The 121,209-nt window shown below is 42.8% G+C and overlaps 4 protein-coding genes across 16 annotated transcripts in view; all 4 read left to right on the top strand.

Moving 5' to 3' along the window:
* The first annotated feature begins 24,226 nt into the window (after positions 1–24,226).
* Positions 24,227–103,569, top strand: LOC133970844 (plasma membrane calcium-transporting ATPase 1-like). 6 transcript variants are annotated; one of them, XM_062407947.1, is made up of 22 exons: positions 24,227–24,731; positions 57,340–57,741; positions 67,263–67,460; positions 67,576–67,833; positions 68,031–68,156; positions 68,445–68,570; positions 71,850–71,885; positions 77,797–77,979; positions 79,356–79,570; positions 79,730–79,972; positions 81,333–81,574; positions 81,696–81,933; positions 85,075–85,254; positions 85,505–85,592; positions 86,205–86,311; positions 88,387–88,578; positions 89,865–90,078; positions 90,199–90,410; positions 91,080–91,187; positions 92,450–92,632; positions 95,851–96,055; positions 98,192–98,330. In XM_062407947.1, the coding sequence occupies exons 2-22, from the start codon at positions 57,546–57,548 to the stop codon at positions 98,194–98,196; spliced, it is 3,555 nt and encodes a 1,184-aa protein (XP_062263931.1). In that variant the 5' UTR covers positions 24,227–24,731; positions 57,340–57,545; the 3' UTR covers positions 98,197–98,330. The 6 variants fall into 6 exon arrangements, with proteins under 6 accessions (XP_062263931.1, XP_062263949.1, XP_062263958.1 ...); XM_062407974.1 differs by having other exon boundaries at positions 24,228–24,731; positions 95,851–95,940; positions 98,192–103,569; XM_062407965.1 differs by lacking the exon at positions 71,850–71,885.
* A 7,326-nt stretch (positions 103,570–110,895) lies between these two features.
* On the top strand, positions 110,896–111,819 carry pth4 (parathyroid hormone 4). The gene is made up of 2 exons (XM_062408491.1): positions 110,896–110,981; positions 111,546–111,819. Exons 1-2 carry the CDS (start codon positions 110,896–110,898, stop codon positions 111,817–111,819), a joined length of 360 nt encoding a protein of 119 aa, XP_062264475.1.
* Positions 111,820–113,462: 1,643 nt separating this feature from the next.
* cept1b (choline/ethanolamine phosphotransferase 1b) lies at positions 113,463–120,353 on the top strand. The gene is made up of 10 exons (XM_062408220.1): positions 113,463–113,632; positions 115,014–115,317; positions 115,534–115,708; positions 116,128–116,275; positions 116,359–116,500; positions 117,039–117,123; positions 117,383–117,514; positions 117,756–117,914; positions 118,453–118,578; positions 118,697–120,353. Exons 2-10 carry the CDS (start codon positions 115,127–115,129, stop codon positions 118,817–118,819), a joined length of 1,281 nt encoding a protein of 426 aa, XP_062264204.1. The 5' UTR covers positions 113,463–113,632; positions 115,014–115,126; the 3' UTR covers positions 118,820–120,353.
* An 84-nt stretch (positions 120,354–120,437) lies between these two features.
* Positions 120,438–121,209, top strand: part of LOC133970886 (NACHT, LRR and PYD domains-containing protein 12-like) — a 32,573-nt gene continuing 31,801 nt past the window's right edge. For 7 of the 8 annotated variants that reach the window (XR_009924343.1, XM_062408075.1, XM_062408036.1 and 4 more), the window contains exon 1: positions 120,503–120,569. The gene's annotated coding sequence lies outside the window, so the exon portion shown is untranslated. Of the gene's footprint in view, positions 120,570–121,209 lie in introns of all 8 variants that reach the window. The other variant, XM_062408028.1, reaches the window with a different exon arrangement.

Here is a 121,209-nt window from a genome sequence, read left to right as displayed (position 1 = left end):
CTCTCTCTCTCTCCCTGCATTTTGTCTCCGTCACCTGAAAAACATTCATCGCTGGTCATTTATTATTTAACATTCTCAGCATTTAATTATAAATGACTGTGTCCCTTGGAGAGTTCTAATGAATCCTCTCTCACACAGCATATTCCCACCGGCTAACTTTACGCTGCTGTCAGTCAAACCACAGGCCCGCCCACCCACTGAGACGATGAGCTATTAATATCATTATCATTATTAACTGCATTTTGATTTAGAACTCTAAATTAAAGTGTATTTGGGTTTAATCTGGTGACAAGTTCAGATCCTTTAGTTAAAAGGTCAAATGAAACTCACTGATCTGTCAAAATAAAATAAAGAATGTACGAAGCTTTTATTATGAAATTTCATTTACAGGAGCTTATGTGAGAAAAGTATATTTTACAAAATTTGTAACATTAACATTTGACATTTGATTTAAATCTGGATGATTTGAAGTAAGTGTTACTGTGTTTCTTTCCATATAATTGCAGAATTTGCTGTATTTATGTTGAATTTAAAGAGTTTATCTGCTGGGAAATTGTGATTCACACTTTAATTTGGCCTCATTTCTCCATTTGTCAAGTAAAGTCCGAACACTAAGATTTAATTTCAAACTCATTAGCAGCCACGAGTCTCTTTCTGATGCAACTTGGTGTTTCGGGACGATGTGAAGTGAAGTGTGAAGAGTTTCACATTCAAATTTAAAATCGAATACGTCCGAGATAAGAGAAATGATGGCGTGCAGAAGGAGGATGTCTGGAAGGGCACTCGTGTCTTTTCTTATGCTGTTTTATGGCTTTTTCCCTTCTTCCCACCCTCCTTCTCCTCCTCTCCTCTCCTCTCCTCCCTCCTCACCCCCTCAGCGGCCTTGATCTCTCTTTAGTCTCTTTTCCTTCATCCAGAGAGAATCATTAAAGTTCAGATATGATAGTTGGGATACATCAGAGGGAAGCGGTTCCCCCACGTGCGGCTGCTTCACCTCCTCTTTTCAACTTTCCCTCTGCCTTTTCTAATCTCATTAACATTTGACATTTACAGTCTCTCTTCATCCTGCGTCTCGGAGCAGCTCTGCTCCGTCGCTCCCTCTCTCCTCAGACGAGTGTTCAGGTTCTTCACTCCGACAGAAACTGAGACGAACCTGAACAGAAACAAAAACCTGCATCAGGTGACGGGACGTGAAGAAGAAGATACAAGACCTGAAGGATTTTAGAATATTCTACACCACTCAACTGCAACCTCCATCGGTCCATCCATTTATTCATTCATCCATCTATCCATCTATCCACCTATCCATCCAAATATCCATCCTCCATCGGTCCATCCATTTATTCATTCATTCATTCATTCATTCATCCATCCATCCATACATTCAAATATAAATCTCAGGTTTACATCATGGTTAAATGCTCATCTCACCAGTGGATGGAAACTGGCCCTGATCTACATTCTCTAACTGGAAACCTGACTATTAAAAAAGGAGAAGAACGTTCAAGGTTCATGTTCAGGTTCTCCCAGGCGACTTCATCCCTCCATCTCCATGTCATGTCTTCTTGTCATCCACTGCGTTTCCTGCTTTTACTCTCAGTCTTTGTAGAACTCTTCCTCATCTTCCTCATTCTCATTCTGCCTTCTGCCTCGTCCCATCAGCTCTCTCTCTCTCTCCCCCTCTCTCTCATTGTCTCTCTCTCTCTGTCTCTCTCTGTGTCTCTCTCTGTCTTCCTCTCATTCTCTCTCTCTGTCTCTCGCCCAGTCCTCCTCCCTTGTCCTCCTCTGCCTCTCTCTCTCTCTCCCTGACAGCTAATCAATAAGCAGGCAGCCGTGAGGGAAGAGGCTTCGGCTGCATGGATTTCCAATGGGACTGTCGACCCGGTGATGGGGAGATGGGGAGGGGGTGCTACCCGAGCGTGTTGCAGAATACAAAATGTACCACTGTGTGTGTGTGGGTGTGCGTGTGTGTGGGTGAGTGTCAGGACCATTGACTACACACATTTCTAAGAGTTGTTAATTGTCAGTGTGGTAATTGATGTGTGGTGTTCAGTTTGTGTGTATTAATGTTAGATTGCGTGTGTTTTTTTCTGCGGGGTTATAAACTCTAAGAAGAAAACCAGTTTTGAAGTGACTATGTGATAAATCGCAGGAACAAACAGCCAGAGACAAAAACCTTGTTTCCATTTGTTTACCTCGCACAATAGCCTGTTAACAAAGATGCGTCTCGTCACTTGGAGCCAGAGTCTGAGGAGCAGGGATCGAAATGTGGAGCTGCAGCATCGAGGTCCCACTGATACACACACAACACCGATCTTGAACTAGTCTCAGCTGTCGATTGTTTTTTTATATCGCATCGAATAACTAATTATAACCAAACTTTGACAGAAATAATTTGGGAATTATTTTTAGTTGATGTGTGCCTTGGGCGTTTTAGTCTGGTCCATGTCCCGTCCACTTACATGGAGAAGGTGGGGACTTGTACTGCAGCCAGCCACTAGGGGGCGATTGAGACAGTTTAGCTTTAGTCTTTGAGAAATTTCTACCTTCAGTTATTTTGAATCAGTCAAAATCCCACAGCTGAACCTTTTACTTTTAATATAAAGACATTAGTGAATATGCGTCGTCACAACCGATTGTTTCTTCTCACTAATGGGGGTCATGTATCTGAAGATCAGATCCGTGAACCATGGAGAGAAACATGTGCAACCATATTTATTTACCGCAAACAAAGTCAATGCGTGTTGTGTGAGTGTTGAACAGAACAAACAGACGATCTGTTCTCGCCTGTGATCCTCAGTCCGACTGTTTCCTTTTCAAACACAGTCTCAGAAGCTGCAGTCAATTACTGCTCATTAGTGAGCTGAGTGATTAGAGCTGCTCACTCTGCAGCTTCTTCTCTGGTGTTTCACTCAGAGCTCAGTGGTTTCGCCCCGTGGCTCAATGTCAGTAACTTACATTCACCGACAGCTATTTGTCTGTTAATGAGTCTGTGGCTGAAATCACTCACTAATCTCCAGATCGTCCAGTATTTGGTGAGTCCGCCATTTTGCAGCGGTGTCCAAATGTAATGCAAAACCAATGATCCCTCACCTTGCGATATATACCATCATGCATTGTGCTCACGGTGGAGAGACGAGAGGAGAGAGGACGAATGTAAACATCACAATCTACATTTCAAGATGGTCGTTCAACATGGGTTTTTTTTACATTAAAGTATTACATGTGTGAAAGGAAACTCGTGGTAAACTCAATTCTCCTGAAAGCAGGTGTGGTGAGTTGTGCCTGTTGAGCAACAACCTTCTATCTGCTGAGCAACAATGGAAACTTTCTTCAAATGGAAGGTAGCCGAGGTTCTCCTAAAAAGTGTATTTGCATCAATAAGTCATGTGTCATTTTGTTGACCAACAGTTTAACTTTACTACAAGACGACTGTATCTCAGGGAAACTGTCCAAACAGAAGGTAAAAATGTTTCATATCCTCAAAACCAGCTGGAGGAGAAGACGTCGTCTTTTAATCGGGGTTCTCCTGAAATCAGGCCATGACAGTATTTAATGATATTTAATTAAAATGAAACCAACTCTTGAAGTTTAATGGTGCTTGTCTGAGAATTGAGGGTAGAAGTAAAACTATGAATATTATATCGCAGTCTGAGACAGAGAGTCATTAGCATGGATGTAATGGGTTTATAGGAGAAAAAAATATTAACTGATTTAACTTCCAACATTTTGTGATTTGAAAGTGAATCCATGTGTTTAATGTGAGAACGAGGAGGAGCAGGAACCCACAGGTCTGTGTCGCAGGCCGTGACGTGATTTGTTGTGGCACAGAGATTCACCAGGGGTGTTACCAGGCACATGTGGCAGGATGTGGATCAGCTGCCCCCGACCGACCCGAGCACGGGAGCTGGAGTCCAGGTCGTGAGTCGCTGAGTGTAAGAAGATGCTGAGTCGGCTCCTGGTGGTGTGTCAGTGCGGGGCTCAGGCCTGAGGAGCCTGATAGAGGTCGAAGGCTGTCCGATGTACAACACGTCCACACCTCCGCTGCGCCCCTGTACGTGTGAAGACGCGGCTCGCGGCTCCGTCTTGTAGCTGACGCTGAATCGTCAAAACTCAATGACAAAACAATTGCTGCAGCTTGTAGTGTTCCTCTTTTTATACAAATCTTTGTCTCCATTTAATAGATTTTTTTCACTTTATGCAGTTATACATTGTTCAGTCCAAAGTTTGGTCCACGTCCCACCTGCAGACATGGAGGAGGCATGATGTATGACCTGTACCGCAGCCAGCCAGCAGGTGGCGATTAAAAATAATCATCTGTGCACATTCATAATGCTGCTGTAATGGGCTCTGCTGCCTCTAGGGGCCACTGGTGGGACTTCAGACTGATATTGTTGTGTTGTTGCTTCACCTGACTCACAGGCTGGAGTAGACGTTTGTGTGAATGAGCCCTGCCCCCTGCACAATGGAAAGTGAATGGCACACACAAACACACACACACACACACACACACACACAGATACTGTCAGACTCTTGACTAACTTCCTGCAGATGTGCGCTCAGTAAACCTCACCTCAGGCTGCGTGTGGGTCCGTGGGCGTTATCGATCGAGCCGCTTCATCACACTCAGCAACATGTTCCCCAAAGGTCAACAAAGGTCACAGAGTCAGCAGTGAACCCTGGGTACTTTCTGTGTTTATTGAGTTCAACTCTTTTCTCTCACTGTTTCCATGGGAGAGAGAAAATAAAGTGTTCTGCTGCAGAATCAGATTTATGATCAAAATATAATTTACAGCATTCAAACAGGACACTACAGTTCTGAGACGTTACTTCCTGATGTGCTGGTACTGCTGTGTTTCGACTTGGACCTGTAAACTGGGGCTTGTCTCAGCCTTGACAGGTGTTTCGGCTCAAGTTAGAGATTTACGTGATTTAATATCTCACACATATTAAACTGTTTTCACACATGATCTCCAGGAAGTTGAGATTTTCCAGACTTTGCCTTTTTCACATTTAAAGATCCCAGCTGGAGGCCTTCATCGCCAAAAGATTTTTGGTGTTTTTATTCTTTTTTTTCTGTTTTGCTTCTGTCATGTGTTAGAAACGCTCAAGTTGCACACTGGGAACTTTCCATCTTTATTCTCACATGGGCTCACTTCCATTTTCTGAACATTTGGTGGAAAATGGGAGGATCTCGGATATCTGTCTTCTTCTCACCTGCAGGACTTCTGGATAATTTCAGGAACCCTTCAGGAGTTCAGCACATAACTGAAAACAGCTTCAGGAACTTTGGACTGACTTGTCGACTTTGACCTGTCCTGTGTAACATCAGTGACAATTATTGTTCTGATGACTCAAATGTACCTTGGCCTTTATTTTTAAGAGGAAAGAAAAGATTTAAAATCGTCCTCTTCAAGAAGCTCTTTGGATTCATTTCTTGGAGAGCACCTCCTCTTCTAACACCTCGACTTGTCGAACATATGGTGCTGCCACACTTTGTCTCTGTGAACAGACGCAGCTCTCGGTATTTCAAAGTCGTCCACTGCACAAAATATACGTCTTGTTCCTCAGTTTTAAGCTTTTAAGATAAAGGCGATGTGGATGTTCCGGCTGTAAACCGGGTCTTTTATCTTGACTCACATCTTACGGGTCATGAAGACAGTTTTATTTAAAAACAGAAACTCCTGCATAGTTTAAATGCACGAACGACCGACTATCCCCTTCCTTTTCTAATGTGAAAGAGCATCGATGGGAAAGAGAAAAGAAACGTGTGATGATAGGAGGACACATTTATTCATGTGCATATGTTTTACAGCTGGAGCTGAATCCCAGTGGAAAAACTGATGAATAATTTTTTTTCCAAATTTCATCTTCCGAGCAGAGCTTTGATAAATCCTCGTTCTCCAGCAGAGAACTCTGAGAACAGGAGGCGTCGGTTCCAGCTCCGGGGCACGAAGCAGCATCATCACCATCCGGTTGGCCATGGACTCCTGAGACACTGAAGAAGCGAGTGGCTGCAGAGACTTCTGGGCAAAATGTAACTCGTAAACACTCAAACAGCATAATCAGGCCAGCTCCCAGGGTCTGTACACGGCAAAAAGAGTTGGGCTGTTTGCAAAGTGTAATATATTTATTCATTAGCGCTTCCCTGGAAGTAGGTGAGCGTGTTTGAATGGATCCTCTGCTAAACAGGACTCACTGTCAAATGTGCCAGTGGAAATGTAGAATTTACAGTTAAAAACTATAAAAACAACTCTTTTATGTCGTAGAAGAGGGAACGCAGCAGGATGTCAGCTGATGGCTGATTGGTTGTTGGGATCAGAGGATGTTGAGGATCTGAGACCAGTGGACTCCGACCAGGCCACTGGAGGCTGGAGGTGACTGGGGGGGAGGAGGGTCGCAGCGAATCACTGACACGTCAACTGACAGAGAGAGAGAGAACAGAATTACAGCTGGACGACAACAACATTATTGGCTGATTGAGATAGTGGCAAAAATCGAATTGGATTGTTATTAACACTTCGCTGATTAGAATGGGGGGGATTTTTCAAGTTCCAAACTAAAATCTGACATATTAAGGGAACTGATTTCTAAGAGTTTGTAAAGTTTGGTGCAGCTTCATTAAAGCGACTGTACTTCATGCTTTATTTGTAATAAGCCATATTCATAGCAAGTCATCATGTCTCTCGTCTTAATAGTTTCAAAGGTTGCTGCATTAATTCAGTATTTTACATCATTTCCTGACTTCATGGTGATGTCATGATGTGCAGAAGTGAGCACAGCTTATCATATGACATCATATTGATGAGGAATTATTTGCTCATCAATTCAATCTTCTAATATAATCATATGAAGACGTATATAAACCAGATTGAGACATTTGTCTGAATACGACACTGTCATGTAAACAGTGTTACCTTAACCTGAATGAGGTCAAACTCCAAATGAGCATTAATCCAACTATGACAGTGAACTGCTCGACCACACATGTTCTGGGTTTGAGTTTAGAAGAGCGTCATGTTCTGTACATGTATCAGGAATATGAATGGAGTTTCTATTTGCTACTAATGTAGATATCATAGTCAGAGTAAAGTCTTATTCAGAACCAGGTCAAAAGTCAAAACATAGATGTTCATGTAGAAATCATCACTGTCACATTATTATAAAGTTGTAGTTAGAAGCTGTAGCAGCAGCAGCGAGTCCTTCAAGTCCCTGAGACTTAGTGAAGAAGCTGGAGAAGCTCCAGCTGAACTCTTTGTGTTATTTTGGACGTAGAATTGATGAAGTAATCAGTTGAAGAGATTTTTACAGTGAGCGAGTCGCTGTCGTCTGATTTCTGGGTCACGGCCCAGAAACTGCACAACACACCGAGTCGCGTCAGATCAGATTTCTGGCTGTTTCCCAACATTTAATTTAATTTTCAGTGGTGATTAATTCCCATCGCTGTTTATGTGTACGGCTCATTACACTGAAGGGCCACATTTAATCTGTGAATGAGAGGCCGACACACTCTGCTGAACATGGACCGGATTTCTGGTGAGTGAGGGACGTTTGGGTCGAAAAACAGAAACCAGTGGAGCGTCGGAGCGACATCATCATTCTACATCAAGTGAGTCACACGTGGACGGAGGGAAGACGACACCGATCACACAACAAGCCAACACAATGACGCAGCTTCACTGATGGACTCCAGCGGCTTCTATTCTTCTTCTATCCTTTTGTTCTTCTTTGTTGTTTCTCAGATCTGCACAAACTGGAGCTGAACAGATCAGATCTCAGTAGGACTCAATATGAACACTGTGTAAATGTGATCAAGTTCAAATTCATTCTAGATTCAAGGTGATATGATATGAAATCTGCTGTGAATGGAGGCTGAGGGCGTTTTCACACCTTGTTTCCATTTGATCTCATTGTAGTTTAGGGAGCACGTTATAGAATTTAGTTTAACACACATACGTCCTGTCGTCATCACCTCCGCTGGCTGCGTTTGTCTGTGCCTGTCTGTACTGACACTGATTGGTCTGTAGAGGTCTGACGTCAGCGTGTTGTCAGTCGTACTCCTTCTGTATAAATAGATAAAATAAACGAGCCAATTCATTTAGTTGATCACGTTGCCACGATATCATCTTATGGTTTAACTACTATGAAACCTGCAGCAATCTGGCAGCTGCTTCCTCTTCTGTTTCTACTTGTTTATTGCTGACTCAACTTCCTGCAACTGGTCTGAAAAGTGAAAAGTGTTTTCACGCTGCAAACAAACCCAACCAGAGTTCAGTTTGATTCTGTGGTCATGATGGGAGGCAACTTTCAGCTCCGACTTATCAGATCAGATCAGATGATTTGGGGGCAGCAGCTCCACAGGTGAGTCTTCATGTGAGTCTTTGTGTGTTTTTGATCAGTTTGTCTTTTGACTCTGAAACTCTTTATGTAACCACACGGCTTTGTGTTGTTGCCATGGCGTCAATATCTGACACTCTGCAGCAGCGCCTACATGATTTAGGTGGCACAGTCACATCTGACAAACACACACACACACACACAGTGTATCTGGAGTGTGCGCGTGTGTGTGTGTGTGAATAAAGTAAGGGAGGGAAGGGAAAAAGATTTGTTTGGTATCTGCTGCTTTTATAAGCTGACTGTATGGTAGATGTTCAACTTAACAAAAGTATTTTGTACATAAAAACATGTACATACACATTGCATGTATAAAAATGTGCAGATAGTAACATTTGATATTTGTCCAGAGTCTTTTTTCAAAGTGTTCTTGTTTTTATGAAACCAAAACTGTGGTTTGTGATTTTGAAATGTGTGGTTGCAGGTTGTTGTTGTGCTTGGGGCCGTTATGAAGGGGCAACAAAATCAAGCTGTAATAAAGTGAAGAGTTAAAATTAGTGTTTTTGTCTTAGAACAAAATTATTACACAAAATATAATTTCGCTGATGTTGTTATCCAAAGCAACTTACACTGAGTTTCAACCATGAGGGTAGAAACCCACAACAACAAGAATCAAGTTTGTACAATCATATCACATCAAGTCACTCCCAGAACCCCCCCCCCCCACACACACACACAAACACACACACACAAGCAAACATGTATGTATGTGTGCTCATCAGAAAGTCAGTTATCTTTGTGTTGTGTTTGCTCGACCTGATTTGCACAATTTCTGTGTCGTGTCCAGGTGAACCCTCAGTGTTTGTGTAACTGTTTACCAAAGCACAGGGGATAAAACACTGAAGGAGTTTCAGTATCTCGTGCTCCTTCATGTCAAGTGGGCCGGAGGTGGTTCAGCCATCTAGTCACGATGCCTCCTGGGCGCCTTCCATTGGAGGTTTACAGGGCAGGAAGGAGACCCCGGGGCGGACCCAGTACTCACTGGAGGGACTAAATATCCCATCTGGCCTGGGACGCCTCAGGATCCTCATGGGAGAACTGAACCGTGTGGCCAGGGAGAGGGATCGACCGGGACTCTCTACTTAGTTGGTGGCCTCCCCGACCCGATTTCAGAAAACAAATGAATTGTTCTTCTAAGGTCCAGAACCCAGCCCTCCAAATTTGGCTGACATCAGATTAGTCGGTTTATCTTAATCCTGTGATTGTGACCTTCTCCGTGGGAAATCAAAGGATCCTCTTCTGCTCTGGATCGTTGATGAAGAACCAGTGGAGAAGAACAGGCTGTTTGTTTCTGGGACATCAGAGAGGGAAGTCAACTGAAAGATTCTCACTGAGCAATTACACTGATGTGGTCATAATGCAATAAAGGAACACGCACTCACACTCACTGAGACATAAAGACACGCAAACACATTTAGAGACTCGTCATCGTGATGATTGCGCCGTGTTGTCGTTCCTACCGACGCCCTGAATGTTGTGTCTCTGTAATTGTAAGCAAGCATCTGTGTGGAAGCAGAGGTCGGTCCTGAGGTCACTCTCAAGTCCATGGATTAGACACGGTTATCTTACAAACTGCAGGATGCTCCATGCTGCACGGGTCCATTATCACTGCAGCTCATCCTGTTAGCATGGCGGCGCTCACTGGAGTGCTGTGTCATTGAAGAAGAGGGTCAGGGAGACGGCTCAGCTAATCTGGTTAAATGTTTACTCCATGGACTGTACACAAAGACGGACGACGTGTCGGCTCTCCCAAAGCGTATCGGTCGCCCCCTAGTGGCTGGCTACAGTATAGCTCATAAACCCCGCCTCCTCCGTATGAGTGGATGGTACACATCAAATACATCATTCAAAATCTGGTAACTGTCATTTGACACTGATGTTTGCGCAAGTGTTTCCAGTACATTTGGTTTTTGATTGTTATATTTGATCAAAACAGGATGAAAAGTCCTGATTGACAGTTCCATCCCCCGATCACTACTGCACAGACGCTAACTCCAAATGTTCAAGATGGTGACGTTTGATATTTTAGCTTCAACTGGTGGACAGTGGGAGGAAGTGGTGAAGCATCGTCCATGTTTGTATTTAGTCCCTTGTTTACTCCCCACAAAGAAGCATTAGTTGGTAAATATCATTATTAAGACATGATCTCTGAACAATGTCCGGCAAATTGGGTCTGGACATTTTCATTTCACATTTGAAGATCGCAGCAGGATGATGTTCGGGTCAGACGTGTTCACAACAAGGGGGAGTCCGGTAGAGCAGCAGAAAGGTCTTTCCAAGTTGACATCTTCCTCTGTATCTTCTACATGTAGGACACCTCTTCTTCATCCTGACGTATTTGTATGTTTCCATGTGTCAGATATGTCTTCAAAACGTTCACTCACTCACTGGACATGTTCTCACACGAATATTTGCAGAGGACGTGTTGGTTTGTTTGATCCATGTTGAGCTTTGCAGGGGTGGATCAGGAGCTGGTTCTCAAACTGGACCTGTGCTGGCTGGAGGATTAAATAATCCTCCTTCTCACATGTTCGTACATGTTTCAATGTTTTCAGTGACACGGCTGGATAGCTGTGGTTTCAGACTTACAAGGCCAGGGATACTTCCTGGAAACACTGGGCTATGTACCAGTGCATAATTCATTTTTCTTCAGGTCCCCGTGTAGCCCCAGTGTGTAGCCCCAGTGTGTGAGGAGGTGCAGGTCGGCCCTGGTGGAGGCTGTGGTGCTGCACAGAGACACTGGGTTCTGTTGCTATGCTGGAACCGCCTCATGCTTCAGTTATAATCCAGTGAAACGCTCAGACTGAAAGCGTCTGTCTGTACTGTGGAAGAAAAGTGAAGAAACGAGAAAGAATCCTGAACTGGTTCTGCAGAGGATCAGTGTGTGTGTGTGTGTGTGTGTGTGTGTGTGTGTATCACTTACTGCGTGGGTTGAATGTCAAATGTATACATCTCATTGACAATGTACAAAGTGCTATTTCTTCTAATGTTGTGATATATGAACTGTACTACATGGTCAGGGTGTGATGCTGCAAGCTGTGTGTATTTGTGTGTGTGTGTGTGTGTGTGTGTGGGAGCTGAGGTTGTGCTGCTGTTTGAAGTGAGTGATGGGGTGCAGCGCTGCAGCTGCTGTTTGCATGCTAATGCTGTGGTAGAGCTGGAGGACGTGGGAGAGGAGGGGAAAAGGCCAGAGCCCGCCCCCACACACACAGACACACACAAACACACACACGCATACATACACACACACACGCACACAATCACAACCTCCCATTTCACACTTCTCCTGGTGGAGAATCGGAGAACAGGCTGGATGTGTTGACGTGTTGCTGCCTCGCTGCGGAGGATCAGGAGGTTGAAAGCCACAAACACGTCAACACCGAAGACAGATGAACACGAAGCTCCATCAGGCAGCGTTGGACCAATGTTCATCATATGCTGCAGAATGAATGATGAGATTCTTTTCTCATTTCAGATGTGTAAATGCAGACTTTCCTCCCGGAGACCTCGGGTCTGCTCGCTGCTGAGAAGTATGGCAATATCAAATCAGCATTTTTCAAGACACAAACCCAAGGAATATATAATGTATTCAAATATAAATTAATTATATTATATGATGGCCAGTTTCTGCTTTAGCCTCTTGGCAGCTCTGCAGTGATACTTAATAGTTTAAAGACAAGGAGCTTGAGTGTGAAGACATGTTTCTCTCATCATCAACGTTTACTTCTTGTATTTCAAGTACATTTGGTTTGAATTTGTTTGTTATTTGTTGCTATAACAAAGGGGTCAAATTGGATGATTGCCAGCTGAGGCTGACTTGTGATTAGCAGAGCGTGTGTATTGGCAGGACCTCGCCGCCACGGCTAATCACTAATGACTCGGGCTCCCAATGTGTAAGACACAAGTCCCTAATGTTTGATTGTTCAGCTTTTGTTTAATTCTTGTCAGTAAGGTCAACATTAATAATAGAACTGATCTTAACTAAATATATTGTAAACTTAGCGTGTGCATATATCTCCTCTGGAGCTGGTTTGACTGAGTGTGTGACTGCAACATCTGTAGTTGCTGTGTAACTTTGCCACTTCATTAGAGAAATGCCTGAGGGGTTCAGCTTCGTGCTCATATCAGTGATTCCTTCATTTGAACACGCTGCTGTTGTGACTGTTGAGACGTCTTTCAACTGAATGTCGGAGTAAAGAAACAATGAATGTGAACAACAGGTTTTATTTACATAAACTGGAGAATAGGACAAAGCAAATGTGTCGAGGAGAGACGACAGAGATCAAACTGCCTCACCGATCTGCAGCCTTCCCCCACCATCCTCATTAACCGTCTGACCACCTCAGCATCACCGGTACAGCTCCTGCTTGGTTCCAGTCTCACCTCTAAAACAAGAGACAGTTTGTCTTAATCAGAAACTCCGACCATGGTGTTCCTCAGGGCTCTGTGCTTGGCCCCCTCCTCATTTCCAGAGACATGCTACTACTCAGTCAGATCATCCGTCACCATGGACTCAATTTCCACTGTAACACTGATGACACCTAGCTATATATCAGCATCAAACTCTCCACCCAATCCCCCCCCCCCCCTACTTGTCACCTGCCTGTATGACATTAAATGTTGGATGTCTTCCAATCTCTCAAACTCAACACATGGGTGTACCAAGGCGTTCCTCCAGAGGGCGGGAGGCTTACCTCTCGCTGTGGCGGGCTGTTCCATCTGCCCACCTGCTGAAGTCCATAACCTGGGCATTATCCTTCTGGAGACAAAGCTTTCAGTGTGGCTGCCCCCCCCCCCCCCCCCCCCGGAATGCTCTGCCAACGGAGGGTCGCATCACCACATTCCTCGGGACATGCTCGAGTTTCAAGAGTCGATTGATTAAGATCAGACTGAAGCAGCACTACAGGGAACAGAGCAGACACACATGCAGGGCATAGAGCCTAAGCACTAAATTAAACACCAGATTAAAATTTTAAATCCACATTCCAAACACATTAATTCATTTTCCAGTGTTAAATTGGTAACTTAACATGGACCGGTGCTCTCTGCAAACAAGCCAGTGAGCCATTGTGCTGAAATAACATGTAAATGTTTCCTAATGTCTGAGCCAAGTGTATGAATGACCAGTAGATACTGTTCCTGCCAAGGAGTATATCTGTCTGTGTTAGGTCGTCATAGATGTGGAACTTTACCAGTTTATCAGTTTAAAAATCTTTATTTGACGCTTAAACATAAAAATATGAACAGAATCAATTAGCAAACATAGAACCACCTTAAACTTTAATATCACAAAGTTCTCTTATATATATAAGGTTCTCACAAAAAACATCAAAAAGGACAAACATAAGGGTTAATGGAGACGGACACTCAACAGCTGACCAACAGAGTCCAACACCACAAAGACACATATCAGTAAGTGCAAAACACACATCTATCAAACTACACACTAGCACTGATCTGTACATTCACGAGTATTCTGGGTGTGAGCCAACGCTCAGCAGAATCCAAGACGTATTAATGACCAGTGCATATTCTCTGTTCCATACAGTAAAGCATTGAAATAGACACATCCTCACATCCATCATTTATCCAACACGAGTCGGAGTGTGTAGCTTAACTCGGTTACATCAGAAAGATTGGATCATTTAAACGGACTCTGCCCTTAAATCTGATTAAAGGCCTTTGAGCAATTACTTTTTCATGCCCCGACGCTGTAAAACTCGAGAATACATCAGATTCTTCCAAGATGCGCAAATGATGCTGCAGAGACGGGGTGGGGGGGGGGGGGTGGGGGGGGTATTTATAGTCTTTCCTGTAGCTGTATATATGTGACGGGCGGTTGAAGCGTCTCCTCTGAGTTAAGAGCCCGGGCTGCTGATGAAAAGTTAATGGTATCAGTGAGCAGCCCCTCCCCCCTGGGCAGCAGTAATGACAGGGTTGGACTCCATGTCAGCGACCACCAGCAGAGCTCAAGGCCAGGAGGGAAGCCTCACTGCTGCTGCCCGGGGCGGGGACCCCTCCGCCCGCACGGGGATCCATCAGCTGACTGCAGGAGCCGTGGCACCGGGGATGATGGGAGATTCTCCGAGCAGGTGACACGGATCGATGTTCAATCTGAAACAAGATCGCCTCGTATGGATTATCTCCTGACCTTTCATCCCGGCTGTCAGAGGCTGTATTTCATTTTAGTCATCTTAGCGGGGTCGGTCGAGACTGTGATCAAACTGCACATAAATGAATTGACTGTGGTCACATTGAAATTATTAAAATGCTCAATGTAACCAGAGTCGTCCAGCGATGTCTGCATTGTGATTCATTTAAATATGAGCCTGGGCCGTGAATGTCTTTGGAGAGGATGTCAATCTATTCTGAAAAATCAAAGAACAAAATCTAATCTACATCTAATTTCACATATGTGGAGTTCATACACAAATCAAGCAACATAAATAAATCTGCACATTACGCTGCAACTTCAAACTTACACTCTTAATTAATTATTTGACTCTATTAAAAAAAGAGTGAAAGGTCATGATTGACAGCTGAGTCTCACTGGGTTGATATGGTTGATACAGACTCCAGGCCCAAGATGACGTCACCAGCCCAAGATGGCAGCCCCCATGTCCTCTGATATGGGGGCTGCCATCTTGGGCTGGTGAGGATGTGGAGAAGTGCGTCCATCTTTACAAACAGTCTATGGTGCAGCCTCAGCAGGATCCTGATGAAAGAGCCTCACCCGTTAGAACACTTGCACTTAAATCCTGCACCTGCAGAGCAGTGACTAGAATGAGCTCCAGAGAACAGTGTAAACACAAGCTCTGTGTATGTGCATCACTTCTGTCCACAGACCTGAACTCCTGAGTTGTCCAGACGTCTTGCAGGTGGCGCCCTTAGGAACGAATGTGATGTGAACAATGCAGCAGGAGATTCTCTGCGTCAGACGTGTTCAAAACCACAGACGTCCCAAATCACACCTTTTTGTTTACAGCTCATCGACACCGATGTCAGCCCTTATCAACGAGAGGTCTTCAAATCTCACTGTCGTTCTAATGTCACAGCTCAGCTCGAGGGCAACACAGGACTTTCTACTGGAGATTAAGTAGATCAGTAACATCAGAAGTGTGTGTTGCATTTGCGTGAGTATGGTGAAGTGTAATGAACAGAGAGCACAACACAAGAGCCAGAAGCTTTTATAGCTGAGGAGCAGATGACAGGCGAGAACGAGGAACTTCCTGTTCCCTCAAAGGAAAATACAGTCCAAACAGGAAATCAGGAGCACTTGTCCACATAGATATATATATAAAGGCTAGATGTCTTGACGCTTGTCCCACTCAGGTACAGATTGGTCTTCTCAGTGTCTGATGCCTCTTTTTCATCATGAGATATTTGTATTCTTATTGGCGTCCGTCACAAACGTTACCAACATGTCAGATCGCTCTCTGTGCCTCCAGACGTTTTCCTTATGGGGGGGGAAAGGCTCCGGAGAATGTCCGGAGCAACTGAGTTAGATATTTGCATTCTCACATAAATCCCCTCCAGATGATTTCAGGTGAACATCAAGGGGTTTATTTTGTATCTGAGAGCAGCTTTTCAATCACATCTGCTGCCAAACAGACATGATGATGAAACCCTGTCTCTGCGTCTCTGAGTTTCCTCCTGGTTCCTCCACATCCACTGAGAATCTGTGTACATCACCAACATGTTAGCAGGAGGCTCGGGAGGGAAAGAGAAAATTCTTTGTGATAAAAATAATACAGATTACGTGAGAAGGTAGCCATGGATACAGCATCCAGTCACCCTCGTCAGTGCATATATGGAGAGATTTATGTGTTTCCACCTCAAGTAGTTGTCTAAATGCTGTGTTGTCAGATAGCTGCAGTGTAGGTGGATCCTGACCCCAGGAAGTCACAGCGTTGCATAAGCTTGATGGAATTGAATCACAGCCTCCATTTCATAATTAACATTAACGCTGAAGAGTTCCTCTGGAAAAACAGCAGGAGAGTCGATCAGTGATTTCACCATCGAATCCATGATTCTGATCGATTATAACTCCTTTACATTGGCACAGATATGACACACATGAGTAAAAAGCCTCCAGCTGAAGGGTAAATGAATATGTTGTTTGGAAAGTTGAACAGTTTTTCTTTTACTTTTTGTCGTTTGTATCCTCTCACAAAATATCAAACAACTTCCATCACTCACTCGTCCACTACACTCCACATAATAAAGAGTCAGCGAGCAGTGAACAGAGATTTTGGAAACTATGAATCATCATCTTTTCATCGTCATTGACAGTAAGAGCACGGCTCGCACCACTTTCTGGCCTCACCCGGGGGAACTCTATACTTACCTTAAATAAAACTGAGGGTAAATATAGGGAACATGATTTCAAACACAGTCTGTCTGCAAAGTTTATGAATCATGTAACTGACCTGAGTTGTTTAAATCATTCAGACATTGCTTTGAGTGGTTGATAAACAGGAAAAACACTACGTTACATGGAGCATTTTAATGTTTATGTATAATAATGATTTGGAAACATTCAGTGTATGTTTCTACTATTATTTATAAAAGAAGTGGACAGAAGTTGAAACTCTAGTTTCCTTAAAGTTTCGAGTTTTATGAACCTTTTCCCTTTTTGGATTGTACATAATAAATACACCAATATCAGAGAAAGCTGGGGACATTGGATTGAATGTAAAAATGGGAAGAGGAGTAAATAATAACAATATTCAGAACTCGTTAATTTCTACGTGAATACAAAAAATAAATGTTACTGGGGAAATAAACTACACCAATAAGACAGAACCTTTTCAAGCTTTGTGATTATTATGCAGTATGTTTAGTTAAATCTATAAATTACAAAGAATTCACAACAAAATGACAATTTACAGTGATCCTGCTAATGTGACACTGAACCTATAAAGTTTATAAGGTGAACAATAGATCTTCAGAATCATCATGGTGCTTGTAACTGGGAGATTTATGGTCCTTCAGTTAGACTTTAACCTGAACTGGTGCGTAGAGTTCATCAGGGCTGAGTCAGGTTTAAATATTCTCAGTTAAAGATTGTTTCATTGCATGTTCGGGGTCCAACAGGTCAGACTCACTATCAGACAGTCGCCTGTGTTCAAATCCACACAATTCTGATTACTTGAATCAGTTTTTAGCTGAAACTGAAGGAGAGTAAATGTTTAAAACACCCAGAGCAAGTTTCATAAAGTGAAACAACCTCATACACAGTAACAGGTCATTTAACCAAAGGGAGGTTTTGGTAATGACCAAACAAACTGTGCTCCGATAGATTTTGGGAAATATGCTTATCTCCTTCTTTCTGAGTCTGCATGACCGGTTCGGAGCTGGACAGCATCATCCATCTCTATATACAGTCTATGGATGTTAATAATTCCCAGGCGGCACCAGGTGTAGTCAAATCGTTGCACTCCAAGTCAAAGTTGAACCAACAACTCGATCTGTAGTTCAGTTCTGTAGTAGACTGAATGAAAAGTGAGGTTCATCCTCTGAGGACCTTGAACATCTTATAACAAATGTTGTGACCATCGAACAGTATCAACGTGTTTTAACCCTGAACAAAAGTGTTCAGAGCCCCAAGGCTAAAAATACAACGGAAACAATAAAGTCATGTTTCCATGAAATGCAGCCCCAGCTGCTCGGTGCCGCAGTCCCCCCGAGCTGCAGGTGGAATCAGTCTCTCGTATCTGTGGAACTGCAGGGCAGAAGCCCCAATAACCCATCACACAGTGATGTATGATGCTATTACTCTGCAGACAACAAGATCCGTCAGCAGCCGGCTTTGCTCTGTGCTACTATGAGCTATTTAACAAATACTGCTTGTACTGATTTCTACCATTAACATCTCTCTATAAAGAATTCATTAATGCATGAGTGATGATGGTAATAATGTCAGTGGTGGTTCTAAAGAATGTCTGAAAGCTATCAGTTTCATTTCCGTGGAAGGGGGCGCGAACTGAGAGTGACTTATGCAAAAGAAGAAAAATGCAAAAGGTTTATTAGAGCCATGCAGGACTGGCTGGACTGGTTTCTCATTGATTTCACCAGAAATCTTCATGTGAGAAGGAAGTGGTTCATTCTCCTCCCAGCCGGTCACATCCCATCTACCTCAGAAAATTGTTCAGAGATGTTGTGACCACCTTGGCTGGAAAAACACAATTTGGGAAAAGTTCAAGTAACCACTCTCCTTTGCCTGTGTGTGTGTGTGTGAGAGAGAGAGCTCCTGTTGCCTTTGCAGCCATGGACAGATGGAGCAGTGACTTTTATGCCCTTAACTGAGTCTCTCAGGATGCTCCCCCTCCAGGCTCTGGACTACCTCCAGAAACTAAAGAGCTGCTTTACATAATTTAGGTTATGGATCAGGCTCAACCTTGAAAACTGGTCAAGAAGGTCTCCGGGTTAGTCCCAGGTGAGACCCATGTATTTTACAACCTAGTCGTTCAGCTGTGATCAAAAGAAGTCCAGCTTCTGCCATCATCGTGTCAGCAATGACTCAAAAAAATGAAGTGCAGTTTGCAGTTAAAGACCGGGGGCCTGAGCAGCAGCATCATGTCCATCAGTCACTCCGTCTTTATAGGCAGCCTCTAGTGGTCATCGTCGTCATGTCAGGTGATTGTGTGTTAGCGGGATGTTGGGATGGAAGGATACTCAGCCATGCACACACTCACTGAACCACTGAAACACATTATGCAACCATTAGGGCCAGTTTGACATTCATTCGACATTCAGACAGGAGGAGACGAGGTCAAACTACAGACCTTCCTGATTAATGGACAACCCAGGCTGCCTCCTGAGACCCACGATGGCTGGGTGGACAAAACACAGGCCGTCCACACAGGAGGCCGTTCTCTGGACTGGACTCTCTCCCCACGCCGCCTCTTTCCTGCTCTGTTTTCTTCTGTGCCATCAGCTGGTTTCAGGTGTAAACAATGTGAAATTGAAAAGGTAGCTGGATTAAATATAGAGTGAAAAGATAAGAGAGGAACACATAAGTTGAAAAATAAAATATATATTAGCATCTGCAACAGATGCATGGATGGTTGGTGCATGTGCACTTCAACAAATCCAGTGTGCTGCTGGTGATGTGCTTCATTCTGCCCGCACTTTAGAAATGTTTCTGTTTGGGTTTTATTTGGAGAGAAGACAAAACTCATAACACCAGAGATGAATGTTCACTCAGCTCTTCACTGTGACACTGCAAACATTCAGATATTGGGAGTTTTGGTTGACGTCCCTCTGTCTCTGTGTCCTCGTCCTCGTCTCAGACCCTCGTCTTTGTGCCTGTCCTGTCTCAGACCGACTCAGCAGCAATGTATTGACATTAGATACACAAGTGTGTTGTGCCAACAGCCCGATCAGGAGGGGAGGGGGGGGAGGGGAGGAGGGGGAGCCAATCAGGCGACATGTGACCTGACATGGCTCATCGTTCTGATCTGATTCACTGGAATTTACATATTAACATACATAAACTCCATTTTCATTCGTCTTTTCAGTTTAAGTCTCCTCACTAACATATCCTCAACTGTCCAGATTAGAGAAGACTGATAAATATGACCATAGGTTGATATTGTAACTGTAGAGTCACATTAATTACTGCCAGCATTCTGATTGGTGGAAGCTTGAGACAAAGATCTGCAGACACTACACATGGGGGGGGGTGGGTGTGAGGATCTTTGACATTGTTGTGATTTACTCTTGGGAGTTTGTAATCATATTACATATAACAATAAGAGCGGCGCCCTGGATGAACGATGACATTCAGACTGTTAAACAAACAGCAGATAAAGAGTACTTTAAAAGCATCAGCCTTTAAAAGATTTATTAGAACACTATAATAACAAAATGAAGGCAGCTCGAGGGTAATATAGTTCACATTTAATTTCCACAAACCAGCATAATCCTCGCACTTTATTCACAACTATTAGTAACCTTGTCAGCGCCCTACAAAAATAACACAACCTCCTCGTCCGCAGCTGAATAAGATCAGTTCCTTCCTTTCTTTATCTTTATCATTCTTTAATAAGATAAAAACAGCACAGTTCATTTTACTACTCCTGCAACATATCGGAATATCCTCATTTGAATACAGCTTTTCTCCCATATCACCACAGGACCTTCTCCACCCTCTGCCTGACCTCGTTAAGATTGAATGTACTCAACGCATGTTTGATCCCGGAGACTTTCAAAACATTCAGCTTATTTCTAATTGATCATATATTTTAAAAACCCTAGCGACGAGGCTCTGAAGAACAAAGGGAAATGGCTGAGAAAGGGAACCAGCAGGAATTGAGACCTTTGGAAACAATGGCGCACGATGGCGTAGGGGGTCATGTGATAGGAGATTCAGGAATCAGCCTTCGCTGATTCGTCAGTCTCCTATCACATGACCCCCTGCGGAACACGACGTGGATAATCACTGACCCTGTTGTCTTAGCTGACAGATGTTATGCAATTAAGTGCTGTATTTAACAATCATTCAACTGCTTACATGTGTAGGAGACAAGCTATACAACATGTGCACGCTTTCCTGTTTACACCCACACACACACGCATGCCCACTGTACATGAGTCATGGTCATGCGATGTGTGTTTTCAGGCACGCTATTATGGACGTGGATTAAACCTGATTCAGAGCAAAAACACTCATGATTGTCCTAATTTGATATTATCAATTTTTAAACAACAACGTAGTAGTGTGGATGTAGAAAGCTTTCAAAGATCAGAAGTCTCACAATTGCACTTAGAACTCAGGGGCAAGATTATTGACTGAGGCCAGGAGATCATTTCCTACCTCTCCAGTTTTAGTATCCCTGCACTGGCTGCCATATAAATTTAGAATACATTTGAAAGTTTTATTAATTACCCTCAAAGCCATTCATGACCTGGCTCGAGTCAGGCCCCGGAGATCCGCTCGTCAAAAGCTTTTAGATGTCCCATCGTAAACCAAGGATGACTGTAGGTTCAGTTACGGCCCCTCATCTCTGGAACGACCTTCCCTTCAGTGTGAGACCCACAGACAGAAGCTTTTAAGACCCGCCTCAAAACCCAGCTTTACAACTTCATGTTTCTTCTTTAATGTTGTATATATACAATTTTATGGTGTTTTACTTTGTTTTTATCTATTCTATTAAACCTCACTCTCTAAATGCTGCATGGTTTAGTAACATTTCTGTGTTTGTATTTACACGCTTTCCTTGATATGTGTTAAATTCAACTTGTGGGTTAGTTGTGGGACTGTCAGCACAGAGAGGGGATGCAATGGAAGTTAAACTTTTTTATTTACCGGCATTTTTCAAAGAAGCTGACTTTTCAAGCTGTCAGAGCAGGAGGAGCACAGGTGTTACTGTGAACATTAAGGATGGCTCATAACGTTCCCTCAGATGATGTTCTCTGGCACAGTGTGCACCAGACGCAGATTTGGTTTGTTGGCTGACATTACTCAGGTGTTCTAGAGGCACTGGTGGGACCTTTATTACTTATTTTAATAACATTGATACTGTGTGAACCTACATTCATGCAAACGGTTTGCTGCAGACAACCAGATTCTCAAAATCATATACTATACATAAAGATGGACGACACATATTCACTACATGCAAGTATGAAGCCAAGATATCCCAGATATGGTGCCACCATCTTGTACTTTTGATGTAATTTGGATCAGCGATAATCGACCAATCATGAGTCAGTCTCAGCTGTCAATCACAACATTTATTGTCTGCATTTTTGTAGCATCAAATATCTAAATGAAACCAAACTTACAAAAGAATCAAACTTAGACATCTGTGTGATAAGAACTACCTAAATAACAGAAAGCAATTTTGAGTAAAATGTATCTAACGTGTACCTTTGAGTGACTTTTACATTTTGCCCATATCCCATCCACTAACCTGGAGGTGGTGGGGTTTGTGACCTGTAATGCAGCCAGCCACCAGAGGGCGATCAAGATGAATTTGGCTTCACTTTTGAGAATCTGTCATATCATCCATCTTGTCTATTGTCTAAATGAAATGTTTAGGTGGTCTCACTTCATTAACTTTGTGGCTTGTTATCAGTATGGTTTCCTGCTGTAGAAGTGGCCAAACCAAGGTTCAGATTTCACATTTCAGTCCCTGGAGAAAACGTGATTTTGATTATATCTTTCTATCTTTTTTACTAACTGCAAAACGTAGACAACGTACCGTATATACAGTACTGCTTGGAGACCGGAGGACAAGCTGTGTCTGGTGGTGACTGATGGGGACGCTGGGGACAGTTATAAGAAGCAGTCGCTCTCCATCGTCTGCCGTCAGTGTTTTGGATCGAAAGCCGTGTTCTGTGCAGTTAATGGCGGCGTTAACCACCTCTCTGCCTCTCTGTCATTAGCATAGCGTAGGAGGCAGAGCTGATTGAGTGGCCATTTGGCAGTCAGAGGAATTTCTTTTCAGCTTCCTTGTTTCTGTTCATTTGTTTGCACAAGAACACCCCCCCCCCCCATGTGACCACAAACAACTCTACATTATATAAAGATACCATCAATTCTGTGTTTCAAAAATACATATGATAGAAATATGGGCTTTAATCATATTATTGGGGAAGTAGATGCTCAGCAGAGCAGCAACTAAAAATGAAACAAAACTTACCCAGCTGAAAATGTTAAACACGTCCAGTAACCCCCACAATGCATTTCAGGATGAGGTCTGTTCTTCCTTGAAGGTTAAAAATGCAACAGTTCAATACATGTGACCATTTGCTGTTTGAATCAAGTGAGAGTTGAATCAAATTAAATTGGGATTTAATTCGATTTTTTTAAATTGCACATAAATCAAAGCAGTGGCGCTGAACATGGCGTCTCTCCAGGGACAGAATACAATTATAAAGCAAGAAAGTATAGTTCTGCTCCTCAGATACTTGACATGTAACAACTTACTTTGAATTATTGCAATTTTATACTGATAATATTATGAGTTTGATGATGAACTTTACAACTATTTTTTGGAAATATTTTAACTTCATTCTTGAATTATGTCTTTTTATTAATTTGTAATGTTCTCAAAATACAAGATTCCTCATTATATATATTTTACATGTAATATTTTGCCAAAATGTTGACATTTCTTAGTGTATTCTGACCTAATTCTAAAATTGTAAATTTGGGGAAATGAAAATCCCAGAAAATAAATTTGTGAAAATGTTGAGATATTTCTAGATTTAGCCATCAATCAATCAATCAATCAATCAATCAATTACTGTATATTTGTACAGCCCATATTCACGAATCACAATTTGTCTCATAGGTGCGACTTCATCTTTCAAAAACCCTAAAATAGACTATTAACAGGGGGAAAGTAGAAACATCAAACAGAGACATATTAAGTTGATGTATCAAACTTTATTTTTATAATGCCTTAAAATAAAATAATAATTATTAAAAGTCTTTTCTAGAGAATTGTGTCATTTAAATATGACAATTATGACTTTTTCCTCGATGTTCTCAGTATTTGTTCACTAAAGCTATGTTTCAGTAATCACTCCAGATGATGTGGTGTCTTTGGTGCTGGATCCAGATGTGGATGTATCCTCGCACCGCTGGATATTGCCCCCCCCCCCCCCCCCCCCCCCGCCCGCCCGCTGGTTTCTGCCTCAATCAATTCATGGATCCACCTTAAAAAACAAGGTGGTGCCTCCCTCCCTCACCCTCCCTCACTCCGGGCAAACGTCGGTTCTTTTTTCTTCCTCTTTGAATGAGCCGGACCCCCTCACCCTCCTCCTCCTCCTCTTCACCACCACCATCACTCTCCCCCACCACCACCACCACCACCTCTCCCAGTCCCACCCACACGCGCACACACACTCTCACTCACACCAGTCACTTACTGTATCTGCTCTTTGTTATCGCAGCCTCGTGTGTGTGTGTGTTTGCGGAGAAAGGAGAACAAGAAGGAGGGAGTTTGCCTTTTTTCCTCCTTTTTTTTTAACCGGATTGATTTCTGACCGAACCGGGATCTGGTTAGTTTATCTGCGGGAGGAAGAAGCTGCTGCAGCCGCTTCAGGAACCACAGCCACCGCGGCTTCGTCCACAGTCAAACAAACTGCCCGGAACCAGGGCGACGATAGAGGGTTACTCTTCTTCCTCCACTCGGTCCTCCTGTCTGTCAACCTCCCTCCATTTCCGTCGCCCCCCCTCCTCCTCCTCCTCTTCCTCCTCCGCCGCCGCCGCAGTTGTCAACTTGGAGCCGCGCTGGGAAATGGACAAACCCCTCTGAAGTGGAGCCGCTGCCCGCCTCATCAACACAGCCGTGATTCGGACGCGGATTCCCGGAGTGGAGGTAACCGCTCTCCCCTCTCTTGTCTCCGCCTGTTTAACCTTTATTTTTTAACAGAACTTTCTCTTCCTCTCTCCCTCCACATGTGTGGGGGTTAAAACACCGTTAAAGTGACATATTCATGCCTGGAGAAGTCCGCCGGTCGCCCGCGCCGCTTAGCATCCGGCTAACCTTCGCTCCACCGCCGCCTCTCCACCTTGACACCGACTTTCTTAGCAACTACAACCGATTTGAAAGGGCCCCCCCCCCACACAGGTGTGAACGCACGACCCTCCGCCGGTACCGCGAACCTCCATTTTCCTCCACTCTCCGTTTCATTAGTCTCAACCGCGTCTCCTGCCGCCGACCCTCCGCCCCGCAGGCACGTTTTCTCCCCGTCTCCCCCTTGCCCCGCGTCCCGGCAGTTAGCTCGGTTACACCCGCCTCTCTGGCCGCAGTCCACCGCTGTCAAGGCTCCATTCAGACACATCGTGGACGCCAACTCGAGTGGCCGCGCTGTGCGATCGTTTCGAGGGGAATCGACCGCACCGGTAATCGATCCACGTTCGGATAACAACTTTTGGACGCGGCGCTCGCTAGTTTCCTGCCTTTTTCCAGCCAGGACACCGTGAGTGCACCTCAGTTTGTAAAGTTGTCATTTTAGCCGAATAGCGTGTTGAGCATGCGGGGGATCGAAGCCGAACCGGGAAGCGGGCTCGGTTTATTCTGGGCACGTGTTTGAAATGTGTGAAAATCTCAACGTTGACTGCGGAACAAAGAGGTGTTGTTAGAAATGCCCGATTCCGCGAGGTGATTTGGTGACGGGGCTCTCCCGGAGCGCCTGAGCGGCACGTATCGACTGTTGCAGGGGCTGCGAGGCAGGAATCCGACCTCCTGCGGATGTCTGGAAGCAGTTAGTGAAAGCACCAGGATCACCCGGGCTGTGCGGACTCCGGGTGTGTTGTTTCTCGGGCCACTGGTTGCTGCTCTGGTGTGTTGAAACGTGTTACTGGTGTGACTGGTCATGACTGCGGCGCCTTCAGGGTGAGCTGGCTCAGCTTGTTGGAGTGGTTTCCCCACATCGAGCAGCCAACAGGGTCAGTTGCACTTCTGCTTTCCAGGCTGTCACTGTGACGCGCGGAAGTGAAGGAGAGGTAGGGATACACATCTTTATCTTGCTCGATTTTTTTAAATTTATTTTTCAATTAAGGGACGTTCAGCTCGAGAAGAACAGTCCTTACGTCATCTGCCAAGATGGGCGGATGAACAGCAGCAGCCCTGCTCCTTCTTTCCTCCTCTCCTCTCATTTCATCCACCTCCTCCTCCCCTCTGTATCTGGGTGTGTCCTGCCTTATTGCGTTAGGAAGGAGGGGGGATCCCGCATCTTGGCTCATGGTTACTCCTCAGCTTGTGACCTCCAAACGAGGGCATTGCTCCTTCTGTTTTCCAGGGCTGCAGATTCACCAATCAGAGGAGGCTCTTCTGCAAAGCAAATCAAACTTTGATGCCCCGTCAGAGCAAGAGGTCCCATTTTTTAGGTGGTGGTGACGGGAGCACAGTGGCTCTGTTGTTGATTCATTAGGGGGGGAAATGGCTTCTTTTGTTTTTCAGGATTTCTCCTACTCCTGTGGGTCCACAGGTTTATGATAAAGCAGACGCTTTAGACCCATTTGTATTAGACGGAGAAAGCAAATCTCCAGTGATGCATTGATCTAATTTAAAGGATAGACTGCCGGTCCATCCAGGCTGCACCCTGCCTGTCGCCCCAATGTCAGCTGGGATTGTCTCCATCCCCCTGCGACCCTCGAAGGATACGAGATATAGATAATGGATCGACGGATGATTTATGGGATGTGTGGGTGCAGAGAACGGACAGACCCTCTTAACGGCACCATTTGATAAAGTCTGTGGGTTGATTTAATCACCACTAACTTCTCGCAAACCACCAGGTGTTTTTTGAGGCAATACAACAAGGTGCACAGGACAACGTATTAAAATAGTCACAGTCCTATAAGGAATCCTTCATGAACCGGTTCAGCTGACGTGGTCCGTCGCCCAGATCCTGATGCATGTTGTCTGGTGATATAATTAGCTAATAGATGTCTGCCTGAACAGCAGCTCCACTAATGGCGTTTGCTGTGCGAAATAGCCCCTCTGCTGCGGCTCCCTGAAGGTTAACAGTTAAATGGAAGTGTATTTATATTCCGTGAAGTCAGCCGAGGTGGGCTCTACTCGAGGCAAGGTGGTCTCCGTGTGATTTTAACCGAAGCTAAAAAGATTAGTTGGTTAATTAAGACCTACAAGGAATCTGCTCTGGTTATTGGTGCATACAATGAACATAGAAACATAAAAACACAATAAATACAACACACATAAGAAAAGCAATAAAAATAAACAGTATATATTTACTCACTATTTACTTCTTATTGACTCCCTTTTTCTAATATTTTTACAAAATAATCAGGTCATTGTTCAAATAATTTCCCTCACAAATATGTTTGGGATGTCGGCCGTAAAAAGCATCACATTAACATATTGACATCACATGGGCTGTTTTTACAGTTCCTCAGATAAAGCTATAGAATATCTTAATGAAGTTAAGTAGACATTTTCTAGAGGGGCCATATGTGAGAACGTATACATGTCTCTGCCAGCTCCTAAGTAAAACATCTCAGCAATGTACGAGTGAGATCATGCGAGCGAGGGGGCGTGTTGATGAATGTTTCAACAAGTATCAGACACACAACTGTAAAAAAAAAAAACAAGATTACAAATATCTCCGGAGGAAAGAGGTAGAAGACGCAGACAAAGATGTAAAGTTGGAAAGACAATGAGATTTGAGAGCTTGATGATCAGGACATTTCACACTTTATGTATGAGTCTGACCAAGACGAACTTTCAAACTCTGGAGCATGTCGAGTATGCTATGGAAATTTTCGGAGCTTGTGTCTGAAAAAGGGCTGTAGTCAGCTGAGCTCATGGTTTTAACTTGTTTAAGAGTTTGTCCTCCTGCTTCTCCCAATGAGAGAACACGAGTTAACAGTTAACATGTTATTCTGAGGTGATAGTGTTTGTCAAAATGAATTTACCATGTGAACCATGCAGCTGGTTGCAGGTAATTGCATCACGCCTGTTTTTGTCCGTGCTGGCCACGCCCCCTTGCTGTTATTTTTTTCGACTCTACCATTTTTCGATTAACAGTTTTTATATGTACATTTTTAAATATACAATCTGCCTTGGTGATAGACCGACAACCCGTCCAGGAGAACCCCTCTGTGGGATTGGCTGAGCCCTCATGATACCCTGTGTAGGATAATGAGTAGGTGCTGTAGATAAATGGATGCATGATGCCAGCTGCGGTCTACAGTGGAAATTATCATAATGAGTAATGTCTGAGGAGAATGCAGCTTTCAATCTGATGAATATTATCAGGAGGACACAGTCGTGTTTACCTACAGGCTGATGATGGGGACGATGATGATGATGATAGGACTGCAGGCAGAGAAGGGTGCTGACTCAGGTTTCCTATATATTACTATGTTTTTGTCTTTTTAAACTTAAACAACCTCCTTTCAAACAAGTGTTTAAGATCCATATCAGGAATAATCCCCACCCACAGTCACACACCTGAAAACACATGACCATTCATTTAAACTGGTCCAGTGTGTGCTGGTGGAAACAGTAACATGTAGGGTTGGATATAAGAACAGCTGGACTGGTATCTGCTTTGCCCTTCATGTGTTTACAGTGACTGGGATTAGAACCAGTGCAAACTGCTCTCCCCACGAAGCAAATGTTTTTTTAATCTATTCTATTTTCTTGTCAGTTTTTGTCATCTTCATTGTAAAGCAGTGATTTTTACTACATTTCCTGGAGGCCTTTAAAAAAACGAGCAGAAAACAGGAGATTACTTAGGTCTTTATATATTTATTTCCGTGTCTGTCTGGATGTTGAAGTGTCTGGTCCAGACCGGGATGATGTGTGTTTTCCTCTCTGTCCGTCACGTATGATGTGAGGAGCTGCAGTGGATTGTGGGTGACTGAGGTAACTGTCTGTGAATAATCTTGTTGCTGGGTTTTCTCCTCTCTGATGGATTCCTCCCAGCTGATTGCTGAATGTTTGTTTCAAAATGGCATCACTACAAATTAAACCTTGCTCTCCGTCTTATTGAGATACACACACCTCTTATTGAACAGTGATGTAACAGCCTGTTAATCCAGGCCCCTGAAGTGCCTGGTCACATCTGCAGTGTATTAAAAGCGAGCTCGTCTTCGGCTGGTTATGTGGAGGTGGTGTTGCTCTCTAAAACCGTCTGGGCAGTTACTCACCAGATTTAAAAACTGTAAACCAGACACCCGATCGAAGCAGCACACCCGAACAGCGACAGTGTTTATTGCATATGTGTTTAGCGTGTGTGTTTTGATGAGTTGACACCTCAGACGAAACCTGCTCCACTGACAGTCAGGCTGAAAAACCAGTGTGTTAGTGTGACCTCAGTGGTTCAGACCTTCAGACCCCAGATGGAGTGCAAACCCTCCGAGGCTTGATTTACAGATCACAATGACCTGAGTCACCCTGCGGCAGAGGAGCAGTTTCCTCCCTCTCTGCTGAACTGTCTGGATTCCAGTGTTCTGTCTATCTGTTGAATGTTTGTGATATTCATGTGGGGATCTTGTTCTGATTACCTGGTATTGGGGAGCATATAATAGATTCTCTTGAATGAAGGCAAGTTCATATGTATAAAATCCTCAATCACAGAAAGTTCATTTGACAACTGTGATGTCGAGGGCTGTAGAGGAGGTGTTAGAATTTAGACTTTGACATTAGCATGTTTTGTTAGCATGTAGAGAGCGCTTCAAAATCAGTCATAACAGAAAATATAACATTTAATAGTAATTAACATGGCTCAGAGTTTTCAGGGGAAACTGGCAGGGACACAGAACTAACCCCACATCTAAACATCTTGTCTTTGAATAACTATTCATATCTATTGTTGATGCATGATGTAGCTATCGTCAGTATTTCTCTGTTATTGTTGCTGTTTCTTTCTGATCCACATAATAATCATAGATTATCAAAGATGTAATGTTTCTACCCCGGACTGCTTGTTGGTTGGTTTGCATGTTTGTTTAACTGTCTGCAAGATTACACCCAACAAATACAAACAAATGAATTACAACAGAACTGAGTGGAAGGCTGTGTTGTGAGTCAGGGAGGAAACCATTACAGTTTGGATCAAGGAATTTCCACTTTTTAAAAAGTTGTCTGACTTGACATTTTGACATCTTGAGTGACTTTAGAAGGGGTCTTGTGTCAGATTCAGAAGGTATTTATTGCCAAGTAGGTTTACACCTACCTGGAATTTGCTCTGGTTGTTGGTTCATACAATAAACATAAAAAAACACAATAACTACAACACGCATAAGAAAAAAATGAAAACAATATCGGTACCCACCCCACTGAGGGCCTTTCTAGTTTGCACATAAACACACTTGTTTTTCTATTACCTGACCTAAATGATTAATGGATTGATGACTAAAATAATCATTAGCTGCAGCTCTTATATCTAAATAAATTATGATGCAGCATATTTTCTCCGAACCCAAGAGGAATGTTTATCGATGTTCTTTTCCAATGAATGAATTACCTGTAAAATCACTTCAGCAGATCAATGCAGAAATCCAGTATATCTAACCTGGTCATTTGGGTTCTTACAGAGAAATTAGAAGGTTAGATACTTCGGTAAGAACAGTAAAAATCCCCCTGAATCATATTGCTGAACCCTGGTTGGTGGGACACGTCACTGTGACAGCATCATCCAGTCCTACACCAGAGGATGGTGTCATTCACAGCCGGGGCCGACTGAACCTAAACGTCGGCTACACTGCTGAACGTGAAGGTTTTTAAAATTCAGTGAAATGTGGAAACCCCTCAGCAGACGGAATCCCTGCCTGTGAACCAGATCCAGCAGCGCACACTGGCTCTTATGTAAGTCCACATCAATTATTAATGGACGCGGCGCAGCTGGGAGAAGCTGGGTCCTATATTTAAGATATGGATGGTCTGCGCTCAGCCTAGCCTCACTATTTGTGGTTATAATAGGGCTGTTGGCCTTTATAATTATTTCATAATTCTGCTGGCAGGAAAGAGTTCATCCATGTCCTTCCAAATACAGCTGTGTGCAATGCTGTTATTTATTCATCATCTTCTAATTTTAACTGGGAAAGCTTCGAGTTACAGACCAACGAGACAGATAAAAACACAATATGATACAAACACAATATTCACTTAGTAATTGAAGATGTTGACGTATGAATTAAATGTTAAAACGGAATGACTTTGGACATTTACACGTTATGAGATGATTCTTATCCAAGCTGCTACTAATGATTGTGATCATTATCGGCTAATTCCCTCAATTGATTAAAACAAAGGGTTTTCGCGGTTGACTGCCAGCTGGTTTGTGTATGAATTGGTTTCATTCATCTCAGAGCCAGTGCATTGTTACAGGCAGGTTGTTGTTTCTGATTTATTATTAAGGCTCCTCGCTGGTTCCAATCTCCTGTTTTAATTTTTGTTTTGACTCCAAACTATAAACTACTCTCTTACACAAATGATTTCCTCTCGCTTCTACTTTGCTTTTATATGTTTGCTCCTAAGCTGCTGTCAGTGAAACTCGACACGTCCACAGTTGTGGTATAATCCCTTCCTCTCCTAGTATATCTCCTTGAATGCAGGTCTATCAAACAGCGCTTCTTATTATATACACTGAGAATATGTATATCCAGCATTACACAAAGTGTTTCAAATATAAACTTGATGTGAAAGTGTCGGGATTTGGTGACAACAGTTTAGCACAACTGAAACAAACACAATCAAGTTTGAGAAACAGTATTGGACTGATGGAATTTGTGCTTCGATGCATTTCAAGGCTTTTCAGGAATCAGGTTTAATACGGTTGTAGAAAATAGATTCTTCTAAATTCCTGATTGGCTGACAGGCCGGCTTAATATATCAGCAGCCTGCAGCCCAACCCAAGGTTGACTGCTTCGACAAATTAGGGCTGGTCTTTGTTTCACTCCGTCTCACACTCACCAGTGGAAGATTCCACACGTGCAAAGTTCAGACCCGCTCAGCGTGCGGCTTATGTTAAAGTACAGGTAACCATGGCAACAGAAGGGATGCTCCAGGCTCTGTTAGCATTGAGCTGACCGCTGGAAACGAACCAACCCACGGACTAATACTGACACGCAACACACCTTAAAGCTCAGAGGAGGATTCAAGAAACAGCTGAGCCTTGTTCCTTTGCTCAGCGGAAACGATAGAAGAAACTATAACGGACTCTAAGATGTCCACATGGAGACGATAGTGACCTCATCGTCTGTGTTGTCCGTCTTTTCATTGGACGTGATTGTCACGGGAACACCGTGTTGCTGTGGGTCCACTGGCTTTTGTAGAAATCCATGCATGTGTCGTGGAGGCGTCGGCAGGATTGACGATTATAGCTGGACCATCTGAAAGTGTCCTCCTGACACATGCTTACATAACACGTGTGTGTGTGTGTGTGTGTGTGTGTGTGTGTGTGTGTGTGTGTGTGTGTGTGTGTGTGTGTGTGTGTGTGTGTGTGTGTGTGTGTGTGTGTGTGTGTGTGTGTGTGTGTGTGTGTGTGTGTGTGTGTGTGTGTGTGTGTGTGTGTGTGTGTGTGTGTGTGTGTGTGTGTGTGTGTGTGTGTGTGTGTGTGTGTGTGTGTGTGTGTGTTGTTTGGCAGGTGTTTTGTGGGTGGTAATGTGGGCGTTTATGTTTGTGAGTGACAGACTGAAGGGTTTGAGCTGCAGGAAGGATATTCAGCAGCAGCAGATCTGAATCAAAGAGTCTCTCACTACACTTGTAATATTACTGTGTTGACGAGGGTTCAGGTTCAAAGATTCATTTTCGATTTGTGAAACCCTTTGAGGGCTGAGAAACCTTTAGGGGCCTAATTAATGGTGGCAACACGTAACCTGAAATGAGATGAGCAGCACATATGCATGTATGTGCATATATGCATATGAAATGTTGATTGAATATGGATCAGATCCAAAGGCATTAGGTCCTCATTCCTAGCTTTAAGGACTAGAAAGGCTCAGCACCGACCTTTGACAAGTCTCTTTACATATATTCAAACTGCACCTAAACATTCATACTGATGATGATGCAGATGTGGGGACCCATGCTGCTGTCCTACCATCCTGTGCACCTTGTGTGTGGTTTTGTGACACGGCACAGCAGCCCCGTCTTTGTTTACCACATTCAAATTTGGTTTACTGACATCCGACACAAACGGAGGTTTGAACACGAGGCTCTGAATTCAAGGGGGGGGGGGGGGGTGAAAGGATTTATCATCAATAAGAAACCAATCCTTGAGGCATGTTTACAGGTTTTCACAGGTTTTGACATCTATCCTTCTGGTTGCAGTATAGAGTATAGTATATACGCACCATACATATTGAGGATGTAAATTAGTGAACAATGACAAATGTTAGCAATGAAACCAACAAGATATACCGGTTTAAAATAAGAGGGTAAATAACAGTCGGCTTACAAGAGAGATAAAACAAACATGAAGCAGTGGAGAGTTGAATTAGAGTTGCACTGGCATCACATACATTTAAAATGTAGACATTGATGATCTGAAATTTCAAATGGAACTCTGTCTGTTTTTGCTCCTTTTCCTTCTCACTGCTCCAGCTTTAACTTTTCTCACCTCCTGAAGGGGGGGGGGGGGGTGTGGGGGTGGGTGGGTGTATCCTGATGAAGCCGTCCGTGCAGAGAGGTGTTGAAGCTTGTTGTGAATGTGATGAGCTGCAGTGAGCACGTGTATGTGTGCGCTCTTGTACAGCTGTCTTTGTGAGGACCAGTTAGAGTCTACAACCTACAGAGTGGGGACATTTTGGGGAAGTGAGGACATTGGCCGGTCCTCACTTTGTGACCCCCCCCCCCCCCTTAATGAAAGGGTTAAGACTTGGTGTTTGGGTTGGGCATGTAGTTTTTCTTTTTGTTGTGGAAATCCCTCCAGCAGATTGTGTGTACTCTTGTAAACTAAAAAAACAAAGCTGTAGAAAACATGACCTCTTTGTGTGGAGGAAATGATCTCTTGTATTTTTTTTTTCATGTCCAGTTGAGAAACAGTTTATAAATATGGAAGAATTGTCTGTGAGCTCAAATCTGAGATAACAACCGACTCCGTGTTCCAATGTCAGCAAACATACTTTCACACATTGAGCTGTTAAGCTGGATTTATACTTAACTCACATGCTGTAGTTTTAGAGTACACTGTAAGTAGCCGACTACTCTTCAAAAATGTAACAAGAGATTTGTGCACAGCGACCAGAGTTAAGAGACGGTGTTTCCCCTCTGACAGAGATTGGTCAGCTTGAATACAACATGAGGCATGTTGAAAAAAAAAAAAAGGGTTCTTCTAGCTCATCACTCTCGATCACAGTGAATGAAAGAATGGAACAGTCTCATAGTCATCAGTGGAACAAAGTGGACCTGCCTCCTATCACAAAATGAATATTAGACTGTAAATACTGCAGAGAATTTAATTAAATGGACGAAGCACCGGCTGTATGATGCATTCGTTCTGTGATGTGTCGACCCTGAACTATAAATCAAACCCTCGTGCATAATGAAGTATAAATCCTCCTCACAGCCTCAGTGCTCTGGACTTTGAGCAGGCGGCTGCAGGGCACGAATCTGACCAACGTCATGCGACATATGTGAAATGATCATGCAACATAATGATGATTTGATATTGGAAGTTCAGCTAAATGACGAACAGCTGTGAACTGACTCAGCTCCCGAGTAGTTTTATAATTTTAATAATTTAAACTGGAGTTGTGCAGATTCTGTAGTCCACTATGTGTGTGTGTGTTTTAAGGCTGGCAGCTCACTTGTCCCTCTGCAGCATGTTAACAACTGATAAAGATAAGAGAGTAGAGAGCGGGATGCTGCAGGAGAAAGAAACCGATCAGAGAGCTTTGTACCAACACGCTGCCAGAACTGAAACATACGGTGCAGAGCTGCTCTGACTCAGTTGGTGGTTCATTATTTCATAAGCAGCAAGTTGTTTGAATCCAAATCAAATGTTCTTGCTCTGTGTGTGCGTGTGTTAGTATGTCTCAGTGGCATAGAAGATGGATGGATAGATGGTGTATTGGACGGATCATCTGTCATCTAACCCAAAACTGTTAAATAAGAACGTCGTTTTCAAACTGAATTTTTTTCAATACCTATATAATCCTGTTTTTTCTGCAGGTTCTGAAGTGCAGTATATCTTAGCTGTTCCCAGGACTGTGCTCTCGATGACAGAGATCTCAGATGTTGTTCCTGGAATCTTCCAGAGCCTCTCTCTCCCAGTCTGTGGGTTAGAGCCCTGAGTGCTGCCAGTACCACTGGCACCACTGTGGTCGTCAGTTTCCACATCTCCTGTCACTCCACTTTCAGCCCTTGGTGTCTTTTTAACTTCTCGTTTTCCTTCTGCTTACTGTTGCTTGGGAACCCTACATCTATCACCATCATGTCCGGTTGGTTGGCCATCACAAGCTGCCCAGATACCTCGGGACAGATCAGTCTGGATCTGACCCACAGTCGTTCTCAACCACCTTCGAATGTGTCTTCCATTTTGACCTTGGACCTTCTACCCCTCGCTCGGTGCAGATGCTCCTGTGCACTTTGCCAGCCTCTTGCAAAATAGAGACATTCTAAGAATCAATGAAAAATCATATAATCACCAACAATGAATTCAGTCATTGATTCATAACAGTATTTACAGTATCCTAACATTGTCAGAGATATGAAAGGCAGAGAAACCAAATTGTGAAACGTACAGCAAAATCTACCACCCTAGAAATGAAAATGGTCCTGCAGGGGAAAGAAAACAGCATATAGCCCCACCCTGTGACATCCTGGAAAATGTGACTGTTTGTCTCTTCTGACATTAAGTAAATATGATATTTCATCACATCAAGAACTCACATTAGTGTCCACTGACATCACCGTGTTCCACTAAGTCCTGTATGTACTGATGTCTGCAGGGTACTCGTATGGTGTAGAGCGAGGTGTGTGTCTGTGTGTGTGTGTGTGTGTGTGTGTGTTCTCTCAGAGACAGTCAGGAAGAGGCGTCAGTCAGAAGAGGAAATGAGCAGATGGAGGGCGGACGCAGAGCCAACAGGAAGTAGAGGCCTGATGGTTTCCTCATGTTGTGTTGGCAACAGTCAGGATTTCACTTCCCTGTTCCCAACACAGCCAACAGGTGCTGTGTGTGTGTCTGTGTGTGTGTGAGAGAGAGAGAGAAGCGTTTCAGTTCAGTTCTTCACCTCAAAAGGACTCTCTGAAAAGACCTTGAGAAGTGTTAGAGGACCAGTTTCCTGGACCTCGACTAATTACAGTTTAAACCCAGCAGATGTGGAGTCAGGTCTAAATTACACACGCTCTGTTCCGTTCGGTCCAACTATTATCTAAAGCTGTTGAGCTCCTCTGGAAGCTGTAAAATGTAGTTTTGGTAAAAAATGTAAAAAAAAAAAAGGAGTTAATTCAGTTCTGTCACCAGTGAAATCCTCCTTTATAAAAACAACGGCCTCTTCTTTGTCACTGAGGGAAATTTTGTCTCCAGGTGAATGTGATGGAACAAAATGATCTGCTCACGTCTTGTGGTTGCCGGGGTGATGTGTTGTCTCCTGAGGACTTGTGAATATTGCTTCCTGACATTTTGTGTGTGGCTTTGTTGAAGGGAAACATTTTAGACAACGTATACTGGAGACATCTGAAAAGATAAAGATAAATGTTTTAGTGGCCTGCTGCATTATTTGTAATGTCTCCATGTGTTCTTGGCCTGGCTGTGGGAAAGACTTTTTGCAAGATAACATGGTTTTTTTCAAGGGTTATTCGCTGGATAGCTCATATCTTTCTTACTTTACTATACTTTAGCATATGTGTGAATTTGAGTCATTATCGTCTTAAAAAGTAGAAGCTTATAGAAAGATAACTTGTAGAAATTAGCAGAAACCCTACATTATTATACTTGTTTTTTCCCCACTGTTTGTTATTATACTTGCACAAAATAACCTTTCCTAAATTCCAGAAAAGGTCAGGAAGCCACAATCCTGTAATACAATGCTTGTTTTAAAAATATACCTTTTAAATATGTTTGTATGTTTAAATCAGTGGAGATGATACCATTTAGCATTGAAGTGTCCTCCTTGGAGACTGGTTGAAGATGACCCAGTACATCCCTGCCCATGTTCAGTGTTGTTGATGCATTAATATCTCGGACAATTCTCATTCACTATTTGAAATAAAAATTGAGGGAATATTCATTTTTTCCCTCCCTGTTTGTCAGAAGTAATTTAATTTATGACCAAGGAAAAATCTAATCTTATTGAATCAGAGTTTAATAAATACTAATATCCAGTTTTATCAAATCTTCTATTCTCAGTGTATTTCATCTATGCAAATGTTTCTGTATTATTGTTATCTCTGCTCATAGCCCATGTATTTAGATTCCCACTGAAGAGAAGGGGAGAGATGCACTCAGACCCTGATGCTGACTCATGCTCAACACATTTTTGTACATTTGTGTATTATTCAGGGAACCTCCCAGCCAACACAGAACACTCTGCTGTTTAGGCTGCGTTGCCATGGCCCCGTTTTCCTACATATTTTTAAAGCATTGCTAAAAGCAGTCATGAGAATAGGCGGGTCGGTGTCTGTGGGGGGGGGGGAACCCTGCTGACATTCAGTTGTGGTTCTCGTTCTCGATTGTAGACGCAGCAGAGAGTCCCCGTTGTGGTTTGTTTTCCGTCCTCGGCCTCAGTCACATGTCGAGCTGACAACATGGAACTCCTGTGACGAACACATTTCCAGCCCTGCACGGATTACGGAGCTGGTCTGTGCTGGGAGAGCGGGGTCGCTGGTATGCAGTGTTTGTGTTGTCGACGCTGGGCGTGGCTCTGTTTGGCCACGGTGACTGAACACTCCACTTGAGTTTCTTGAACTCTAAACGTCGTTATAACTCGGTGGCTTGTGACCCTGAGGAGCAGAGTTGGATGTGGAGGGTGGTTCTTCTGACCTGTTATTCTGTTTGACACTCAGTGCAGTCTGAGAGCCTGTGGCCTCGGTGCTGTGAGATCATGTGCTCAGTGAAACTCAAGTGGCTTTTCATTTCAAAGTTCACCAGAGAAAAAAGTGTGTGTCTGTGTGTGTGTCCACCCAGCACGACTTCACACACTGCATGTTATCACGTGACTTTGAACGTGTCATATGCCTTTAACATTATTTACGGAGCCTGAACATTTTGAATTGATACCTCTTTGATGTCCAGACTAAAATGTGAAGAAACCAGTGGCTGGATCTGAGGCGTAGTATTCTTCAGTTTAACCATAAACTTTATTATACATATGAAAGAACACAAACACAATCAATTGTTTAGAACTTGAATTGAGAAAATATTTCCCCCCCATATATTTCTACATTGATCTGTAAAATAAACGTTTTTACATAATTGCTGATACGATATGACTGTGAAATACTAATATCGACTGATTTTATCACCCAACCAATAAATCAGTCGTGCTTGATAATTTCAATGTGGTTTCTAGGAGATAAAGTTGCAGTGAGCCAAATAGTGAACCATAACTTCTCCTGAGATGTGTGTTGGAATTGAAGCTTTGGATTAAAGTGTCTTTAGCTAAATGTTTTATCGCGTCATGAACAGCTTAAGTTGAAGCACAGAAAAAAGAGGCACTTGGTGTTAAAGTGTCTCGGAGTGATTTGAAGTACAAACACTTCAGAGGAGAAACATTAAATGTAGTTCTCACTGCTTAAACCAGTTGATTAATCTAGTCATGGATTTAACTTCCTCTTTCTTGATGTGTCTCAGTTACTCAAACTCTGGGCACTGATCCAACACCACAGCTCTTTGTGGAGACATTCACACACCAATATGTTTTTGTGGTTGAGACTTTTTTCCATATCGGAGTGAGTGTTTACTGAAAATCTGACATTTCTTTAGCAGACATCAACAGACACACTATCACAGTTTTGTCTAATCGATGTAACCAACAGTTCTGCTGTAGGTTTACTGTCACAGACCTGACCAACGCCACTGATCCGCTGTGATTGCTGTTAATGACCTGGTGCTGCAGCCACTGTCCTCTTTTGGTGCGTTTACACTGTCCCCGGGGGAGAGGGAACCTTTCCAGGACATCTGTTCCTCTATCTGCAGCTCAACATGGACGAATCAGGGTCTAAATAAAATTTTAATAGGTTTTCCCCAGAAAAGGTTCCTGCGCTGAACTTTGTTTGTGGGGCTTTGTTTTTGAGGCATTGTTGTTTTATCTTGTGGTTTGTGACAATCATTAAACAGGACGAGGAAGCCTGAGAGATTTACGACTGATGGACTGACCATTCAGTTTGGTCTTTGTTGTAATTTTTTGGATTAGATTCAACTTTATTGTCATTGCACAGTACAAGTACATATAGAACGAAATGCAGTTTAGCATCTAACCAGAAGTGCAAACAAAAAGGCATTAAAAGTGGAGAGTATTGTGCATAGTGGAATATGTAGATAAATAGGAAGTACAGTTAGAAATAAATTGAGTAGAAATGATGTGAAAGGCGATGGTCACATTTGTGATTCATGAAAAAATTTGTCTACGCTTCCTGGGGCTTTGGCCTCAATCTGCTGGATGAACTTAACACTCTGGGAAAGTCCTTGGACCTTTTTCTGTGGACAAGCACCTCAAGTGTCTCTATAGAAAAAGCGTCTCCAAGCCAATTTCCCCAAATCACTTCCCTGTTCATAATATCCCAGACCAAATATGACCTTTGAATTCTTGCAGCGCATAAAAGTTATGATGGTAAAAGTCAGTGTGTTAACTGAGCTGCGCTGATTCATCACACTGTTAATTATGTTGCAACATGTATTTCCAAAGTTTCAAAATGTCAATCAAACCGACAAAGTGAAGAAAATACCGACTATAAAAAGTCTTGTATATGAAACTTAAAGAAAACACCACATTGTTTTCATTTCCTCTTTTTTGCATGCACCACACATTGAGCTCTCACAATGGATCCCTCCTGCACAGCACTGGCCGGGACACTGTGACATGTGTTGTCCTTCTGTCGTCCTGCTGAGACAGAATCTGGCGACTGTTTCCCTCGCTCACCTCCTCTCATTCATCCTCTGAATACGACTCTGTCACACACTCGACTGATCGCACCGCGAGGTTTCCTCCTCCCGACCGTTGACTTGAATGGCAGCTTGTGTATTCTGCGTTCGCACACACACACATTGTCTACTCTCCTAGCACCCAGGAATGTTTTGGTGTCACAATGTCCAACTGGTTTCCAGCCCAACAAACAGCAGACTGTGAGGCCTTTTTTTCCACTCTGCTCTCGGTCACAAGATGCTCCACCAACAGTCATCTGAGTAATGGGCCGTCTCACTGCTGACGACTGCAGGAGGCCGAGAGCTGTTTGGGTTGTTTTCTCTGCACAATGAACGAGAGAAAAATGTCAAACAAATGTTGTTGTGTACAACGGAGCCAATTAGACTCCAGAGTGTGGTAGCAGACTAATACTCAGCTGAGGTTTTGTCATAAAACACCATATACACTAACAGCTATGTAGTTATTTACTCTGTTGTTGTTTTTTTATGATTTTTTAAGTAGTAATAAGTGGAGAAGGGCTAAGGCCACGTCTATGTTTACGCCTGCCGTCCTCAATACATCTGTTCTAATCTGAAAAACTCCGGGGCTGTGTTTTCAGGATGGAACCGGCTCAGATTGAGACATTCAGCAACGAGGATGTTGTCATTTCCTTCCTGATTGTTTCTTATCAGACACGATTCAACTGCCAACACCAGAGGCTAACACTCAGGACCGTTTCCACTGGTCAAAAAACCACTAACACCCACTAATACCTGTAATGGGAAAGGATCCAATCAGCATTCACTCTCAGGTCAATTGACTCTACAGAAGACACAGGCCTTCTTTTTCCATTGGCAGAGATGTGAAACGAGAGAGAGAGAGAGAGAGCCTTGGTGCATTAGTGTCGAACAGGAGCACCAGGGGGAAAAAATGAAGAGAGGCAAACTCCTCTACTGGTAATGGGAAAGGAGTCAATCACCTACTTTTTTTTTTTTTTTTTTTTAGGTTTACCCACTTTCTTTTGTCATTAACGGTTCTTCTCTATCGTTGCTCCAAAAAGAAATCCCTCGTGTTACTTCTGTTGTTTGTGTATTATTCTCTGTAGCTAAGCAGCTGAGTGCAGAGGAGGCAATCTGCTTCCTGTTTACACAGTCACACACACGCATGGCCAGTGAACCTGAATGTCAGCGTGATAGTGTTAGTATGGACGTGGATTATCACTGATACAGTGTGGACAGAGATTGTTTTGATTTTACTTTTTTTTCTTTTAAAACATGGATGTAGGTTCTAGTGGTGAAAAACTGCTAGACAATAACGTTGGTGTTTTTCTAGATCTCTGTGCTGTGAGGCCATCAAACTAAAAGGGTTTCTGCGTGTGCATTGTGAGGCTGCAGCAGAATCAATCAATTAGATGGATTCTCCGTCTTCTTCCAGGACTCTCCTGAGATGGAGCTGGATAGACCTCCACCGTACAGATGAATAATGGCCATCATAATGACCCCCATACTCTGATAAAGGCCCTACTGGTCTGATTGATTTTTTTTTCTTTTTTTTCTCTCCATCTGGTGCTTTTATTTATTCCTGTGATTGACAGGGAACAACGTGGCTTTTAAGTATATTTCTCACATCCTGCACTGAATTGCATATAGCCAGATTTTTATCTGAACACCATGTTAGGAGTGGAGAGCTCAGAGCCGTGTGATGAAGATGATGGTGAAGGTTGTAGAGCTGGTGTCATGAAGGCAGACTCGGCTGTGTTTGCAGCATTTCACCCTGAAACAATGAGTAAAGAGGATTGATTCCCAGCTCTTTATGTCCACAGCGAAACCAGTGACAGTTCATGAAGATGCATGAAAGCTAAAGAACAAGAGCACAAAGAAAATAGATGCAATGTAATTTCAAATCAAATACCATAAATTATATATAATGCAGCAGATATAAATAATACTGCATAATTAAAAAGAAATGGAAATTGGAAAAGCATAAAGGAAACATAAGTAAAAGCATTATACAATCAAGTAAAAGCCGTTTGGTGAGGCTGACTCATGACTGGTCGATGCTCTTTGGCTCCACATGACACCACCAGTGCAAGATGGCGGCAGCCGTATCCAAGATCTCTTAGCTTCATTAGTGGTTAGTGGGAGGAAGCGGTGAAGTGTTTTTCCATCATTATTCAAAAGTGAAAACAGAAAGCTCACAGAGAAACATCATTGTCGTTGATGAGTTTAGATTTGAACATCTGCCTTTGACGATAACAACCTCGTCAAACCTCTAAAACGGTCAGATTTAAGTTTCCTGTTTTGAGTCGGTTGTGAAGATGTGTTTCGTTCTCAGCTGTTTTGTAGCACGACTCATTTTCTATGATCAATTAAACTCACAGTCGCCTCGTGTGTCCTTCAGCAGAGAACCGCTCCTCTGTTGTTCCGTCCCCCCGTAGGTAAAACTAGATTTTTTCCTCGGTGAGGAAATGGAAGATCACTGTGATGGTCTCACAATAAAGTTCTTTATCCTGTTGTTTTGACCTTTTCCAACTCGTGCTCTTCTCCGTGCACCCTGTGGTCTCCTCTGAAACACGGTGAATACTGCCGCTGATTTTCAGCCACCAGGGAAGAGAAAAATGTGTTTCTTTACATATTTATATAGACGCCTGACATGACATCTAAATCAATATATAATGAAATATGACTCACTGCAGTGATTCCTGCAGGAAATAGGTCTGCAGAGGTGGACAAGTTTTTCCAGACATCTCTCTACAAGTCGATTTTTCTTGCAACACTTTACAATCACTCTTATATATCTCATAAGGATCCAACTATTTATTTTAATGTTACTGGAAAAGTTTGAGCTTTTCAAATGCCAGAGGCCTCATCTTGTTTGGTTGTCTATCCATCTGTCCCATGTTAGAGGACAGGATATCTCAAGAATTCCTTAAGGGGAAAAAAATGCATCTGCATCAGAAATTAAGTCAGAATTTGTCCATTTGTAGGTGAACTAAATATGCAGGAGTAGTTTAACATGGTACTGTTTATAACACTGTCCATATTCTTTGCTGGAGAGGCTGAAAAAAAGAGAATACCCACTTCTATTGGCACCACTGGACATGATACAATGTGGGAACCCCCTTTTATAAGAATCTGATTTCATAAGACTGATGTTAAGTTGTCTCTTTCTGGGTTAGTGGCTCTTCAGTTGTTCATGCAACTTGGCCGCTTGTCTATCAACATCAACACCAGAACAATTCACGATGACAAAGTACAAACTCAGTGGTGACCATCACACACAAACAGACACACACACACACACACAGACAATAACCGTTCCCTCAGCACGGCAGACACGAGGCAACACTTTTGTCAATTAGGTTTAGTGAAGAGGAGCGCTAATCTGCTGCAGTAACTCAGCTGTGTAGTAAATGACAAATTAAGAAGCTGCTACTGAAAGCAGGAGTCACGGCAGCTGGTAGACCATGAAACTAAGCAAAGGAGGAAGGAAACAAACTGATTGATGTTCCAACAACCCAACACTTCCTCCTGATTAGCAGCAAAAACACACTGCGACTTTAAATCTGAGCTGCCGCAGCAGTGGAACAGGAACCTGCTCATTGCTCCCAGTATCAGTATAGGACTGGGAGCCTCTGGTCCTCGAATATGTTGCAGGAGGTGTGCTCAGACTGAGAAGACTTGTTAAGTTGCCCTTTAAAGATTCCAGTTATTGAGATAAAGTGCCTCCGACGGCTGTTTATGAACTGCGCTGCCAACTTTATATGTAAATCAGCTTAATGAGTCAGACGGGATCATTTCCATATTCATTCAGGCGCTGTGTGTCCTGGTTAAAACACAAGCTTCTGTTCAGAAAGAGACTGTGTTCAAATCAACCTGTTTCCTCCATGTTGACCAGAAACACTCAGAGGTTGTACGTTGAAGGTAATTCAATTAAATGATTCATGATTAGTTCATTAGCAGAAATCTATTGGTTATGTCTATGACTTGGTTTGTCGTTTATTTGTTGGTCAGCCTGTTTGTGAGTTAGCAGCATTGCACAAAAACATCAGATTGGATTACCACAACCTGCTGCAAGGGTTGTCATATGCGTCAGGAAAGAGGCCTTAAGATTTTGGTGCAGATATAAAATGTGTTCAGAGTTTATCTTTGCATTGCAGTCGTAGTATTGGGAGTGAATATGAATAAGTTCCAAACGAAATCTCTCGGTGACGCCTGGTATCTGTTAAAAGTGAAATGTCACAAACTGCGTCTCAGCGTCCGAGGTGTCCTGACATGTGTTCGGCGTGGAAACACCGATGTTTAGACACATGGTAAAATATAACATAGATGTCTAGATGTGTGTTCACACTGTGTCCTGCACTTCACAAACCGTTACACGCGACCGACCCTGAGTTCTGTGATATCTGAGGCACGTTGAGCCATGACACCCCTGATGTCAAGAGGAAGGTGCAGGTCCTGAGGTTCCTATTGTCTGTCTGCGTTGTCTTGTCAGGATTATTTCCAGCCCTGTGCTGTCGTATTTTTTTTATAGCATTTTCTTCTTCTTCTTCATTTATCTCATGAGAGAAATGCTGCTGTGTCCCACTTGGTGCGTCCTGCTTATCAACGAGTTGCAGACAGCTGCTGTTATCTAACATGTTTGAGACGCTCTCCAAGTCTCACTGACATGCCTCGGCTTTCTGTCACATGAAACTGCATTGTGTAGGAAAAACTAGTTTCTCTGTCGTTGTAATGTAAAGTCATTTCAGGCACATTTTTATAGAAACAGGCCTTTGTCAGGTCGCACAATTATAATAACATATTTAGACTCAGAATAGTCTAAATTTAGGGAACTTGGACACTTTATATGACACAAATTATGTTTCCATGTATATTGGGACCTTTGGAGGAAAGCCATGACACATCTTTACAACACATTTCGAGTCAAGTAGGTGTGTCAGGTAGGTTTTAATAGTCAGGCGGCTTGTTGTAGAAAAATGTGTCAACCAAATATAGAAAATGCCTATTTTGCTCTGAAAAAGAAATAGTTAGTAAATAAATAGATAGTCAGTGATCGCAGATTGTGAGAGTGATTACACAAAAACAGGAAGAACATGGTTGAATTCAGCCATCGTTAAGTTTTAAAACGACCTTTACGTCTCATTGACAGTTCACTGCTAATGTGACTGACTAGTTTAGCCAACGCAAAGTAACAGTGCTGGCTCTTTGACTGGCGCCGTAGAGAGTTTTCGATTTGAGGCTCCACCTGCTGGTATCCAGCCCAGGGGAGGTCGGCTGCCTCCAACCCCAGCTGCAGGTGCTGTCACCTGGGCCATATCAAAGGCAGGTGGGCCCTCCCTCCCAGCTCCATGGAGCTTGTTAGCCGTCGGAGCTAATTAAGAGGCTCTTTATCGCACAGATGCTAACGCACTTCAAAAGAGATCCCCTTCAAAGAACACACAGGTCAGAATTGGAATAAGTGAAAGTGAAAAATATGTATAATTTCATGTTAAATAGTTACAGAGTGTAAAGGACAAGTTGAACTACGCTAATGTCCATGGTTTTTAGTTCCTTCACTAATCGGGTTTCAGGTTATCCACCAGATTTTGGAACTTAACTGCAAAGATTAGCTCCTATTCTGCCATAAAAGCATTAAGGCCAATTCACTGTTTCCATGTTTGCTTGCTAGGGTCTATGTGATCTACATGTTGTTGTTGTTGTCTTCAAACTGGCTGCAGATGTGCCAAATGCTCTTCTCCTTTCGTTTTTCTTTTTTACCTTTTGCTGGTTCATTCAAATACAACAGAAAGGAAGTGATTGTTCCCTCTGTCAGGAGGTCAGTCATTGTAGTATCAATAGAAGGCCGTCAGCGTCCATCCGAGGCCAAGCTGAAACCATGAGCTGGCCTTTAGGTCCAACGTGTGATGTTGACCCGTCTCACAGTTTGTGTTCCACTTCATCACGTACAGTAGCTGAGATCAGGACACTGACTGGCTCATGCACACAGGCCAGTCAAGTACTTCCACACTGGTGCACTGTGATCCTGTGTGTTGTAACGAGAGATTAAAACACAAGCTGATGATAGTTGGAAGCAATCTATTGTTTAATATATTGTATTACTTTATAGTGCAGTCTTCAGGTAGTAGTGAAATGGCAGTTAAAGTTTCTTTATCTTCTGTAATGTGACCTTTATCTCAGTGAAACATGGCCCTTGCTATGATTGGATATTTGAAAACAAGGCGTGACTTATCAAATACAGAGTGCTTAAGGATTGAAGGGAGATACAGAGCTGTAGAGAACTGTTTGTCAACCTCTATTTCAGATCATTAGGAGGAGGAGGAGGAGGAGGAGGAGGGCGGACGGAATAAATGAGACCATGGCCCAAAATGTATGATGTCAGAATACCAGCTACTACTACTAGAAAAATAAATCATTTTAATAAACTTCTGCTGTGAAAACAGAGTATGGGAGAAACATAGATTGTAAATAAATTTAGATGACACATCTCCGCTTCTTCCTGTAGGACAAAAAATGAGCCAAAAAAATATTTGGATTAGGAAGCGGCCATATTGAGGTTTTAACGTTATTTGGAGCCAAAGTCCAGTGACTCGCACAATCTGTCGTCTGACGTGACATTTCACCCGACTCGAATAACTTAGTAAAAACAATCTTACTGGAGAAAAGACCACTTGGACATAGTGTGACAAAAACCACCCATCCATATTCTGTTGTCCGCATCATGCACCAGTATCTCCCCTCCCTCCAGCAGTGTTTACTGTTGGAGATGAACACAAACACACATTAACGAGCAGAAACGTACACGCCGACGACTACATCAACTCCAGCACACTCATCATTTTTACCCGCATTCACAGAACAATACCCTCGACCTTTTAAAAACGGGGAGATGTGTTGCAGTGATTGGATCTAATGTTCCCAGGCATCGAGAAGCCATTGTGTGCGTCGCTGCAGAGTTCAGTTGTGTTTACAGTAAACACGGGCCTGTTAGTGAGGGCAGAGCAGGAGACACCTGAGGCCTGATGACGCTGCTCCTCACCACACATGCTTATTAAAAACAAGCACCCACCCTACATATCGTTTGAGCTGGAGATGACATTTTTCACTCAAAAACTCACTTTTTTCCTGTTCAGTCTGTGTGCAGCGACTGACGCGTCTGTAACCTACATATTGAGGACATTTTTCAGTCTGTACTCCAGGAGCTGTGTCATTAAGCTTCAGAAACTTCTTGTGGTTAATCAATGGTTGGAGTTTGCTAAACAGCCAAAGAGATGGTTTAGATTTACTGGTTAGTCAATACAAATCAGTTGATATGACATTTGCATTTTTTGCAAATAATGGCTAAAATGCAAAAGATTTTAGTGAAGATGTGTGTTTTATTAAAAGTTAATAATAAAGTTATTATCCCTGAAATATCAAGCCTATTAACCAAGCCTTTTTAATATGAAATACCAATATATTGGTATCGGACATAATTTATTCCTTCAAAAATCTGCATGGTTTACTACTAGTTAGTTGTTATCATGTGACCAAGTATAGACTTATGGTTATGTCTTAGAATAACAGCCATTTGGTCTCATTTAAAGTATCTGAGCAAAGTCCCCCCCGCTGGTGAAGGCCATGAGATGTGGCTGAAAGACTTTTCTGTCAGAGTGTTTTATCAATATAGTCCATACGTGTGTTTGTCCCACATGGACGATACAATTTCATGGAAAGCATCAGCATTAAAGCGACATGGCTCAAAGTCTTCAGTGGTTTTGCAGTGGCAGCCTCTTTCCCTTCATGTGACAATGGAGGCTGTTGCTTGTGCACAAGCTCACCTGGGGACTGACCAGTGTCCACACACAAACACTCACCAACACCCACAGAGAGAGAGAGGCTGCAGCAGCTCGGTCTCAGTGTGTTTGGGTTATGATCAGTGAGGATTGGGCCCCTGCAGTGATGAACAGGCTCAGCTTCAAACAGGATTATTGCATCTCTGGACACTCTCCAGATGTGGCTGCTTTGTTTGGTTCAGATCCATCTTCTTCTTCCTGGTTTGGTCTAGAACATGATATGAAGGACACAAAGGACAACTCCCCTGAGCTGCTGCCGTCCAGAGTGTATCAGCGGTGACTCTCTGATCACCTTGTTGTCTCTCTGCTGTCCCGGTGCCCACTTAGTTCATCTCGTGACAGGGCTTCATTGTCATCAGGCACTTACACAGAGGGGTGGGTTTCTATAGCTTCCATTTTGGATCCATTTTGGAGTTGGTGAAATGCCCGTGTTCATTCAGCTCCGGCTCAACGGATCTCTGTCATCTTCATTCATGTTCACGACACTACTGGACCACAACTTGACTGATGGCGTGAACAAACACTCGTTAGCTTAGTGACACTGTTGTGAATAACTGGTCCAAAGTGAGCGGGCCACGTAGTGTGAGCTGGTGACACACACACACACAGACACACACACCCCACACTTTGGGCGTACAATACACTGTGGGGCCTCATTCAGCTTCTGTAAACTCATCCAGCCAGTCAGTCAGGAATCCCAGGAATGAGCTAGTTGCATGGTACAAGTGAGTGTGTGTGTGTGGTCACATAGCTTTGAGGGTCATGTTTCACATTTACCTTTTTTTTGTATATATTCTATAACCGTGGATCTATGTTGTGTTTCTCAGTGTCTCAGTCCACTCTGTCTCGTCCTTCAGTCACACATCTGTATTTAATGGTAAACCCCTCTTTGTCCCATCGATCTGTAAAGACGGCTGACAGTGTGGAAGACTTGCTTTCTTAAATAAATCTTAAAGCGTACCTCTTGCTTAAAGCCAGAGTTGTTCCAACACTGATGTTCCTGATACTGATACACATACCTGGACTTTGCGTAAATACCAATGTGGCGTACTGATCCGAGGCCAGTTTCAGTTTAAACCCTTTTTGAAAAAAACAGTACAAACAGAGAATTCTCAAATGCTTTATTAGATTTGTCGCATTGTTATTGGCAACACAAGTTCCATCCCCTTGAAACTGAAGTCTTGTGTACACATCGCAGATTTTCTTGTGAGACTTTCCAGCGTGAACAGCTTTCAAATTGCTGACATATGAGCTAGCTATTGCTAATGCTACACTGCTAGAAATCACTTACTACTTGCAGTGAAAAATGGATTTCCCGTAAAAGATAACTGCAGTTTTGTCCGAGGATTTTTTGGCCAAGTTAAAGTGCCTCAGTGATATTCCTCCTAAGTCAAACTGACTGTTATTGTTGTTATTGGACGACAGTGAGCTGCGGTGACGTTGTGTTTTTAGCTGCTTTCAGTTCAGAGATTGTTTCATGGTGACGTCACAACGACAGAATTCCCAACAGATGGTTTTTAAAACAGGCTCTGACACGGGCTGTGTAAGGATTTCTGTGTGGAGTGAGCTTTTGATAAATCGACAGTATTCACAAGGCACAGATCTGCTTTATAGACGAAGAAGAAACATCAACCATATGTACTATATGAGACCTTGAAGAGAGAAGATTAGAGTAAATGAAGAGACATTAAAAACAAACAGCGAGTCTAAACCTGGACTGTTTCCTGTTGATGAGTCATACACCAAGTACTTTGTGTTTCCGTGTGTGTGTGTGTGTCTGTGCATGTGTGAGTGTGTTTGCTAGGCTTGTGTGCAGAATTGTAAGATGATCCTCAGTAATTGTCCGTCCTGTTTCATCATCCCGGAGCATCATTAACAAACACTGAGCTGAGACAAACAGATGTGTGTGTGTGTGTGTGCATGTGTGTTTGTGTCATGCGTGTGCATAAACATCCCGGAGATGATTCCTGGTTTACTCTGGTGTGTGTGTGTGTGTGCATGTGTGTTCTGCATGTGCGTTTGTGTGTGCATAAACGTCCCAGAGATGATTGCTGGTTTATTCGTGTTTGTGTGTGCGTGTGTGTGAGAGTATGTGTGTGTTTGATGCTGCACAGTGAGTCCAGACCTCTGCCTCGTCTCTCTGCAGTGTGGGGATTTCCTTTTTCCACTCTGGTCACATGACTTCAGATATGGGTGTGACCTCCTGCATTCCTGGCCTCACTCTTTTCCTCTCTCGATTCCTTGTTGCTCCGTCTGCCATTCTGCGACACTCGTTCTCCTCACGCATAGCAGCATACACACACACACACACACAAATAAAATGTCGTCTAGACCAAACACAGAGGCTTGCTGTTTGACGTGCCCTGCATGTGAAAATGTCTCGTGACATAATTCCGTGGTGTGTGTGTGTGTGTGTGTGTGTGTGTTTGTATGTATGAGAGAGCGAGAGAGATCTGTTGCTGGGTGCAACAAGAAAAAAAGTTCCTCTCTGTGTGGAGGGTGTGGCCAGCAGCATGAGTGTGTGTCTTTGGAGGAGGGTGGTGCAGGCTCCTGCTTTAGTATGCAGAGCAGGTGTGTCTGCAGAGGCAGAGCGAGGCAGAAGAGGAGGGTGGGTAACAGCAGCAGAGCAGAGGGACGGATTGTTGGAGGATAATGAAAAGAGAGAAGACCCGAAACTAATTCTCTCTCTTTCTCTCTCTGTGTGTGTGTGTGTGTGTCACAGTCAGAAAGTGAAACGTGACTGTTTTAGAAACGAGTTTGCTGATGAAGGTAAAAAATGACTTCTGCATGTTCCATGTTCGGTAACACTGTCACACACCAGTTGACTGAAAACTGTTCCAAGTTCATTCCTCTTTCAGAAAATCTTTTTTTCCCCTCACACTTGATATTTTCCAAACTGAAGTCATTTTAAGCTCAGCTGCTGTGAGAGCCGTGAACTGTTTGATAGATTGCAAAGATGTTGGAAGGTGCTAACTAATGTGTTTTCTCCTTGAGAGCATTTTCTTTTGAAACATAAAGCCTTCAGATACCTTTTTTAAAGGGCTGATCAATTCTAAAGTACTCACCACGGACAGACTTAAAACACTAAAATAAAATAGTTTCCTCTCTCTACTGAGACCTCAAGACAATTTTGATTTCACTTGACTCAAATGCTGCACGGAAAGATGCTCGGTAGCTGTGGTAATTCTTCGTTTACACCAAAACTAGCAGGTATAAACGCAGGTTTTTTAAATGTGGGTAAACTAGAGTAACACAGAGGTGATTAGCTCGGTGGACTGTTTCCATTAGAGGAGTTTGTCCACATCTGAAACCTAGCGGACAATCCAGTTTTGCATCTTAGCAGTTTCAACTTGTTCCCATGATTTTATAAACAATAAGTACTCAAATGTTCAAGGCTATTCATGTGCCAGCGACCGGAGGTTCAATGCTCATTGTAACGTCATGGTGGAAAAGGTGCAACATTGGCGTCTAGACTGCCAAAAAAAAAACAGAAGAAGAACACACTGCTGCTTTTGATAAAAACACGTGTCTCAGCAATTTGACCCCGGAGTGCATGCTGATCGTATCCATTCACATTCGAGACAAAAGCCAGATGTTAGTGGTTTATTTTGACCAGTGGAAAAGGGGCTCAAGTCTTATAATGGCAAGTTAACCCTGGAGCTTTGGTGCCTGGATATTTATCAATATTCTAAATTGGCGGTATAACAATTGAAATCAAAAAGCTAATTCAAAATGATTTAATGAATTGTTTTATGTGTAAAGAATGAACTCAGTCCGCGGTGTTAATGCACATCTGACTTAGTAATAATTGGAACATGATGGATGTGATGATGGTCAGTGTGAGTCATTCTGATTCTTGGGTTTGTTTAGTTTAAGCTAATGTAATCCTGACAAGCTCGGGCGCCCTCTGCCAAAAACACACTGAGACTGATTTCTTCTGAAATTTGTTTACATGCGGGAAGATGTGCCTTCGTGTTTATGTTTTCAGGTGTTTGTTCAACAAGTTTTCCTTCCAGATTGAAACCGCTAAAACAAAAGACAAACCTTTTCCACTGGCCTCCGCAGTGCAAACACATCTCAGAGAATATGGATGGAAAAATCGAACATCACGCACAACCCCAATTTACAGCCACACAACTCTGCAGTCGCCTGATGACAATGAACACTCACAAGTTATGAACATGAGAATCCTTCCAGTGCCACTATTAATCCTACTTGATATTAACACAGCGCAAGACAGGATGCTTGTATATTCTGTTATTAAGACAAATGTTTTAAAACACAATACACTCACACTAAGACACACACTGGCTTATGGCATCTCACACACACACACAAACTCATAAGCTGAGTGGTTGGCTACATGGAGGCTGCAGCCTAATTTCATCTCGAGTCAATAACAAACAGATAAGATGGACAAAGAACAGACACAGTGTCTATCGCACACAAACACACACACACACACACACACACACACACACACACACACACACACACACACAATGGCTACATTGATCGTCTATATATAGGGACGTTTTAATGTCCTGACGTCACTTCCTGTCGAGCAGTCACTGAGGGTTTCATAACAAGCTACACACTGTAGTACACACATGCACACACCAGGGCACCATGGCCACAGTGTTTTCTGTGGAGGATTTGGGGCTTTTTAACTTTTGCCGAACTTTACAAACACAAAACATCTATTTAAAACACTAGAGGATAGACAAACCACATGCGTCTCCTTTAAAACTCAAAAGTGATCATGTTGATTTGGCTTTTCATTGAGAATTTAATTTATTAAAAGGTTAATTTGCAAAATAACGAGTGTTTTAATGACTGTTTGTTTCAGCTCATCCCTTACAAACCTGTTTCTGAGAAATTTAATTTCTATAGAACTTAATTGGAGCAGCTAATATGCTTTGTAGGAAACGTAATTACAACTGATTAAGTTTCCTATTAACGGAATGTGGATAGGTTGTTAATTCCCATCTGGTAGTTCAGAATTATATACTGAGGCTGAATATGTCAGATGTTTGTCATAGTTGGTTTCATGGAGACAACATGTAAATAAAAAAGGAGTGTTTCTCAGTTTAGATGAGATCAGTGTTTTTCGTCTTATGGTCCTCAGCTGTTGTCAAGATTTATGAACAGTGTATTTCTGTTGTGGTTATATGTAATCTATTACATTATGAGTATTAGTGATGGAACTGTTGACTGCAGCTTGAGGAGTCTCCTAATCTCTGTGTGTGTGGGGGAAGCAGCTCATTAACATCACATCCACTTTACGTAAGACTTGTGTCTGGGGGGGGGGGGGGGGGTTTAACTGAATCACTGCATTGCCAAACCTCATTGTGGTTTTCTTGCGATTGATGTCGGTTGAACAAAAACCTGATTTTTATGCGGAGGCACCAGTCGATCAAATCCTGTTCAAACAAACAATCAACTTTCTGTGGTCCATCCAGAAATCAACCATCACGTTCATGTGAGCGAGGAGGGAGGAGCTGCTCCCGGCTCATCCCTGCTCATCTGATTCCTCTGCACTTCTCTTTAGCATTGCACTGACAGCTAGCAGGGCATGTCAGCACAACAGCCGGCTCTGTTGCGTGGCCCAAGCACGAAACTGTAATTGCTATTAACGCAACACTGTTAACAAAATGCACACGTGTGAGCCCTGAGTTTATCTCTCTAACAAACACATGTCTGAATTGTGAGGTCTCAGGTTGAATCTGACAGGAGTGAAAATGGTCTCAAATAAAACCATTTAAAATTGGAGCCAGTACTTTCAGTATACGAGACTCACACATTTAACTCGCACACACACACCCTGTGTTAATGTCTCTATGCAGAAATCTAATGCTACACTTTGAACAAAGTGCTAAATGACTGTGTGGTAAAGCTGGTGGAGTGTGTCCATTATCTGTGTGTGTCATTAGTCCACGTTAATCAAACACTAGCTTATTAAAGGATAACAGCCACACACACACACACACACTTGACAAGCAAGGAGAGGCAAATGTGTGTTTTATCTTTTTGTGTCTGTGTGTATGTGTGTGTCGTTAAGGTATAAAAAAGGAATGCCTACCTTTGGACTGAAATGGGTGTGGTGCTGTAGTTGACTGCTGATAAAGGTGTGTGTCTTTGTGTGGGAGAGTGTGAAGCTACGCTCGATTGTGTATTTTTCTCTCGCTATCCCAGCCGTTCTCCTTCTCTCCCACAGCTCATAGTGAAGATGTGCATGAATCAAATGATCCCTCTTCGATAATTGTGGCCACACACATCACAGTAAACCGTATTATCACCGTCGTATAACTCTCCTGTAATAACACAATCTGACTTTAAACTGTGATCGCTGTGGATTCAATCAAAGCTAACGAGTTGAACTGTGAGCTGCATATTGAAGCTTTGTTGGAGGTGGCAAACAAACACAATTAACAGAAGCAGGTTGAGGCTGAAGGCCGCTAAAGCCATTTTTAAATGCACTGTTTCTGAATTGAGATCTATACCAATTTGATTTGAGTATGATTCGCTGAGCCCAGAACTCCAGCACATTGTCAAACACTACTCCCTGGATTCTCAACATTTCAGTTTTCTTGATTTTATATTTTCACTTGCTTGTTCTTTCTTCAGTAAACGTACAAGTCCAGCCCCGATGAACCAGCCGCACCTCAGCTGGTCCACTAGTTGGTACAAGTAGAGCCAGATCTAGACTTAGACAGACCTGAGGCCCGCTCCTTTGCTGTGTCTCGGTTTGACTGGTAGAAGAAGGCGCTCGGCTGTGGCTAACGGTAGAAGCAGTCTACTTTGTAAATAGTGTCTTCTGAAAATAGAGATAATCACGCTAATGGAAATTAGTTGTGTTGTTTTACTCAGAATGTGGTGTTTAATAGGACTGGTAAAATGGGGCTTCTCTAGTCTGTTGTGTGTCTCTCCTGGTTTCACATGTGTTCTCTCCCTGCTCTGACTAACACACACACTAATGGTCACTTTCTCCTTCTGGTCACATTTTGGCTCAATTTATTACCACTTCTTTGTCCTATCAGAGTAAAGACTAACAAGCTCATGACTAGTGGAGACCACATTAACTCGTGTTTTCTTGACAAGGACACAAACAACCACTGCTTTATGTTATTCATATTGTGATGGTCTCCGTATAGTGACATTTATGAAAGACAAAAACAAATCATAGTTTAAAGGGAAGCCAGAAAACTGCACATGACATGAAATTAAATATCTGTTAATATATCTCTGTACACCCAATATTCTCGAGTACTTTTATGTACTAACTATCTCCATGAATGATCAGAACTGATTTTGTAACTTCAAAGTTAATTTGATATAGAATTATGTGACATTTCGGGCCAGTCCTAATTAACTAGTTGTTAATTTTCTCTGTTTATAGGCTGTGTAATTAACTTATCTCATTTTCTGAAATTAACTTGTTCCATCATTATGACATCACCCTCTATTTGCGTAATAAACAGCAGCAACATACATGAGTGAGATGAGGAAGATAAATTCATTTCATTCCTCTGTTGTTTTATTGAACTAATGACTCGTCTTCTGGTCAGTGCACAGACGGATAATTAGTGGACAGTGAGACGGCATCTGTCCTGCTCTGTCTAAAGAACACACAAACACACACACACAGACACACACGTAAGGGTAGATCACTCTGATGTGAGGAAGATTAAAAAACATCATAAAGACTCCGTGAAACAGAAGATAAAGGCTGGAGGTTAAAACATTTCTGGGGAAAAAATGAATAAGTTATGACTGAAATCGTATAAAATCTTTAACGGTCGCATTAGAAACTTTCCTAAAAAACGAAACCACAGCACAAGTTTGACAGAGACATATGTTATTTTTATATCTGATTTAGATACGGTACAATTTCTCACTTAAGAAATGAAAAGCAAAGAAGCTTATTAGCGAATATGAAACACCTGAAACAAGGGAACTTCTCACTTCAGATTAATGAAAATTACACATTTTTCATTATGCAATGTACCCGGGGCAACACAGGTAAAATAATAATAATAATAAAATCCAGACCTGTCTCATGTTACCGTCGTTTCATTACTAAGTATCCAGCAGACACTGTACAATACATAAAGCATGTGAGCAAAGAGGAATTTAAGGACACTCCGACATCCCATCTTGTTATTCCTCACACATCTACAATCCGCTTTCTGTATGTGATGAAACTGAGAAGCGGATGGAGAGCTTCCCTTGTGCTACATGAGACGAAAGATTAGACGCGGCTGTGGATGTGCGAGGCAGGAGGAGCTCAGGGACGTCCCCAGGCCAGAGAATCACTCTGCACCTACAGTTCACTACATGCCGCGTTTGAGGTAGAGCCTCCGGTGGTATTAGTGTGGTGGAGGTAAACCTGAATCATTGACTGCAGCTCCTGTAATGTACAAAGTCAGAGCTCCCAGATTGGAGCATGCATGTATTTAGAACAGTACTTGAACTCATAAACTCCTGTGAATGATGAGTCTCCATCGGTGAATATATATGAAAACTAGCCTGGCTCCACAGACTTCCACACAAGGACGTGTGCAGTATGAACGTATTGATTTGAATGACATTGATGAGCACTGCTGATTTTAGTCAATGTCAAAATGATCGTGATTGTTGAATCATTGCAACTCTGGAAATGCAGAGTTTTCTTAGTTTGCTAAGAAATGTACCGACCTGAGCAACAAAACAATAACATAAAATTAGCACAGTATCATTTTCATCAACAGCAGTATAACAAAGGTTTTACTATATATAAATACATCATTATATTGCTTAGGGCCTCGTGGAAACACAATTAAACATACTCAGTATCTATAAAGAGCCTCAGACTCTGCTCTTAAACTGGCTCAGTGCTTCCTCCAGTGTGAGAACCAGTGACCGAGGCAGTCACCTGTGTCACCTACACTCACAAACCAACCCTCAGGAGAGCACACATGTAGCACCATCACTGTGTGTTACTGTATGTGTGTGTGTCCACAACACAACACTTAACGGTGAAAAACCGAGGACAGCCTTTGATGTGCACTTACATAATCTGTGATGATGGGCTGGAATGCCACACTTTGGCCGCTAACACACACACACACACACGAACAAACACACACACACAAACTGGAGAGCTGCCATGTCCTGACCCTGGTTCTTTGCCTGGTTGTTAAATTCAAACGTCTCTTCCTGTGTTTAGCCCCCCGGTGTAACTGAGGCACTGTAGGTTGATGCAGAGGTGACTCATCCATATACAGGAGAATAGTCACAATTTTAGCTGTTCTTCCTGTTTCTGTCATAAACTCTGGGCGGACAGTTCAAGGAGAGCAGATATGATGATGTGTCTCAGGGGGCTGGCACAAACCAATAATCAGTTTACATCCTAACGACCTCGGTGGTTCAGGGTTTCTCCTTTTAATGATGTCGGAGGAGAAGCTCTTGTCTAATTGGCCCAGTCGGTCTCTGTGCTATTTATTAGTAAAAAAAATCCAAGGCACTGATCTGTCGGCTGGTGATGATGTTTGTCTGCTTCGCCCTCGAACTGTTTCCTGTCTGACTCTGGATTATAACAATCTCTTTTCCTGTCTCTGTTTTTCTCCAGAGGAACATGTTGACCACCCTGTTTCAGTGGTAACCCAGAGGAGCATGCACGTCCAGGTCAGGAGTTAACCCCACTGAGAACTACACTACCCACAATTCTTGGGAACTGACGGCACAAACTGACGTTGAGATCGGTTTGATAAAAGACACTCCGAGGAACAACAACAACTACAACAACACAACTACGCTTCTGTGAAGAGGACCAAAATGGCCAACAACACGGCGGATCACCCTCCGGGGAATTCGGTTGCAGAGGGCAACCATGACGGGGACTTTGGGATGGCCGTGACGGATCTGAGGGACCTGATGGAGCTGCGGAGCGCCGAGGCCGTCACCTTGATTCAGGAAACATACGGGGACGTGCAGGGCATCTGCCGCCGCCTGAAAACATCACCGATAGAAGGTAAGACACGTCCAGCGCAGCAGAAAAGGTTAAAGTTGAATGAGAATTCAACTGTTGCATTTCCTCAGGGAAGAACTCATCTGGAGCAACCGAGATTTCAAAGCTCAAATGTTTAAGGCTCATTTATGTTTAACACAGTGTCCCTGCCAACATACCTTTATGTTAGCAGGGTTGTTAATCAATGCATTCACTAGAGGGCAGTGCAGAGTCCAACAGTTACTGATAATAATAACAAATGTGGTCAAAAATGGATGAAATGAACGAGTACGGACACAAGACTCCAGTTGTTGTGAGTGCAACAGGGAGTGGCCAAAATCAAAGAAACAGCAGAGACAGTTCAAGGTTTTTACCATAACCTCAGCCGATGATGGTTGTTAAATTATTATTCACGTCTATTTATTTTTTGCTGAATCATTGGCCCATTAGCAAAGTTTCTGCAGCCTGGCTCTTGTCCACTGGCCTGGCGACATGGAACCTCTGCTTTGAATGATAATGAATTCAATCAAGATATTAATCAGCATTAATGTGGATGATTAAATCATCTGTCAATGAGCTGCAGACTCAAACTCGCTCTGCTGAGTCATGGTCAGTGCTGATTTACCAACTACCCTAGTGGTCACTGTGGTAAAAGCTGCTTCTTGGTGTTTGATCTATTCTAGATCTGTATCACTCGTGTACAGAATCAACAGATGAAGGTGCTGCAATCATATCTAATCTCATGAGTCTCGTTGATTAAATCAGATTTGAACTCCTGAACGTACAGTGACCGAGCTGTTCACCTGACAGCAGTGGAATTGGAGAAACTTGATTCTTCACCTTCATTTCTACGCACCATTTCTACGCACCCCAACACAAACATTTTAGCAAGATGAATAGCATGGTGGTGCACTGTTTCCTCAAAGCCGGCAGGTTGTTGGTTCTCAGCGAGGGTCTCTCTCTGTGCAAGGTATTCCTGTTCTCCTGTGTCTGTGTGGGTTATTCTCCAGCCTCCTCCCACAGGAAGACATTTGCATACTTGTTCTATTGACACATACACGCCCATGATTCCACTCAGACTAAAAGGAGAGTCTGCGTCAGCCTGGCGTTCCACGTAGTCCTACTTGATTCCCTTTAGGCTAATTGGAGATTATAATTGCCTGTTGGTGTGAATGTTTGTTTCTGAATGTCAAACCCTGTGATACGCCGGCGAACCTGTCCAGGGTGGACCCCACCTCTCGCCCAATGTCTGTTAGGATTAACTCCAGCCTCGCCACGACCCTCACAGGACGAGTGGTAGAAATAGGGGATGGATATTTGTACAGTTAACCTAAATTAGTCACTGAACCACGGAACAGGTTGACCTGTCAGATAAGACCTGGGATGTAATCCGAACAAACATATGTGTCAGTCCTGGAACATAAATTCATAGAAACAGACAACATCTCTGGTGGATTCACTTCTTCTTCTGTGGTGAGAGATAATCAGTTTGGATTTCAGTCAGAGCTTCATGAGAGGCCAGAAAATGGCTGACAAGCTGCTGTTTGTTATTTCTCTCTCCCTGTCTCATTGTTTGGTCCTGCTGTGTGTGTGTGTGTGTGTGTGTGTGTGTGTGTGTGTGTGTGTGGGTGTGTGTATTTGTGTGTGTCTTTGCAGCCATCGGTCCATTCCAGGATTGAAATTAGTTCCAGCCCGTTCCCCTAATAGCTCCATAGATCATCGCTCTGTTCCATTTAGTAATCAGAGGACAGCTGTAGTCGCGTCCTCCACGCAAGAAATTACTCACTTTAATGAAGAAAGTGTAATTATATTTTCTCTGCTGAGAGAGAGAGAGAGGGGGAGAGAGAGCGACAGGGAGAAAACAATTGGGGAAGCCTAAATGGAAGATTGAGGTTCAACACACACACACAGTGATTGACTGTTACAGTTAACTAGGTTGGACCAGTGTCAATCCAGATACTGATTTCTGTCTAGTATTGCTGCTTATTCTCATTTGTGCGCACCAGTGTAGTACTCCAGGGAATTTCAGTCTGTCACGTCCATTAAGCAGCGTTCTGATGAAGCTGGAGCAGCAGAGGAAAAGATATTCTGACTAAATGCTGCAGCTACACCATGTCAGCAGAATGAGTAGAACAGGACTAACAATACAAAATACATACAATCAATGCACAACAGAAGAAGAACTGGTGTCTCAGCTTGCAGTGCAACAAACCTTACACCAAGGACGTTATGTTGACACCCCTGTTTGTGTGTTTTGTGTGTTTGTTTGTTAGTTAGTTTGCTGGTTTATCAACAGGATTAAGCAGCAACTACTGAACCATAATCCAAGAATATTCAATAGTTCAGACTGATATGTTGAAAAAAATAACTTCACGCCTACAGATCAGTTCTGTGTCCCGGTGGCAGATGGAAAACCTGCAGGTGTTTCAATGCTGAACTGAAACTGACTCGGCTCGTGTGCAAGCTCTCAGTAACAGAGTCATGGTGTGTGCAGTCAGAGACACAGTTATATTTAACTCTGTTTGTGTATCACATCACTGCTCTGACTGGGATAATGAGATGTTTCTTCTTCAGCTGCTTTTACTTTCATCTGCAAAATCAGCTGCTGATTGGACACAGAGAAGACTGGCATTGTTAGTGATACACACACATGCACACACACACACGCACACACACACAGACACACAATCAAGGCTCAGCTGCTGCTCTGTATCCTGCTGCTTAATGTGTATTGATGAATCAGTCAGTGGCCTCTCTGGAGGTCATTGATCCTCCTTCTCATCATTTCACAAAATCTGAGTGTATTTCGTGTTGAGAGGACTCTCAGCCTCTGAGCACGAGACACAGTTGAAAACTTTATTGAAACAGGACCTGGGTCACAAAGAAACACATTTAAAAATAAACAGCTATTTCAAGGAAACCGCTAATGAACCTCTGCACGTTCTGTCACGTCTCAGGTGAGAAGCAGACGAGATGGTTTCTTTTCGTCTCTGTAGCTTTTTACTTTGGTGTCTTCATGGAAAGAGTCAATCTCTTTTAAACAAACCTCCAGGCCTGAGAAACTGGTGAATAACAAATGGATTTAAATAGTTACTCACTGTCATCATCAGCTGATGATCAGATGTTCAGTTTTATGCAGATTTCAACCACAAACAGCTTGTGCTCTTTCTCTTACATCTGCTCTTCAGATGAGATCAACGGAAAACATGTGATCAGATAAAACTGATCTGTTTTATGTTTCTGATTTAGACATAACTGAATCTTTTCTTTAGCTATTTATTATTTGTATTTATCAGTAAAACAAGTCTGTGTGAGGTTTATTTATCCAAGAGATTATCTGCAGACACACACACATACACAGTATCGGTCAAAGTGTAGGTTCTGAGTTTTTCTTCGGCCTGCTGCCGTGTCAGATCTTTCTGAGCTCTGTAGTGTGAGAAGTCAGCGTCCAATCTGAGATTCAGCTCTCTGCGTGACCCGAGTCCTATTTACTGTAATGAATGCATGCAAACACACACACACAGACACACACACATACACAGTATCGGTCCAAGTGTAGGTTCTGAGTTTTTCTTCGGCCTGCTGCCGTGTCAGATCTTTCTGAGCTCTGTAGTGTGAGAAGTCAGCGTCCAATCTGAGATTCAGCTCTCTGCGTGACCCGAGTCCTATTTACTGTAATGAACGCATGCAAACACACACACACACACACACACACACACACACACACACACACACACACACACACTGACACACAGAGCCTCAGGTCATCCATGTCTGTGCCAGTCGAAGCAGAATGCTCTTCCAAGTGATAACCGAGACATGCAATGCTCTATACATCTTTATCAGGTTTTTCACACTGTCCCATCTTCTGTAATAAACTAAAAGAAGCTGGTATCTAAAGGCATCAGGTTGCTTTAACTTCTTTGTCCCTACTTTAAAAAGATCTGAAATCTGCTGAGAAATCCAAAAGAAAAGACGCTCTTTGTGTTTCAGTGGCGTGACGAGTCTGAAGATTCATAAAACTCCTTCATTGCGTCATTCTGCTGCAGAGGATGCGAGGGTCTGTTTAATGGCCGGTGTATTTCCTGCAGACTCTGGTCTCTGGAGACTAAACATAGAACAGGATCTGTGTTAGCCTGTTAGTTAATTAATTTCTTCTGCTAAATCGGATTTTCTTGTCTATTTTCCTACACAACAAAACAATAAAAATCCTTCGGCATTATATTACGTTTAAATATGAAACTTAATCCAAAGTGAATCATGTCAGCTGCTGATACGGGCAGATGACGACTTTTGTTTACGATCTACAGTGTCTTTATTTAGTCACTTAAATAGTTTGCATGTGCGTATATATTAAGATGTTACTGAACACTTAAAGCTGACGGAAAAGGACGATGATGAAGCTACAAACTTGGAGAATAATTTATTTTATTTGTATTATCAAGCGGAAATGTTGATTGGTGATATCCTTGAAATCCCTGATGCACTTCAGCACTGTTTACTCTGGCCCATGTTGTATGCTATAGCCCCCGTTCGTGCCTCTCCTGTATTAATATCACATCGGAGTTACACGGCCGAGCATCTGGTTTTCTGAAAAATAAATGTCCAGTGATCTTTGAAAAACCCAGACTGTCATTTAATAGCTCTTAGAGGTATTTCCAGAATCCTCAAAGACTATTGGAACAATCTGGAAGAGTAAACATTAAGCTCGCTCTCAGGCTCATGTATGTATTCGTGCAGTCACTATGTACTGTCGCGTGATATTAAGTCACGCATCCTCATGTGTTTATAAGCACGGTGAAAGAGCTTTTGTAAAGAAAGACCAAAGGGAAAAAAACTGGAAGCTACTCCTGGTTATCATTAAGTTACATTGACATGCCGTGCATTTATATTACTATTAAAAAACCCGTCTGTAATTCTGTAACGTAGATTTTCCGCTGCTCGCCAAATCATAGAAAGTTGCCTCAGAAGAAACGTGTGTGATAATTAGGATGCCTGTTAGCTTACAGGGTTTTCATAAAGGGGGGGGGGGGGCATCTGAGAGGACAGCTTCTGTAGGAGTTACCGTGGCAACTGTGCACATGGTCATATGACACACAGTTAATAAAAAGGCATCAGACCTCAGATCCACTTCTTTTTATTCTGAGAGAAAACAGAAGAGAACACACAGTGGAGGAAGTGCATATATTATACCGTAAATATATATCTTCACATTTCTTTGCCATAAGGGTTTGATATGTTGGAGTTGAGCCGTCGCCTTTTTAAGAATATATATACTGGGCTCTATATCAATTTGCCGAAATGTTTTGCTCATATGAGTCATCATCCGCCTCGTCCATGTCAATTGAAGACCAAGCTTTAAAAAAAATAGAAGTACATGTCAAATAAATGTGTCTCAACGATGTTTCTTGTCATTTTAGAGTTCTTATCACACGGATGTTTGGTTTAAATCAGATATTTGATGTTAAAAATGGGCTGAAATGTAATGATTGACAGCTGAGATTGACTCACAGTGGGTGTAGCGCCTTCATCGCCTGCACGGACTCCAAACATTGATTGATTGATTGCTTATTTATTTAAGCATTGAGGAATAAGACCCTCATACATGCAAGATGGCAGCGTTCACATCCAGGATGGCCGAACAGTTTCAGTTACACTGTTATGCTTGAAGCAGCAGAAACTGCATCATGACCTGAGCTTCCCTTTTGTCTGTGGTACACACGGGGACAGTTCGTCCAGCTGGGGGACAGCAGTGAGAGAGTAAAGTACCGCGGGGGGGACAACAGGAAAAATTGCAGACAAAGTAAAGCTGGCATGTGACCTGCAGAGATGATGAATGAAAACGGTCCTCTGTCTGTGTAGTGGACATTAAAAAGTCCAGACAATGAGAGCAGGCATTAATACAAGCTGCCGTAGTTTCATCTGACAGAGCCGGAATGAATGAAAGTGAGAAACGATGAAGCTGCTCGTTGGCTGATGAGGCTGTAAATTGGAAGAGACCTCTTTTTGGACCGATGAAGTCCGTTTCTGCAGGAAGTTGAAATCCATAAACATCTGTGACAGGCGGGCGTGCGGCTCCGCTCGTCTCCGCGGGGATTCGGCGGAATGATGCCAGACACCAGATGAAACCCGCTGTCACTATCACGACGTTGCGCCAGAAAAAAAAACAGACTTGTATCGATCAAGCAGCCAGTGACTGACTTCAAAATGACTTCAAAATGATCAAACAAAACTTTGAACTAAACCAAGGTGTGATGAAACATGGCTGATGAGGAATTTTGACAACCGGTTTATTTTTAAAATCTCTGTTTGTGCAGCGGCTCATCACAAAGCTGTTTCTTCTTCTTCTTCTTCTTCTTCTTCAGCTCCGAACCACAGAAGCGCTCAGGCAGACATGTTGGGAAGTACACTCAGGAAATGAGCCGAGTTATGTTCCTGTGGTGGAATGTCAGCTTTTAATTTAGATTTTCAATTAAATATTCGACTCCCCTTCATCTTATGTCACCTCATCTCATCACTTTTTTCACAACATAACTCATTGCACATCTCTAGATCTCTTCTCATGTCACCTCCTCTCACTTTATCCTGCCTCATCTCACCTTGTCTTATCTCCTCACACCCATGACTGGAGCGACTTCTGTGGAGCCCCAGGGGGAAATACTCCTTGTCCCCATGAACCCTCACTGTACGTGTCAGTTTGAGGGACACAGTAACCAGCAGGGCTCCAGAGCTGAAACCACGAGCTGATTGAGAGGAAATGAAACCTCTGCTTTTGATAATCGACCAATTATTATTATTATTGTCACTCCGAGCTAAGAAACAACCTGGGAACGTGGTCTTAGTTTTATTTTTACTCCTGTTTATGCCGCCACACACCAGTGGGGCAGCTTTGACCCAGTGGATAGAATGGGTCCCCCACGAAGGTCCGTGGTTCCATCCCTGGCTTCCTCGGGCAAGATACTGAATCCCTTATTGCCTCTGATGACGATGTGTGATAGACAAAGTGCTGTGTATAGATTGCGCTGGATGAATGATTGCATGACTTGGTGAATGGGACTTGTACTGTAAAGTGCTCTGGGTGGTTTTTAAGTCTGTAAAAACACAATATAAATGCAATTCATCCACCATTTAGACCTGTGACCATCTCATGACTCATCTTATTTCTATTACGTCCTGTAATCTCACGTTGCCTAATCTCATTTCACCTTATCTCAATCTCATTTGAAACCTCCAAACTCATCTCACTCCCCCTCACGCTTCTTCCTCTGCTCATCGTTTCGTCTTCCTTCACTTCATCCGGCCTCCTCATCTCTCATCCCCTCATCTGCATAATATCATCCCTCATCTCAGTCAGGCTAACGTTTAAATCGCTGAATAATTCTGCCGTTGACGCCACCAAGTTACAGTCATGTGACATTAATGGTGAGGAAAGGAGTCGATCTGTGCACATTTGAAAGTAGATGAAACCTCAAAATGGTCAGAAAATACAGTGTAATGTGCCAAGACAAGAGACGGATGGAAAGAGGTGCAGGGGGAGGGGATCTCTCCATTCAGCCTGTCTGCAGAGAATAGTTAGAGATTGAATAAGAGGCCATTACTAAAACATGTACAGACAGAAACGTGCCTGAGCGCTTGTTGGTGCCGACTTACAGAGTCGTCCTCCCCGAGAGATCCTGGCAGTGCGAGGGTGTTGAAATTCAGAGCACGTTGCACTGCACATCTCCCAACTCCACCAAGAGTCCACAGCTGCCATGTTTCTGCCCACTCAGCCGCGCAGAGCAACTCACAGATTCTCACGTTTTCACTGAAAAACACCAGATTACCGAGAATCATCAGAGACGAGGCCGATCGCTTAAAACTTGACTTCATTCAGACTCGTCTCCGTGCAGCTGCAGATAGAACCTGTTTAGTGAAGTTAATGATTCCTGCTAATTTCACCTCATTAGTGGATATGGTACAATAAATAAGCTGGAGATGGTGTCTTAATAAAAAGATGTAGATGCTCCACCCTAAATATAAGCATCAGATTTGAATGAGAACTCTTTCTAAATGTCTTTATATAGAAATTGAATGAAGGGTTGGAAATGAGTCACCACTGGAAAGTGACAGTCACAGCTCTGGAATCAGAATCTCATAGATATCATTTGGTCCTGGGCAAACAGAGAATTTTAAGAGATCTTTCAGGACAGGAAACATCACGCATTTTTTGATAATGAACCAACTGAATCGGTTCGTTGTAGCCGTCTTGTGACTGATATCTGACGAAGCCCGGAGGCGAGGATGTTGCTAAACTTCAGAGCACTGTTGTATTTATTCAAACCTTCTCTTAATCCACTGTTATTGATTTTGCTTGATTATCGGTTTTCTGAATGCAGGGCTGCAACTTATAATTATTTCTACCTTTTGATTGATCTATTTAAAAACAAATTTTGTGTTGATTCTTCATTAGCTCCGTGTGAAGCAGCTGATTCAGGCCGGGTGTCTCCGATTAGGTGGTGTCTTACTGACACGAAGCAGTTTGGCTCTGGTGGAGCAGCAGATTGTTTGTACAGCAGGGGTGGGTTCAGATCAGCTCGGGCTGCCATGATTACAACAGACACAAACACACACCTATTGTCCCCAACATAGGGCGGGGACACACGCTAGGGGCCACGGGTTAAACCTGAAGGGTTGCAAGATGATTAACAGGAATCCAGAGAAAACATTCCTCTGGTATCTTAAGTTAAATGTTATTCTTCAGGCTTTTCTCTAATTTTTACTTTATTATCCTGTGGATTATCATTTGCGCTCAGCGGCCTATAAAAGTTATTACAAATAAAATGTTTCTCATTGGTTAAGCTGATTGCAAACAGACAAATGGAGGAGGGGTCAGAAGTTACAAATGTTTGGAAACTATCTCTATATCGACAAACAGGCATTAGAAAACCAGGCAACTACTTATTTATTTATTTATACATTTAAAATCAGATTGGAGGGCAGCAGGATGCAGCGGTTAGCTTCAGAGAAAACAGTTTCCGGTTTGAATCCCCGTTTTTTTTTTTTTTCAACCAAATCTCTGGACACAAAGCAGGAAATGATAAATAGAAAAATGCTTTATTTGTCTGGGCAGGACAAACCTGTTTTGGGGATTCACAAAATAAAACATTATATGGAAAAAGCTTGTTCTCTCCCTGCAACCAAAGTAGGTCATGTTGCTAAACTACAGCTCGTAAAAAGTTGTTATCACTGTTGTGCATCTTCTGTCCTCACTATGTTTGTAGTTCACATGAGAACATACACACTCATAAAAGTATCATCAGTTAAGATCGGCTGTAAATCCCTAATGATCTTAAGTAGCCCAGTTCTTGGTTTGTTCCACTTCTGGTTTTAATTCTTGCTTTTGTTGGTAATCAAAGATGGCAAAAAAGACAATCTTTGGTGCATTCAACGAACTGAAATGTTAAGTATTTTCCTTTTGTTTAATTGACCAACCCCCCTGGTGAGTTCCTTCTTCTTGACAGGTTTTCTGTATTGATGTGAACATGAACCTGTTTGTGTGTCTGCAGGTCTGTCTGGTAACCCCGTTGATCTGGAGAAACGTCACGCGTCGTTTGGCAAAAATTTCATCCCCCCCAAGAAGGCCAAGTCGTTTCTGGCGCTGGTGTGGGAGGCTCTGCAAGACGTCACGCTTATCATCCTGGAAATCGCTGCCATCATCTCACTTGGCCTGTCCTTCTACCATCCACCAGGGGGCGACAGTGAAGGTCAGTGTGGTTAAGCTTCTTTCTGAAAAATGAAATCAAAGACAGGGCTGTAGATATCCTTTGGGACCCTTTACTAAAAATCACTCCTGCTCAACATGTCATGAACTCTCGACAGCATGCGGCCAGGTAGCAGGAGGCGTGGAGGACGAGGGCGAGTCCCAGGCCGGCTGGATCGAAGGAGCTGCCATCCTGTTCTCGGTCATCATCGTGGTGCTGGTGACAGCCTTCAACGACTGGTCCAAGGAGAAGCAGTTCCGTGGGCTGCAGAGTCGCATCGAGCAGGAACAGAAGTTCACTGTCATCCGCAAAGGCCAGGTCATCCAGATCCCTGTGGCCGAACTTGTGGTGGGAGACATCGCTCAGATCAAATACGGTACGAGAATGCACACGTCAGACTGAGCATCAAACCTGTGACATCACTTATAGCCTCTTTGGACACAACTCATTTGGCATTCCAGTTAATCCCAAATGTGTTGAATGGGGTTGAGGGGTCAGGGTTCAAGTGATCCACTTCACGTTTCAGGGATGATGGGTGTGAGACCCTCTGACCTCTAACCTCTGAACTTGCAGGTGACCTTCTACCTGCTGATGGGATCCTGATCCAAGGAAATGACTTGAAGATTGACGAAAGCTCTCTGACCGGAGAATCCGACCAGGTCCGCAAATCTCTGGAGAAGGACCCCATGCTGCTGTCCGGTGAGTGCCTGTTCACAGATCCATGACAACTCGAGTGAGGAAAGCCGATGATCAAAAGTATGAGCTGACCTACTGACCTCAAAGCTTATCAAAGTTATTAGGCTCAGAGTTAAATATACAAAACTTTAATAAACATAACGATTAAATTACGATCACATGAACAAACTTCTTATTTAACTCTGTGAAACAGTAATTTCACAATAATCTAAAATGAGGAGTATTACCATAATGAAAAAAACTAAAACCTGGTGTCAGTGGTGACTTGTATTTTTTTAAATCTTCCCCCAGGAACCCACGTGATGGAAGGATCCGGCAGGATGGTGGTGTCAGCCGTCGGCCTCAACTCTCAAACCGGCATCATCTTTACTCTCCTGGGAGCCAGCGAGCACGACGAAGAGAAGAAGGTCAAGAAAAGTAAGACATGAGGCGAAACCTGTGACAACACGTCTGAGAGTAAAACACAACTTCTGGTGAAGAGTCAAAGGTCGTTTGATGACAGTAATTGTGTGAAGTGTTTAGAGGGAAGTTTGACAAGAAAGACGATCTGTGACGGTCTCTGAATACTTCTACTCTACTGTTTGAACGGTGCAGATCGGAGATATTTGCACATTCTTATCAGGTGTTGTTGTTTTTTGAAGTTTCTCGTGTCACACTCGCTGGCTCTGTAAGCAGGTAGACTTCATCCAGTCTGGGCTGACAACAGCAGAGCTGTTTGAAGGGTCTAACTGTAGCGTTACTGAACTTTATTCAGCTTCAATCGGAACATGAGAGAAATGTTAGTGAATAAATGAGACCACGGATGAGGGGACCTGTAGTGAGGATGTTGCTTCACACTGTGATCTGTGAGCTGAACAACAGCTAAAAACAACGGATGAGGGATTAGAACATGGCTGAAAAGGGATGTGATGAGTTCACCGGCAACAAGTTCACAAGTTGACTTCACTAACACACTTTAGCAACCATAACGAGGCATAGCAGATCTGTCAGTGTTTGGGTTTCTCCAATGTAGCTGCTCCTATCAGGCTGTGTCTGAGAGCGATATTATATGATGTGTTCAAAGTTTTAATCTATCTGTCCCTGCATACAAAGCATTTTTAAGAATACTTTTTTATTTCTATTAGGAGGAGATATAGATGGATATATTAAAAGATGGGTATTTGGATAGATACGATTTTTCTTTCTGAAATAATCGTTTCAAAAACTATCCATGAATCTTAAATCTCACAGCTTTAGGTGAATACGTGTCGGGACCCAGGTGCACACACAGGAATGCAGACGGATGTTCACCAAAGTTTAACAGGCGAAGCCACGCTGCAGATTCGCTTCACCAAGCAAATGCTTTATTCGCCTCCTCACTTGCACAAATTGAAAGTGAATGGGATGCGAAGGTTCTCCAGTGCCACTGGTGTGTGTGTGTGTGTTAACGAGACCTCTGAAGCTTGACAGGTGGCAGTTGCCATTTTTTGAAATGTGTACAGTTGCCGATGAAGGCATCATATTTCCCTCAGCCCACAGTTTGAACATTTTCCACGCAGACCTTGAAAAAATTAACACTACATCCTGGCCTCCTTTATTCGTGGTAGTTTCTGGCCATTATCCTGAGTTTTTGATTTGACACGGATGTAATGTTGGTTAAAATGTGAACAGTCACCTTCCCCCTGTTAACAAAACAGCTGTTTTTTAAGTGGAACCCCTCAAAAGCCAGAGTGCAGATGATGCTCGTACTGTTACAGAGCAGTTTGGTGTAAACCAACAGGCTTCTGCAGTCGGTCTCTATTGCTTTTGATTTGCTTGTGATCACGCTAACCCCCTTTTACTCATGTCTTTTTTCTTTAGTTTGTTTTATGTCTGATCATTTGTTTTATTTGCTAAAGTTTTGAGTTTGTCAGGCATTCATTGTGAACTGGCTGAATGTACCAGCTCAGTGGAGAGAGACGCTCGGGTTGACGTTTTGGCCTCAGGACACTGATTTAAAAAAAAAAAAAAAAAAAAATCCTCTTTAGGAAAACCACAAGGTACAAAGATTTCACACTCATCTGAAATTAATACTGTATTTAGATTAGCATCTCCCATAAATGAAATATCAAACCTGAAACATCAGAAAGTAACAACTGGACAAAATGGCCCCAAAATGCTCTCACTTTCCAACATTGTCTTCATTTTCCAAACCTGCCCTCATTTCCCAGAAGTGTCCACACCCTCTGAATCTGACACTTTAACAGGGTCTCACAAAATACTAGTGCACAAACACACACACACATTCGCACAGGCTCCGTTGTGTGTCTCTTGTGTGACAGCAGATTCTATAGTCACACTTCGCCACTCACACACCCATGCATTCATTAATTTCCAGTCACACCCACTGGTTATCTTGCTTCACTTGATATGTGCAAACACACACACACACACACACTTGCAGCAGTCATCACTTACAACACACCGGCTGAATAATAAAGAGCTGTGTGTGTGTGTGTGTTGGATTTGACCTTGCCGATCCTCCTTTCACAAATAAAGCAGTGCACTATAGAGCAGCAGGAAGTTAATGTCCTCATGAAGAAACACTTACACACACACACACACACAGACACACACTCACATGTCTGATCAATATAAGATTGCAAGGCGTTACCTACAGCTGACAAAGATCAATAACAGATGTTCAGATCCACATCAAAATATGTAAAAATGACATAATGTCCACATCTGTGCAGAGGAGAAAAATATCAGTATCCATCGGTCACTGTGGAAAAACGTGTTTACAGTAGCAGATTCATTGTGTAGTTGACCAATCAGCAGCCTCCTCCACATACAACAGTCCAGCACAGAACCAGTGTCAAATAAAACCATAACATTAACCTTCAGAAATTCCACCTCCTCTGGCTTTTTATGAGAAAACCAACAGTAGAGAGACGACAGGAAATGAAATGATAGAGAGATGAGGATCAGCGTTTGATGACGGTCAGGGACGAATCAAAGACACAACACAAAGGGAAATCAAAACCAAACAGAAACACGAGGTAACAATTAATAGTACATCCGACTGATGTGTACTTTTGGAGGACAAAGGCAATATTAAGAGTAAAAAAGATCTGATATCGATATAATGGCCAATTTATCTATTTAAACAATGGCATCAAACCAATTTGATAAATAAATGTAAATTAGGCTTAAGTTAAACATAAATGTTAATTATAAATAACTATGAATAAAAAGAAAACACACAAATGACCTAACATATGTAACTTTAGAAAATATTTTTTTATACATAAACTGCAAAGATAAATGCAAACCTTTTTGAATTCCATAAAATAAAACTTTTCAATTACAGCATATTATTACTAGCCAACCATTATATAAATTGGGCTCTGATTTATATCATTGTATACATATTATATATATTCACATTATTGTAACATTCTATTGATATGTGTGACATACTGATCACTTGATTAGTTGGGCCGTCAAAATGGCGGCCGTTGGTTCTCCACAGCAGGAGTCATGTGTCTCTCTCCTCTGATTGGTCCATTCCTGCCCACAACACAAACATGACACACACACACAAACACACAGAGACACACACACCTGTGGGTTTCTATCAGTTTGAACCTTTGTGTTTTCCCTCAGTTTGATTTGATCTTATTTTTCCTTTGAACCATCTTATCAGCATTCCGCCCTCTCTCTCTGTCCGAACAGGTAAAAAACAAGGACCCCCTGAAAATCGCAACAAAGGTAACCCCTCCATTCATCCATCTGTCCCTCTCTGTCCCTCCGTCCTCCCTGTTACTCACCCTCCTCCTCACCCTCCACCCAGCGGCAGGAGGGGAGTGTCTCGTCCATCTCTTTCTCTCTCTCTCTCTCTTTCTCTCTCTGCTGTAAAAAGGGGGACGTTCTCTCGCCTTGCTTTACCTGTCAAAGGGTGCAACTCTCAACCGTCAAGTCTTTGACGGCCAATCACATCGTCCGCAATCATCATGGATGATTGGACTTATATTTCTGACTCGGTTCTAAATGCAGGATGAGACAATTTGAACATAGGAGACTTTTTTTGTTTTTGCAAGAACATGAATTATAATTTGTAGGTGTTGATCAATCAATGAATGATTTGCTTTTAGAGAACAAACACATATGTTGTGTTGTATCACATTAATGTGTAATAACCTCCTGCACTCTGTTTTACTCATTAGCGCTCTAAGCTAATTAGCTGTACTGATGGTGACGAGCACACAACCTAGGCAATGAAATCATTGATGAATCATAAGGGCCTTTATCTTATTTTCTTTTTTATAGAGTTAATATTTATTCAAGAAAATAATCACAGACTAATCACAATTCATTTCATAAATTAGGAATGAAAACAATCATTGGTAAGTCGTATAGCTACAGGATGTTTAGAGTTAAATACGTGGAGAAGCTAGATAATTAGTTTCACCAGTTGCTTGTTATCTGAATTCGGTTGGCTACTTAGATGAGACGTAAACTTGAGCTAATGAGTAAAACCCAGTGTCGAGAGGTTTATTGTCCATGTTTCTGCTATAATTTATTTAGTGCTTATAGTTTCTCTACAAAGAGTAACGTGTTTGTTGTTTGTTCTCTGTCCCGAAAGGTCAGATTTCACAGTAAGAACTGAGACACGAATACAAGTCCATCAGTGCTGGGTCACTTCACGCACTGGTCTGACCTCTGAGGTGTCCCTGTGCTGACATCGAGTGCTCATTTTAGTGCCTTTAAATATTTACCATCTGATGGATATGCGTTTGTCTGTGTGTGTGTGTGTGTGTGGATGATATCATTGCTCCAACCTCCAAACTTGACCAGCCAACCGTCCTCAATGTCCTATGTGATCCAACACATGTCCAACGTCCTTTTCCAAGCTGTCTCAAGTCAGCACACATAAACACAGAGAGTTCCCCTCCTCCCAACCTCCCATGGTTTGAGCATCTGTTGTACACACACACACACACACACTTTCTCAATGCTCTTGGACGGTCATCACAGTTTTGCACACAGAAATAATGCACAGATGGAGCTGCAGTCACAGATGACCTCCACTAAAACACATCACGAACTAGACACCCTGGGTCACATCCTCACCAACTCTGCAGCTCCCATGAGACTTTTAGCCTCTTTTAGCTCGTAGCTGTGGTTTTCTGACATATCACCTGTTTGCAGCTGTCTCCACACGACTCCCAGGGAATAAAGGACCTTTGTCATAACTAAATGAGAATATAGGCCATTTTTTTTAACTTGTTGGAGCTGTTGGAGGAGTGGTCTAAAATCAAGTTACGCATCTTTAAAGTCCCTTACTTGGCGTTAAACATACATTAATATATTTATTTTGCCCCTTAAAACTGTTTATGTTTTGTCACGTTAAAGCTATTAAATTTAACACTTCCCACTAGAAACCATGTTTCTTGCAAGTTTGGATTAAATTCACTGTTTGATTTGAACAGGCTTACAGGCTTATGATTGACAGCTGAGACTGACTCCTGATTGGTCAGATGCATGTCATTAGGACTTTCATCCTGTGTCTCCACTCGACTGCTGCTACTGCGCAGGTGGTGGCTCCAAACTACAAGGAAAAGGGAAAGATGGAGGCGTCTGCATCAGAGATATCTGAGCTCAGTTGTTGGGTTTCTATCATCCGCTGACTTAATTGGGAGCAGAGTAGAACAGAGGCCTCTCACTTCATCTTTTTAACATTTAAACTTTTCATTCACTGATCAATCCACTTACTTTTACTAAAGACGTCCTGCAGGTGTCTCAATAAAAACACATTTGTCCTTTTCAATTCATTTTATTTGGTCACATAAGTTTTTCCCACCACATTTGTTCAATTCCCATTTATTCTGCTCTAATGACTTTCTGTTGACACCAGTGAGGAAAACCAGCCGATCTGTGCAGTGCCGTGATGTTTTTGGCTGTTTTCCAGGCTCTGAGTGTGTGTGGGAGTTGCACCCTTGCAGTATTAGTGGGCTGTGGGCTGTCGTCTGTTCCGTTTATGTATCCTCGGTTTCTTTTATTTCTTCCTCTTTTATGTTTGGCCTTTGATTCCTCTCATTTCTCTCACTGTTGCCTCTTTGCAGGGTGTTGCTCAGGACTTCATGTTGTCTTGTAATCACTGTTTGACTCTCTCCCTCCTTCTCTGTTCCTCTTCTGTCTTGCTGAAGTCTCCTGCAGCCTCCACAGCTCTGCAGCCTCCACTACCTCCTCTTGTCTCTCGCTCTGTTGTGGTTCTGCATCGCTGTGGTCTTTCTTTTCTTTTCTGCTTTACTTTGTTGAGGTGATCCTTTGAGTTTGTCCTCTGTTCGTTGACTTGCTTTCTTTATTTTGATTGTCAGACACCCTCTTCCCTCTGCCCGCCATGCGTTCTCCCATGGTTCAGTGCTGCGCCTGTTTACAGTTCTGTGGTTGGTCAGTGGGTCTCAGTCCTGTTCATGTACAGCTGTGTCAGTTAGTTCTATGTTGTGGCTTGTCTTCAGACTAGACCATGTGCATAAAGCTCCACAGCTTCCTGGTTTGACACGACTCAGCCCCACATTCAGAATGTCTAAATGTCACGTTGAGGTGGTAATGTTCAGAAACTCATTTTGGGAGCTAATTTTCATTCTGAGGAAGGAGTTGTTTGGGATTAAAGCGTCTTAAAAAAACACATGGCTGCAAATCAAAAGATGCACTCTCTGATTTTTGCCACCGTCATGAAGGTCCCCAAGCTCAAAATACCAACAATGAGCCAGGAGGAAATGTCTTCTCTTTTTATTTTACAGACACTGAGCCTCGTGCAAGAATATTTTCATTTCATTTTCTCAGATTTTATTCCATCAACTTTGCTTTTACAAGTTTACAGACTTGTGTTAAACTGCTCATCGTCTTCTCTTTCTGTTGCATCTGAGGAGAGGTTTTATCCACACACAAAAAGTCCCAAGAGAAAATAACTTTATACTGCAAAAATCAGCATAGAAAACAAACCCACCAATTCAGCTGTGAACACTGAGACGAGTTTTACTGTGGACGTCACCGAACCGAGTGAAGCACGACGGCTTTGACATGAAGTTCAACAGTCTTACTCATACAGACTAATACGGGAGGTTGGGAAGTCACAGAGAATGAACAACATCGTTCCATTACATTAACATGATGTCACATATGAAGACAACAAAAGAGCCAGAGTGGGAACTGTTTTAAGTTGCATTGTAAATACTCACTGATCCCTGGAACATCTTTAAATGTGATATATGATGCTTGTTCTAATACTTACTTATGTTAACCCTCTACCTCCCCAGTAAATAGACAAGTCCACACTGAATTACTTCAAATGCAATCAAGCAACAATCTCCAGTATGATTAGAACAACTAGGTTTTTACGCTGTATAATTACAATGCATCAGATTTATTACAATAGTCTCATTTAAAACAGGGACATGTTTCCATTTCTCCATCAGCTCATTTAAACTCCAGTGAAACAGTAACAACATTTTCAGTAACATAGAAAACTCTTCCACTTTTACGATGTAAAATGCAGACGTATCTTCCACATTTGTTAAAAACAATATCATGATAATAAAGAATGCTATCAATGAATATAAGCACTTAAATAATCAACTTTATTTATACAGAACATTTTTAAACAAGCGCTTTACAAGACAAAAGCAATTCAAAAGAGTTTAAAAGTCAAGCAATAATCAAACGAAGCCAAATAAATGACCAATAAGTCCAATGGAACAATGGTTTATAAACAATCAAATACAATTATAGTTAAAAGCAATGCTTGTGTTTCAACAAAGTTGTTGAAAAATAACTTACAGAAAACTCTTCTACCACCATAACTCTCATTGAATCCACACCATCAGCCTGTATTATGATTTTCTTACAGACTACATGTTATGAGGGTTTTTCCCCTGTGGAGAAAGAAAAACCATCTCTACACGATTAGTCATGTTTAACTAAATCAGTCCGTGGATCAACTCCTTTAACTCACTTCTGTTTGTGCGACTGCTTCTTACACGAGGCTCGACCAGTGTTGTTTTAATAGATTTGAACTTTCAGCTGCAGAGACGTCCCAGAAGAGAACTGAATGTAATGTTCTGCTCTTCTCTCCCAAACACTGCAGGTTACAACCCTCAGTTTTATTAATATTGACTTGTTTTGCTTTCGGACGCCTCCAGTGAAAGTTTCTCCGGCAGAAAACCGGACTAGATTTGATCGAATCAGTCGTCTTCACTGACCCAAAAGGCTTCATTATCTGACACCTAGTAGACCATAGAAATAGGACAAAAGGAACAAGTTCTCCCACATTCATGTTCCCCCATTGATTTTGAATTTAATTTGAATGTTTTTAAATCGCCTGGTTTGATTTTGGAGAACCTGGGCGCCCTTTGTTACTGGTCATCCAGGAATCTAAACCTGCTTTATGTCCATGATCTGTTGGTATTGTTGGTTCCAGAAGTGATGTGGATATTGTTACCAGCACAGTTAGCTGATAGATGGCGTTTGATTATTTGTGTGTATAAATATATTCAATGGCCCAATCATACATTTCCAATATTTAACGATAATTGAACAATTAGAAGACAAAAACGAGTTCCCAGTTTCACTCAGCGTTGTCGGCTCAGTTGTTCACGAGGACAAACCGCACATGAAGCCTCAGTGTGTCAGACTAGGTGTAGATCGGTTCTGTTTCCATTCATCACCTGCTTACGTTTCTTTTCTGTATGCAAATATGACAAACAGCGCTGCACGGGCGTAGTGCAGCGGAATGCAGTGTAAGCTCTTCAGCAGATATCAAACATAACCCCCCCCCCCCAAAAAAAAAGCTGCGTGTACAGTACTACAGTCCAAACAGGATCACAGCTGATGAAGTGAAATGTAAATACGCTGTTTGTTCATGCAAATGAGGAGCGGAGCTGCCGAGCAGGACGTGAAAGCCATGTCAGACTTCAGAGCCTCGCTCCAAACGCTGAGCTCTGATGAGGAAGTGTGTGTGTGTGTGTGTGTTAGTGTGTGTGTGTGAGATTGACAGCCCCCTGTTAAATCCTCTCTGTTGTATCTGCTGTCCTCTGTTCTGTCTGCTGCTCTTCATTATGACCTGCTGCTCCCAACTTGTCTGTGACTCTCTCTGAAAGCTACCTGGACCTTCCTCATGAATGTTCTGTGATCATAAAAATGACGACATGCTACCTACTCTCTGCATTCAGCCAAAGGGTCACCGTGTTAATGAGAAAGAGTCGGGGGTCTCCTCTGATCTCATAAAACTCGTCCGGTCGTTTTTCGACCTTCCGTCCGACTGAATCCGTAACTTTTTCTCTGCCTCTCTACCCTTTATCCCCACACCACTCCTGAACCCTCCTCCCTTCTTAATTTTGTTTTTCAATTTATTCTTTTATTGATTTAATTCATTCACCTGTCAAACCGTCCTGCCTCATCTCATGCTCCCGCTTTCTCTCCTCCATCTTCATTCCTAAAAAAAATACAACCCTCCCCCTTTTTTTCACCATCCATTCTCTTCATCCCATCCATCACTCTCTCTCATCTCTCTCTTTTACCAACCTTTCCCCTCCCTCATTTACCTTTTACAACCTGCTCCCTCCTCCTTTGACCCCTCAACCACTACCTTATCCCCTCCACACCCCTCCTCCTCCTTCAGCCAAGACGCAGGATGGCATCGCCCTGGAGATCCAGCCACTGAAGAGCGAGGAGGCCGCCGAGTCGGAAGAGAAGGAGGAGAAAGAGGAGGTCAAACCTGTGAAGAAGGTCAACGTGACCAAGAAGGAGAAGTCTGTGCTGCAGGGAAAACTGACCAAACTGGCTGTACAGATCGGGAAGGCTGGTGAGGAGCAAACAGACACACGCACATGCAGAGTACTGACATAAAGGATAAACATTGTGTCCAGGAGAAAACTTGAGAGGAGCTTTGAACTAGTTCTAAAGACTCTGATAAACAATAAGTATGCATATCAATAAGACAAGATACTAAAATCTCAAAGATCAAATACCCAATCTGAGCCTGGTCACTGTGAAATCTAAAAATGAGGCCTGATCAAGATCTTGCAGAATCACTGGACACGCCCTCATTGATCTGCTTTATACTGAGCCCATTATCCCCCTCGATGATGTGACCTACTATTATAGTATCACACTCACAACAGCCTTGGATGTCTACATCTTGTTTGTGGCTTGTTGAGACAGTTTTCATGCCATTTCCATAAATGTGGGCCTGTTCCTTTAAAAATACCCTGAGTGCTCAGGAGGGGCCGAGGGTCAGAACGCACTCACTTTTATTGGATGGATGTTTTATTGGCTCATCCCGGAATTGAAGGTATTTCCTGTGTTGTTTCAATTGACCTTAATACACTGAGGGGCTTTCAGGACGCTGTGGGGGGGGCACAGTCATGGACCAGCTTCAGTAATAAACTGCCCCTCATTACGGGACGGAAATAGAATTAGGGCTAAAATACTTTGAGGGGGTGAGTGACAGGAGACATGACGCAGAAAAACATTTATTTTCTGTGTGATTTGATGAAATATGATCAAATAACACTTAATTAGCTGTAAGTTTCATTAGCCTGTTATATTCTAATTCACATACCAATCAAGGGAAATGTTGAAGGATAAATTCTGCCATGAGCATGAAAGTTGTACCTATTCAACAATTTAATAACTTGTAGTAGAGACGGACAGAAATCAGAGTGGAATGATTTTAGCTGTTTACGTTGTGATTTATGAATTCAGTTTTCCATCACGAGTTCACATTTTGTTTCAACAAACTGCTTTTCACTGGATCTCCTGGAGTTTTGTGTTAATATTGCGAGAGCATAGTGTTTTGCAGCATTTTGGAAAATGATTATTAATGGATTTTGATGAACAGAATCTCTCATATTTAGCAGATGGGTATCTATGAGTGTATTAAATTGGTGCAAATCAGAATAATAATCAGGATAAGAAAGAAAAGAAGTAAGGGGTTCTACGTGCTACCAGGTGAGCGGAGGCTGGAGTCCTCCTGCAGTGGTCCTGGTTATAGTTTTCAACAAGTCTTCCCTCAGTCTCTCTGGCAAATAAATACAATAATCTTATCACTGGATAGGAATCAATACATTATGTCATTTGTATTAGGATAAAGGATAAAGAATGCTGTTGTTCAGTTTAAAGAATTATAAACTGTGAGTGCATTTTGAACATGAGCTCATCTCTGCTTATTCCACGCAGGTCTGATCATGTCGGCTCTGACCGTCATCATCCTCATCCTCTTCTTTGTGATCGACACCTTTGCGATCCAGGGTCGCACCTGGGTGGCTGAGTGCACCCCCATCTACATCCAGTACTTTGTCAAGTTCTTCATTATTGGTGTGACAGTGCTGGTGGTGGCCGTCCCTGAGGGGCTGCCGCTTGCTGTCACCATCTCTCTGGCCTACTCTGTCAAGGTAAGCAGGATGGGAAGTGAAGGGGATCGTTGGGGGGATTTTATTTACTCCATGCAGAGTCATGTTTTTTGAGGATTTAAAAAACGACCCCCTATCGAACGTGTCATCAACTCTGAGGCCTGCTCACGGCGCTTTCAAACCTTGCTCTCCGTCTTTTAGAAAATGATGAAGGACAACAACCTGGTGCGTCACTTGGATGCCTGCGAGACCATGGGCAACGCCACGGCTATCTGTTCAGACAAGACGGGCACGCTGACCATGAACCGGATGACGGTGGTGCAGGCGTACATCGGGGACACGCACTACAGAACTGTCCCTGAACCAGACGCCATCAAACCAGAGACTCTGGAAACGTTGGTCAACAGCATCTCCATCAACTCTGCGTACACAACCAAGATCCTGGTGAGAACTGCATCCGACCACAACACCATCCTTAACACACTCACACACAGTATTATATGACATCAAAGCTCTTTATTGGATGCTCTGTCCCACTTTTCAATGCACAAAGGAAATTGAGGAGTTGCTCTCAGCCAGAAAATATTGAAATAACTTGGTGGTGAGACAGCTCCGTGGAGACATTGTCAAAGTATTAAATCTCAAGAAAATGTTTTTCAAGCAACACAGGTTCAGCTTTTTATTTATTTTCAAACCTCATATTTAACACCACTCTGGGGATGAGGAGTAACAGAAGATGAAGGGAAATGCAGCATTTTCTCAGGTAACAAGTTTAGTTTTTGTTCACAGAGCATCTCTATTATCAGACTTCAACATGTGAAATACAAAGACTGACACTCTGGTGGATAACTGGACATTTCTAATTGTATTGTAAAATAGCTGTAGTTAATATAATGGGAGTTTTCTGGAAGCTGGTGAAAGGAGAACTCCGGCATAAAGAAGATTTTAATGTAGACTTGATGCATCAGGGAGACCAGAAGGTGAAACGATATACAAACGCGCCAAGTCTGAAGGAGTCTCCCACAGAATCCCAGTATATCTCCCTCTACTTGTGTCACCCATTCTAAAACCAAATCCTTGAAAGACTAGAATTGCTTTCACACTCTGTGTTCTAGATGTTTGCATCCTATTGGAAAGTTAAACCTAAAGTCTGCATTCCTAAATCACAGTGTCCTTACGTCTGGTCACTGGTGGAATAAGCAAAAGAGTTGGAGTCTGTCTGGAGCATCTGGGTTAGATGTGAAAGTCCCTGAGTGTAGACCTTGGGTACTGTGAAGAGAGAGAAGGGAGTATCTGTGGAATGAGACAGGCACTACTCTCCTGTATAGATATAGTGTAATATACAATATATTTAATATATAGTGGCACATACAATAATATTTGATGATTGTGAATAATTCCTCACCAGTTAATATAATCAACTGTGAACATTTATTCCAGCCTACAAAACCGGTTTTTGGCCTCTTGAACATGAAACCTCAAGTCTTCCTTAAAATGTTGACCACTTCTCATTATGACTCAAAGAGAAACTGTTGAGATTTTAGTTTTTCAAAGGTCAAAGGTCACTTCATGTAGACTGAAACTGCAGGAATAAACCTGCAGGGTTCTAGTTTCCTGAGAAACAAGACAAAGGCAGAAGACAAAGTAAATGGTGACAGGACAAATGATCAAAAGACTAATATTAATACAGTAACAGCATAAAGCACTAACTGTAGAGCAGTTGTTTATGTGATATGATGATGAGAGTCGAGCACTTTAGATCAAGATGAACGTACATCACATCCAAACTTTACCCCTCCCTCAGCCTCCAGAGAAAGAAGGCGGCCTGCCGCGCCACGTGGGCAACAAGACCGAGTGTGCTCTGCTGGGCCTGGTGCTGGAACTGAAGAGGGACTATCAGCCAATCAGAGAGGAGATCCCCGAAGAGAAGCTCTACAAGGTGTACACCTTCAACTCCTCCCGCAAGTCCATGAGCACGGTGCTGAAGAATGCTGATGGAGGCTACCGCATGTACAGCAAAGGAGCGTCAGAGATCATCCTGAGGAAGTAAGACATGAGATAGAATGATAGCTGGATTGATAAAGTAATCGATACAGCATTACTTACTTGATTATTAACGTCTCCCGTATTATCTCCCTCCCTCTCTCTCTCTTCTCTCCTCTCATAGATGCTCTCGTATCTTGGACACCCAGGGGCAGCCTCGTAACTTCAAGCCCAAGGACCGCGATGAGATGGTGCGCAAGGTGATCGAGCCGATGGCGTGCGAGGGGCTGAGGACCATCTGCGTGGCCTTCAGAGACTTTCCAGCCGAGGCCGGAGAGCCCAACTGGGAGGTGGAGAACGACATCCTGAATGACCTCACCTGCATCGCAGTGACCGGCATCGAGGACCCCGTCCGACATGAGGTACGGTTCACACAGATATCCTGAACCTGGAAACACTTCCTGTGCTCAAGCCCAGTTAGTGATCAGATGACTTTGATCAGTCAACCGTTTTAAATTCATCGGTTAAATGGCACAAATGTAGAAGATAATAATAGTTTAATGCAGTGACCGTACATTTAATTTACCAACTAAAATATTGATATTATATTCTGTGAGAGGAGCAGAGTTTTTAATCTATTTAACAAGGAAAACATTGTAATTGTGTCATTTATCTTTTCTCACATATGAAGCTCAATATCCCAGTGTGTCGATAGAGACTATATTTTAAAAATACATTAAGACCATTTCTACTTTTTTGAAGAAGACGCCACAGAGCTGTCTTCATCATAAACTGACGCCACTTCAAAGACAATTCAGAGACAGAAGACTTGAGAGTTTGTCGACTGAAGCTGTTTTCACTAATACTAAAATTAGCTTCACTCACTTTGAAATGTTCTGCACGCGCTGCTGGAATTTAGCAAAGTCAGTGAAGTTCAGTTTATTCCTCAAAGATCACAAGAGAACAAAAAGAAAAGAATGTAACCAAGCTGATCTGACAGGCGGCTTCTGATCATAATATTTGTGCCGTGAGGAAACATAATCCAACAATCAGTCGTGTATAACAGTGCGCCGATGAACGAAATCCTTTCTCCTGACACAGAGAGCGAAGTGAGTCCTGCTCAGGTGCATCGGAACCGGACGCGTTTGAAGTGTTAAATGAGGCCTCTAATGAAGCGGAGAAAGCGTCGGTGCTGCCGCCTGCTGCTTTAATGTCAGAGCACGAAGATCACAGACCGGATGGAAATAACTGGAGAGCAGCAGGAGACGGTCGGCAGCTCATCATTTGTCTCCACGCAACCTGTGATAGACGAGAGAATGTTTCAGACTTTAGCTCAGAATCCTTCTGTCTGTTCATGTCCAGGCACATGAAACACGTATGTGACCGTGACATGTTGTCTGCTGTGTAACTTTGTGTAACAGACATTTGGCTCCAGATAATTGGGTCTGGACGTTTTCACAAATGAAGAACGCAGCAGGATGTTGTCCAGAGCATTGAGACCTGGATAGAGCCTGAGATGTATAAATTCGACACAGCACATTGACACCAGCGTCAGTTTCTATCACCAGAAGTTGTCGAATCTCTCTCGTCTCCTCCGTGTTTTCTTCTTTTCTTCCTGAGATGCTTTGACAGGCAGGAAAAACTCTGAAGAATGTCCAGAGCAACTGACTCTGACATGTATTACAGCCCCTCCAGATATTTACAGGGTAATGTCTGGAGTTCAGTGCTTAAGGCAGCATTCTAGTGCAAAGCATACTGGGTGAAAACACTGGTTACTCAGTTTAAGTCGTCAGTGAATCACATAAGAAAATCAGAACTACTCGATGACTCGTTTTATTCTCTCCCTCGTCCTCTTTTCTTTACAGAGACAACAGCGGCAGATACACAGTCACAACTCATTGTGCTCTTTAAACAATGGCCCTTTGATTTCAGACACAAGTCAACAATAGAAGCTTCTCATTTTTAGTCAGGAACCATCGCTTGCTTCAGAATTAGCTGCTGTCACTGGAGGATTTATTCAGTTGCAGCTTAATTTCACTTGAACGTTTGCTATAGCTGAAAATTCTGTTTGGATCAAATTCTTCAAATAATAAACTGGCTTAAGTGTTTTTCTGTAAGCACATCGTGTTTGTGGTATCAAGCTGAAGTCAAGCTACATCTAATGAGGCCCACTTCCTCAACAGTTAGTTATTAATGGAGAGTATGAGGACTTTAAAGTAAAGGAGCGATATTCATCATGTATTGCAGTGAAGAGCTAGTTAGCGCTAGTAGCACCTTGTTAATTCAGATTAAGTGAAACATCATTTCATGCTAACATAACACCTTTGAATCTTTAACGATGTGAGAAGACTTATTATTTAACATAGTTCTGCCTAATGACCTGGCCTCTAAGGTAATGCAAGGCTGCTACTACAGGATCTATGGTATTTATCTGGACATGCTAATGGTAGCATTTGACAACACCACTACCTCTTATAGTTTTATTTATGGTTCTGGTAAAAAAGAAGGTAATAAAAAATTGTATCTCTTTTTACTCATACACACTTCAACACAAGGAGAATCTTAAGACCTGCTGTATAAAAGCCAAAGCATCTCAATCTCCATCTGACTGCAGTACAGGGCAGCTGTCTCCTCCATGTAAGTAGATGGGACATGGACCAAACTAAAAAGACAGAACACACGTTAAAGAATTTATCTGAAGGATGGATTCTGTCATTTTAGGTAGTTATTTTTCACACCAATGATTCTTCAAGTGCAAATTTTTCTGGTAAGTTACAAAAACTGAGTGAGACATCATGGTTGACAGCTGAGACTGAATCCTGATTGGTCGAACGAGTGTATCGATGGGACCTTGCTCCAGAAGATGGGGGGGGTCGTATCTGGGATGTTTTTGCTTCATTGTTGTGTCGTGAAAGGAAGTGAAGAAGCGTTGTCCATCTTTATTTACAGTCTGTGCTACTTACAGTTAAAAGGCTACGATTAGACAAACACTGTTTGATGCTTTTAAAACTCTTCACAGTGTCTGTGAGTGAAATCAAGGATTTTGCGTGTTTATCATAACAATCAGGCCCCTTCACACACACCCCCCCACTCAAATCAAGGCTCTTGTGTGCATGAATCCGAGGTATGATGTGTGTGTACATATTTGTAAGCAAACACACAGGGGCCCTGTGATCAGCTGAAAGCTCCTGATGAGCAGCGGAAGCTTCCAACTGCTTTCTGATTTCCAGCTGACCGACACATCAGCATGGACTCCTCTGAGACTTCCCTCTGTCCCTGTGTATTTACTCACTCATCCCTGACAGATTAAACTCTGGGTCCTCGGGTGGGACCTGCTGCTGTTGTTACAGAAGGAGGTTTATTTAACATGACTTCTGCAGAATAAAGTGAAAAAGGTGATGGCAGACCACGTTTCACTTGGATTGAAGATGCGTGAGCGTCCTACAGGCTCAAAAATCTTTTTGCGTGTCCTCTCTCCTCTTGGCTGTGTTGACATCTGTGTTTATCTTTCGGGTTTCCAGTTACTGAGACGTACACATTTATCTTTCCTGTCACTCATCCAGGTACCTGAGGCTATTGCGAAGTGTCAGCGCGCAGGCATCACTGTACGCATGGTTACCGGAGATAACATCAACACCGCACGTGCTATTGCTACCAAGTGTGGCATCCTGCTGCCTGGGGAGGACTTCTTGTGTATGGAGGGGAAGGAGTTCAACCAGCAGATCAGAAATGACCAAGGAGAGGTGAGACCAGCACAAAAATCTTACTGTTTTGATAATGCCCCCATGATATAGCGGGAAATACCCCACCTCTCATGCCAAGTTATTGTTGATCATTTTTACAACTTTACAACACAACTACCTTCAGAGGTAATGCTCAAGTTTTCCTTTCAAAGACAGGGATTATATTCTGTAAGTATTTTAATCCCATAATGCTTAAGTTGAGGGGAAAAAAAACCCTGATAAAGCTTTTGTTCTTTTTTTACCTTTTTAGGTGGAACAAGAGCGTCTGGACAAAGTTTGGCCCAAACTCCGTGTCCTGGCTCGTTCTTCACCGACAGACAAACACACTCTGGTTAAAGGTGGGTTCATTCTAACAGGGATTCACAGGGTTCCTACGGTCATGGAAAACCTGGAAAAGTCATGGCATTTTTAAATGTGTTTTTCCAGACCTAGAAATGTCATGGAAAAAAATAAAATCCCCCAAATTGTGGAAAAGTCATGGAAATTTGTTATATTCATATTTTAATTTCGTTAATTTACGCTGAGTTTTAAATAATTAATATGCTTTTAAAAGAAATACGCTCAAAACATAAGCAGGCATGCTTGGGTTTGTGTCATTTAAGGTTTACTGTATGCCTTGGAATTCTCATTGTTAGTCTAATATTACATTTTGTCTGTATACACCGAGATTTCACAAAATGTTTGGTTATGGAAATTTGGTTTAAAGTTATTGAGAAGTCATGGAAAAGACATGGAAATCCATTGATCAAAATATGTATGAACCCTGGATTCAGTAATATAGTACAGGATGTATAATTTACATCTAAATTATCAGGAATAAGTGTCTTTTTAATCCAGATACCATGCAAACTGAGAACAATCAAAGCAGTAAGGCACAAACAATAACAAAGGGATCTTTCCTGCACACATTGAGATGGAGAATTGTGTCCTTGTTCCGTTCTGCTGATCAGGAATCATCGACAGCACGGTGCTCGAGACCCGGCAGGTGGTGGCGGTGACGGGCGACGGCACCAACGACGGCCCCGCCCTCAAGAAGGCTGATGTTGGCTTTGCCATGGTAACCACTTCTTCATTTCTTTCACCTTTTTTTTTTTCCTGCTGCCGTCTTTGTTTCGACAGCTCTTCACTCATCTGCTGATTCAGTTTGCTCTGCATCATTAACAAAATCCTTTAAGTTAATTACATTTTGAATTCAGCCGTGAAAGAAGTGTTTTCTCTGAACGTATATCCACAGCAGCGATTGAGCTTAATGTCAAAGATTCATTAAGAAAGCTGTGAAATGGAAAAGTTAATCTATAAAGGTTGAGCATGGATGACTCGGCCCATCCACAGAGGATCCTTCTCCTCTGACATGTGTCGTGCCTCAGAGGGAGAATATTGTGTCTCTTTATTGTTGTTTTATTGCTCTATTTACATCACAGTAAATAATGTATCAGTCTTTTTATATCATTGACTCTAACCACACGTATACATTTACTTTATGTGTGTACTTTAAACAACAAATAACCCGTACTAGTATGTTTTTGATGTTCAGACTTTCTTATCAAATGAACACTTTGAATTTCTATCATAGCAAAAATCATGTCTATGTTGATTTTGTAAAATAATATAAAATATAAAAAAAAAGTTTTTAATATTATAAATATTTAAGCTGTGAAAAAAATATGATTTCTCAGTCACTCCCAGAAAATGAGTAAAAAATAAATCTGAATATCAGAAAAACTTATCGTATGCAAAGGAAAGTATTTAAATTTTTTCATTTATATTATTTGTAGTGAAGTAGCTTTAGTATATCTTAGCCCTGTATATTAACATTGAATGCTCTTTGTTTTATTAACTGCTGATTCAGACTTTGATGTTGATATATTTATATCCAGAACAAATGAGCACACTGAGCTGAAAATAGACAAATCAGTGAAGTTTACATTTTTTTTCTTAAGCAGACGAACTCAAAAGAAAATATTTTTAGATTCTTTCCTTAGTGTCCTAGATTTAAATCTGACTGAGCTGGTGTATAAAGTCTATACAACATGTATCTGAAGGCAGATATTTGACATGTGACGAACAAATGTTAAATGCAGTTGTGAACCAACAGGGAATTAATCTTCTGATAAATTTTGCAAAGAGACTGATTCCAGTTGATTGTTGTCAGTGAATTTTAATGAATCAGGAAAGATTTATAATGAGAGGTTTCTCTGAGTTGACATCGGAACACAAAGACCTGCTCAGAACAACGATCAGCTGAAGACACGGTGGATGCTTCTCATTGAGAAGTGAGTGGAGATGAGTTCAGCAACATCAACCGAGCTCTGTGTGTTGTTGTGACCTTTATTAACTGAACTCCAGTGTCTCCTGCTGGAAGCTCAGCGGCCGCCAGGCTGTAAAACCGCTCCCCAGCAATCGTTCCTGTTCTTAAACACAACACAGGGACACCCGGGGGACTTCAACCAGTGACCTTCCAGTCCTGATGTGTCCCAGGTGGAATATTTTCAGTTAGCAAGGAGTGTCCCAGTTCAATTATGACCTGTTCAGCCGGAGAACAGAGAGAGCGATCTACCTCCGTCTGTTGTGAAGAGTCTGCAGAGAGGAACCCGCTCCACAGCATCTTCATGGTTACTGTTAACATGAGACTCATTGTCCTGCTTTAGTTTTACCTCCGTCTCAGTTGACTGGGGGAAACCTGTTCCCAGTTGAAGCCTCGTACAGTTTAGCTGCCTGGTCCCACAAACCAGGGATGTCTGGCTCAGCCAGAGATGCCTCTGTTCTCTCCTAGGTGCTTTGAACAGTACATTTTAGAGAAATGAATCTGATTCGCTGGAAACAGAAGCTCATCTCCTGCATGAAACAGGAAACAGTCACATTGAACTTTCTTTAACGTTTCCAACTGTCCTCCTGACATCCGTGACCATTGAGGTGAAGCATTTTTTATCTAGAAACAAGTTCAGCTCTTACAGACAAACCAGGTCTCTTAACACTCTGAGCTGCCCAGTGCAACCAGTTTGGAGTTCAGTGCCTTGTTCCAGAGCACTGGAATTGAGAAGTTCAAATTCAGCTCCAGTTCCTATGGGTTATTTTGAACTTTCATCTAAAATCCTAAACTGGGATTTGACATGTCCCTCTGCTTCCCATCAGGGAATCGCTGGCACAGACGTGGCGAAGGAGGCGTCCGACATCATCCTGACCGACGACAACTTCACCAGCATCGTCAAGGCCGTCATGTGGGGGAGGAACGTCTACGACAGCATCTCCAAGTTCCTGCAGTTCCAGCTGACCGTCAACGTGGTGGCTGTGATCGTGGCGTTCACCGGTGCCTGCATCACACAGGTCGGCTGGTTACTATACTGTTATTTCCTCGGAATAATTCATGGATCTTGATGAGAAATCTGATAAATATTTATTACAAATCTGGATCTAATGAATTTAAATGTGGTTTCATAAGCGGCCTGCTGGGCCTCGGCAGACGTAAATACTCTGAGTGCCCTTGTGGTTTGAGACACAAAGCAAAAGTTTAATTTTATTTCCACAGTCCTACGGCTTTAATATCGATTTTAAATATTTATTCTCCCCTCGTTTCAAGCTGATGCTGTTGTGAGTATTTACTTCAGCTCCTGGTAGATATACTTTTACCTTTTATAGGTAGAGAAGTTTTGTTGGGTCTAATTGAAGTTTTGAGTCTTTCTCTTGTGTTTGTTGCATCTGTGAACATTTGTAAATCTGTCTTTGGTCAAATATCCACAGAAAGAGGAAAAGAAAGCAAATCGTCTGTGACTTTAATTCAGTGTCGGTGCAGTGAGGAGGCGAGGCGACCGTGTCACATTTTGTTTCATAATGTGTCTCTAATCATGAAAGTGAACTCCTGACACAATAAGAAGAAGTAACTTGCGGCTGTGTATTAATTGAAAGGCTCACAGCTGGCAGGGCCGATAACCAACTCGTCTCCGGAGCCGAGAACAGAAAGTAGGCTAAGATACAGCCTGCAACCATGGCAACACGTCACCATCATAATCCTGAAATATAACCGGGACTCAGCAGGTCTGCGTTCACGCTCACTGATCATCTACTGCTGGCTGCTGATTGGCCGCTGAACTGGTGGCACAGATCATTAAAGGATGATAAACTGATTTATGTCGTTATCGTTTTACACAGAGGACAGACTCGGGCTAGAAGGTTGTTAGTGTGTGTGTGCGTCTATGTGTGTGTGTGTGTGTGTGTGTAAATATACATTTACATTGTGAAGAATAGGATAATAAGGACATGTTTGAATGGGATGACTCTCGTGCTGGAGGTCAGGATGATTAACTTTAACTTATTTTATTCTGGACAAAACAAGATGGCCGGAAGCAGTATGTTTTCAGGGCTGTCAGTCAATCCTGTACTTGTGAACACGATATCTTAACAATGTCCTGAGGGAATTACTTCAAATTAGTCACAAAGGTTCAGTTGTACTCAAGGATGAACTGATTCGAATTTGGTGGTCACAGTTCTCACAAAAAAATGTATCTGTCCTCATGAACTTGACATCACAAGTCTGCACTGGTGGGTGGACACATTCAACCACAAGGCGTTGACTCAGGGTTTAACATTCATGTTCAAATCCCTTCTTCCTGCAGGATTCTCCTCTGAAGGCCGTGCAGATGCTGTGGGTGAACCTCATCATGGACACTCTGGCGTCTCTCGCTCTGGCCACCGAGCCGCCCACTGAATCCCTGCTGCTGCGCAAACCTTACGGCCGCAACAAGCCTCTCATTTCCCGGACCATGATGAAGAACATTCTGGGCCACGCCGTGTACCAGCTCGTCATCATCTTCACCCTGCTCTTCGCTGGTGAGTGACGCAACAAACAACACTGGCTGTGGAAACCAGAGGAGCCATTCGACCAGTATCTTCCCCAGCTCACTTCAGGTTATTTATGGTTTATTGATCTCCTGTGTTGTCGTTTCTCAGGTGAGAAGATTTTCGACATCGACTGCGGCCGCAACACTCCCCTGCACTCACCGCCAACCGAGCACTACACCATCGTGTTCAACGTGTTCGTCATGATGCAGCTCTTCAATGAAATCAACGCCAGGAAGATCCACGGAGAGAGGAACGTGTTCGAGGGCATCTACAAGAATCCCATCTTCTGCAGCGTGGTCCTGGGGACCTTCGTCCTGCAGGTAACACATCCTCATCTAAACCTTCTCTTTCATGGATCAATTCAAATTCCAAATTGATTGTTAAATTATTAATATCAGGGGAGGTTGGAGGCGGTTCTGAATAGCCTGCGTTTAGACCGAGACAATAAAGGTCTGTCTACACGAGTCATTGGGGACGTCACAGCTTTCATGAAGTCATTTCCTCTTTATCTCCACCACTGAGGTTATGTTTTTAACCCCCACCTGTTTGTCAGTCAGCTGGAGCACACAAACACTACTTCTACTACGTGCAGCTTCATTTGATACAGACATCTGGATGTGTGGTCACAGGTTTACCCTCCAGATCAAACAGCTGGACACAAGGTTCCACAAATACTGCACAAAAATAGAGACTCTTTTCAGGGCTGGATTTATTCACATTTGCGTCTGAGTATTTGGGGCAGCAGGAACAGTGACTGTAGGATTGAATATTAATAAACTACATTGTGTGTTCATGCTACTGACGAGATGTCATTGCTTTTAACAACAATGGAGCAGGATGGAATAAAAGAGAGAGAAAATATCTCCGGCTCTTTGGGGACACAGACAATACGACTTAGGAGGATCAGTTCAGAAAAGCACTGATCACCACCGGACTTTGACGTCAGAGTTCCTGCAGCTTACACATCCTTCATTTCCTCTCCTCCTCAGATCGTCATCGTCCAGTTCGGGGGGAAGCCGTTCTCCTGCACCGCTCTGACCATCGACCAGTGGCTGTGGTGCGTCTTCATCGGAGTGGGAGAGCTGCTGTGGGGACAGGTGAGAACCAGAACAAGAACCACGGCTGTTTATATTCTCATCAGACGGCGTCAGAACCGGATCAGTCCCCCTGAGATCTGACAATGATAAATACACACTGAGGCGAGAGTGAAACGGTTTGTGGCATCGAACCGTCGCACTGGTGCCGCTGCCGCGTTTCCATCGCGACCATCACCATGGTAATGAGCTCCGCACATGAAAGCAGTGCGACTCCTGTGTGTGATCACCGAGCAACAACAAACCCAGCGTGTCAGTCCCTCTGTGCATTCAAACACACACACGCACACTCCCACAGCCCGTGTGTGTTCGCACACGCAAACACACACGGGCTTAGAAAGCGTATGTTAAATAAGGGAGAGAAAGTTGTCAGGAGCGTGGTGGGTTCAGTCGGAGGGCAGAGACAGAAAGATGTTGACAGAAACAGACTGATCTGAGGTCTGTGAGTTAGAGGTAAATCACCTTCTGTTTTGAGCAGAGCAAGAGAGAGGGGGAGGGAGGGAGGGAGGGGAAGGCAACAGAAATATAAAAAGCTGATGTGCAGCAGGAGGCTGGGTGTCTCTCTCCTGCCTTTTTTTATTAGAACAATGAACAAACAAGTCAAGAGCGGTAAAATCAAAACAGGTAACATGATTTGATATAAAGCCGACACCTCCATGTCTGGCTTCACACACAAAACAAACATGTCGGAAACAAACGTGTCGATCTTAAGGAATGTTTCCATGTTATAAAGAATTTAGCAACCACATAGTTCAATAATTGTTGATTTATTACACAAACAACAAAGAGATCATCAGTCTTTTTTTATCAATAATGAATTTATCAAACTAAGGATGTACTATGGTCAGGAAAGAGCAAATACAATTTTGGTGCAGATCCAAACAGAGGGTAGACCAAGGAATTATTTCCTTTCTTTCACATTTTGAGATAATAATTCATGTCTTGACACAAATTATTTTAACTCTTCTGAGTATTATTCTATTCTATTATTACACCTATATCAAACTGAGGGACTCGTTAAAGACTAAAAACATTGAAAGATAACATGCATCCAAAAGTTTTAGGCCGTGGTTGGTGTGAGACTCCAAAACATGTGGTGTGCCATAGATTAAATATACATAGAAATGGCTCAAATATATAGTATATAGATAAAAGTCTTAATGATTCCTGAGTTAGTCATGTGAGTGTTAATGAAACAACTGCAACACCCAAATCAAGACTTTACTCACTGAGTTAAACTAAACTTATATTTTTGTGTAACTCAGCTGATTTCGGCGATCCCCACCCACCACCTGAAGTTCCTGAAGGAGGCGGGTCACGGCACCACCAAGGAGGAGATGCACGCGGAGGAGCTGACGGAGGGCGACGACGAGATCGACCACGCCGAGATGGAGCTGAGGAGAGGCCAGATCCTCTGGTTCAGAGGGCTGAACCGCATCCAGACCCAGGTACGACCCCAGGACACGTCCAAGTCCAACTCATTCATTTTAAGATTGAGAGGTGGTATTTATGAAGATAATATATAATTATTCAATTATCTGTCCAGTCAATGCTGCAGAAAAATATCAGCTGCCACGGACGCCCTGGCCTCGGGATACTAACTCTCACAATGTATTCCCTCGCCCTTTACTGCAATATCTGACCTTATCTCTGACCTTAACCTAATTGGAAGCCCATACATCAACACAAAAACTGTATTTTATAGTCTGATATTCATGATTTTGTTTTTTCCCATAAGAACCTTAGAACATTCTGTTTCAGGCCTGGAACATTTTCTGACATCATCCCCCCCCACACACACACAATATGTTTTTAAATAAGTTATTCAATGCTACAAACGTACAACGACTAATTTCTTGAACTAGTTGATTAGAAAATCTTTGGTTAGCAGCCGTCCCTGAGCAGAGGAACCCTCCCATCACATCTCTATCTTCACTAGTGACTCATTGCTGGATGTGTGTGTGTGTGTGTTACCATCCTCCTACAGGATAGAACAACACGCACTGAGCATTAGCTTGTCCACAAGCAGTGCCATTCAGTCCCTATGGGCTTCATTAGCCTCGATGCTAACACCCACCTGAAGGAACAGCAGCCAACGCTGTGCTCCCACACACACACACGCACACGCACACACACACACACATAGCCACAGAGGTCAGGTGTCCTCCTCTCAGAGCGGCTCCAACTTCTGCTTATTGTGGCCAGAAGCTTAACACATCTGAATTAATAATAACGAATATATTCTTCTGCTGCGTCCTCTGGAGTTTTTCCAGTTTGACCTCTGCTGAAGCTGAAGACTCAAACTAACAGACAGAACATCACTCGTTTCACACAACGTCTCAAAGGTTTCCTTTCCACAAACAATGAACACTATCTCAGGATCTTCTATTCTCTACTTAATCACATTCCTACAACAATCATATTTAAGGTTTTTAATATTATATGTAAAAACGATTCTCTCATCTTGAAAGTCGTCTATGAGCCAGACGTTTATTTGCAAACTGTCACTTTGAACAGCTGATTTCTACTGTAGGCCAGAGTGGGACACGATTACAGGAATAACATTGTTTGACAAGGGAGAGTTTGAAAATATTACTTTCCTTTATAAATATGTCCACTGCATGTTGTTCACAAGGTTCTGATATTAGAAAGTTCTCACCGTGGTTGACATCTTGTTGTAGAAGAGGCAGAATCTTATCTTAGTTGCGTCAGAAGATAAATGTGTTTACTCCATGTACCTGTGTTTACACTTCAGTTTAAACTGCACTACACCGCTGACTGCAGCCGATTGGACGTTCCACCATCAGGCGACGCTCAGCACCAGCTGGACACAAGATCTGTTTTCTGGAATGCTAATGCTAATGATTTGATCAGGAGAACCTGTGGAAGCTCTCTCTGCTTTCTCTTCAAGTATCTGTTATATCAGTCTGTCGTCCTATTGGGATGGGAGGATGAGGGGATGGAGGGGGAGGCGACGAAAGGTTGCAAGCTAATTAGGTTCTTATCTCTCTGTGCTCCTCTTCCTGTCCTCCTCCTCTCTAATCCTGGTGGGCAGCGTTGTGCCGCTCAACGCCTCGACAGTCAAACACAGTGGGGGAATAATTGGTACAAGCGGCACTCACTGCTGAAACTTTATCAGTCGTTCCAAGTGACACAGTTTCCCCTCTTTCTCCAGCCTCCCCTCCTTTCAGCAGGATTCTTAAAGCTTTTCTTCCTCGCTCTGTTTCTTCTTTTCATCCCTCCCTCCTATCTGAGCTTCCTCTGGATGTTCACGTTTTTGTCTGTGACTGAGTAATTGACAGCTTTCTCTCTCCTACTGCGTTTTTCTCTCAATCTTTCCTCCCCTTCTCCTCACTTTTTAAAACCTTTATCCTTATCACTCCATCATCCTCTTCCTGGTTTTGTTTCTGTCTCACGTTCTTTTGTCTCTCCATCTTCTTTGTCAGCTCGATACTTTCTTTCAGCTGCAGAACAGATCACCACTGTGGCCCAAGATTGGATTAAAGAAAAAATGTGATTTTGTATTTTTCAGTAATTGGGTTAGAATATGTAGAAACAATCCACTGGTACCTTGAGAGAAGTAAGAATCTCTGTTTGGATTTTCTGCTTCATGCCACAATCAGAAGCTGAGGAAGCCGTCTGACTTGTAGAAACTGGAGGGTGAAACCAAGGTTGGGGAACATGGGAAGTTTCTTTATACCGGCACAAATATAGAACGCTCACAAGACCCTTATTTCTATTTCAGAAATTAAATCAAATGTTTGCATATTTTATCAAAAAAGGAAAAATAAGTATTAGGGCCCCAGTGATATCAAATGCAAGTTTATATAAGAAAGTAATGAAATGCTTATGGAAATGTTTCACAAATGTGTCATCAGGTCATGTATATTACACCACTGACAATGGAAACCAGACCTTCATCAGTTCTACGGATCCTTTCCCGGTTTGATATTCTCTTCTCAACATTAGCATAGTTAGCCCGGGGACTGGAACATGTGTCCTTCTGGTAAACGACCCTGATTCAAGTCGTAGCGATACCTCGAGAAAAGTCGCATTTGACCCGAGACGCTTCCGTGCCTAATTAATTTGTGTATTAAGATCCAATTACAACGTGGGGAGAGTTGAGATAACGGCGGATCACAGGTTTGTACCAGCTGGAGATGAGGTCTGTGTGAGACTCTGACCTTTGGCAGCGAAGCGCTCAGAGACGACGTTTAATCGAACAAAGACGAGTTCAACTATCACATGAGGTTCATTATCCCGCCTCGGAGAAAGAGATTTGGGTCAAATGAGAGTTTTTGTGACCTGTGAAGAAACAACTGACAAAAATGCAAAGAGCGACATTATCCACAATCCATTGTTTTCCTATTGAAGTTAAAGGTTTGATGTACATTAACTCTCTGGGTCATGCTCCTGCCGTCAATTCTCCTGGAGAACAGTGATCGAATCCCACTCCCTCTGTGGGGGAACATCACCTGGGCTACTTCTCCTGTCTGTCTGCTGCTTGTTTCACTTTAGAAAAATAACTTTAATAACTGACAACTTCAGCCTTTTAAAAACCTTCTGTAACCTTTCTACAAGTGTCTCCTTCCTTCTCGTGTCTTGTCTTCTCTCTCTCTCTCTGTCTCTGCTCTCTAACTGTGTGCTGTGGCTGTCCTTCCTTCAGATGGATGTGGTCTATACCTTCCAGACGGGCCAGGCGGCGGTGCCAGGTGCCCTGCGCCGCCAGCCGTCCGTCGTCAGCCAGCACAATGATGCCACTGCCACCAAAACTCTCTCTAGCCCCACCCACGTAGGGCTTAGCTCCTCCTCCTCTCTCACCAACTCGGCCGGGGCTCCACCCCCTGCTGCTTCCTCCTCCACTGCAGGCAGTGAGTCGGTGCCCGCAGGCCAGCTAACCTCTCGCTCCACCCGGCTGGACTCTGTTTCTCTTTCTCTGTGTGCACTGCATGAAACTCTGAACGCTGTGCTCTCATCACCGGGTCTCTGCACGTCCTGAACTAATCTGACATTTTCTAATAGTTATAACAACCAACTCAGTGATTAAAGAAAAACACGATAGGAATTCACATGAAGTTTGACCTGATGATGGGGTGGAGGGAACGTGTGATCTCCTAACAGAGGAAATGTCAGGTTCTGCTCAGTTGTATTGGTCTGCAGCTACTTCACAATAAAAGCACTTCCGATGTTTCGTGTGAAAGCTTTTAATGTGAAGCTGCAGAAGCAGGAAGCAGAGGAGGAAACCATCCCCTAATTTGCATCTGTACCAACATTTATGGGATTTTTTCCAGGCTCCATTCCTTCAGCCAAGTTTTGCGTAATCCTGTTTAAAAAACAAAAAAGACAGGAACTCAGTAAAGCAACAACCAACAGTTTCATTAGATTCAATCCAGCTGCAACACAACACATTTTTATAGATATCTCTTCTCTTAATGACTTTTCATCAAGATTAATAAATTATTCAAATAGAAATCTGTGTAAATGTAAAAAACACCTATTGTCACTAGGGGAGAGAAAGTGTAAAAGTGAATTCCCATCTCTTGCTCTGATTCCATCGCTCTCTACTTCCTCCTCATCTTCTGTGCCTGTCTCTCTCCATCCTAATCCCTGTGTGTGTTTGATACTTGTCATCACTTCCTCTCCGCCTGCTGCTCATCCCCCTGCATGTCGTGACCCTGATGCGACTTGCTGCCTGACGAGTCACTGACAGATCACAACTGTTGGCACATGTGACACATGTGGCCAATGAGACAAAGATAATGTGAAATCTTCAGATTCGTGTTAGTGAGAAGAAGAAAAAAACAACCTCTGTCCTATTTCTTTTGTTGTTTTTCCTTTTATTCTTTTCTTTATTCTTTTCTACTTGGAGGCGACAGCCTGGGCACCAAGATAATTTTATGGGTTAATCCTGTGCAGGGTTAAATCTGTCAGGCTCAGCAAGTCTCTCATGGTTTAACAGCCAAGAGCTTTTTAACTTGTGTGTGTGTGATGGTTACATGTATGCTCTAAGCTGCAGTGCTCAGCCTGCAGCTCTCCTGTGGTTCAGTAATAGAGAGCTTTGAACTGCAGGATTATTAATTATAATGAAGAGTGTGTGCTGGTGTGTATGAATCAGTGTGATCAGCTGCAGCCTCACTGGATTCATCACAGAGGCTGCGACTTTAGGCAGCGAGCGGAGAGAGCAGCCAGAGGACAAAACGTTTCTGGCTCTGAATGTGATTATAAATGCTTTACAGTGTGCATGTGTTTGCCGCTTTTCCAGAGCATGTGTGTGTTTGTGTGTTTGTTGTTTGTTGTTTGCTGGGACTGGGTTTCGTTTGAAATGCTGATGACACTGCTGTGGCTGAGTTACCAGGAGTCATAACTCCCCTGCATGTCAGTCGGTTTTATTTATTTATTTTGTTTATTTTTTACACTAAATTTGACTTTAGGCTATTTTATATTTATTATTATTGCACCACTCAAGTATTATATACCCACAGAGGATTCTGGTCCATCGCACTCCTCAAGATTAAGCTGTTTACTTGTTTATTCAAAGTTCAGTGAAGCTTGACTCAGTAACAGAACCTTCTTGAGACGTGTTCATAACTCATGTTCTCTCAGATATTGGGGAAAAGAGTTTTAAAATGTAAAACATCCTCTGAAGACACAAGCAGTAGAAGCAGATTGTGTTAATGTCCGACTTGTATGATTGATTATCGTGTGTGTGTGTGTCTGTGTGTGTTTTGATTTCCCTCTACATTCACCTGCCTGTTTTTTTGTTTATTTTTCAGTTGCCTTATTGTACTTATTATGGTTTTGTACTTATTGTGTTGATGTGCCGTGAATACTTCTCACTCCACCTCCATGTTCTCATCCAGCCGACTTCAGTTTGCCGTTGTGTGTCGTGGTTTTGTTCCTTCCCTGCACAGACACATCATCCGCCCCTGATCCCCTGCTCCTAACCATAGGGTCTCTGCGTGTCCTTCTGCTCGACCTCTGACATGTCCTCTCTTTCCTTGTTCCAGATTAAGGTGGTGAACGCGTTCCGTAGCTCCCTGCGGCTGGAGAGCCCAGAGTCCCGTAGCTCCATCCACAGCTTCATGGCCCATCCCGAGTTCGTGCCCCTGTCCGAGGAGGAGGCCCGCAACCCCCCCATCGAGGAGAGCGGCGACGAGATCGAGCCCCTTCCCAGCGCCTCCTCTGGGGCGACGGGAGGAGGAGAGCCGCCCAGCGCCCTCCCCCCCCGCAGCCAAGAGCCATCCATCTGAGCTCCTCCTCCCCAACCTCCTCCAACTCCTCCTCCCTCCTCTTCATCAGCATCACGTGTCATCCCACCAACTGAACTGTCGCACTGAGGAGGGAAGTCATCACTCCACTCATTCCTTCATTCTGCACGCACACGCGCTTCTCCCCACCCCCCCGTCAGCCATTCCTGCCACGTTGTGTTTTTCATACTGACTGTGGCGTCGTTCTGCCTGTAAGTCTGCCCCCCCCCCCCAGCCCCAGGCCCCTCCCACCCCCTCCAACCCACCACACACGCCAATCAGTGGAGGGTGGAATCTCTCCGCAGCGGAAGATTTGTCCTGTAGTCCATTCATGTATATTTTTTTTTTTTTTACCTGATGATCCTTTTTGGAAACAGCTTTTAAACACCGTTGGTTTGAATCCTGGCGGGACTCGCAGCAGCATGTCGTGTTTCTGTACTCGCTTCATTTTACCGCTTTCTACGCTCTCTCGAAAAACGGCACCGAACTTTTCAACGAGTGCAGAGGTTCTCATGTACATACGCTTCCGCTCTTCTACACAGCTAACAGCCGGGTTTGGTGATCAGAAGATTTTTAGGCAAAAAATTGCAAAAAATGTGTAACCGTTTTAATTTTATTTTTGATTTTAAACATTTTATTATTTTTTTTAGATGTTGAGCATTTTGTTTGTTTTTGAAAAACCCTCTAACGAATGTTGATGGATGGTTGATTCAAACTCCAGAGAATGTCTTGTGAGTGTGACACTACAGTCTTCAAGGTTTAAAAGATGTTCTTCCCTTTATCGTGTCTGTACGTGTTGGTTCTTTTTCTTTTTCGCTGCTGTTGCATGTGGAGAAACAGAATGTTTATTACCCAAAAATATCGAAGCTGAGTGGGCGTCTGACCTCATCTCATCCTGTCAGGGTCCTGGTTCTCTCTGCCCCCCCCCTCCTCCCTTAGTAGATCCACAGCGCTGATAGGACACAGCCGTGTGGATCACAACCCCCCCCCCCCTTCTAGTACGATGCATGTTCTGCTTCATTCGTGTTGAGTCGCATGATAACTTGGAATGAATAGTTGGGATTCTGTTTAGTCGACCATCTGTGTGTTAGTCTGCAGCAGCATCTGTTCGGAGAACTTCTGTCGGACCGAACATCCTGTTTCCACCACAGCTCGGGATCAGACTCATCAGTACTCAGAAGGAAAGTGTCGCGCGGCGGTTACAGCCTCCTCGCGCTCGACAGCAGGACGGTGGGTGTCCACGTACATGGACGTTCTCCACACGCCCGCTCTCTTGTAGGCGAAGCACAATCTGTGTAGAGTCCACGTGGTCCAGATCTCGGGGAAAGTGATTCACCAGTGCCGGGTTGGAAGGTGCCAGAACACATCACAGCCCACATTGGGTGAAAGGCTGGGTTCGCCCCAGTCTGCTCTGCTCCTCCTCTCAACCCGTTTTTCCACCGGTCACAAAAACCCACCAACGTCTGAAATGTGAGAAATACCAATACACCAACAGAAACGAATCTAAAATGTGATTTATCATCCGTTCTCCATCTCGGTTTTTGACGTTAACTTCCGTAGATTGTCAAGTCGTTGGTGAGAGGCTCTGACTGGATAAGACCGTGATCACTGATGCTGTGAGGGGACCACCACCCGCTGCTCCACTGTGTCATCCTTTCTTAGATTTCTTCAGATTTGAATGTGGTGTCAAAGACGAGAACATTTAGGTTGAGAGTATCGATGAGTCTGTTCCGCTTGGCGGTGCAGGTCGTCCTGTTCGACAGACACAACATATATACTTATATCTCTGAACAGGTTCTGGACTGTGTGTCTGTGTCAAAGACCAATCCTAGTACGGCATCCCATGTCTCCCTCGTTTGTCCGATTTTACTAACAGAAACGAAATTGGCTGTCAGTGACCTCCCACAGCCGCAGCAGAGGAGGAGCTTGATCCTCCTCATCATCGTCCCTCCCTGCTGGCGCTGGGTTTGATTGACAGACGTCAGTGTGGCGGCCACGCTGAGGTTTATGGAAGTCCAGATGATTTCAGCCTGTAGAGTTAAATCCACTGTGTGACCGTGTACTTCCTGCCTGTTGTCTGCAGATTAAAAGAAGAAGGAATCATCCTCCAATCAGAAGCAGCAAAGCGTCTAACCCCCTCTCAGCCGGTGTCCGACCCGTTGTATCGTAGGGACGTGCTACTGCCATATTCCACTTTCTGTCACGACTAGGTTCCTCCCCCGCTGACGAGCTTTTTCTATGTAACTCAGAGCCATATTTTATAGGTTGTCTGTATTGTTTTTTATCTCATTGTTCTCGAGGTTTCCTTTGGACTTTCTCACCCACGACCCCCTCTGACCCCTGACTCCCCCCAACCCCCCCACTCTCCCGGCCCTTTACTCCAAACATGACCAAAAAGCAAGGAGAAAATCTTCAGTCGTCACTGCCGAATCCAAGATAAAGGACCTCTACAATGTTTACATGAAAAGCGAGTGGGTGGCAGTTCGCCTGCGCTTCTCTCATCCGACCATTTCCCTTTCATTCCCTTGCTTTCCAGAATCTTAAAGTTACTATTTAACTGAATGGGGAATCTTTCTTGCATGGTTTTCATATAAAATTCAATGTTTTGCTCATTTTTTACAATTCTTCTGTATTTTTATATTAAGTACTTTTTAATATTTTGGAGATATATGAATATATATGTATAGGCTGAAGAGTTTGGTGACAGTACAGTACATGAATGAGATGAATCCAACGTGGACTCTTTTTACAGCTCGCTAAATATTTATGCCACGTGTGTCGTCTTGGTCACCTGATGTTAGGGCTCAGAAATCTGCAGTGACTTGTTTACTTCCTGTCGGCCGCTCAATTGGAATCTCTACAATCTATTCTCATCAGCCCCCTTTTCCCACCTGATCTAAATGTTGTGACACACTACACGCTATGTGATTTCAAAGTTATCCGTCTCCATTAGACTTCAGCAAATGCAACATGAATACAGCTAACTGTATCAACCATTAAATGGGAGTGTATAATTATTTATCCAACCTCTGGATTCCCTTGTTTTCTTTAAGCTACTACAACTTTCTTTTGAATCAATGATGTTTTCCGTCTGGTCGGAGGTGACGACTTTAAAGACGATCGGAGCTTGTGTCCCACTTCAGGATGCCCCCCCCCCCTCCCAACGGGGTCATGTCTGCACCTCAGACACAACAAAACTGAGACAGTAACCTGACAGGCAAAGTCAGTCATAATCATCAAACAGTCAAAAGTTGTATCCCAGGATGAAACCAAGAAAATAAAACACCCTGATTCTGTATTATTACTTTTTTAGAGACCTGGGCCTTGTTCTCTAAAACCATCTTAAAGCTTCTCGATACTAATGTCCAGAGAGGACAAATGAAGCCTGAACTTAACCCTATGCAGGTTATCACAATGCAAGATACACAATCCAATTTTTGAAACTAGACTTAATTTAAAGAATAGTTGTGTTAAAAGTAGATTTACCAAACAGGTACGTTCCTATAAACCTCTCTATGACCTGTCAGTCAAATGCAAAGTGGCGCCTGTTGAGGCCAACGCCGCGATGTCTTTCCCAAAGTGTAAATAAAGCTAAACGCGGAGGTTAGTGTACGTGGACCTTGATTCACAAAGCCTAACCAGTTCTGTCTGACTGAATTGTTCCCTGAGGGGGCGGGGCCTGTGGCGGGACAAAGCTTCAGCCGTGAACGTTGTCACCGTTTTAAGCGACTCTCGTGGCATCAGAAGCGTTTGTGATGTCACTGTGGGCGTGTCCATGAGACGCAGCATCCAAAACGTTTCCTTTGTTTCTGTTGCTGAATCTGACAGAACAGCTGTTCCCCTACGATCAGTGCAATGTAAATATAGTCGTGCAAGTGAAGGAGTGAACCTGCTCTTTGTGAGCGACAGGAAATGGGAGGGGGGGGGGGGGGCATCAGCCAATCATCACCTAGCAAAGCTTTAAGAGTGTTCTGCCAAAGCCGTTTTCTCATCGTGTTCCTTCTTCTGCGCAAATCTGTGTGGACGCTTTGTGGTCACGTGACTCCCCCTTGCCCCTCCCACACCCCTGCCCAGCCCCGCCCCTCAGCCTGGATAAGATTGTCCCTCTGCTCTTGCCATGACCTCGGTGTGGCTGTGGTGGTCGTCTGTTGGACCGGTTGCCCTCACATCTCCACGCCAGGCGCACAGTGCAGCCCCCGGCCCATCAGAGACCCCCTTTCTTTTTGTGTTTCTGGCTTCAGCCACGTCACAAATCAAATCACAAGGACGAAGCAGGACGAGACTCAGCAGCAGACGGAAAGTCTTCACCTGGTTTTAGTTTTCTGAAGGTTTCGTTTGTGGACATCAGAGCTCAGTTTGCCCGTTAGGACTTCAGTACGGAGAAGGAACTCTGCTTTTGATCAGCTCATCGCTGCTTCTTCTTCCAGTCGCTGGATTCTAAAGGAAATCTTTGGAGAACCTTCACATCCACTTCAGAATTCACACTTTAAAAAAAAGAACTGGAATATCACACCGGGAAAAAGTCATAACCACCCAACATATATATCTATATATTTATATGATTTAACTATATATGTATATCTAATATATATATTAGATATGAATACATTAGTAGGTATATATTAGATATAAATAAATAGATATATAGATATATATGGTTTCTCAGTTGAACTTTATTGCAAAAAAAGACTGAAAATGATTTGTTTTCTGTAATTACTATGATACACAGTAATAGGCGTTGGTGTTATTTTTGTATAAACATAATATCATCTATGTGGCATGCATGACATATATACAAATTTGGTGGTTTAAAGCAATATGTCCAACCTGGTGCGATTGGTTCTGTCGTGTTCTGTGTAGCCTAAAGCCACTCTGTACAAAAAGAGATAAAAAAAAAGAGTAACTGCATTTGGATAAAACTAACTGTTCAGTATATGTGTTCAATGTTCTGTGTTCTGCATGTTTTAGTATGGAATGAAACATCACAAATGTTTGACTTGTTTTCAGAATGAATCTCAAACACATGCCCCAGACACACGCACACACACACTCACGCTCACACACATGTATTTGCACTGTGAGGTGAAACACACGGAGGAAAATTAAAACTGTGATTTCTGATGGGTGGATTGATGAAAGATGAAGATTCGTCTTTTTGTTTCCATCGTCTCATTTATCCAGAAACGGAACAGCTAGAAGATCTGTCTGCTCGTCCACTGTTCCATCCCCCCCCCCCACACACACAGACAGACACAATCACACACACTCACACACTCACAGAAACACTCTGATCTACATATTGTCCTGAGCTCATCACCTACTCATGTGTGCAGTGAGAGGAGGAGGGAGACAGTTCACAGTAAACGTCATCACGTCACCAATCACATCCATCCACACATTATCCTCCTGCCTCCCCCTGCTGGCCAGGTGGGGGAGGGAAACGGGGATAATGTGGCTCACCTGTGAAACGTCTGTGTGGATGTCAGAGGCTGATTGATGTTTTGATATTTAACAGAAAGGATCATGAAGAAACTTAATTTGTCTCATATAATACTAAACAAACGTAGGGCTGTAACTAAGGAGTGTTGTTATTTGATTAATCATTGTTATAATGTTTTTTATTGATCAATATATTGTTTTGTCCTTAAAATATCAGAAAATAATGAGAAACTCCAAAAGTTTGTCCAAAAAATCCAAAGCATTTTGCTAATCTTCACAAATTAGGAAGAAAAGAGCAAATTCTGAAATGTCCAACGTTTTATAATTTACTATATATAAATAGTCACAGATTAATTAATCAAGAGAAAACTGAAATACTTTTCTGATCAGTTTCTCAATATGATCAGAAAAGACTCAATATGTGGGTTTAAGGACTGAACGTGTGTTAATGTTGAAACACAAACAGTTTATCGATATCAGTCTGATGTTTGACAGGCGTCCTCTTGTCAGGGTGATGACTGGTGGTTAACTGGTCAACTTTTAAACTGGTTTAAATCGCTGCCAGAAAAAGACCAAAAGACTCAAAAGGAACCAAACCCAGCTCCAGATGTTTCCTCGGTTGTTTTCTGAAGAGGATCTGTATCTGCACCCGATCGTTAAACCAGATGTGAGTCAGGTTTAAAGTTTGATGGTGGATGATTCCTCTGCTTCACACTGTTGTGCTAAAATCAGATTTTACTTCAAATGAGAAAACAGGAGAGTTTCAGGAAATGTCTTTGTGATAATCGATGAATTTATATTTTACACACCTGCTCACTGACTAAGTTTTAATGTGTGATTCCCTAAAGATTAAAGGGTTTAAAACGAGTCACTACACAACTCAACACACTCTTCACATTGTGTTTCTGCTTAAACATTAGAATTAAACTGACTGATGGACATGGAGGTTTGACTCTGTCGTCACATTTTCTTAACAATTTACCTAAATTTACTTTTTTCAATTGATAATCTGTAAAATAAACTTAAAAATACTTCATTTGGTAAAACTTATCAATTAGGTTTGTTCAAGTCAAATTTAACAATTGTGTTGTGTATTCTTTTCACTTTAATTTGAACAAACTTAATTGGTTTGTGTGTTCAACAATCTTTTTTTTTTTTCTCAGTTTAACGAGAACGTGACAAAAAAAACCAACATGAATCTTTCAGTTCAGCCAAACCAGTTAACGCTGCCACTCGTCCCACACTCACATATCTCAACAGCCAATCGGATGGTCAGAAACATCTTGGTTCCCAGAGAATGAATCCCAGTGTCTTTGGTGATTTTCAGATTTTTCACATTTCCAATGAAACATCTCAGCATGTCCTTGATGGATCGGGGCTGAATGGGACTCAGGCGTTCATGGTTTCCAGAGGATGGATCTTAATGTTTGATAATCTTCCTCTCGTGGCACCGTGTGGTTGTTAGGTTGAATCTGATTCACACATTCACGTCCACACTGATGCGGAGATTTAGCAAAACAAACTTTTGAGTTTCTCGTCCAAACCTCGTCTTCAGTCACTTAAACTGAGTTTCATACAAACGTTTACATTTTCAATAACTGTTGCTTTGTGGGAGGAGCCTCACCCGACATCACTCAGACCACAGACCTCTTCTCTGGTTTTTGCCAGGTTGTTTGATGTCGGCTTTATCGCCACCTGCTGGTCTAACATCTGTCGGTTTCTCGTCTGGAAGGAGATATTTTGTAAAACGAAAGAAGTGTAGACGGGAAGATATTCGTTCGTCGGCAGTGGAGGCCTCGATCGTCAGGTCCAAATCTTGGTTTATAATAAAACACGTTAACTTTGGGTTAAGTGTGTGTGAGCCAGAATAAAACGTCCTGTGCTTCCCTGTGTGTGTGTGGGTGTGTTTCCTCGGTGTGTGCGTCACCTTCTTCATCCCGTCGGTTCCTGTCCATCATCTTCCTCCTGTTTGCTTCGATCTATGCAACACAATCCTCCAGTTCAGCTCCAGTGGCTCATCGGCTGTCTCGCCTCCTCTCACTCTGTCTCCGTCTTTACTTTTCAGTTCTTTCTACAAACAGAACCACGATACCTGTACATTGATGTATGTATGTATGTGTGTGTGTATGTGCACGACAGGTGCACACGCACACGTTTTCTTTACTCTTTTGTAAGATATGATCATGTGGAATGCCTTGGTCTTAGTGTCATGTCGTTTGAACTTACGCTGAACAAAAGATGATAATCAAGCAACTGAGTAAAAGTTGTTACAAAAGTATATACAGTATATATACTATATAAATATATACAAATCTATATACATAAAATAAAGCCATTGGGATTTGAAATATACCTGTTTCCATTTGTGATTTTTTTATAAATACGCATACATTCATATATCTTCTTTACAATTTACTTTATTCTAATTCTTCTTTAGTTCCAAATATTGATGTGGGCAAGGGGAGGAGCCTGACTTCACGCCCACCTACATCTTTGACCTGCAGCCATTGGATGGTTTTGGCTGTCAGTCACACCAAAATGTTAAAAAGGAACATCATGCTGTAATGAAGCATCTGGAGATTGAGACCATGAACTCCTCAAGAAAATGTTTACTGACGTTATAAATCAAGGGAGAGGTAGTTTCCTCGTAGATTTCTATAGAAACTGACTTGGTGGAGTCGCCCTCTGCTGGTCATTCAAGAGAAAACCTTTCTTGAGCGGCATCGCCCTCTGCAGTCACAAGTGGTAATTAATTCTGTTGATCTCTGAGCAGTATCCAGGTAAAGAATATCCAGTGTATTATATATACTAATATACTTATATACTCAGGTTTCAGTATTTCAATCACTCAACTTTAAACACACAATTTACTTTCTGTCGCTGAAACAAACAAAGTTAATCTACTATGAACTTTCTGATAATGAAACCACTGATGGTCAAATAGAGTGTTTCTGTACAAGACAGTTTCTCTAAAAAGCACTTTTATATTTAATTTGCTTTGTTTTTCTTAACAGGTAAAGCACAAGTTCACATTCATTTAGTATAATATGAATATGATGCCTGAACAGAACATTCCCTCAGGGCCGTCTTCATGCATCTGGCACAGGAAAGAGTTCATTCTGAAACATTATATTCGATAGATGTGAATAATCATTCAGATCTGCATCAAACTTTGTTGAATCTTTCATCAAGATCTGAGGAAAAGAACTGAGAAATCGATGGAAATTGGAAAAAAAAAATCAAATTTCTCAAGGTTAAATAGAAAAACAATTCAGAGATCCTCCTGCTGATCCAGATCTGCACCAGAATGTGATGGGTTCTTCTCAGACACAAATCGAATCCTTCCACCAGGTTCCGTGATAATCCATCTGCTAGTTTTTGTGTATTTCTGCTCACAAACAATCAAACAAGCAAACAGACGGTAGTGAAAACAGAACAACTCCTCAGTGGAGGTCACAAGGAGATGTCAGATCTGAAGATTAAAATAAATCTATGATCTTTTCTCTCGTACTTGAAGAAAGAAGAGGATGTTTAAAGAAAATTACCATCTCTTTCATCATGAGTCAAAAATCTGGATTTTACCAACCAGTGATAAAAAGATAAAAACTAAAAGTGAAGACACATGAAAAGCTTTCGTCTGATCTTGGATCTGCTTTCATTAAATCTCCCCGGTGCTTTTTCCCTCGTTTCTCTCCAGCGCATGACGACAGATTCTCTCAGAAATACAATAAATCCTCTGATTACGTTGCAAATATTGCATCAAATGTCTGAGACGACTTGGTACGTATCTTCTGGAAAAAACCACACACATCTCTCATCTACTGTAAATGTGTGTTATTTGTCTCAGTGTGATGCTGCTGCTCTCTGACAGTTTATCAGACTCATAGCTTTCAGGCTCCCTCTGACTCTGCAGCTCCTGCTATGATGAAACAACACTACCTCTTCCTCCTCCTTCTCCTCCTCCTCCTCCTCCTCCTCCTCCTCCAGCTGCTCTCAGCTGCTTGGTGCAACACTGTCCCCATGTGGACACAGGCTGCACGACACCTGATTTATAAATCAAAGCTGTGTATGGAAAGCTGCAGTAGAAATGTGCAATAATCAATTTATACAAGTGCAGTGATGTCACACTGTAAATATTCTCTTTTCACTGTATATATTTATTTTTATAGTTCATTGTCTTTAAATTGTATTGGTTAGTTATAACCTTTACTAGGGGTTTGTATTTCACTATAAAGGTTGAAGTTGGAGGTGTGTGTGTGTGTGTGTGTGTGTGTGTGTGTGTGTGTATGTGTGTGCGTGTGCGTGTGCTTGTGCGTGTGTGTGTGTGTGTGTGTGTGTGTGTGTGCGAGCGAGTGTGTGTGTGTGTACCTCACTCAGCTGTTACGATTAACTCTTGAGGAGCTGATCTACTAAAGGTCAAAGTGAAGGTCAACAAAAAATTCTAAAAGATAATAGAGAATTGGTTGAATTGAAAATGACTCAATCACATGACACTACTTGTTCTTTCTCCTTTTAATGATGAGTCGTGATGAGCGTTGTATGATGTCCTGTGATAAGTGAAGAAGTCAGAAAATTACATCTGTCAACATTCTGTGAATGAAGGACAATGAAATAAGGAAAACTCCTCTCACGTGACATCTTTGATTAAACAGATGAGTTCAACTTTATACACAAACCAACAACCTCCTGCTGCCTCCCTCATGTGTGAAGGAAACTTGTGAGAGAAAATTTTTCTAAAAATGCTTTCAGTGTCGATGATCATTTGCTTGTTGAAGGATTCCAAATGTGCACCTGCAGTATGATACACACAGACCCTGAACTGTCCGATTGGCCCTTGTGCTTCCTGCTGTAGAGAAAGGTGTTCTCCATCTGATTGAGTCGCACCTCAATCAACCAATCAATCAAATCAAATCTTATTTGTTCAGACCACATTCACATCTGCCTCCAGGACTGAAACTGGGAGATGGTTCCACAGCAGTGGAGCGTGAAGGCTACGGCTCCTGCTGGACTTCTGGAGACTTCTGGAGACTTGAGGCCTGATTCGTGGAGCAGAGTGATATGAGCCCTACAAGGTGCAATATCTCTATATACATGTATATCTCTCTATATATTACAGTACATGTCATTTGGCTGATGCTTTTGTCCAAAGCGACTTACAATTAGTACACTCAACATTTATGAGGGGCTATTAGGGGTTCAGTATCTTGCCAAAGACACTTCGGCATGCAGATGGGGAAGAGTGGGGATTGAACCGGCAACCTTCTTGTTGGAGAACGACCACTCTACCCCCTAGGCCACACCGCCCATATAGATACATATACAGTATATCTCTCTATATATATACAAATACAGTACATATCTACATAGGAGCTTCCTCTTCTTCCTTTCTTCTCTCTCCATGAGAACAATAACTTCTGACCACTCTCAGTTGATCCTTAATGGACCCGATCACTCCATCCCTCCGCCCAGCAGCCTCTGACGTGTCCTACATTTCTCACTGATAGAAACTGGTCCAGGAAGGTGTTGTTAAGACCGCTGCGTGTCTCCCGGTGACTGTGGCGGCACCGAGGCAACCTGCAGCCTCTTGTGGTTTGGGTTGATTGGTGTGTGTGTGGGGGGAGGGGAGGGGGGGTTGTGATGTCAAGAAGCTGGAGGACAGCTCCAGGCAACAGGCATCTTAACTACAGGCAAAAGTTTCAACTTCTCAAACCCTGACTCATCCCTGAGTCTGTGTCCTCAACATCAGTGAAAACATTCAGCTCCATTTCTCTAAACTGCTCTTTGTCCAGGACGCTCGGATCCTCCCGAGAGGAGCCGCTGCTGGATTAGAGCCGAGAATGATAACGAGGAGAAACGTGATAATCCCTCAATTGAATTTTCCTTCCTGAGGTTTTAAAAGCACCTGATTATGTAAAGAGTCTCTGAGAGAGCGTGAACCTCACGGAGACGCACCGGGCTGTTCGGGGCTTTTGTACCAAACACAAATAACCTGAGAAACATTTGATATTTCCTCTGCACAGACACAAAACTCACATGTCAGAGAGATGACGACGCAGACGTCTGTTTCATTAGCAACTCAAAGGCCCCACTTTGAATCTGTTGTGACTCGTATAAGCCCCTGTGTGGGTGTGTGTGTGTGTGTGTGTGTGTGTGTGTGTGTGTGTGTGTGTGTGTGTCAGGTGGCTTTATAAAAAGGTCCTGAGGTCGGACCTGAAGTCAGTTCAGACTCGTGAGTCGTGATCATTAGAGGAGCTGCTGTCAGCGACACACACACGACGTGAGTATCTTCAATATTCCTCGTTTATCAAAGCTGAACGTTGAATGTTTGCTCTTTATTTTATTAATTTATCATTTTATCTAAAATGTTTTTTCCATGTTACTTCTGTGAATGTGGTGATTTATGTTCAAACAGCAGTGAGGTTGGAATATTTAGACGTTTTATTTCTTTATTAAATGTAATTTTCTGTTGATTTGATTAGCATTGATTCTTTTCAAATATAAAAGTTAAGGAGAAGAAGAAAAGATCAAACATCTTAAAGCTTATTTTTACAATGTTCACTTTGCTGTTTAAACAATTCCTTTTTTTTTACAGAGTCAGCTAAATGTGAAATTCTTTATTTCAACAAATTCTTCTTTAAATTTCTTATTTCAAACAACTGCAACATGTTCATTTCTATTTCAAGTTACTTCTGTAAACGTGTTGGTTTATTTAAAATGTCTAAGAGCTGAGGCACAAAGCTTAAAGATGAATCTGAGGAAATGTTTTTATTCAAAGTTATATTTATTTGACTCTTTTCATATGAATTCACGACAAATTTCACTGAACAGAAGCAAAGAAAAACCTTGAATTCAAACTGGTCACAGCCTCGAGATGAATGAACTGACATAAGACGTGTGTAGATTTGAAGGGTCACAGTTTAAGGCGGTTGTCAGCTCGTTGTGTGACATGTGGACGATGCTACTTGTTCTTTCTTTCTTCTAATGTCGAGTCGTGATTTGGGTTTCTTGATGTTTTGCTGCAGAAGATGCTGTTGTCCCACAGATCTGTGCAGTGGTTCGTGGTCACGCTGCTCGTCGTCTTTACAGCGGCACAGTGTGACCAGAGCGAGAGGTAAACCACAGCTCCACATGGTCCACGTGCAGATGAACCACAGACAGATTAATAGAGAGATTAGCCTGACGAATAAACATTGAGAAATTGAGCTCAATATTCACAGTTTTGAGTCATGAGCAGTGAAAAAGGAAAGAATTTAAAAAGAAACATTAAAGCAGTAAAATATTTGATGTTAATAAAATGAAGAACTCAAATACAGAAATCCAGAATCACAAAAAAAGGATTCCTTTCCTGAAATTTGGCAGTAAGGTTGAAGTGTCCAGATTTACACTGGAGGAAAATCTGAGGATTTGTCGTCGCCTCTGATTTCTCAGAAAAACCTGAAATATAAAAAATGTTGATGTCTCCAGAAATATCATCCTGCACGAACATGGATCTCTGATAATTGTCTCATGTTTTCACATTGACAGTTTTCTTTTTGCAATATTTCAGTGTCATAAATTCAGTGTTTTAATCTCATTCCTGTATTTTTTCTGTCTCCCTCGTGTTTCACATATTGATCATTGGATGTTGATTGAGTTGTGGACTGACCTGACTGATCTCTCCTCCGTCTCCTCGCAGCCGCCGAGCTGTGAGCGAACACCAGCTGATGCACGACCGTGGTCGAAACATCCAGAGTCTGAAGAGGCTCATCTGGCTGTCGAGCGCCATGGAGGGGCTCCACACCGCCCAGACCCGCTCCGCCGCCCTCAGCCCAGAGAAGGTCCTTAACCTGGACCTGAACCCGGAGCTGGTCCCTGACGCTCCGGGCCCCCAGCCCGCCCGGGTGCAGAGCCTCCTGAGGGACTTCTTCAACAACCCCTACCTGACTCAGCTGTCCGACACAGAGGCCTAACCCCCCGCTCTGTCCACAGACACATGAGAAATCATCAATTGTCTCCATCATTTGAACAATGAAACACATAAAGCACAACAATACATTTGTCTTTAGTGCCAAGACACACGTTCGGCTGCAGATGCATCCACATGTTGCAAGAATTTTAAGTTTCAGTTGAGAGAGTGTTTGAGTTAAAGCTGAATGAAAGTCGTCTGTCGATCGGCAGAGACACACAAATGTCTCAATGTTCAGTCTCAGTCATATTTACATCAAGGACTTGGCGCTACAACCAAAAAATAAGACACGTCCTTAAGGACATGTCCTCAGAAGCAAACACGACAGGGACAACATTTAAAGTCTACATTTTTAAGAATACGTAAACTTATCCAGACTTAAATCTAATTGCTTTACCTCTTAATCATTCTCGACCAAAGAAAAAGTCAAACATGTTTTTCCTGTTTGCAGATCAACATCCTGCAGCAGCAACGTGCAACAATACAACAACTGCACTGCTGCTGTTTGTCGTCTCACTTTCAGATGATAACTGAAACTGAAATACTTGCTACAGCTGTTTCCTTTGTTTCCATACAGAGTATAAAAGAGCCCTGAACCACCAGTGTTCTCTCCTCTTCTTAGAATTGAACTCATACTGTACACGATGCCATCTGAGCCTCCAGACTGGATGAAACCGAGTCTCTGTGAGGAGACGTGTGGCTGAACGACAAAGATTTGAGTGGCTGTCATTTGATCTCGTGAACATTTCTATTAAACTCTGTGGCTGCACGGTTCTGGTCTGTGTTTGTGCATCAAATCTCTGCTTGAGTTCTGCAACTTGTTGGTTCACTAACCGAGCCTTAGTGAAACCTGCATCAACCGTTAATTCCATTGCTATAAGGCTGAACTTCATTGTCTTTAATAAATACTTGATTTTGGAGTTCGTTAAATGTCAGAATATATATTTGAAAGGGCACCCGATCACCGTGGGATCTTTTTTAATGAGGTTTTCTCTGTAATTTTAAGTTCTCAAAGGGATAGTTCACACAAAAATTAAAATTCACTCCTTCCCTACTCACCACCGATGGAGGAGGTGGGTGAAGGGGTTTGAGTCCACAGAACACTTTAGCAGTCTCAGGGGTAAACAGCGCTGCAGCCAAATACAATACAATTTAACTAAATGGTGACCAATTCTTCAGACAGAAAATAAAGCACCAGACGTTCAAATTAGACTCAAAACAACTTTATTTACAGCGTGTTTTGAGCCTGAATGTCCTCTGCGATCCTCCTCGTGGGACCAGGAACATGTAAATAGCCTTGAGATAATGTACGTTATGATCTGTAAGTAAAACTGAATAAATATACATAATTTGTCCCTCACGTATACGTCCTGTGTGAGCACCAGAATAAAAACTCAGATAAGGAAACTGGGACGTGTTGATTCTATTTTTCTTTATAGAAATTTAAAAACAGGTGGTTTAAGATCTAATCTATAACGTCTATTTCTACTCTATATGTTTTTCAAACGTCTCAATCTGGCCTGAGCCTGTTTGCCCTCTGCTCGGTCTGCCCGCCTGGAACACCGCACTCAGGGCAAAGACTACCGCAGCCTCGCGATACTTCCGTAGCGGCTAACGCGAGCTAGCTCCCCGTGTCAGCCACCGTGACACCGGTCGTGGATCCTCCTGCCGCCGCGGACGAGCCCTTCGGTATCTGTTTTAATTCATACCGGGGAAACCAGACACCGAGCACCCGGCAGAGAGGCGCTGTCTGCCGGCTACCAAGCGCCGCTACCGCCCCTCGGACTGCCCGCGGCTCTCGTCCTCTCGGCGGTCAGGTCAGTCGATGCTACACCCGTCGGTTAGCTTGTCCGGGCTAATTCAGGCTAACGCGCAGGCAGGCGTCGGTTCGGTTTAAATTCAACTGCGACGTGTCTGTGGATGTCGGTGTGAGGACGCGAGGAACCGACCGGCAGACGAAGCCAACGCAGCCAGCGGTCAGAGTCAGCTGCGTCGGTAGCGTCAGTGGTACTGAGGAGATGGCTAACAGCAACTAAGCTAGCTAGCAAACCGCAGCTCGGTTGACAGCAGATTGTGACACTGACAGTGTGTAGTGATTGTTCGTTCACAGGGTGACGTGTGTGTCTGATTGTGTCACCGGTCAGTAGCTGACCCTCGTCTGCAGATGAAGCTGTGCAACACGTCAGACATGTGTGTTACTCTCATGTTCAGAAGCTACACACACACACGTCATGGGTCCGCACCGACAACAACACATGTGACAACAACACGTTTGACCGTTAAGAGCAGGTTCTGTTCGGAGCCCGAGAGAAACTGAGCTGTGACCCAATCTCTGCTCTGACATGTGATCAAACGTGAGAAGAAGCTTTAATTCAAACACAGGATTTACTTCTTATAGAATATAGATAAATAATAGAAACATTAATCACAAAAGTCCTGAGTGTCCATCGCCTGTTCCGTCGGATGTCAGTTGTATTTGCTGTAGTTTTATTGCTGTCAGTCAGGTTCAGTTTCACTTGCCGACCTTCTTAAAGGTTCAGTGTGTGGAATTTAGTGACATCTAGTGGTGAAGTGTCGTGTTGCAGCTGAACACCCCCTCACCTCCCCCTCCCCTTACAGACATGACAGAGAACCTGTGGTAGCTTCAGTTGTCGTAAAAGTTCAACTGAAAATGTGTTTAGTTTGTCCGGTCCGGGCTACTGTAGCGTGGTCCTGCTGTGTGTCGGGGAAACTACATCTTAGTGCGGATCCAGATCTTTATCATTGTCAGAATAGTTTATTTCTGAGAATAATTTTCGGATCTTGATGGGCGAAAACTCCGGCATATTGAGGCTACTGATATTTCTGATTTGGTACAAACTGGTTCAACTTTATTGATTCCAGGGGACAGTTGATTGACAGGGACATGTTCTCCACTTAGTGACATTCTAGTGTTTGTGTTGACGTATATATTCTACCTCTCGCCCTCGTTTTTTAAGATAAAATGTCATTTAAATGTATTTCTATTATATATCTTATAACTCACTGTCAGTCTAAGGTTTAGACTTGATGGACTCTGCTCGACCTCAGCATGAACAAAACACGGAAGATCTCTTCCAGCAGAATCACTTGTGTTGGGTGCAGGTGCTACACGGATGTGTGAAACATGTTTTGTATCGGCACATGATAGTATTGTGATTGTGGTGTTTTTGTTCCTAGGTATCCTCCAGCCTCACCCAGCCCCACTGTGGATCTTTAACCCCATCCGTCAGGACAGTGGCAGAGCCGGAGCCGGAGCCATCAGGGACCAGACCAGCAGGCAGCAGGGCTCCATGAGCACCACGGGGCAGCAGCAAGGGGGGGGCCTGCGTTCTCGCCGAAGCCTTGGCCGGGAAAAGGACCCTGGGCAGGGCGTTGGCATGGAGGCGGCCTGCTGGCTTGCCCCTGGAGTGCTGCGCAAGCTGATTGAGCTGCCCTCACCCCCCTTGTCCCGACACCAGCTCAAGAGACTAGAGGAGCACAGGTAAAACTGTGTAGTCCTTTTGTTTAATATAGTGACACGTTAGGAACTAATGATATACGGACCAGGCCAATGTTTGTTAAGTACATGGCTCTTCTGTCTGATGTGTGTTTTGACAGCAGTGATGACAGTATTGCATCATCACCAGTAGTTATAGTACGTTCTGGGTGGTGAGTTTAAGTCATCAAGTCTTCATCTGGCTGCTGTCTGTCCCTCCAGGTACAGCAGTGCAGGACGCTCCCTGCTGGAGCCTCTGATGCAGTATTACTGGGAGTGGCTGGTGGGACGGGTCCCGTCCTGGATCGCCCCAAACTTAATCACCATCATCGGCCTCGCCACCAATGTCTTCACCACCCTCGTGCTCGTCTACTACTGCCCAACTGCCACTGAGCAGGTGAGGGAACAACCCTACACTGCACAGTCTTCACTTTAAAACATATATATATAACGAGCTAGTTTTAAACGCAACTGCCGGTTTCTATCAATGAATCCCTGTTGGTGGATTTCTATTTGTATCTAAACTACTCAGATACATCTCAACCTCCTCTGGATGTTTCACAGCGCAATGTCACCAGAAAAGATCATGTCAAGCTGCTGGAAGGATCTTAAATTCATTCATGAATGAAAATATTGTTGACTGATGAATGCATCTTGTGTCTGTTGTCGACAGAACTTAAACCTCCTGTGTTTGAGTGTTGAGTTTCAATATAGACGTTCAACACTGAAGTGAAACTGATCCTTTGATTCAGATGTCTGTGGGTGTGAGGCAGCGTGACCCCGGCTCCATATCAATGTGTGTGTGTTTTGTTTCAGGCTCCGCTCTGGGCGTACCTGCTGTGTGCCGTGGGTCTGTTCATCTACCAGTCATTAGACGCCATAGACGGGAAACAGGCCAGACGCACCAATAGCAGCTCTCCGCTGGGTGAGCTGTTTGACCACGGCTGCGACTCCCTCTCCACTGGTCAGTTGGTTTTCCTGTTAAACTCTGCTGTGTCTGAGTAAACCTGGAGCTCTGCTAAAACCCTCCTGTTGTCGTCCCCACAGTATTTGTGGTGCTGGGAACCAGTATAGCAGTGCAAATGGGCACCAACCCGGACTGGATGTTCTTCTGCTGCTTCGCTGGGATGTTTATGTTCTACTGTGCACACTGGCAAACATACGTGTCAGGAACGCTGCGGTTTGGCATGTGAGTCTCTTGATCTGTTTGTAGAAAAGTAAACAGGTCCTCCTCGAGTCCAAGTGTTTGTGCCAGATGTCATAAAGTTCCCCACGGGTGTTCCTGAGACACGTTTACAAGAAACCTGAGGTCACTGTGACCTTGACCTTTGAACTTCAACCACCAAACTCTAATCGGTTAATTCCTGATGCCCCTTAAAAACTTGCTTTTCTATTTTTCACGTCATTGCAAAGTGTTTTTATTTATTTATACGTGTTGGTGGAACATAAGTCTTTTGAAGTTGCCAACTTACTCGCTGGGAAACTGTGACAGATTCCTAGAATATGCTATTTAAATACTTCCCCATACTCCACCATTCCATTTGTGCTGTTAGGTTTTGGTTTCTATCACTGATGTCACCTCTTCAACCGCCAAGCTAAACCTGTGTTGTGCTGGAGAACACAGCAGTGTCCCATCAGCCCCAGTTGCACCAGTTTGTTGTGGAAGAAGGCTGCAGGAGGACCTTGTGCATTTTTTTATTAATGTTCTGCTCTCTCCTCTCACTCAGCATTGATGTGACCGAGGTGCAACTCTTCATAATAATCATGTATTTGCTGGCCGCCGTGGGAGGATCTGCTCTCTGGCAGTCACTGGTAATTGCGATGGGTTTTCTAACAGATTAAACAGAATCATGCTGCATTAATGGAATATTGCAATATTTTATTTTAATATTTTGCTTTAATTGTTACCAGAAATACAAAGGATGTCTCTGACGTACTCATGATGCTTCCATTGTGGACTTGAAGCTGCTCAATGTACTCACAGATTAAATCATTTAGGCAGGAGCGTTTGCTGTATGTATAAATGTTTTATCATTTCCTAATTTCTGTGTTTTAATGTCCTGTTTCCCAGATTCCAGTCCTAAATATCCAGATGAAAATGATTCCTGCCATCTGCACTTTTTTAGGAGCCATCTTCTCCTGCACCAATTACTTCAGAGTTATTTTTACAGGAGGTGTCGGCAAAAACGGATCCACAACAGCAGTAAGTCTGGAAACCTCCGATGTTCTTTCCTGTTAACGTGTAGTGATGGATAGTTTGTGTAAATCATGGTGACCGGATAAACAATACATCATGCTCATTGTTTATAAAACATTTGGCCCAAACACAGTTTCTGATCAGATTAAGTAGATTGTTGTTGTGTCAGTTTGTTCTGCCGATGAGGTCACAGCAGCTTCTCTGACTTTCTCTGTCTCCATTGTCTTTGTGCCGTGTCTGTCCTCAGGGGACCAGCGTCCTCTCTCCAGTCCTACACATTGGTTCCGTTATCATCTTGGCGGTGATGATATACAAGAAGTCGGCTGTCCAGCTCTTTGAGAAACATCCCTGTCTTTATATCCTGGCGTTTGGTTTTGTCTCGGCCAAAATCACCAATAAATTAGTTGTAAGTCAAACACACCTTTTTATTTTTATGTATGATGCTCAAATAGTGACGACAACATTCACTTAAAATGACAATTTGAATGAGGTATTTTAAATTAAGCTAAACAAAAAAACCTTCTGACTTAATGAAACAATTTAGACTTTGGTTTAGTCACTCAGACATTTATAGAAAATATGAGACGGTTGACAGTTGGTGGAGAAAGTGAAACATCTAGAATGAGTCTTCTATAATCTCCTACATTCATCTTTACTTTCAGTTTGAAGCTGGGACTCCATCCGTCGTTTCCTCTCCACAGACCACATTTACAACAGCACACTGATAACACCAGCATGTTAAAGACAATGTTAAAATACACAGAAGACTATCGTTTTCTATAAAAGCCGGAAAACCTACATTTATATTATGGAAATTATTATGAAAGTGTGACGGAAGAAGTTTGTGTAAAACTGGAGCTTGATGTTCCTTCCAACATCTTGAAGTTCTTATTTGAAGTGAGCAGAGTTGTGTTTGCAGCTGACTGGGGTTTGTCTGTCCACAGGTAGCACATATGACAAAAAGTGAGATGAACCTTTACGACTTAGCCTTCCTGGGGCCAGGCCTGCTGTTCCTGGATCAGTATTTCAATAGTTTTATTGACGAGTACCTGGTGTTGTGGATTGCTTTGGTGAGTACACATGAAGCTTTACGCCAGAGTTGTCAGTCATGGTTACGTTCATTTAATAAAGGTCAATTAGAGCTTCTGATTCTCCACTGTTTGTTTTCTCTCTCTCTCTCTCCTACAGTTCATTTCCTTCTTCGACTTGGTGCGTTACTGTGTCAGTGTTTGCAACCAGATTGCCTGCCATCTTCACATTTTCGTTTTCAAAATCAAGCCTTGCTCAGTGCTCAGCTCAGCTCCTCACTGAGGACACGCCGGCCATTAACTGACTCTGTCCCTTCCCCCGTTAGTCGACTGATCTTTCCTTCCCTCTGTTGTCCACGTAGAGATGCAGGGGACGATTTGTTGTGTACAGTAAGTGCTTCTGCCAACTGAATGTGTGGACAAATAATATATATTAAGATACTGGAGTATTACTGTCATCGTTTCTTTTTCTCTTTCCACCGGTGCAGAAGTGAATTTGTATGTTCTTCTGCCCCAGTAACGATAAATCTCCTTCTGACAAACTCATGGTTTCACAGGGCAAATACTTCAGGAGAGTACAGGTGCTACTCATCGTGTCCGAGGAGAGAAACTCGTGTGTGCTGTAACTGTTCATGTGCAAGAAAAATGTAAAGGAAACGAATCAGACTCTTTGCTTTGATCATAATGTTTTGTAATATTTGCATAACATTACCTTTTTGCTATTGTAAATACCAAACTGTTACGATGTCTGTGCTTCTCTTTTTAATTTAAAAAATCCTGCTTTGGAACATTTATAAAACTTGCTCTCATGTTTATGATTTTAAATCAACTTCATCTCCTGCACATCACAGGAAGCTTCACGACTGTTTCATACCAGCACAACCTGGTTTTTGGAGGAAACTTAATTTTATTTTTCTTTAACATATCACAGCTCAACACGTTGGATTTAACTCAGACCAGGGAGGGACTTTGTGTTTATTTATTATTATAGGTCATATATTCTGAAATGCTTACTTTTGAAGTGACTCATTTGTTTTAAGTCTTCCTCTCTGTTACTCGTGTTGTTGTAAATATTTGAAGATTCACTGTGCACACATGTAAGAATATCTTTAGTTGCCCACATTGAGTTAAATGTAAGTGAACCACTGAGGTCACCAGTTAACGATTATGTTCAGATTTTCTCACCTTTTTCATTCATAAGATCAATACATGTTAAAGTTGCTGCTTGAATCAGTGTTTCCCTCACTTTAGTTTCACTCTGCTGCTGCTGCTGTGTCAGCGATCACTCCACTGCTCCTCTGCTCTCTGTCACTCCCTCATCTCAACCTGGTTTTTAATGTTTTTATTCTTCAATCTTCTCAACAAATCCCATGAAAATTCCAAAGTCTTCCAGCTGAGTCTGACTTCCCACTGTCTGTGGCACTCGGCTCTGAGGTCACAGGTTCCCACTGAAGATACAAGTTTAGAAAAGCCTTGTGAATGTGAAGTGTAACTTTTATAAAGCTTCAGGAACAAGAGGTTTTCAGTTGTCTCTTCATGGGATTTGCTGATGATGATCATCTTTAAACTGAACTAACACTTTGCTGCAGTGAGTTATTTATGTGAGTTTATCACTGAACTGATTATTCTACTTTACTGAACCACTTTATTTTTTGTTTTTGTGTGATTGACACAAAGTTTCCCCCACAAACCACATCTGCTGAGGCTGAACACTGAATGAGCAGGAGATGAGGTGACATGACGACATCACAGTTTTTAATTTGGTGACTGAGGAGAATCGGATCTTTGTTCCTGTTAATAAAAACCTGTTAATATGACGTGTGGAGGTGTTTACTGCTGCTCCTGAACTGAACCTGCAGTGACGACCTGTGTCCACATGGGGGACATTGAACATCAGCCAATGAACACTGGCCACAAAACACGCACACGCCCAACCACATAGTCACGTGATTTCAAGTAAACGCAAAGAGGAGCCTGGAAAGTGAAAGTAAACTGGTCCCGAGCAGGTGAAGCAGAAGTGAAGTCAGAGTTTGGTGAGTATTTGAAAAACATTCGTATTTTACTGTAATCGGCTGAGTCCAGCACATTAAACCTACAACTGTCTCAGGTTACAAAAGGGAGCAATGTAGGAGGGTTGACTTTGTTATATTTGAAGAAACACTGAATTTACATATAGCTGGTTCATGGGGGCTCCAAGAGCAGAGGAGGAATCTGAGAGCAGACGATTCACGAGCGAGCAGAAAGCAGGGTTGTTATATTTGAAGAATTTATTAGCAGTATTTCAGTGTTATTAACACTGAATTTAATAGCAGGCTTCATTTAGCCGCCGCTGCTTCCTCGTCCTCCTCACTCCTCCTCTGACCTGCGCTCACTTTACACTTACAGTAAAGGGTTAGTAAACACTGATCACAAGTTATTATCAGTTTCATAGTGTTTTATTACATTTGGTCAATTCATTAGAAAATGTAATAATTGCTGTCTTATCTACTATTTTGATTTAAATAAATTTAGTTGTAATGTACTATGCCAGCCTGGATGCCAGACGAACTTAGCCCCGCCCACAACATTTTTGGTCGGGCAGTTCGACTAGAATTGTGAGTCTGACAACGTCAGGCTAGTACTATGCATTTAGTCAAAGGATATGTTAACATTTTCTAAGACAGCCGGGACTTC

This window comes from Platichthys flesus, chromosome 2, assembly GCF_949316205.1.
Source record: "Platichthys flesus chromosome 2, fPlaFle2.1, whole genome shotgun sequence".
NCBI lineage: Eukaryota > Metazoa > Chordata > Actinopteri > Pleuronectiformes > Pleuronectidae > Platichthys > Platichthys flesus.
Note: the sequence above shows the minus strand (reverse complement) of the source record. Positions and strands in the feature narration are given on the sequence as shown.

Excerpts from the sequence above, each read along its gene's own strand:
- LOC133970844 (XM_062407974.1), top strand. The coding sequence starts at position 57,546 with ATGGCCAACAACACGGCGGATCACCCTCCGGGGAATTCGGTTGCAGAG. Across the intron at positions 86,312-88,386 it reads CTGATGTTGGCTTTGCCATG|GGAATCGCTGGCACAGACGT; the intron begins GTAACCACTTCT and ends GCTTCCCATCAG. Across the intron at positions 90,079-90,198 it reads CTTCACCCTGCTCTTCGCTG|GTGAGAAGATTTTCGACATC; the intron begins GTGAGTGACGCA and ends GTCGTTTCTCAG.
- cept1b (XM_062408220.1), top strand. The coding sequence starts at position 115,127 with ATGAGCACCACGGGGCAGCAGCAAGGGGGGGGCCTGCGTTCTCGCCGA. Across the intron at positions 115,318-115,533 it reads AAGAGACTAGAGGAGCACAG|GTACAGCAGTGCAGGACGCT; the intron begins GTAAAACTGTGT and ends CTGTCCCTCCAG. Across the intron at positions 116,276-116,358 it reads CTGCGACTCCCTCTCCACTG|TATTTGTGGTGCTGGGAACC; the intron begins GTCAGTTGGTTT and ends TCGTCCCCACAG.
- pth4 (XM_062408491.1), top strand. The coding sequence starts at position 110,896 with ATGCTGTTGTCCCACAGATCTGTGCAGTGGTTCGTGGTCACGCTGCTC. Across the intron at positions 110,982-111,545 it reads CAGTGTGACCAGAGCGAGAG|CCGCCGAGCTGTGAGCGAAC; the intron begins GTAAACCACAGC and ends GTCTCCTCGCAG.